Genomic DNA, 144179 nt, shown 5'->3' with positions numbered 1-144179 from the left:
TACCAGTTTCTAATGAACCACTCAATGAAATGTTACACATAGATTAGAAACATCAGAACCTTCTAGCATTACACTTTCAAATTCAAGGACAGTCTTTGCATGAGGACCAGGAAATAATCTGAAAGGTTTCTATAACACCATATGAATTGTGCTTGAAGGACTTATTATGCACATACAATATAACATCTAAAATTCTAACACTTTTGTTTTCTTAAAATGCAGGAACATGAATTGAGCACATTGCAGGTTTCCACAAAGGTTTATAAATGCCATGAAATGATTGTGCACAATGAATAACATGAGTTAGGCACGAGAAATTAATCGCGCGACTTGCCGATTTGATGGTCACCAAGTAAATGCTATGAAGTGGTAACAACAATGAATATCATGAATTAAACGCAAGAGATGAATTGCGCGTTTTGCCGATTTGAAGGCCACCAAGTGAATACCAAGAAATGGTAGCACACATTGAATATCATGAATTTAACACAAGGAATGAATAGCGGGTCTTGCTGATTCGTAGGCCACCATGTGAATGCCAAGAAATGGTAGCGCACACTGAATATCATGAATTAGACACAAGAAATGAATTGCGCTTCTTGCCGATTTGAAGGCCACCATGTGAATGCCAAGAAATGGTAGCTCGCACTGAATATCATGAACTAAACACAAGAAATAAATTGTGCATCTTGCCGATTCGAAAGCCACCATGTGAATGCCAAAAAATGGTAGCGTACAATGAATAACATGAATGAAGCACGGGAAATGAATCGGGCATCTTGCCGATTCGTATGCTACCTTGTAAATGCCATAAAATGGTAGCGCACAATGAATATCAAGAATTGTACACGAGAAAAGAATCGTCCGTCTAGCCGATTCGAATGCCAGCATGTAAGTGCCATTAAACATCCAGCGCACATTCACACGCACGAGAGCAAAATAGATTTATCATGCTAATTAGGCTCAAGAACTCAAAATCCTTCGAGAACGGAATCGGGGGCCCAGCCCGACCTCCGTCTTGCCGCCCTGATCAAGAATCACAGAACAAAGTGAAAGGGCGAGGCCTGAAAGATCAAAGTAGGCCTCCGGAACAGGAGCTCAGGAAGTTGCTGCTGCTCTACACCGTGACCTCTGAATAGTGAGCACGTGGAGCTGGGCTGGCTCATTTATATAGAGTCTTGTCCCAGCCCACAAACCACACCCATGCATGCTGCAGGGAAGGCTTCTAGAAGGCCCGGGAAAGGGACCACACCGTGACACACTCTGAAAGTCTGCAGCAGTACATTGCAAATGAACAGTATTTATGTGCACCTTGAACATAAGTATTCAGGATTAAACTCTGCAATGCAAAAGGTTAAACAACAGCATATCAGCACAATGCATAAATTATGTTATCTTGAGAGTGCTGGGTTTTTGCATTCTAGCCGCCCGTAGAGCGCGCACTGCCCTGATGTTGACACAGGCCCTTCCCCAGTCAGCTCTGCTGCCCTCAGTGAGGAGGTTATTGACCTCCTGAGATCCCTCACTGTGGGGCTATCTACCATTGTGAATGCCATCCAGGGTGTAGAGAGGGATTTGCAACAAACAGATGCATACCTGAAGGGCATTCATTCTGGGCAGGCAGCCCAACAGAGAGCATTTCAGGCTCTGGCCTCAGCACTGATGGCAGCCATTGTCCCTGTGTCCAGCCTCCTCCCTCCAACTTCCTCCGCCCAGACCCAATCCCCTGTACCTCAGCCTATCCCAAGCACACCATCAGACCAGCATGCACCCTCATCAACACACAAGAGTGGACATGGCAAACATGAGCACCACACATCCCACAGGCACTCACACAAGCACCATCCCCATGCAGACACAGCAACATCCACTGACTCCACTGTGTCCCCCTCTTACACGTCCTTCTCCTCTCTCCCTGTCTCGTCTCCACTCTCACCTGCATGCACTACATCCTCAGCCACTACCTCCATCACCAGCATGCCCATCACCACACACCGCTCACGTGCACCCACCACCCCCATTACCACTCACACATCCCCAGTGTCCTCTCCCAGTGTGTCAGTGAGCCCTCCTCCCAAAGTACACAAACACAGGCACACACCCACCCAACAGCCATCCACCTCACAACAGCCTCCAGCCCATGCACCTTCACCCAAATTCAGCAGATGTACACCTCCTAAAACCACTACCTCTACCTCCACTCCCAAACCCCCTCCATCTTCCTGTCCGAGTGTGTCTAAAAAACTCTTTGTGGCTAACATTGACCTCTTCCCTACACCTCCTCCCCGTCCTTCCCCTAGGGCCAGGCTTTCCAGGTCCCAGCCCAGCACCTCAGCCACCACATCCGCAGGCACAGTGGTGCCAGCAACTGCGGGGTCATGGAGTGCACCACCCATCAGGGCTGCCAGTGTGCCACGTAGCGAGGATAAGGACATTCCGCCACCTGCCAAGGTGAAGAAGGTGCCCACATCCCGGAGAGAGAAGCCGAAACTACCAGCCACCAAGGGCTCAGCAAAAACAAAAGGGGATAGCGGCAAGACAACTGCCGCACCATCAAAGCTGGGGAAGGGCCAAAAGCTGAAGAGCAGGTCAGGAGAGGGTATGGTGGCACCGACTGAGGGACCAGTGTCACAGTGTCTGTCCACAACCACGCCAACTTGTATGGCGGCGAACATCACTAGCTGCCCCGCCACCACAACCGCCACCTGCACTGCCCCCGGCACGTCTACTGCCTCAACAACAGTCCCCAGCCTCTTCCCCAGTGGGCAGCTGTCCGAGGCTGCAGGAGACATTCTGCTTTGTCCCTCAGCAGGTGCTGACCCATATCCCCGCCGCCAGCACCACCGCCAGCAGTGCTGCAAGCAGCACTGCCACAGACACGCCGCAAGCACCGCCACCGGTCCCGTGGCGCCCTCGGACACTTACACCACCACTGACATGGCTACCATCCCCAGTGGTCAGTCATCTAAGGCTGCAGGAGAATTCCTGGACCCTGGGCAGCTTCCATGAGGCATGACTTCCATCACTGGTTGCACCTGCAGGTGGAAGGCGAAGCCGCAGCAGTGTGGGGTATGTCGCTGCCTCCATGGGGTATCATGCTATGTGAATCTCGCCACTCTAGTGGCACACACACCAAGGTGAGGGAATGGGACGGGCCACATTGCACGTGGAGCACTCTGGGCACCAGGCCCCCTCCAGAATCAGTGGAGAAAGACATCCACTGCCTCAGTCCTTGGCAGGATGAAGCACTCTGGGCACAAAGCCCCCTCCAGAACCAGTGGAGAAAGACATCCACTACCTCAGTCCTTGGCAGGATGAAGCACTCTGGGCACAAAGCCCCCTCCAGACCCAGTGGAGAAAGACATCCACTAACTCAGTCCTCAGCAGGATGAAGCACTCTGGGCACCAGGCCCCCTCCAGAACCAGTGGAGAAAGACATCCATTACCTCAGTCCTCGGCAGGATGAAGCACTCTGGGCACCAGGCCCCCTCCAGAACCAGTGGAGAAAGACATCCATTACCTCAGTCCTCGGCAGGATGAAGCACTCTGGGCACCAGGCCCCCTCCAGAACCAGTGGAGAAAGACATCCATTACCTCAGTCCTCGGCAGGATGAAGCACTCTGGGCACCAGGCCCCCTCCAGAACCAGTGGAGAAAGACATCCACTACCTCAGTCCTCGGCAGGATGAAGCACTCTGGGCACAAAGCCCCCTCCAGAACCAGTGGAGAAAGACATCCACTACCTCTGTCCTCGGTAGGATGAAGCACTCTGGGCACCAGGCCCCCTCCAGAACCAGTGGAGAAAGACATCCACTACCTCTGTCCTTGACAGGATGAAGCACTCTGGGTACCAGGCCCCCTCCAGAACCAGTGGAGAAAGACATCCATTGCCTCAGTCCTTGGCAGGATGAAGCACTCTGGGCACCAGGCCCCCTCCAGAACCAGTGGAGAAAGACATCCACTGCCTCAGTCCTTGGCAGGATGAAGCACTCTGGGCACAAAGCCCCCTCCAGAACCAGTGGAGAAAGACATCCACTGCCTCAGTCCTTGGCAGGATGAAGCACTCTGGGCACAAAGCCCCCTCCAGAACCTGTGGAGAAAGACATCCACTACCTCAGTCCTTGGCAGGATGAAGCACTCTGGGAACAAAGCCCCCTCCAGAACCAGTGGAGAAAGACATCCACTACCTCTGTCCTTGGCAGAATGAAGCATTCTGGGCACTAGGCCCCCCTCCAGAACCAGTGGAGAAAGACATCCACTACCTCTGTCCTTGGCAGGATGAAGCACTCTGGGCACCAGGCCCCCTACAGAACCAGTGGAGAAAGACATCCACTACCTCTGTCCTTGGCAGGATGAAGCACTCTGGGCACAAAGCCCCCTACAGAACCTGTGGAGACTGTTATCCACTTGAAAGACTGTGGCTTTGCACTCCCCAGGACCAATCAGTGGGCAACCCACCCACTGGTAAGACTTGAGAGACTGTGGCTTTGCACTCCCCAGGATAAAGCACTGGGCAAACCACCCACTGGAGAGACTTGTGAGACTATGGCTTTGCACTCCCCAGGATAAAGCAGTGGGCAAACCACCCACTGGAGAGACTTGTGAGACTGTGGCTTTACACTCCCCAGGATAAAGCTTTGGGCAAACCACCCACTGGAGAGACTTGTGAGACTGTGGCTTTGCACTCCCAAGGATACAGCAATGGGCATGGAGCCCCCTCGTGCAGCAGTGGTGTCGTGCGTTCATCAGGCTGAGGTATCCCCCTCTCTCGCTCCCCCTGAGGTGCCTGTGTATTTTCGATCTGATGCCCCAGCAGTGTTCTCTCCGTTTCGTGTCAGGTATCATGTGTGGGCTTGGCCCATGTATTTTGGGCCCAGTGGTCCACGGACAATGATTGGTACACTATCCGGATTTGTGTAGTTTGTGTACATATTTATATATACTGAATTTGGTGTTTTGTCTAATGGATTTTTAATGATTACAATCGTTACAATCATTTCCTTTTGTCCTTGCGTTCTTCCATGGGGTGGAGGGGTGTATATGTAATGTTGATGCATGTATTTGTGTGTATGTTGTTGTGGGTGAGGGTGGGGTGGGGGTATTGCGTGTTGCGTGTGTGTGTCACTCTCTTCCCCCCTCCCCTGTGTGCTAGGTGCAGTGCTCACAGTGGTCGTCGCCGTTCGTACTCCTGGTAGATGAGAAGATACACCAGCATGGGTAGTACGTGTAACTCGGGCTCCATGGTGTCCTGGGTCCTCGTTGGGTGTCGAGACGTGAGTGGTTTCCCATCTGTGTGCTGTTTCCGCCGTGCTTTTGATAGCATTGGTTCCGCCCCGGAAAAGGTGGCGGATAGGCCTCTTGTAATAGGGTGGGCGGTACATTGTCTTCCGCCTGTCTGTTGGCAGTTACCGCTGCGATGTTTGTTTCTACCGCTGTGGCGGTCAGAGTGTTAAAGTGGCTGTCTATGTTGGCGGTATCTGCCACGGTCGTAATCCCAATTTTTTTTCCGCTGGCCTGTTTGCGGTATTACCGCCACTTTAACACCGACCGCCAGGGTTGTAATGAGGGCCGATGTCCTTAGTGTCCCTTTAATATGACTGCATCAGTTCTCTGAACTCCAGGTTTCTTCAGTGTTCTAATATCTTGATGCATCTAAAAGAGTACAATTTGTTTTTAGAACCTGCACTTCTCACGTATAAACATAACTATGCATGAATCTAGGTTTTGCAAATGTATGTTAAGTTTGTTCTTACCTATCACCTCCAGCATTCCCACTCAAATCTAGAAGTTGGAAGCCTGAATCGTTCAATGTAATTCCTAAAGGAATAAGCTATATACAGAATGTTGGTAAATACAGTACCTCTGAAAACCAATTGTCTAGAATATAACTGTAGCACCCATGATTTATCTAAAAATGTATAGATAGCTTTCTGACTCAGACCATACACAAAATGGAATTTAAATCATCCTTAAATGTCTTGCAAAAATATCCACAGGAGTAGTGATTGAGCAATGTTCCATAGATTGCCAGAACAGTCTCAGACAAAAATAGGCCCTCATTTATGCTTTTTGGTGCAAAACTGCACCAACCCAGTTTGGCACCAAAAAGTTTAGCACTGGCTTGCACCATTTCTGAGCACTAGCTGGGCACCATAATTATGGAATGGTGCAAGCCGGTGCAAAGGGTAGGCTAGCGTAAAAATAAAATGATGTCAGCCGGGTGGGGCTGGTGGTATGGAAGAAGGGTATTTTGCACACAAAAAATGACATTAGGCAGGTTAGAGTAAAAAAAATGACTCTAACCTGCCTAGTGTCATTTTCTGACACAAAACCATCCATACCACATGACTCCTGTCTTAGAAAAGACATAAGTCTTGCCCACCACCCCAATGGCCAGCAGAGGGGACCAGGGTCCCCTGGGCATGGCCATTACACCCAGTACCATGTAGGGGGGGGGCATTTCAGGGCCCCCAATGGCACTTTAAAAACAATTACTTAGCTTTACTTACCTATACTTACATGGGATGGGGTCCCCCATCCTCTGCTGTCCCTCTGGTGTGGGTGGGGGTGTCCCTGGGGCCTGGGGAGGGGACCTGTGGGCTTATTCCATGGTGTTCCACCAAGGAAATAAGCACACAGGTTCCTTAATGCCTGCCCTGACCCAGGCATTAAATAATGGTGCAAAGCGAGCTTTGCACCATTATTTGACCCCTTCCCTCCCCGTGCGTGATTTTAGCACGGGGGATAAATATGGCGCTAAGGCCATAGAGTCATTTTTTGCACGGGAACGCATACTTTGCATCTCATTAACGCAAAATAGGTTTCCACATCCCAAAAATGACTTTAACTCCATAAATTTGGGCTAGACGGGTCTAGCGCCAAAGTATAAATATGGAATTAGTTTTGCACCAAATTTGCATTAAAAAAATTACGCAAATGCGCTGCAAAACAAGTATAAATATGCCCCATAGTCTTTAAATCTTGGGTGGTCATTATGAACATGGCGGAAACAACTGCCGTGTTCATGCTGGCGGTCAAAACACTGACCGCCAGCGACCCCAGAACCCCGCCGGCCAGATAATGAACATTTCTGTGAGCTGGCAGGCGGAAACCTTGTTTCCGCCCGCCAGCTCACAGAAAGGCTCGGCCGGGACATAGACGGCGTCTCCACATGGAGCTGCCATCAATGCCTCTGTGCGGCAGTTGCACCGGTCGCGCAGATCACTGCGCTCTGCACCGGGGCCCCTGCACTGCCCACGGGGCACCCCCTTCGCCAGCCTTTTCCTGGCGGGAAATAAAACATTATCCACAGGGTAGCGCAGCTACCCTTGCAGATGGTGTTTCAACCCGCCACCAGGAGCCTGCCAGTGGGTGACGGCTGCTGCTGGCGGCCGTCACCATGTACATTATATTGCGGTTTGGCCCGCCATGCCGGCTGGCGGCTTCAGCCGCCACTGCCGGCATGGTGGGCCAAACCACCATGATCATAATGAGGGCCTTGATCACTTTGCTTTTCTTCTGCTTTCCGAGAAATAATCACCATCCAAAGGAGTTCATGGAATCATACCACAGTGCAGTGAGTATTTACCCAAAAACGTGTGGTAGTTGTAGAAGGCTGGCTCAGTATATGGTGTACACTTATAGGTGAGGCACCCTGTACTGAGTCCAGGCAACCCTTAGTGATAGTGTTAGTGGTTCCAAATAACCAGCGTTCTCATAGGGTAGCTGTGGAGAGCAGCAAAGGCTTATCGGAGAGGGTGTAACGCAGTTGCAAATACCACAGAAGTTAGTCAGTAATATTTACACAGGAAAGAACCGCACAAGTGTTAGAAGAATAATGTATTATTTATTACAACACGGACACTAAATTAACTTTGGTATATCTCCTAACCGGAAAAATATAAACACAAAAATATACTTAGCAACAGGTAAGTAAGAGCATAAAATAAAATGAGGGTCAAAAATGGGATGAGAAAGTCACAACTAACCAAGACTAACACCCAAGGATCTTCAGGACTGGGTAGGTAATAAAACACCAAAGTATTTGCCTAGGAATCGACAGGCACCCGTGTGCAGAGGTGTTACCCCAGTCAGGTGTCCATAGGATAACATGGGGAAGTTGTGGTTAGAGTTTCAATGTTTCAGGACCCTTCCCAGAGGACCTCGAAGAAACCTGTAGGGACAAGGAAGATTTGAGAGTGCCCCCTCCAGCGGATACCCAGAGAAGTTGAGTACCTACACCATAGAGCCCAGGTGCAGAAGGATGAAGTTGTGTCACAACCTCCTGTTAAAGTCAATAGGGACTTCGTCAGGCCAGCTGCTACAGTGACTCGTGGACCAGGTCGGTGAAACTCCTGCATTCCAGATGAGGAGTACCTGTGAAGAGAGAGGACAAAGTCCAAGCCACCCAGAGTCGCCAAGGTGGTGCAGGAGGGCAATGCCCACCCTTCTTGTGGATACTTCACTGTAGGACAAAGGTCTTGAAGATGCAGCTGAGAAGTCCCGGCAATGCATATGGATCCCAGGAGTCATCCAAGAGCTGTCCCACACCGGTTGTCGAATTGCAGAGGGGTCAGTGGCCAGCAGGACCACCAACAATCCTTGGCAAGTGCAATAGATGAGTTGAAAGAAGAGTTGCAGAAGTGGGGACCAGCAAAGTCCAAGAGACTCATCCTTTACAAGTTGGTCAGGGCCGGCCCTCAGCAAGAAGTAGAGCCAGGAGGAATCAATGGAGACCCTAAGAGGACCCTGTGGCAGCAAGCAGAGGGAGTCGCAGGGAGGCCTCATCAGCACAAAGAAGATGGATGCCCATGTTGCAGAAGTTGCAGGGAGGGTGCTGGTCATGGAGCTGTGTGATGCTAGAGGCCGGGCTTCTTGGAGCTATGAAATCTTTGGACGGAAGGCCAACAAGCCTTGGCGATGGCAAACACATGTGGTGCAAAGGGGTTCCGTTCCAGCAGTTCCAACGAGGGAACACCAACTTTCCAGTTTTAAAGATGGCAGGTCAGACCTCTGGAGAGCCACAGAACTACCACCTGTGTTGCAGAGCCTTGAAGAGTCCATGGGACAGCACGATCCACAAACCAGACATCGATGTTGAGGTGTCTGTGCTTGCAGGGGAGTGACTCCTTCACTCCAAGGGAGACCCCTTTTGCTATCCTTAATGTAGGCAGAGTCCTTGTGACTCTGGAGGAAGCACATCCACAGAAGCTGCAGGGTCCTTGCAATACCCAGGGGCAAAGTTGCGGTAAGAGCCCTCCAACCAATTGCAGTCTTTTCTTGGGTCCCGGTGAAGTCCAGCAGCAAAATTCACTAGCCAGGTAGCAGGAGTGTCTTGAAGAATCTTGCAGTCGAATCTAAGATGAATCTAGAGTCCCACCCTCAGGGGAGCCCTTAAGTAATACAGGAAGGGGGTTGGGCATCTACTGCTATGACCCACCTAACGGGGTGGGGGAATCAAGGACGCTAATCTGCTAGAATGACCAGTCAGATACTACCAGGGGCCTCTGCTCATCTTGTTTCCAAGATGGCAGAATCAAGTGACCACCTCACAGAGCTCTGGGCACCTCCCTAAGGGAGGAGCTGGACAGGGGGGTGGTCACTCCTTTGTCCTTTGTGTTTTCGTGCCAGTGTGGGAGCCAGGGGCTCCAGCACTGGAGGAAAATGATTTTGCAAGGAGGGCAACAAATATTTTAATTTCAAAGCAGTCCTATGGCGCTCAGGAGCACCCCCACCCTAGCCTAGAGACACCTATTTGTAAAGGAGAGGAACACCTCTCCTCTACAGGAAATCCTTTGTTCTGTCTTCCCCTGCTTGAGTTAAGCTCAGATGAAGGAGGGCAGAACAGTGTCTGGGGTCGGTGGCAGCACTAGCTTGCATGCAGACCCTGCAAGGATGGACAAGCAGACATAGGGGATCCTCTAAGGAACCCCCAACGTACATGGTATCATGTAACTAACACTGGAACCAGTGTAGTTGCAAGATTCCAACATGTGTCATACTAAACATGACCAGGTTCAGTGTAGCCATTATGTTGCTGGACATGTCATGATTACCAGTGTCCACTACATACCTTAAAATTTCAAAGCCCAGAAAATGGTCTAGGGTTTGTAGTGGTATCTCTGCTTATGCAGGGGTACCCTCACACTTAGAACCATGCACTCTGCCCAGGGGCAGAAAGGCTTACCTTAGGGGTGACTTACAGGGTCAGAAGTGCAGTGCCAATAACATAAGGTGAACCTTATGTCTGGGGTCAAAAGTGCATGCACCATTTCAGAGGCTGCAATGGCAGGTCTGTAGACAATGTTTGCATGGGCCACCCATAGGTGGCATAATACCTGCTGCTGTCCATGGGGAACCCCTGGTATACCCATGCCCTGGGTACATCAGTACCATAAAATAGGATCTTACAAGGGGGTACGAGTATGCCAATTGTGGGGTGTAAGAAGTACTTACCAACCAAATTTAGGGTAGAGAGCACCCACACTGGGGTCTTGGTTAACAGGACACACTGACAACAGGCAAAAAGTGGGGGCAACCATGTCAGAAAGATCCTACTTTCCTACAGTAGTCATGCACCTTATCACCTTAGAAGAGCAGTCAGCTGTTGGTAACCCCTCTTGTACCCTTTTGTCTCCACAAGACACACGAGAGATGAGGAAATACAAACAAAAATGCTGCTGAGTGAGCAGCAAGAGGTGAAGAGAATGAGGAAATTCAGGAATCCAAAACCAGGAAGAATCTAGAAGGCAGTTGTGTTGCTGGACAGTAAGCATGACTTTCAGGAATACAGATAAGGCGATTTTTAACCTTTTTTAGTATTGCAGGCAACAAGGAAATCCTGGGAGCAGCTTTTATACTGCTGCACACGAGAATCCTAACTGCAAGTAACATGGATTTCCTGGCGGTAGTCTGATGCAACTCAAGACCACATCCCATTCGTTGGCCTCTTCCTCTCATCCGTGTATGGTTGAGCTGCACACCTTGAGAAGGGACGTGTTGCAGCCTCCATCACATATAGGCTGCCAAGTCACAAAGGGCTGCTTTAGCAGACTATCTATCATTCAAAAATGGTTTCATTTCTAAATATCCATGCCAGGTCAACACGCTTAAGATTCTTCCTATTAAAACTCATTTTGTGGTAATCATAGTCAGAGCATGTGAGGTTGAAAGCGTTTGTATTATAAGTGACTTCTTCAGACCTTTCTGAACAACATTGTCTAACATTTTCGGATTCTTTCTATATTGTATTCTAAGATATGTGCACTATGAGTCTGAATTTTGACTGTGATAAGTGTGGGAAAGCTGGGTGGGATAACTGTTATGGATCCTCAAAGATTCTGGAATTTTGCTTCACAGAAATATGAGGATTGATATCAGGAGAAGTGTAGGGCATTTGTAGATCACCACAGATAACATTAGGGCGGCCTGCTTCACTTTTGTTTTGCTGTGACATCAACCCACACAGTGTCTTGCGCAAGACAGCAAGACACAGAAAAATCAAACTTGGGACACCAAGAATGTATTCCCTTCATATCACAAATCTGATTTTTGGCAAGAAAGTGTTTCTGGTGTTTGCACCAGAGGCATTTTCTTTTCCAGTACTTTGGATGATCCATTGAAGTCCTCCACACTGTTAAGGTAGTGCAGTGCATGCTAAAGTGTCGTCCTCTGCCCTAGAGCAGTGAAAACAAACCAAAGCCATGTAGCCTGATGTCCTGTCCGAGGAGAGTGGACAACAAACTGCAGGGATAGGATGGCCACGTTGCACTAAATTCTTTGTTCCACAGTGGTAGGGGACGTCTTGAGTTCGAGAAAGGTAGGCTTCTAAGACTGGAGATTAGCAAAAAACACAGTGGCCAAAGAAAGGTGGCAGCTGCTGCCCATGGCCATGTACAGCGAAGCAAAGTTTTAGTTGTCATAATTCGTGTATGGAGAGAAGATAGAGGAGAAGAAAGAGAGAAGAGGTCATAGAAAAGAAGAAGAGAAGTAAAGAAGGAAAGTAAAATAGCAAAAGCAAGAGAGAGCACGAGAGACAGGAAGGGGAAGACATGCAGCCGCAAAAGAAAGAGGTAGTGGGAAAAAGGTTTAGAAAGGCAGTGGAGATAGGGATTAGAAGATGGGGAGGGAAGAGAGAAAGTGAGTGAGAGTCTAAAGAAGCAAAATGAGAGCTAGCTACATAGGGAGGAAGAATGATTGTAGATCTTGAGGTACATTTATCGCAAGTCACATTTTGACCAAGACACATGGCTCAATGTGATTTGATGCACAACTTTGCACTTATTTTCTAAAATGAATCTTAGTGTAAGATCCAAAAATCACCCTATATAGTAGGCTTTAGAGTCCACTTAAGGTCTAACCATTGTTACTTGATCCACATTGATTTTTACAAATTGCTAAACGACGGCATCCCCTTGCTATTTGTTACTACATGCTCTTGGTGAAAAGTGCTGACACCTTTTCAATGCATATCAGCCATATCAACTTTTGATGGTAGAGTCGCTGGAAAGTACAACATACTTACTGAGAAGTCCATGTTCTCTGACAAAGGTGAATTGCCTTTCTAGTGTGCACTTAAAAATTAATGTCTCTTAAGAGTTTCATATCATGAAGTTTGACTTGTATCTGCATCTGTATAATGCTGAACAAACCTTCTGCAAGTAAATATTTGCATTTCTAGTAAACATGACAAGCTTCCATGCTTTCTACATTCGTCACTCAGAAAAGTGCATGCTAGTCCAATCAATGTAAGGCCTAGAGAGGGTGCCAGCTGGGGATTCTATGGAAGGAGACTATTGCTTGTGAAAGAGAGAGGAATCTCCACAGTTCTGGAAATGAAGAACTCTGTAGCGTCTACATGGGATGTACCATGCATGCAGCATCAAAGATTGAGGTTATCACAGAGGAAGATCCTAGGAACAAAGCTAGGAAATCCCCACTGAGAGCCTTTGAGGTAGGGCTCCTGCCTGCCCATCTACCACCCTTCTAGTTGGAGATGAAACCATTATCTGCAGCCAATTGCCTCTAATGGACCCATCCCAGGCTCACACAATCACCTATTATATGAAAGTGCTCTCTTTCTTGGCATGGTTGCCACCATTTTCTGCCTGTTTTCAGTGTGTTTGACTGTGTTCACTGGGATCCTGCTCATCAGGACCCCAGTGATTATGCTCTCTCATCTAAATTTGGTTGCTGCTAACCTATTCTCCCCAAAATTGGCATACTGGTGCCCCAATGTAAGCCCCTAGTACATGGTTCCTAGGTACCCAGGGCATTGGGGTTCCAAGGGATCGCTATGGGCTGCAGCAGTTATTCTGCCACCCATAGGGAGCCCATGCAAAGGGTTCTGCAGGGCTGCCATTGCAGTCTGTGTGAACCAGGTGCATGCACCCGGTTTCACTACAGGTCACTGCACCAGGTCACTGTAAGTCACCCCTATGGTAGACACTCTCACCCCAGAGGGCAGGGTGTAGGTACCTGAGTATAAGGGCACCCCTGCACTAGCAGAGGTTCCCCCACAAACTTCAGATCCAATTTACCAGACTTCGTGAGTGTGGGGACGCCATTTTACCTGTGTGCTGGACATAGGTCACTACCTATGTCCAGCTACATAATGGTAACTCCGAAACCTGGGCACGTTTGATATCAAACATGTCAGAATCATACCACAATATTGTTGCCAGTATTGGAAGTATGAGCCCATGCACTGTCAGAGATGCTTAGAGGACCCCCAGCATTGCTACAACCAGTCTTACAGGGTTTTCACAGGCAGCCCAGCTGCTGCCACCCCTCAGATGGGTTTCTGCCCTCCTGCTGCTTGATCTGATCAAGCCCAGGAAGGCAGAACAAAGGATTTCCTTTGTGAGAGGAGGTAACAACCTCTCCCTTTGGAAATAGGTTTGGGAGGGGTAGCCTCCCCAATTCCACTGGTTTTGCTTTGAAGGGCACATTTGGTGTCTTCTCAGCATAAACCAGTCCACACCGGTTCAGGGACCCCCAGTCCCTGCTCTTGCACAAAACTGGACAATGGAAAGGGGAGTGACTACTCCCCTGTCCATCACCACCCCAAGGCTGGTGTCCAGAGCTCCTCCAGAGGGTCCCTGGGTTCTGCCATCTTGATTCCAAGGTTGGCAAGGAACCCTGGGAGCATCTGAGTGGCCAGGCAGGTGACATCAGAGGCACTTTCTGATATTTAGCTATCTGGTTAGGTGACAAAGCCCCCTCTTTGGGCTATATAGGGTCTTCCTCTGGGGTGGGTCCTCATATTCGGCTTGCAAGACTCCAGCAGGACTCCCCTGCAACCTCTGTTTCGAATTCTGGCCTCAGGAATCTCGACTGAACCCTCCAAGAAACCTACAAGCTGCAGATCCACGAAGAAGACACTTCTGCAACATTTTCTCTGGAACTCCTGCCAGCTTTGCAACACTTGCCCAGCAACTCTTCAGCCTGCATGAGAAGACGACGGAATCTCCCTTGGGGTGAAGGCATGACTCCCCTGTAACTAAAGGTACCTGGCTGCATCGATGACCGGCTGCATGGATCTCCCCTCATCCTAAGTGATGTGGGTCCTGCGTCATGGGTGGTGGTCCAGAGAGTCTCCCATGGTCTTCTCTACCAACTATCGCACGTTGGTGGTGGTAAGTCCTTCCCACTCCACGCAAGACAGTACCCCCATGTACCACGTCCTTTGCAGCTGCCAAGGCTTGTTGCTTCACATCTAAGAGAAACTTCAGGTGGCATGTGTCCCCAGACCCCAGCCCTCCCTCCTGCAACTTCTGGACCTCTGTGTGGTCCTCTGGCAAAGTGGGAGCAACTTCTGTGCTGCTGCGTGGGCTGCTGCAGCAACTTCTGTGTCCCTGTCCTGTGGGACACTTGTGGGTGCTGCCTCCGCTCCTGTGGGCCTTCTGTGATGTGGATGGTCCCCTGTGACTCCTCCTCCTGGGTAGAGTACCCCTGGACCTTGCTGGTCCCCGGCAGTACCCAAGACCTAGTATGAGGTGTATGTATCATGGGTACCCAACACACACTAGGCCAGCTTCCTCCACTGGTGGTGCAGCAAAAGGATAAGCACTTGCAGTTACGTTACCACTCTTTCACTTAGTGCTTTCTGCAAGAAAGACCACTTACTAGTTAGGTTTACACTATACCTAGTAGCAGGAATGGTCTCTTAAAGTTTGGGTAAGAGAGGGGTCTGGCACAGCCTCTGCTTCAAACTTCTCTAAAAAGACACCAGACGTTAGGGAGGTTAGGCACACCCTACACCACTCTAACATGTCTTCAGTGCCGAGCACATCTCAGAACATGGATTCTCCCTATAAAGATCTCACATTTCAGGAACTGAGGGAGGTGTGCAAAAGGAGGAACATGAAGACAGGGAGGAATCATAATACAACTCTGCTTATTGACCTGCCCCTCCAGGATGACCAGGAACAAGCTAATAGCCAGGAGGTGGAGGAGGAAGAATAGTCAACCCCCCAGTGTTAGAAAGAGAGAGAGGATCTGAACATTGAGGAGGGTCAGGAGGGTCCCTCAGAGGATCAAAGGGTCTCTAGTAAACCCCCTAGTATAGCTGAGAGCACTACAGGTAGTGCCAAGGTTGACCATGTCAGTAGGTCCACCTTTGTTCCCAGGGGACTAGTGCAAAGGGTTACTAAACCTAGGGACTATCCTCATTGTTATACTTTTTATCCTTGGCATGGTCGCCCTTAACTTTTTGCCTCTGTTTCCCAGGTTGTTGATGTGTGCTGGACTCTCTTTTTGCTGTTTCTGTTACTCTGGGTACTTTATCACTGCTAACCAGTGCTTAAGTGCGACTATATAAAATGTGTATGTAATTGGTCATCCATGATTTACTGGTAAGTCCCTATTACAGTGCACTAGAGGTGCCCAGGGCCTGTAATTCAAATGCTACTAGTGGGCCTGCAGTACTGGTTCTGCCACCCACATTAGTAGCTCTGTAAATATGTCTCAGGCGTGCCACTGCAGTGTCTGCAGTTTTCAACTGTAAATTCGACTTGGCAAGTGTACCCACTTGCAGGCCTAAACCTTTCCTTTTCTTACATGTAAGACACCCCTAAGGTAGGCCCTAGGTAGCCTTAAGGGCAGGGTGCAGTGTATGGTTAAGGTTGGACATATAAGGCCCTCACTATGAACACAGCAGGAAAGACCGCACCGCCGGTGGTGGCGGTAACTACCGCCAACAGTCAGGAGGCCTGGACTGCCAAATAATGAAGCACATGAAAAACAGGGAGCCTGAAAAACACTCACCGCCAGCAGAGGAGTGCCGACAATGAAGGAATAGGCCACCCACAGGCCGACGGAAAGCCCAAACCCGCCCAACAAATAATGAAGCACTAGATCGCCGTCAGTTCCAGGGCGGGAACCACTGCCACTCAAAGCCAGGCCGAAACGAACCATATAAAAGGAAACACTCCCAGGAGCCTCACACAACATGCCGAAGCAGACATGAAGAGAGAGTTGCAAATCATGCTAGTCCTGCTCATTGACATATACCTCCAAGACTGAGACCGCCGACTAAGATGACGACGGTAAGTACTGCAACCTACTAAACAAGGGAAGAAAGGCCACAGTTACATACCAACCCACTTCACCCACCCTGCAATGCACCCACAACCCCTCACAACAGTACAAGCCATACACCCCAGAACCAGAGGTACTTACCCGACACAAAGTACACACATGTGCAAAACAGCCCCCCCACAATGAAACAAGTAATCACGGATCCAGAGTGTGCCAACAACAACACTGGCCACACAAACTTTATTAACGCTCCAGGAGCAACAGAACGTCCACATTAGGCCAATGGCCAGTCCATAGCTAAAAGGCTGATGGGCCCAAATGGCCCCAACTTGACTGCCACATGTGCACATGGTACTCCACCATAAATGGGCATCAATGGGGCAGCCAGGCACCTCAGGGAACAGGGGTAGGGGTTGGTGGGGTAAGGACTTATGTCTCTGGGGGCTTGGGCTTACGTTTGGGAGATGGAGGGGGTTTGTTTTTTGTCTTAGAAGGTGGGGGAGCGGCCTTTGACTGGGGTGCGGCAGATGTACCTGGGCCAGCACGGGGTCTCGTGTTCACAGGGGAAGGTGCACGGGAATGTGAAGGGCGGACAGGGGCAGACTTGGATGTGGGAGGAGTGGACAGGGCAAGGAGGTGGGCACGTTTAGGGACAAGATGGGGCACGCCAGTGGGTTCAAAAAGGTCTACTAGGGATAGGAAAAGTTTCTTAGGGGCAATCAGGTGGACCTGGAGGAAGGTGTGGAAGTGGAGGTGGTAACGGGAGTGTTCGTAACAGGTGTAGGTGTGCATGACGTGGATGCAGGTGACTGTACCGCATGCTGAGGTGTGGTGGATGTGTGTTGGGTGGGTGTCTGGGAACGTTTGAGTGTCTTGGGAGGAGGGGGTGGACACAGTGGGTCATGACAGGCTGCCAGTGTAAATGGATGTTGTCTGGGTGTCTGCAGGACTGGTGAGTGTGCTGCATGTGACAGTCAATGTTGTGGTGAGTGCAGGTGTTGTGTCTCGGGTGCATGACTGAATGTCTGATGTTGTGGTGACTGCAAGAATGGGGCCAGAAACAGTGAATGAAGGTGCAGTGCCTGTGAGTGTGCATGTAGAGGTGACAGACAGGGAGGCGGGAGAGATGGACACACTGGGGGAAGTGGATGTTGGTGTGTGTGCCTTTGTATGTTGGCTGTGTGTATGCCTGTGGTAGGAAGTGTGGTGCTTGTGTTTCTCTGTGTGCTTCTTGTGTGTTGAGGTGTGTACCTGGCTGTCAGAATGTGTGCTTGGGACGGGTGAAGGGAGTGAGGTGCTGGAAGGGGTGAAGGTGCTGGGAGGGGGGACGGAAAGACCAGGGACACTAGCAGCTGTCAAAGAGGAGGCCAGAGCCTGAAAAGATCTCTGTAGGCCAGACACTGCACCGTCAATGCCATCCAGGTAGGCATTGGTCTGCTGCACCTGTGATGCTAGCCCCTGGATGGCATTGACGATGGTTGTTTGCCCTACAGAGATGGTCCTCAGGAGGTCAATTGCCTCCTCCATGAGCTCAGCAAGGCTGACTGGGGCAGGGGATGAGGTGCCTGGGGCAAAGGAGATGCCCACCCTTCTGGGTGAGCGGGCACTGGCAACTGGGTGGGGTGCAACTGAGAGGGCGGTGATGGTATGTGGGTGGCGGATGATGACTAAGAATGGGTGAGCCCACTAGGGTCCGCCACCACCAGGGAGCTCCCATTGGAGGAGGTGTCAGAATGACTCCAATTAGTGGTAGTTGCCTCCCCAGTGGTACTCCCCTCACCCTCCAACCTACTGGTCCCCTTGGCGTCACTCGACTGTGCCTCCTTGGAACCATGGGCCGCTGCATCCCACTCGCCAGTGCCACTGCTCCCACGCCAGATGATGCTAATGTAAACAGACAACACAGGAGAACAGGAGTGGGGAGACAAAACAGGAGATACATTTATAAATAGCTGAATGGATGTACATAACTGGTTCACACATACTCCCACCCAGCAAATATACCACCATCCAGCACCTACAGCTATACTAATGGCTATGCCCCTGTAAATTGGTCACAACCCTGGTATGCATCCATCTCCAACAACACAGAAGGACCTGAAGAACTGCACACCTGTCCCTTATCATCTAACTGCCCATGGGGAACACTATGCCAAATGACATCTGTCAGAGTACCTGCCACTAGACAGCATACCTACTACAGCACCCTCAGACATCCATCAAGGAGGCATACAATGGTCCCTGTACCCACCCCTTGTGTCTGCTGTGGAGCCTTCAAGCGCCCATCCAAGTCTGGATACACCACGCCAGAATGCGGCGCATTGGGGGGGTCAGTGTCCGACGGGCACCCCTTCCTCGTTGGGAGGACGTCCCCAGCTGGGCCTCGTAGGTCTTCCTGGCCCAGCACCGGAGGTCCTCCCACCACTTCCTGCAGTGGGTGCTCTGCTGGTTGTAGACCACCAGGGTCCGCACCTCCCTGGCGAAGGCCTGCCATAGTCCCCTCTTCTGATGGGCACTGACCTGTAGGGGACACACAGAAAAGTGACACAGAGGTCAGACAATGCCCATTTGATACAGTTGGCTATACATACCCTATGGGTCGGACACTTAAAACAGCATTACAGCACCTCACACATGCAGTATGTCATGCACTCCACAGCTGTACAGTGTCAAATTGTGCACACATGTTTACAGCCATCTACCACTGTTTCACACATCTATGCACCCCATTCCGCCTGCTCACCTGTACCTCTGGTCGACCACAGAGCTTGGAGTAAAGGGGTAGGACAGGGTAGGACCCCGTCCACCAGCTTTTCCAGTTCCTCAGTGGTAAAGGCCAGGGCCCTTTCCCCTGCCACTCGTACCATTTCCAGGACCAGGGTCAGGACACAGCAGCACACTCACTGGAGTACGTGCAAGCAGGTAATCCCGGAGTCAAGTGCAGTTGGGGTGACGAGATAGCGTACGTTCCCCGACGGTGTGCACCGTCACCGGCGGCGGAGATCATGATAGGCCCATATTCCCCATTGACAAGCATGTTAATCAATGAATGGGTGCATGGCGCTGAACACCACCTTACGCCATTACGACAACCGCTAGCGGTGTGAGGTCACTTCCATTTCTACATATCTGGCTTACTGGGGCCAGACATTTTGCACACTAGTACGTACTATTTCTCATTGGCCTCATGAAGGCCCTATGGATCCCATCCCCCAAATGCATGGACAAAAAAGATTTAGTCACCTCAACAGTCCAGATGTATCAGTGAGGACATGTCACTCCAGTTTAACATCCTACAATGCATATGTGTCATCGACTTGTTTGCCAGCAGTGCTGAATACTCAACATGTTGGGAAGATGAATATGTGCCCTCACATGTGTTCTCCACTCCTCCTAGGTACAGACCCATGTGGCAAGGGAGAGCCCCATCGGTGTACAGACCACTTGTTGATTTGAAGACCATGGTGGGACATAACATCATAATCAATTACAGACTCACTCGTGCTACTATTCATGAACTTTGTTCATTACTGGATCCAGCACTGAGACCGGCTAATCGTAATCAGCATGCCATCCCTACTGAAGTGCAAGTGTTCTCTGCACTCTATTTCCTGGCCACGGGCTCATTTCAGGTGACAGTGGGCATGGGTGCTGGTGTTTCACAGCCAATGTTCTGCTTCATACTGTCCAGATTCCTGAATGCATTTGTATGACACCAGCAGTCATATGTGAGGTTTCCCCAAAGTGCTGAACTCCCTGCCATCAAGTAGGACTTTTATGCCTTTGCCAAAATCCCTCATGTGATTGGTGCCATCAATGGCACCCACATAGCTCTCATCCCCCAAGAGTAAGTGAACAGATGTACAGAAACAGGAAGAACTTTCACTCTATGAACATTCAATTGGTGTGTACTGCTGACCAGTACATCTCACCTGTGAATGCCATGTTCCCGGGATCAGTCCATGATTCCTTTGTGCTGAGGAACAGCAGTGTGCCACACATGAAGGAACAACTACAAGGGGACAGAGGATGGATCATAGGTAAGTCTGTCTGACACATTTTCTACACAGAGACACCAGTTGACACCAGTGAGGATTTCTAGGACAGATGCAGAAAGGAATTACAATGAGGCCAATGGATGTACTAGGTGGGTGATAGAGCGCACTATAGGTCTCCCGAAGGCTAGATTCCGTTGCCTCCATATTTCTGGGGGATCCCTGGCCTATGGCCCTGAAAAGGTCTGTAGAATAGTGGTGGCCTGCTGCATGCTGCACAATGTGGCTGAGAGGAAATCCATTCCCCTCTTGGAGGAGGAGGGTGCTGTATGTCCAGACCAGCTTCCTCTAAGAGGGGATGAGAGGGGTGGTGATGGTGATGATGAAGAGGGGGAAGATGTATACTCCAGGAACCAACTGATCCAACTATACTTCAGTGACTAAGATGTACTATTTGCTGCTGTTGTTGTCTGTGCTTCATATTGTCTGTATGACTTATCCCCTATGTGGGTGGCGGGTCAATAGGCATTTTCACTGTAACAAGGTTTGCATGTGACATGTGACATCATGATCAACTTGTTAGACATTTCTGTTGACATCACCCCATGTTGTGCTTGGGGTGCCATTCCTGCAATAAAGGTATGATTATATGATTACAATGACAATTGCATGCACAGTTCGATTTGATTCAACATACTGACAGGGGACATTGACATTGGTGTACATGTGTTTTATTAGGTGTCAGGGATGCCAGGGTGTTCTTTATAGTGATGGGAGTGGGCTGCTGGTAGACGTCTATACTGGCTACATGGTCTCAGCGATTGTTGGCAGTGGTAATATGTCCATCTGTATTTTACATGTTGTTGAGTAGATATTGCACTGTGGGGATGGCGGTTGAGTGGCACACTTGGGGGACAGTTCGTGTCACAGTCACTTCTTTGAGGCGTGCCTTGGTCTTGGCAGGTGTTCCTGTGCCATATCTGGGCCTGAGGGACCGTTTGGGTGCCTGGTATTGGCCTGTACAGGTGGAGGTGCTGGTCTCCTGTGTGTCCTTAGATTATGGCACCAGTCCAGTTACTGCTGCTGCTGTGGATAGCTGGTCTGTATCTTGGCCTGTGGTAGGGGATTCCTGGTCTGTGGGGGTCTCAGACTGGGTTGGGAAGTGGTGCAGCAGCGCCCCTGCAATAGTGGCCATGGTGGCATTGAGCTGTTTCCGCTCCTCCATGGCCCCCTGCTGGTGTGCTATCTGCAGCCTTTGATTCTGCTCCAGGCTGGCCACAATTTGGCCCATCCGGTCCTGGGTATGGTGTTATGCTCCCAGGACCTCCGAGATGACTTCCTGACCTGCAGCATCCATCCTTTGGCCTCCCCCCAGGACACTGTTGCCCTCCCACTAGACCTAGCCCCCTGTGCCTGTGTCCCCTACACAGGTCTGGAGGTGCCACATGTACTGGGGCCATTGTCTTCCTGCCTGTTGGTAGGTGGTGACTGTGGCATCTGTCCTTGTGTTCCACCAGTCTGTGGCCTGGATACACAGGTGTGGGGCCGGTTGCCTGGAGATGATGTTGGTGGCTGGGTGGTAGGGGTGTCAGTGGTGTCCTGGGTGGGGCTGCTGGATGGTGACAGCCCAGGACTGTGTGAAGGGCCAGGGTATTCCTCACTGTCTAGAGTTCTCTTACCAGTGTCCTGATTGGTGCCTCTGTCTCCATGTGGGCCACTGCCACTCCTTGTCCTGTCCGTCCGGGTGGCATGGGTGGTGGTGCCTGTTGGGGGGAATGGACATGTATGTTACACTTGCAATATCGGATGGGGTGCACAGGGCAGGCCTATTTTGTTCAGGGCTTCCACTGGTGGGCCATGTAGGGTGCTTTTGTGAGGTTGCCATTGCATCTTGTTTGGGATGTGGAGGTGCAGTGTGGGTGGTGTAGTGCCATTGTGATGCCTTCCAGGGGTAGGTGGTTGTGCACAGGGGGAGGGATGTGGGCCTGTTGGTGGGTTTTTGGGAATGCAGAGGGACTGGATTTAGTGATTGTGGCCTGGATGGGATAGTGGTCCTGGTGGTAGTTGGAGGGGTGGGGTGGTGCATGCGTTCAAGGTGTGTTGGATATGGGGTAATTGTGGGTGACTTACCTGAGTCCATTCCTCCAGTAAGTCCAGTGAGGCCCTCACGGTGCAGGATGGCCAGTACCTTTTCCTCCCAGTCAATGTAGTCGGGGGGTGTTGGTGGAGGTCCTCCCCCAGTCTTTTGTACAGCAATGCTGTGCCTGGATGCCATGGACCTCACCCTCCCACGCAGGTCGTTCCATCTCTTGCAGATGTCGTCCCTCATGAGTGGATGGTTTCCCACTCCGTTGACCTTGTTGACAATGGTGTGCCATAACTCCATCTTCCTGGTGATGGGTGTATGGCTGGACCTGTGCCCCAAATATTTGTGGCTCGACCTTGAGTATCTCGCCCACCATGGTCCTTAGCTCCCTTTCTGTGAAGCGTGGGTGCTTGGGGGTGCCATAGTTTGTGTTGAGGGTGGTGTGTGGATATTGGTGAGCGTGCTGTTGTGTGTTTGGGTGTGTGAGTCGTGTGATGTGGCGTTCAGTGTCTACCTGTAGTGTTGTCGGTCTGGCTTCTCCTATTGGTGATGCAAAGGATTGAGGATTGTGTCTGTGAGTGCTTTATTGTGTTGTGGATGTGTGTCAGGTGTGTGGGTTTCAAACTTGCCAATGTGTGCATTTCTTACTGTTGGGTCCACTTGCTGGCCGTGGCAGTCTGTACCGCCAATGGTCGTTTGACATCCACTGACCACTGCTGTGCATCATTATTTGGAGGGCGGGGGATCTGTGTGCTCGGTGGTGGCGGAGTGGGGTGTGCAGCTTTTTCGCCGACAAAGCCCTGGCAGTGGCTGGTGGTAGGAATAAATTTGGTGGATTCTGTTTTCTGCATCTTTATATGGCGGGTTTCTGTTCAGCGCCAATGGCGGGATTCTGTTCACTGTTGTCATGGGTGGAGACGGTGTTTACTGCCATGTTCATAATGACCCCCATAGTAATGTGTTTTATATGTCCTGACAGTGAAATACTGCTAAATTTGTTTTTCACTGTTGCAAGGCCTGTCCCTCTCATAGGTTAACATGGGGGCTACCTTTAAATATGATTAAAGTGTAGATTCCCTCTGGGAGTGGATGGACATGTGGAGTTTGGAGTCTCTGAGCTCACAATTTTAAAATACATCTTTTATTAAAGTTGATTTTAAGATTGTGTGTTTGAAAATGCCACTTTTAGAACGTGAGCATTTTCTTGCTTAAACCATTTCTGTGACTGTGCCTGTTTGTGGATTTCCTGTCTGGGTCAGTTTGACAGTTGGGCTGGTTGCACCTCTCACTAGACAGTGAGAGGTACCTGGGGTATAGCCTGCATTTCCTGATGAGCCATCTGTGCTAGGAGGGAGGAGTGGTCACTCACACCTGAAAGGGCTGTGCCTGCCCTCACACAATGCAGTCTCCAACCCCCTGGTGTGTGTTTGGGGCCTGGCCTGGGCAAAGCAGGATTTCACAAACAAGAGAGACTTTTCTTTGAAGTAAGCCTACTTCAAAAGGCAAAATGGGTATAAGAAGGGCATCCAATACCACAGACTTTAGAACACTTCTGGAAACCAAGAGGAACCTCTGCCTGGAGAAGAGCTGAAGAGCTGAGGAAAAAGAGCTGCCCTGCCTGTGACTGTGCTTTGTGGAGCTATCCTGCAGATGCTACTTCTGCCTGTGCTAGAGTACAAAGACTGGACTTTGTGTTGCCTTCTTTCTTGTGAAGATCTCCAAGGGCTTGATTTAGAGCTTGCTTCTTGCTGTTTGAAGTTTCAGGGACAGCAAAGACTTCTCTCTGCCAGCACCTGGAGCCTCTGGAGAGACTCCTACTCTGCCAAGTGGTGCCCACCCAGTTCCTAGGGCCCTGAAAAAAGATGCTGGCAGCCCAAGAGTGAGAAATCCACGCACAGACCACCGTACGGGGAAAAGATCGATGCAACTCCGATCTGCGGCTGAAAAATCGATGCGCTGCCGGCTTCGCGGCTCAAAATCGACGTTCACCTGCAACGCGACCCGAAGATTAACACCCGCGGCTGGAGAATCAACGTCTCAGATTGGTGCATTGATTTTGCTGCCTGTCCCCTTAATATGGGTAAGTACAGAAAAATTGTGTTCAGGCAGAGGCCAACAGGGACACAGATGCCAGTGTCACTATGGTGACTGAAAAATTGGTGTCCCCAGAGCAACACCAACTTGGTCAGCAGTACCAAGTAACTGATGCCCACAACAACATTGTATGCCACACCAAGACAATTGTTGATTTCAGCTGATGGGAGGGGTTTATTGGCCCAAAGATGGTTGTAGGGTCCTCTGACTTACCTGTGGAGTGTCTCTTGGGGAATGACTTGGAGACTTCAGCTTAGGCTGAAGTGGAGTTGGAGGCCCATGCAGCAGTGCTGGGCATCCCGTGGCATATTTTTGGTTTGACCAAGGCTCAGGCCAAGAAGCCAAATGAAAAAGAAATCTTGGAGCCTGGAACAATGGCCCAGGAAGCTCCCAAAGCCAAGGGAAGGAAAGGCAAAAAGTTGCCCGCAACCCCACCCTCCAGTGAGGATCCCACCTCTCAGGAGGAGGGATCCACTTCCTACGTAGGACCTACACCTGAAGAGTTGAAAGCTGATACAGCTGAACTTGAAGGTGCAGGGGGGCTGAAGGGGAGGAGTTCAGTAGGGTACAGCACACCTGCCCCACACTGGAAGGGTTAAGACAGCAAGCTGCCCTTCAGGAAGCAGGGGATGTCAGTGGCACCCACAAGGTGTACTGGGAGGATAATCTCCTATACTCAGAAGCAAGGGAACCCCAACCTGGTGCCACCAGGAGGTTGGTAGTACCTCTGCAGTATAGAGAGGTTTTTTTTAACTGGCACATGACATACCCATGGCAGGTCACTTGAGACAAAGCAAGAATTGGGACAGACTTGTTCCACACTTTCATTGGCCCCACATGTCTGAAGATACAAAGGAGTTTTGTCACTCCTGTGTCACCTGTCAAGCCAGTGGCAAAACAGGTGGTACTCCAAAGGCCTCCCTACTTCCACTACCAGTGGTTGGGGTTCCCTTTGAGAGGGTTGGGGTGGATATTGTTTGCCCCCTAGAACCACCCACTGGCTCTGGAAACAGATTCACACTGGTGGTGGTGGACCATGCCACCAGGTATCCAGAGGCCATAACTCTAAGGACCACTACAGGTCCTGCAGTGGCAAAAGCCCTCCTAGAATCTTCTCTAGGGTGGGCTTCCCAAACAATGTGGTATCATACAGGGGTACAAACTTCATGTCTGCATACCTCAAAGCCATGTGGAAGGAATGTGGTGTTACTTACAAGTTCACCACCCCTAACCACCCCCAAAATGGTTTGGTTGAGAGATTTTATGAAACTCTCAAAGGTATGATTATGGGACTCTCTGAAAAACTCAGAAGGAGATGGGATCTCCTATTACCATGCCTCCTGTTTGCCTACAGGGAGGTTCCTCAGAAGGGTGTGGGCTACAGCCCCTTTGACCTTCTGTTTGGTCACCCTGTTAGGGGTCCACTTGCACTTGTAAGGGAAGGATGGGAACAACCTCTCAAGCCCCCTAAACATGACATTGTGGACTATGTACTTGTCTCAGATCCAGGATGGCAGAGTACATGAAAAAAAGCCACTAAACACCTTCAGGTCAGCCAAGAACTACAAAAGCAGTGGCATGATCAGAAGGCTGTCCTAACTGTGTACCAGCCAGGACAGAAAGTGTGGGTCCCTGGAGCCTGTGGCTCCCAGGGCACTCCGGGAAAAATTGAATGATCCCCACACTATAGTGGAAAAAATGGATGAGGTCACCTACTTGGTGGACCTTGGCACTCCTAGAAACACCCTCAGGGTGCTTCATGTAAACTGCCTTAAGCCCTACTATGACAGGGCTGATCTGACCCTTCTCATGGTAACTGATGAGGAACAGGAAGAAGAGAGTGACCATCTCCCTGATCTCCTCTCCACCACTGCAGCTGATAGCTCAGTGGATGGAGTGGTCCTAGTTCTTTCTCAGCTCAACACTGAGGGCGAGGATCAACCAGTTGCTTTTATCAGCAGAAGGTTGACCCCTAGAGAGAAGCATCCATCAGCAATAGAAAGGGAGGTGTTTGCTGTGGTCTGGAACTTGAAGAAGCTGAGGCCATACCTGTTGGCACTCACTTCATAGTTCAGACAGACCTCAAGCCACTTCTGTGGCTCAAACAGATGAAAGGCGAAAATCCCAAATTGTTGAGGTGGTCCATATCCCTACAGAGAATGGACTATATAGTGGACCATAGACCTGGGAGTAACCACTCCAATGCAGATGGACTCTCCAGATATTTCCACTTAGACAATGAAGACTCATATGGGTAAGCTTAGCCTTCTTATCCTTCGTGTGGGGTGTGTGTAGGAAAGTGCCATCTTTCTTGGCATGGATACCCCCATTTTCAGCTTGTTGTCAGTGTGTTTGACTGTGTTTACTGGGATCCTGCAAACCATGACCCCAGTGATTATGCTCTTGCCTCTAAATGTGGTTGCTACTAACCTTTTCTACCCACAATTGGCATACTGGTGTCCCCATGTAAGTCCCTAGTATATGCTACCTAGGTACCCAGGGCATTGAGGTTCAAGGGATCCCTATGGGCTGCAGCAGTTATTCTGCTACCCATAGGGAGTCCATGTACAGGGTTCTGCAGAGCTGCCATTGAAGTCTGCGTGAACCATGTGCACGGACCCGGTTTCACTACAGGACACTACACCAGGTCACTGTAAGTCACCCCTATGGTAGTCTCTCTGAGCCCAGAGGGCAGGTACCTGAGTATGAGGGCACCCCTGAACTAGCAGAGGTGCCCCACAAACCCCAGCTCCATTTTACAGGTCTTCGTGAGTGTGGGGATGACATTTTACCTGTGTACTGGACATAGGTTACTACCTATGTCCAGCTACATAATGGTAACTCTGAACCTGGGCATGTTTGGTATCAAACATGTCCGAATCATACCCTAATACTGTTGCAAGTATTGGAAGTATGATCCCATGCACTCTGAGGGCTCCTTAGAGGACCCCCAGAATTGCTACAACCAGTCTTACAGGGTTTTTACGGGCATCCCAGCTGCTGCCACCCCTCAGTTAGGTTTCTGCCCTCCTGCTGCTTGATCTGATCAAGCTCAGGAAGGCAGAACAAAGGATTTTCTTTGTGAGAGTAGGTAACACCCTCTCCCTTTGGAAATAGGTGTGACTGGCTTGGGAGGGGTAGCCTCTCCAATTCCACTGGTTTTTCTTTAACCCCTTCGCTGCCAGGCCTTTTCCCCCTCCTGTGCCAGGCCTTTTTTTGCCTATTTGGGGCAGTTCGCGCTTAGGCCCTCATAACTTTTTGTCCACATAAGCTAACCAAGCCAAATTTGCGTCCTTTTTTTCCAACATCCTAGGGATTCTAGAAGTACCCAGACTTTGTGGGTTCCCCTGAAGGAAGCCAAGAAATTGGCCAAAATACAGTGAAAATTTCGTTTTTTCAAAAAAATTGGAAAAAGTGGCTGCAGAAGAAGGCTTATGGTTTTCCTCCTGAAAATGGCATCAGCAAAGGGTTTGCAGTGCTAAACTCAGCAGCTTCCCAGCTTTCAGGAACAGGCAGACTTGAATCAGAAAACCCAATTTTTCAACACAATTTTGGCATTTTACTGGGGCATACCACATTTTTGCGATTTTTTGTGCTTTCAGCCTCCTTCCAGTCTGTGACAGAAATGGGCATGAAACCAATGCTGGATCCCAGAAACCTAAACATTTCTGGAAAGTAGACAAAATTCTGAATTCAGCAAGGGGTCATTTGTGTAGATCCTACAAGGGTTTCCTACAGAAAATAACAGCAGAAAAAGAAAAATATTGAAATTGAGGTGAAAAAACCATAAATTTTTCTCAATGTTTTACTCTGTAACTTTTCCCTGCAATGTCAGATTATCGAAAGCAATATACCGTTACGTCTGCTGGACTCCTCTGGTTGCGGGGATATATAGGGCTTGTAGGTTCATCAAGAACCCGAGGAACCCAGAGCCAATAAATGAGCTGCACCCTGCAGTGCGTTTTCATTCTATACCGGGAATACAGCAATTCATTTGCTGAAATATAAAGAGTAAAAAATTGCTATCAAGAAAACCTTTGTATTTCCAAAAAGGGCACAAGATAAGGTGTTGAGGAGCAGTGGTTATTTGCACATCTCTGAATTCCGGGGTGACCATACTAGCATGTGAATTATAGGGAATTTCTCAAATAGATGTCTTTTTTACACACTCTCCTATATTTGGAAGGAAAAAATGTAGAGAAAGACAAGGGGCAATAGCACTTGTTTTGCTAATCTATGTTCCCCCAAGTCTCCCGATAAAAATGATACCTCACTTGTGTGGGTAGGCCTAGCGCCCGCGACAGGAAACGCCCCAAAGCGCAACGTGGACACATCCAAATTTTTGAAAGAAAACAGATGTGTTTTTTGCGAAGTGCCTACCTGTAGATTTTGGCCTCTAGCTCAGCCGGGACCTAGGGAAACCTACCAAACCTGTGCATTTCTGAAAACTAGAGACCTAGGGGAATCCAAGGAGGGGTGACTTGCGGGGCTCGGACCAGGTTCTGTTACCCAGAATCCTTTGCAAACCTCAAAATTTGGCTAAAAAAACACATGTTCCTCACATTTCTGTGGCAGAAAGTTCTGGAATCTGAGAGGAGCCACAAATTTCCTTCCACCCAGCGTTCCCCCAAGTCTCCCGATAAAAATGATACCTCACTTGTGTGGGTAGGCATAGCGCCCGCGACAGGAAACGCCCCAAAGCACAACGTGGACACATCCAAATTTTTGGAAGAAAACAGAGGTGTTTTTTGCGAAGTGCCTACCTGTAGATTTTGGCCTCTAGCTCAGCCAGCACCTAGGGAAACCTACCAAACCTGTGCATTTCTGAAAACTAGAGACCTAGGGGAATCCAAGATGGGGTGACTTGCGGGGCTCGGACCAGGTTCTGTTACCCAGAATCCTTTGCAAACCTCAAAATGTGGCAAAAAAAACACATGTTCCTCATATTTCTGTGGCAGAAAGTTCTGGAATCTGAGAGGAGCCACAAATTTCCTTCCACCCAGCGTTCCCCCAAGTCTCCCGATAAAAATGATACCTCACTTGTGTGGGTAGGCCTAGCGCCCGTGACAGGAAACGCCCCAAAGCGCAACGTGGACACATCCAAATTTTTGGAAGAAAACAGAGGTGTTTTTTGCGAAGTACCTACCTGTAGATTTTGGCCTCTAGCTCAGCCGGCACCTAGGGACACCTACCAAACCTGTGCATTTCTGAAAACTAGAGACCAAGGGGAATCCAAGGAGGGGTAACTTGCGGGGCTCGGACCAGGTTCTGTTACCCAGAATCCTTTGCAAACCTCAAAATTTGGCTAAAAAAACACATATTCCTCACATTTCTGTGGCAGAAAGTTCGGGAATCTAAGAGGAGCCAAAAATTTCCTTCCACCCAGCGTTCCCCCAAGTCTCCCGATAAAAATGATACCTCACTTGTGTGGGTAGGCCTAGAGCCCGCGACAGGAAACGCCCCAAAGCGCAACGTGGACACATCCAAATTTTTGGAAGAAAACAGAGGTGTTTTTTGTGAAGTGCCTACCTGTAGATTTTGGCCTCTAGCTCAGCCGGCACCTAGGGAAACCTACCAAACCTGTGCATTTCTGAAAACTAGAGACCGAGGGGAATCCAAGATGGGGTGACTTGCGGGGCTCGGACCAGGTTCTGTTACCCAGAATCCTTTGCAAACCTCAAAATTTGGCTAAAAAAACACATGTTCCTCACATTTCTGTGGCAGAAAGTTCTGGAATCTAAGAGGAGCCACAAATTTCCTTCCACCCAGCGTTCCCCCAAGTCTCCCAATAAAAATGATACCTCACTTGTGTGGGTAGGCCTAGCGCCCGATACAGGAAACGCCCCAAAGCGCAACGTGGACACATCCAAATTTTGGAAGAAAACAGAGGTGTTTTTTGCGAAGTGCCTACCTGTAGATTTTGGCCTCTAGCTCAGCCGGCACCTAGGGAAACCGACCAAACCTGTCCATTTCTGAAAACTAGAGACCTTGGGGAATCCAAGATGGGGTGACTTGCGGGTCTCGGACCAGGTTCTGTTACCCAGAATCCTTTGCAAACCTCAAAAATTGGCTAAAAAACACATGTTCCTCACATTTCTGTGGCAGAAAGTTCTGGAATCTGAGAAGAGCCACAAATTTCCTGCCACCCAGCGTTCCCCCAAGTATCCCGATAAAAATGATACCTCACTTGTGTGGGTAGGCCTAGCGCCCGGGACAGAAAGCGCCCCAAAGCGCAACGTGGACACATCCAAATTTTTGGAAGAAAACAGAGTTGTTTTTTGCGAAGTGCCTACCTGTAGATTTTGGCCTCTAGCTCAGCCGGCACCTAGGGAAACCTACCAAACCTGTGCATTTCTGAAAACTAGAGACCTAGGGGAATGCAACATGGGGTGACTTGCGGGGCTCGGACCAGGTTCTGTTACCCAGAATCCTTTGCAAACCTCAAAATGTGGCAAAAAAAACACATGTTCCTCACATTTCTGTGGCAGAAAGTTCTGGAATCTGAGAGGAGCCACAAATTTCCTTCCACCCAGCGTTCCCCCAAGTCTCCCGATAAAAATGATACCTTACTTGTGTGGGTAGGTGTTATGGCAAGACAAACACTGCAAGTTAAACGAGGATTTATTGCAGGAAAACAACCCAAGATAGGATCCGTGCTCCGTCAGCTTACAACTCTTCAGCTCTCCCCAACCGCCTTTCTCTCAGAACCTTCGCGTCTCACAACTCCAGAAGTAAGTCCTGGAACACAGGGACAGGCAAGGTTCCAAGTATGACTCACTTAAGCATTACAACACATCCCCCTCCCTATACATTGATGTCCCAGAGCCCAAACAGAACTAAAACAAGCAAAGAAATGAAGCGATGGAAAAATACAGTATTAAAATAACCCACAGCTAACAACACGTTAAGAAACATAGGGCCTGATTCTAACTTTGGAGGACGGTGTTAAACCGTCCCAAAAGTGGCGGATATACCACCTACCGTATTACGAGTTCCATAGGATATAATGGACTCGTAATACGGTAGGTGGTATATCCGCCACTTTTGGGACGGTTTAACACCGTCCTCCAAAGTTAGAATCAGGCCCATAGTCTTTCATCCAGCATGGTTTACAGCGTAGTCTGGACGGAACATTAGTAGACTCCATGGAAATTTTTGTAGAGAGATTTCCTCTCCAATCATTCAAGGTGGAAGAGCTCTCGACACCAGTAGAGGAGTTCTCCACACCAGACCATTTTGCTATTCTGGATATGCTCCACACATCCCCATTGTCCAGGATCACAACATTTTCTTTAACTTCCCTGATGCGGAAAGGGCCCTTGAAGGATGATTTACCCTTGGTTTTAAAACTCGGAATCTTCACCAACACTAGGTCACCAACCCTCCACCTCACCTTGCCAACACAATGCTTAGCATCAAAACGCAACTTGTAATTGTGTTGGTACTTATCTCGGAGACTAGGTGCCTTATCAAACCTATCTGGGTCCAAATCAACCCGATGTAGAGTGTTACTGAACCATGCCGGGAATAACTTAGTACGACCCACCCTTCCTCTCATGTACTCAAAATGGGCTATGTTGGTGATGCTATTAGGAGTGTTGCGATGTGCCCACCACAGATCTCTTAGAAGAATGGCTAAGGGAGTCCTAGTCTGAACAGCTTCCTGCACACAAGCCTTCACCATCCTATTCATACGCTCAGCTAAACCATTCGCTTGTGGCAGGTACAAGGCCGTTCTCAAATGCACAATAGCAAGGGAGTCTAGAAATGTCTTCATATCTTGTGAAATCAACTGCACTCCATTGTCCGTGACTAAATGACTAGGTATTCCTTCTTTAGAAAACTTCTCTTCCAAAAATTCAATCACAGTACAGGTATCAATTGAATTCACACATTTAGTCACAACCCATTTGGATGCATAATCCACCATGAGCATGACATATCGTTCATTCGGTGGTAACAGATGAAAGGGTCCCATGAAATCAAGACCTAGTTTCACCCAGGGTTTATCCGGGACCTCGACAGGAGAGAGAGGCGCTCTCGCCACCACTTTGCTCTTGTCATTATGTGCACAACTCAAGCAATCTTTCACAACAGCTTCAGCTTCACTATCCAGCCCTGGCCACCAATAGATAGTTCTAAGTCTGGATTTAGTTAAACTCCTGCCCACCACAGATCTCTTAGAAGAATGGCTAAGGGAGTCCTAGTCTGAACAGCTTCCTGCACACAAGCCTTCACCATCCTATTCATACGCTCAGCTAAACCATTCGCTTGTGGCAGGTACAAGGCCGTTCTCAAATGCACAATAGCAAGGGAGTCTAGAAATTTCTTCATATCTTGTGAAATCAACTGCACTCCATTGTCCGTGACTAAATGACTAGGTATCCTTCTTTAGAAAACTTCTCTTCCAAAAATTCAATCACAGTACAGGTATCAATTGAATTCACACATTTAGTCACAACCCATTTGGATGCATAATCCACCATGAGCATGACATATCGTTCATTCGGTGGTAACAGATGAAAGGGTCCCATGAAATCAAGACCTAGTTTCACCCAGGGTTTATCCGGGACCTCGACAGGAGAGAGAGGCGCTCTCGCCACCACTTTGCTCTTGTCATTATGTGCACAACTCAAGCAATCTTTCACAACAGCTTCAGCTTCACTATCCAGCCCTGGCCACCAATAGATAGTTCTAAGTCTGGATTTAGTTAAACTCCTGCCCAGATGCCCCTCGTGAGCCAGATTCAAAATTTTACTTCTCAGCCCCATGGGAGGAATACATTTGCTTCCTCTAAACAACTCACTCCCATTTAAGGAAAGTTCATTTCTCACATTCCAATAGCCTTTTAATGAGTCAGGTATATCCTTAAACTCTGGCCATCCCCTAATAATAAATTCACCAAGCTTATGTCTGTCCAAGTCCTTTTCTGCAGCTAACTTCCACTCCACTTCGTTGATGGCCGTTTCCCTTACCCAACCAACCATGACCTCATCATCCACTTCATCACCTCTGTCAACCGAAAAACGGGACAGAAAATCCGCCACAACATTCTTCGGTCCAGGCACATACTCTACAATAAAATTATACTCTAACAATCCTTCCGTCCACCTCCGTATTCTCGGGGTCACTTCTTCATTTTTCTTAGGAGAAAAGATTTGGACAAGGGGTCTGTGATCCGTCCTCACCACAAAAGGTAGGCCCCACAAATAAAACCTGAAGTGTTTAACCGCCCACATACAGGCAAGGGCCTCTCTTTCTATGACCGAATAGTTTTGTTCCGCTCCTTTAAGAGAACGAGAAGCAAAAGCTATTACCTTCTCCTCCTGACCAATTCTCTGCAGAAGAACAGCACCAAGACCCTTGATGCTAGCATCAGTGTACAAGAACGTTTTCGCACCTACATCGAAATGTCCTAAGGTGGGCATCACTCCAATACAGTTCTTGACAAAAGAGAAAGCAGTCATACATTCTTCCCCCCAGACAAACTCACACCCCTTCTTTAAAAGGGCTCTCAAGGGTTGAGTCGCGCTAGAAAAATTGGGAATAAATTTAGAATAATACTCCGCCAATCCTAGGAATGACCTCACGTCATCCTTGTCTCTAGGTTCAGGTGCCTGCATTATAGCATCCACTAGTTCCAACTTGGGTCTGATCCCTTCACCTGAAATGGTGTGTCCCAGGTATGACACAGAAGTGACTCTGAACTTACATTTTTCCTTCTTAACAGTAAAACCAGCCTCTGCTAACTTACTTAAAACTACCCTTAATACCTTGTCATGATCAGCTATCGTCTTACCATGAACTAGAATATCATCCTGGAAACACAACGTGCCTGCGACCTCCCCCAAGATTTTTTTCATGATGCATTGGAAACACGCGGCCGCTGAGGCTAGGCCAAAAGGCATCCTCAAGAATTGGTAAGCCCCCAAAGGTGTAACGAAGGAGGTGAGGTGCCTGGACTCGGGGTGCAAGACAATCCACTAAAAACTCCAATATACAAAAAACTCTAGACCCACCTAAACTTGACAATTCCTCTGTAATGTTAGGTAGGGGTTGGCGATCTATCCAAATGTATTTTTTAAGATCCCTGAGGTCCACACACATCCGGATGCGTTTCCCATTATCCTTGGGTGCCAAAACAACAGGGGCCAACCACTCTGAAGACTCTGGCCCTGATTCTAACCCCGGCGGTCTTCGACCGCCGGGGCGAGGGTCGGCGGGAGCGCCGGTTTACCGCTGCCCTCTGAATCCCCCATGGCGGCGCAGCTTGCTGCGCCGCCATGGGGGATTCTGACCCCCCCTACCGCCATCCTGTTCATGGCGGGAAAGCCGCCATGAACAGGATGGCGGTAGGGGGGGTCGCGGGGCCCCTGGGGGCCCCTGCCGTGCCCATGCCAATGGCATGGGCACGGCAGGGGCCCCCGTAAGAGGGCCCCGCAAGGTATTTCAGTGTCTGCCTTGCAGACACTGAAATACGCGACGGGTGCAGTAGCACCCGTCGCACCTTCCCACTCCGCCGGCTCGATTACGAGCCGGCATCCTCGTGGGAAGGGAGTTTTTCCCTGGGCTGGCGGGCGGTCTTTTGGAGACCGCCCGCCAGCCCAGGGAAAAACTCATAATACCCTCCGCGGTCTTCTGACCGCGGAGCGGTATTATGGGGGCGGAATTCTGGCGGGCGGCCTCCGCCGCCCGCCAGAATTAGAATGACCCCCTCTATCTCTTCAATAACTCCTTCTTCAAGTAACTTATTAAGTTCTGCTTTGAGAGGTTCTAGCATTAACTTAGGTACTCTTCTAACTTTATGTACTATTGGCACAGCATTTTTTTTTAGGATAATCTTGTGTTCAAAATTTGTTAGACACCCTAAACTATCACTGAACACACTTGGAAACTCATTACAAATCTGTAACGTATCATCTTCAATGTTTACCACCATGACTTGATTGTCTGCATTGGGATCTAATTTAATACCCATGTCTCGTTGGTGTCGCCATCCTAACAAGTTATTACCGCGTTTAGCTACATAAACCTTTCCTATGGTCACTCTGTCTTGGAATTGTATCTTCATAACTCTATATCCTACTATCTCTATTCTGGTTCCCCCATAGCTGACCGGGTTGATGTCGGGTTCAATGAGAGAGTCCAGAGACTCCCCAAAAATGGCTTGCCAGTTCTTAACACCAACCATGGTGTAGGGAGAACCAGAGTCTGCTAAAACCACCACTGTTCTATTATCAAGATTAATAGTGCATTCAGGCATGACCACGGGACCCTCATCAATTGTGCCCGAAACCTGCCCAACATGGTCAATCTCTTGACACACACATAATACCATCTTATTGATATTATCGGTAACACAATCAATGTTGCTCTTATCGTTGTTGCAAACTCTAGCATAGTGGCCCTTCCTCCCACATTTTCTGCATAAGGAGTTACGTGCAAAACAATTGGCACTGTTAGCAGCATGAGCCGCGTTACCACAACGATAACAACGCAACCCTTTAATGTCTCTTTTCTTCTCTTGAATGGATGCTTGTGCTTTAAAGTCATTGCTAACCCTAGAAACTTCTTCTTGAACCTTTGGTAAATGCACAGTAGCCATATTGTCCCCTTCAGTATGACTCATTTCTTTGATCCAGTTGCTAGTACTCTCCATTCCTTCAACGATGGCAATGGCTTCTCTTAAGTAAGGGTTTTTCGTTAAAAGTTTTTCCTGAACCTTTTTACTATTGGTACAGCGCACAATTTGGTCGCGAATAAGAGAGTCTGTGATTTCACCAAAATCACAGGTGCGTGCCAGAGTACGTAAGGCAGCTACGAAATTCCACATGCTCTCAGTGGTACCTTGAGATCTTGCGAAAAATGTATGTCTCTCCAAAACAACATTAAGTTTGGATTCGAAATGTGCTGCAAGGATTGCCACTGACATCTCAAAAATATCTCTAGGTTCACCATCCGCTCCACCAATAGCCAAAGGTTCCAAACTGTCATATATATTTCTGCCTTCAATTCCCAAGTTGTGTAGAAGAACCGCTTGTTTCCTGGCTGGTGAAAATGTTTCTCCACCATTAGCTATTAAATAAGAATCAAAAAGGTTTTTCCACCTTTTCCATGGAAGAATGGGGTCACCTTTGTCAGATAAGAAAGGAGGTGGTTGTGACATAGTAGGTGTAGCCATAGTAGCGCACAAGAAAATTAAGTTTAAATCGAAACACAAGTAAAAATAAATAAATGAAGAAAACAAGAAAAATGTGAGTTCTCGTTCCTTTTTTTTCCTTCGTTGAAATTGTGGAAACCGATGGATAGAGAGAAAGACAATTATATTTAGACTATTATGGCTTGGACATTTAACACACAACTCATTAGCTGTAGATCAATCCTGAAATCTTTAACCGCTTGCACAAAACACCAAAGATACGGGTTGCCAAGCTCTGCAAGTAGCGGTCTAGATCCTGAACCGCTCTCCCAAGGCACGCGTGACGTCAGGATTGCCCCGTTCTACAAATAAACATGCGCGCAAGGAGGCGCGAGGGTGCACGAGAGAGAGGGCGCGCTACGATAGACAACAACGGCCACAGCACGAGCTTCGACAGCTGTCTCCACACGGGAAGAGGTAGGAAAAAATAAAATACGACTGATATCTCCGTTGTGGCACAGTACCTCAAGTACTCCTCCAGCAATCTTCAGTTTGTAGACTAATTAGTCTCAAACACCATAAGCGGAAACGCGGATCCAAAAATCAAGTGGCCGACGAGTCCGTGGGTTCAGGGTTGGTAGATCGTCGCCAGTGTTATGGCAAGACAAACACTGCAAGTTAAACGAGGATTTATTGCAGGAAAACAACCCAAGATAGGATCCGTGCTCCGTCAGCTTACAACTCTTCAGCTCTCCCCAACCGCCTTTCTCTCAGAACCTTCGCGTCTCACAACTCCAGAAGTAAGTCCTGGAACACAGGGACGGCAAGGTTCCAAGTATGACTCACTTAAGCATTACAACAGTAGGCCTAGCGCCCGCGACCGGAAACGCCCCAAAGCGCAATGTGGACACATCCAAATTTTTGGAAGAAAACAGAGGTGTTTTTTGCGAAGTGCCTACCTGTAGATTTTGGCCTCTAGCTCAGCCGGCACCTAGGGAAACCTACCAAACCTGTGCATTTCTGAAAACTAGAGACGTAGGGGAATCCAAGGAGGGGTGACTAGCGGGGCTCGGACCAGGTTCTGTTACCCATGATCCTTTGCAAACCTCAAAATTTGGCTAAAAAAACACATGTTCCTCACATTTCTGTGGCAGAAAGTTATGGAATCTGAGAGGAGCCTCAAATTTCCTTCCACCCAGCGTTCCCCCAAGTCTCCCGATAAAAATGATACCACATGTGTGTGGGTAGGCCTAGCGCCCGCTACAGGAAACGCCCCAAAGCGCAACGTGGACACATCCAAATTTTTGGAAGAAAACAGAGGTGTTTTTTGCGAAGTGCCTACCTGTAGATTTTGGCCTCTAGCTCAGCCTGCACCTAGGGAAACCTACCAAACCTGTGCATTTCTAAAAACTAGGGACCTAGGGGAATCCAAGGAGGGGTGACTTGCGGGGCTCGGACCAGGTTCTGTTACCCAGAATCCTTTGCAAACCACAAAATTTGGCTAGAAAAACACATGTTCCTCACATTTCTGTGGCAGAAAGTTCTGGAATCTGAGAGAAGCCACAAATTTCCTTCCACCCAGCGTTCCCCCAAGTCTCCCGATAAAAATGATACCTCACTTGTGTGGGTAGACCTAGCGCCCGCGACAGGAAACGCCCCAAAGCGCAACGTGGACACATCCAAATTTTTGGAAGAAAACAGAGGTGTTTTTTGCGAAGTGCCTACCTGTAGATTTTGGCCTCTAGCTCAGCCGGCACCTAGGGAAACCTACCAAACCTGTGCATTTCTGAAAACTAGAGACCTAGGGGAATCCAAGGAGGGGTGACTTGCGGGGCTCGGACCAGGTTCTGTTACCCAGAATCCTTTGCAAACCTCAAAATTTGGCTAAAAAAACACATGTTCCTCACATTTCTGTGGCAGAAAGTTCTGGAATCTGAGAGGAGCCACAAATTTCTTTCCACCCAGCGTTCCCCCAAGTCTCCCGATAAAAATGATACCTCACTTGTGTGGGTAGGCCTAGCGCCCGCGACAGGAAACGCCCCAAAGCGCAACATGGACACATCCAAATTTTTTTAAGAAAACAGAGGTGTTTTTTGCAAAGTGCCTACCTGTAGATTTTGGCCTCTAGCTCAGCCGGCACCCAGGGAAACCTACCAAACCTGTGCATTTCTGAAAAAACTGGAGACCTAGGGGAATCCAAGATGGGGTGACTTGCGGGGCTCGGACCAGGTTCTGTTACCCAGAATTCTTTGCAAACCTCAAAATTTGGCTAGAAAAACACATGTTCCTCACATTTCTGTGGCAGAAAGTTCTGGAATCTGAGAGGAGCCACAAATTTCCTTCCACCCAGCGTTCCCCCAAGTCTCCCGATAAAAATGATACCTCACTTGTGTGGGTAGGCCTAGCGCCCGCGACAGGAAACGCCCCAAAGCGCAACGTGGACACATCCAGATTTTTTAAAGAAAACAGAGGTGTTTTTTGCGAAGTGCATACCTGTAGATTTTGGCCTCTAGCTCAGCCAGGACCTAGGGAAACCTACCAAACCTGTGCATTTCTGAAAACTAGAGACCTAGGGGAATCCAAGGAGGGGTGACTTGCGGGGCTCGGACCAGGTTCTGTTACCCAGAATCCTTTGCAAACCTCAAAATTTGGCTAAAAAAACACATGTTCCTCACATTTCTGCGGCAGAAGGTTCTGGAATCTGAGAGGAGCCACAAATTTCCTTCCACCCAGCGTTCCCCCAAGTCTCCCGATAAAAATGATACCTCACTTGTGTGGGTAGACCTAGAGCCCGCGACAGGAAACGCCCCAAAGCGCAACGTGGACACATCCAAATTTTTGGAAGAAAACAGAGGTGTTTTTTGCGAAGTGCCTACCTGTAGATTTTGGCCTCTAGCTCACCTGGCACCTAGGGAAACCTACCAAACCTGTGCATTTCTGAAAACTAGAGACCTAGGGGAATCCAAGGAGGGGTGACTTGCGGGGCTCGGACCAGGTTCTGTTACCCAGAATCCTTTGCAAACCTCAAAAGTTGGCTAAAAAAACACATATTCCTCACATTTCTGTGGCAGAAAGTTCGGGAATCTAAGAGGAGCCACAAATTTCCTTCCACCCAGCGTTCCCCCAAGTCTCCCGATAAAAATGATACCTCACTTGTGTGGGTAGGCCTAGCGCCCGCAACAGGAAACGCCCCAAAGCGCAATGTGGACACATCCAAATTTTTGGAAGAAAACAGAGGTGTTTTTTGCGAAGTGCCTACCTGTAGATTTTGGCCTCTAGCTCAGCCGGCACCTAGGGAAACCTACCAAACCTGTGCATTTCTGAAAACTAGAGACCTAGGGGAATCCAAGATGGGGTAACTTGCGGGGCTCGGACCAGGTTCTGTTACCTAGAATCCTTTGCAAACCTCAAAATTTGGCTAAAAAAACACATGTTCCTCACATTTCTGTGGCAGAAAGCTCTGGAATCTGAGAGGAGCCACAAATTTCCTTCCACCCAGCGTTCCCGCAAGTCTCCCAATAAAAATGATACCTCACTTGTGTGGGTAGGCCTAGCGCCCGATACAGGAAACGCCCCAAAGAGCAACGTGGACACATCCAAATTTTTGGAAGAAAACAGAGGTGTTTTTTGCGAAGTGCCTACCTGTAGATTTTGGCCTCTAGCTCAGCCGGCACCTAGGGAAACCTACCAAACCTGTGCATTTCTGAAAACTAGAGACCTAGGGGACTCCAAGGAGGGGTGACTTGCGGGGCTCGGACCAGGTTCTGTTACCCAGAATCCTTTGCAAACCTCAAAATTTGGCTAAAAAAACACATGTTCCTCACATTTCTGTGGCAGAAAGTTCTGGAATCTGAGAGGAGCCACAAATTTCCTTCCACCCAGCGTTTCCCCAAGTCTCCCGATAAAAATGATACCTCACTTGTGTGGGTAGGCCTAGCGCCCGCGACAGGAAGCGCCCCAAAGCGCAACGTGGACACATCCACATTTTTTGAAGAAAACAGAGGTGTTTTTTGCAAAGTGCCTACCTGTAGATTTTGTCCTCTAGCTCAGCCGGCACCCAGGGAAACCTACCAAACCTGTGCATTTCTGAAAACTAGAGACCTAGGGGAATCCAAGATGGGGTGACTTGCGGGGCTCGGACCAGGTTCTGTTACCCAGAATTCTTTGCAAACCTCAAAATTTGGCTAGAAAAACACATGTTCCTCACATTTCTGTGGCAGAAAGTTCTGGAATCTGAGAGGAGCCACAAATTTCCTTCCACCCAGCGTTCCCCCAAGTCTCCCGATAAAAATGATACCTCACTTTTGTGGGTAGGCCTAGCACCCGATACAGGAAACGCCCCAAAGCGCAAAGTGGACACATCCAAATTTTTGGAAGAAAACAGAGGTGTTTTTTGCGAAGTGCCTACCTGTAGATTTTGGCCTCTAGCTCAGCCGGCACCTAGGGAAACCTACCAAACCTGTGCATTTCTGAAAACTAGAGACCTAGGGGAATCCAAGTAGGGGTGACTTACGGGGCTCGGACCAGGTTCTGTTACCCAGAATCCTTTGCAAACCTCAAAATTTGGCTAAAAAAACACATGTTCCTCACATTTCTGTGGCAGAAAGTTCTGGAATCTGAGAGGAGCCACAAATTTCTTTCCACCCAGCGTTCCCCCAAGTCTCCCGCTAAAAATGATACATCACTTGTGTGGGTAGGCCTAGCGCCCGCGACAGGAAACGCACCAAAGCGCAACGTGGACACATCCAAATTTTTTTAAGAAAACAGAGGTGTTTTTTGCAAAGTGCCTACCTGTAGATTTTGGCCTCTAGCTCAGCCGGCACCTAGGGAAACCTACCAAACCTGTGCATTTCTGAAAACTAGAGACCTAGGGGAATCCAAGATGGGGTGACTTGCGGGGTTCGGACCAGGTTCTGTTACCCAGAATTCTTTGCAAACCTCAAAATGTGGCTAGAAAAACACATGTTCCTCACATTTCTGTGGCAGAAAGTTCTGGAATCTGAGAGGAGCCACAAATTTCCTTCCACCCAGCGTTCCCCCAAGTCTCCCGATAAAAATGATACCTCACTTGTGTGGGTAGACCTAGCGCCCGCAACAGGAAACGCCCCAAAGCGCAACGTGGACACATCCAAATTTTTAGAAGAAAACAGAGGTGTTTTTTGCGAAGTACCTACCTGTAGATTTTGGCCTCTAGCTCAGCCGGCACCTAGGGAAACCTACCAAACCTGTGCATTTCTGAAAACTAGAGACCTAGGGGAATCCAAGGAGGGGTGACTTGCGGGGCTCGGACCAGGTTCTGTTACCCAGAATCCTTTGCAAACCTCAAAATTTGGCTAAAAAAACACATGTTCCTCACATTTCTGTGGCAGAAAGTTCTGGAATCTGAGAGGAGCCACAAATTTCCTTTCACCCAGCGTTCCCCCAAGTCTCCCGATAAAAATTATACCTCACTTGTGTGGGTAGGCCTAGCGCCCGCGACAGGAAACGCCCCAAAGCGCAAGGTGGACACATCCAAATTTTTGAAAGGAAACAGAGGTGTTTTTTGCGAAGTGCCTACCTGTAGATTTTGGCCTCTAGCTCAGCCGGCACCTAAGGAAACCTACCAAACCTGTGCATTTCTGAAAACTAGAGACCTAGGGGAATCCAAGGAGGGGTGACTTGCGGGGCTCGGACCAGGTTCTGTTACCCAGAATTCTTTGCAAACCTCAAAATTTGGCTAGAAAAACACATGTTCCTCACATTTCTGTGGCAGAAAGTATTGGAATCTGAGAGGAGCCACAAATTTCCTTCCACCCAGCGTTCCCCCAAGTCTCCCGATAAAAATTATACCTCACTTGTGTGGGTAGACCTAGCGCCCGCGACAGGAAACGCCCCAAAGCGCAACGTGGACACATCCAAATTTTTAGAAGAAAACAGAGGTGTTTTTTGCGAAGTACCTACCTGTAGATTTTGGCCTCTAGCTCAGCCGGCACCTAGGGAAACCTACCAAACCTGTGCATTTCTGAAAACTAGAGACCTAGGGGAATCCAAGGAGGGGTGACTTGCGGGGCTCGGACCAGGTTCTGTTACCCAGAATCCTTTGCAAACCTCAAAATTTGGCTAAAAAAACACATGTTCCTCACATTTCTGTGGCAGAAAGTTCTGGAATCTGAGAGGAGCCACAAATTTCCTTCCACCCAGCGTTCCCCCAAGTCTCCCGATAAAAATTATACCTCACTTGTGTGGGTAGGCCTAGCGCCCGCGACAGGAAACGCCCCAAAGCGCAACGTGGACACATCCAAATTTTTGAAAGGAAACAGAGGTGTTTTTTGCGAAGTGCCTACCTGTAGATTTTGGCCTCTAGCTCAGCCGGCACCTAAGGAAACCTACCAAACCTGTGCATTTCTGAAAACTAGAGACCTAGGGGAATCCAAGGAGGGGTGACTTGCGGGGCTCGGACCATGTTCTGTTACCCAGAATCCTTTGCAAACCTCAAAATTTGGCTAAAAAAACACATGTTCCTCACATTTCTGTGGCAGAAAGTTCTGGAATCTGAGAGGAGCCACAAATTTCCTTCCACCCAGCGTTCCCCCAAGTCTCCCGATAAAAATGATACCTCACTTGTGTGGGTAGGCCTAGCGCCCGCGACAGGAAACGCCCCAAAGCGCAACGTGGACACATCCCATTTTTTGAAAGAAAACAGTGCCTACCTGTGGATTTTGGCCTGTAGCTCAGCCAGCACCTAGGGAAACCTACCAACCCTGTGCATGTTTGAAAACTAGAGACCTAGGGGAATCCAAGATTGGGTGACTTGTGGGGCTCGGACCAGGTTCTGTTACCCAGAATCCTTTGCAAACCTCAAAGTTTGGCAAAAAAACCACCCTTTCCTCTCATTTCGGTGACAGAAACTTCTGGAATCTGAGAGGAGCCACAAATCTCCTTCCACCCTGCGTTCCCCCAAGTCTCCCGATAAAAATGATACCTCACTTGTGTGGGTGGGCCAGGTGCCTGCAACAGAATAAGGCCCAAAACTTGAAGAGATAGAAGGGATAGCACAGCGAGTTTATAAGGGCATATTCTTTTATACATCTTTAGACTGACTCTGCTTTGGGGACCCACATAAGTGAGGTGTCATTTTACTTGGGAGACTGAGGGGAAAACTGGGGAGTAGGAATTTTGTGCTGGAGCGGTGATCCTACTAAGAAAAGTCAGGAAAATATACCTTTTTATGCAAATTTTGAGGTTTTCAGAGGAGTCTGTGTAAGAAAATGTTGGGGGAGCCACGCAAGCCACACCTCCCTGGACTCCTTGGGATGTCTAGTTTTAAAAAATGTCTGGGTTTTGTAGGTTTCCCTAGATGAAGGCCGCACCCAGGACCAAAAACATAGGTGGGCCCTCCCCTCCAAAAACAGGTATTTTTGTAATATATCATATTGATGTGTGCACATACGTCCGTGATGTGCCAAACACTAAAATTGTGAAAAGAAACACACTTAGGTTATGTGAAGAAGACCCCTCACCCACCAACCAAGTTGGTGGCATGCTTCATCATCGGGGTCCCTCCCGAGGCACCTAGCGTGTCACAGGTGTGCTGCGACGCCTGATTACAGCGGAGCAGGTTTTGTCATTTTTACCACACATACTGGTTGGATTTGGCACAAGGGTGAGTGATGGTTCAGTGGATCAAATTTTATTAACAAGAGATTTCACAAAAATGAAATGCACTGCTAATAACTGAAAGGCAAAAAACTGAACCAATGACTCACAGCTCGTGAGCTGTAAAGCCGCGACAAGGCACCAACCGCTTTACAGTCCATTCACACACCTTTCATACATGACACGCACAAGACCATTCACACCGCCAGCCACGGGCCCAGCACATTACAACACTCACATCGACAGACCGCGCCACTCAAGGGCCCATCACTTACACACGCCCACATGTGTGATACAAGAATCACACCAGCTGATGGGAGTGTGGACTGCCGTTTGGCTGGCACCGCCAGCCAAGCGCCACCCCACGCACACCGCCAGCCAAGCGCCACCCCAAGCACACCGCCAGCCAAGCGCCACCCCAAGCACACCACCATCACTTTTTTTGTTTATAAACAACAATGAAACCACTAATTATAAAATAAGCACAAAACTACAAACACAAAAGCTCTAACTAAATACATGACAGAGATGCCAACCGTGAAACATATGAAAATATAAAACAGACAGCTTACGCTCAAGGTATTTCCCAGAATTTTTTTTTGGTATGGTAACTTCTGTAACAGCCGGGCACACACAGCCCAGGCTTTGAAGGGCATTCGGGGCTGTACATCCGGCTCTCCCTCCGGATTAATCTCCGGGCACATACTCTGCATTTCTTTGTGGGCATGTCTTTTTTGGGAGTGGGAGGAATGTGATCTGGAAAGTGCCAATCTTTCAATCTAGCCACATCCTCCACCACTTCTACTCTAGGAACTCTTGCCGGTTCCACCACAATAAGGCTTTCTATCACCGACTCATGAAATTTAACAAATGTCATCCTTGACTCAGGTGAACAATCCTTGTATACAATAAAGGCATTAAAAGTTGCCAAATGAAATAAATGTAGGGCCAACTTTTTATACCACACATAAGACTTACGAAGAGCAGTGTAAGGTTCCAACCTCTGATCTACTCTATCAACACCACCCATGTGCCTATTGTAGTCCAAAATGCACGCAGGTTTGCGCACTTCCGCAACCTGACCCCAAACAGCCACAGGGGAAGTACTCTCATCATGGATGGTCGATAGCATGTACACATCCCTCCTGTCTGAAAATTTCAGAGCTAGCAGCTCATTATTCCGCAAGGCACTGCACTGTCCCCTCTCAAGTTTTTTACAGACAAGCTCCCTTGGATAGCCTTTCCGGTTAGAACGGATTGTGCCACAAGCAACAGTGTCCACCCTAAACAACTCCTTGAACAACTGCACTCCAGTGTAGAAATTATCTACGTACAAATGGTGACCTTTGTTAAACAGCCGTCTAGCAAGTTCTCACACAATTTTTTCGCTAAATCCAAAAGTGGCCGGACAACCAGGAGGGTCAATACTGGAATCCCTACCAGTGTAGACCCGGAAATTATACACATATCCTATACTGCTTTCTGACAGCAGATACAATTTAATCCCATACCGTGCCCTTTTACTAGGAATGTACTGCTTAAAAACTAAACGCCCCTTGAAAAGGACCAAAGACTCGTCCACACTTATCTCTTTGTCTGGAACATAGACCTCTGAAAACCGATCCACAAAATGATCAAGTACAGGCCTAATCTTAAAAAGGCTGTCACAATCAGGGTGATCTCGTGGCAAGGCTAAAGCATTGTCTACAAAATGCAGCATACGAAGAAGAAGCAAATACCGATTACGTGTCATAGTTGCAGGAAATATAGCAGTTGCCATCAAGGGACTAGTAGACCAATAAGAAGCCAGTGACGGCTTCCTGATCAACCCCATCAAAAAAGACAAACCTAAAAACCTTTTCATCTCTTCCAGATATGTGGGAACCCACTGAGTAGCTCTAGACTGAGGCTTAAGTCTGGCAGCGTTGTCCCGCAAATATTGCTCTGCATACACATTTGTCTGCTCCACAATCTCTTCCAAAAATACATCGTCCATAAACAAGTGAAAGAAATGGACAGGCAAAAAGTTTTCCGTATTAACTCTACACCCTGGGAGACCAGTAAATGCAGGTAACTGTGGCTGCTCCATGTTTGGGGCAATCCAGGTGTCAGGTCTTCCAATGGGAAACCCTTCAGCCCCAGGCTGCTGCACTCTTGGCACATCAATGTCCTCCTCTAATACAGGCCCTTCATCTGCACTGAGAGTAGCTTCCTCATCAGAAGAATACTCTCGGACAGAAAACTCACTTCCAGAATCTCCTGCTTCCTCCTCTGCCTCAGATGCAGAGTCAGTGTCGTAATCATGGTCTGAAGATGACTCAAAGAGCATGCGAACAACCTGCTGAGCGGTCACTTTGCGGCTAGCCATGATCCTAACAACAAATGGATTGCCAACAACAACTAGCACTAAAATAAGTAATAAACAAAGTGTAGCTTTATCACAAAGAGTTATGTACTACAAAAAACTATACCACTCAGTTGCCTGAAATAGCTACTCACCAAGCAACTACTCTGCACAGACACAGCAATCACCAATGATATCCCACTAAAAAGAAAAAAGAAAAAAGAAAATTAGACATATGACAACACAAACATCACTGTGCTCAAATCTAAGGACAATGTCAAACACACAATACTGCATTTAGTACACCACCTACAAACATGTCATTCATGCATGTCAACAATACTCCTTTGGAGTAAATTGCTTTCACTTACCTAAAACATGCAACTATGCAAACCGCAGGACAACTACTGCCAAAACCGCAAAGATCCACAGCAAAGGAAGCAAAAGCGTTGAACTAGAAGAAAAAGAAGAAATAAATTGTTAAAATCACAAATACAAATACTTTGACAGTTGACAAACACCCCACCACCAAGAACTTAGAAGTTGTCCCTGGTACCTAAGTGGATCCTGCCCCCCTCGGGGGTAGATGGGTGTAAAAAAATTGGCCAATCTGCCCCCAAGGGGGGCAGAAATGGGCAACACCTCTGTGCCCCCTTTTAGGCGGCGACCCTTCCCAAAGGGGGCACCCCCAGCACAACACAAAAAAAAAAAAATCCCTGCCGTATTGGTGGTTCTGCCCTCCTTGGGGGCAGATGGGCCTACAAAATTAGGGGCAGAAATGGCCAATACGAATTTTCCCCACCTTAGGGGGGCGACCGTTGCCCAAGGGGTGCCCCCAAACACACACCACACACACACACCACACAATCCCTGGCGCCTAGTGTGCTTCCACCCCCCCGGGGGCCAGATCGTCCAAAAAATGGCTGGTTTGCCATCGGGGGGGCCGAAACAGAAAAAAAAAAATAGCTCCCCAGGGGAGCGACCCTTGCCCAAGGGGTTGCCCCCAAAATAAACAATAAAAACAAAATCCCTGGTGTCCAGTGGATTTCGCCACCCCCACCCACTTGCGGTAGATCAGCCCAAAAATTGGCAATCTGCCCCCGGGGGGGGCGAAATACTAAAAAAATAGCCCCCCAGTGGGGCGCCCCTTGCCCAAGGGGTCGCCCCCCAAAAAAACTTTACAATAAAAATAAATCCCTGGTGTCTAGTGGTTTTTGCCCCCCCCCTGGGGGCAGATCCACCGAAAAATCGGCAGATCTGCCCCCAGGGGGGGGCGAAATACAAAATAAAATTGCCCCCGGGGGGGCGACCCTTGCCCAAGGAGTCGCCCCCAAAATACACACCAAAAATAAAATCCCTGGTGTCTAGTGGTTTTCGCCCCCACCGGGGGCAGATCCGCCGAAAAATCAGCGGATCTGCCCCCAGCGGGGGCGAAATACAAAAAAAAATTGCCCCCGGGGGGGCGACCCTCGCCCCCAAAATACACATAAAAAATAACATCCCTGGTGTCTAGTGGTTTTCACCCCCCCCACCCCCCAGGGGCAGATCCGCTGAAAAATCAGCGGATCTGCCCCCAGGGGGGCGAAATACAAAAAAAAATTGCCCCCGGGGGGGCGACCCTTGCCCAAGGGGTCACCCCCAAAATACACATAAAAAACAACATCCCTGGTGTCTAGTGGTTTTCGCCCCCCCCCCCCCCCGGTGGCAGATCCGTCGAAAAATCGGCGGATCTGCCCCCAGGGGGGGGGGCGAAATACTAAAAACAATTGCCCCCGGGTGGCGACCCTTGCCCAAGGGGTCGCCCCCAAAATAAACAACAACAAAAATCCCTGGTGTCCTAGTGGAGATTCCTGCTCCACGATCGCAGGCCCTGCCCGCGATCGTGGAGCAGGAATCTTGTGAAAACAGGCACAGGGGGAAAGGAAAACCCTTTCCTTTCCCCCATGTCTGTTTTCACCACACCCGCCCCCCAAAAACGGAGAGGACTCACCTTTTGGGTCCTTCTCTGAAGACGCGCTGGAAGCAAATTGCTTCCAGCGTGCCCGGCAACACTAGATGACGTCAGCGCGCTGACGTCATCGGATTGCCGTGGGGGGGGGCGGGGTGGAAGGGGAAGGTCTTCCCCTTCCATCCCCGTCTGGGGGGGTGAGGGGGGTGCACGGGGGGCGCGCTAGCGTTTCCCCAAGTTCCCCTGTGCCTAGGACGAGATGATCTCGTCCAAGGCACAGGGGAACTGTAGCCTTGGACGAGATCATCTCGTCCAAGGCATAGAAGCGGTTAAAGGGCACATATAATGCCTTCCGTGCATGAACCAGTCCACACTGGTTCAGGGACCCCGAGTCCCCTCTCTGGCGCGAAACTGGACAATGGAAAGGGGAGTGACCACTCCCCTGTCCATCACCACCACAGGGGTGGTGCCCGGAGCTCCTCTAGAGGGTCCCTGGGTTCTGCCATCTTGATTCCAAGGTTGGCAGGGAACTCTGGGAGCATTTAAGTGGCCAGGCCAGGCAGGTGATGTCAGAGGCACCCTCTGATAGGTAGTTACCTGGTTAGGTGACCAAGACCCCTCTTTGGGCTATATAGGGTCTTCCTCTGGGGTGGGTCCTCAGATGTGGCTTGCAAGACTCCAGCAGGACTCCTCTGCAACCTCTGTTTCGACTTCTGGTCTCAGGAATCGTGACTGGACCCTCCAGGAACCTATAAGCTGCAGATCCACAAGGAAGACTGTTCTGCAACATTGTATCCGGAACTCCTGCCAACTTTACAATATTTCCCCAGCAACTCTTCAGCCTGCATGAGAAGACGAAGGAATCTCCCTGGGGGTGAAGGCATCACTCCGCTATAAATATAGGTACCTGGCTGCATTGATGACCGGCTGCATGGATCTCCCCTCACCCTAAGTGGCGTGACTCCTGCATCATGGGTGTTGGCCAAGAGAGTCTCCCTTGGTATTTTCTACCAACTGTCGCATTTTGGTGGTGATAAGTTCTTCCCACTCCACGCAAGACAGTACCCCAGTGCACGGAATCCTTTGGAGCAGCCAAAGCTTCACCTCCAAAGGGAACTTCAGGCAACATGTGGCTTCAGTCCCCAGCACTCCCTCCTGCAACTTCTAGACCTCTGCATGGTCCTCCGGCAACGTAGGAGCAACTTTTGTGGTGCTGCGTGGGCTGCTTCAGCAACTTCTGTGTCCCTGTCCTGTGAGACACTTGTGGGTGCTGCCTCCGCTCCCGTGGGACCTCTGTGACACGGAGGGTCCCCTGTGACTCCCTCTTCCTCTTCTGGGAAGAGTCCCCCTGGGCCTTGTTGGTCCCCGGCATCACCCCATTTCCTCCAACCGTGAGTTTGCCTTTGCCAAAGCTTGTTGGTGGAACTCCTTCACCAACACCCATCTGCAATCCAGCTTTCAGCATGGGACACCTTTTGCATGCATTAATAACTTTTCTCCAGCTTCTGTGCTGCAGTGCTGACCTGTCTTCCTTCTTTGTCAACCAACTCCAAAAGGTACCTCTGGGTGGGTAGTATCTCCTACTCTCCCAGGACTCCACAGAGAATTCTGCACTTGGTCCCCTCTTTGAACAGGTCTCCATCTTTAGTTTCCCACTGCTGGTTCCTTGCAGGCAGTCCTGGGTGTCTTCATTGTCTTCTTTTCATCCTTTGGGTTGGTTTGGGGGAAATCCAGTGTTTTACTCCTACATTCCTGGTCGCTGGGGGGTACTACATTACTTACCTGTGTGTGTCCTAGTACTCCCAGCTCCCCTCTACATGATTTACTTACCTAGGTTGGGGCCCTGTGTTCACATTCCACTTTATTAGTGTATGGTTTGGGCTCACCCTGGGGCTACTATTGCATATTGCTATTTTACACTGTTTTCTAACCTTTTTATGCCTCTCACTGTTTATTAGTGTATATATATAAGTATAGTGTATTTACTTACCTCCTATTGGAGGGTTGCCTCTCTAGTATTTTCTGATACTGTGTTCCAAAAATAAAGTACCTTTATTTTTGTACAACCAAGTGTTTTCTTTTTTGTGTGTCAGTACTGTGTAACTGTAGTGGTATTGTATGAGCTTTGCATGTCTCCTAGATAAGCCTTGGCTGCTCACCCACAGCTACCTCTAGAGAGCCTGGTTTCTAGACACTGCCTACACATCACTGAGAGGGGACACCTGGACCTGGTATAAGGTGTAAGTACCATAGGTACCCACCACACATCAGACCAGCTTCCTACACCTATCCTTTACCATGCTTACCTGTCTTTCTGGTTATAGTCTGAGGAAGTGAGGAAGGTCTCCTTTGGTACACAGCCTTTTGCACAACATGCCTGTAACTATGAGGAGTGCATGCCAATATCAGAGCCTGCTTCAAGTCCGTACAATTTTGACTGATGCTTTTGACCTAATGTAATTGGACTATCCATCTTTTTGTCATAACCTCATAGTGAAATTCATTGTAGGGCCTTCCAAACTTCCCTTGTCTAATTACATTTAAATTCAAAATATTATTTAGATTTCACCTTTGCTGTATCCCTCAAATGTTTCAAAAACACTGTTCACCACTAATTTCCCAAGACGTCATTCATGGATATGCTCCAAGCTTGTTGTAAAGTTATTTTATTTTTTTGTGGTGAGTTCAATTAAAACTTAATTTTCACAGTAGGGTGGGATTAGGAAACTCCACACTATGAAGTAGATAATGTTTCCAAATGTTACTTCAGATAAGGTTTATCCTTTTGGGCCTACAGGTGCAACGATTTCCTGATACAGATTGCTCCACATAAGACATCATCCAGTTAATAAACTGTTGAGTGTGGAAGCTGAATATCCAACGCCACAGGTAAGAGCTGAAGTCAGATTATCATTTTAAAAAATAAAGCTTTCCATTTCTCAAAGTTTGAACAGTTTAAAAAAATACACAGAGCTGAATCAGCCGACTTTACAACTTTACACCCATCTACTTTAAATCTCATCTAAGTGATAGGATATAAAGTTAGATTGTGGAAAGTTGATTTAGTATACTTCAAAATGTACCTTAACAAAATCCTTATATTCTGTCACTTAGAATCACATGGATAATCTGAATATCAAAGCCAGAATATCAATGGCACAGAATATGTAGTACAGAATATTGAAACCAAAATATCAACAGGTAAGTAAATATTGATTTTCTATACCATATACCATATATGTACTTAAGCAATATATTTATCTTCATGGTACCAGATGTGGGGTTAGGAATGGTAAAACTATACTTCCCTTTATATACTCACCTTTTGATATTCTGTACTTGATATTTTTTACCACGATATTATCGGTGTTGATGTTGAGTAATACAACCAATCACACCAATAATAAAAAACACCAAAAATAATTATGTGTTTTAAATTCCTGCATACTGCATCTTTTCCTCTACAAGTATTTGGGAAAGAACGAACCTATAGTGCATAACTTTAATATCTGGTCATAGCTGAGGCCAAACCCCCTCAAAATATAGGCCTGTGCACGGTAGTGATCATTATACGCAGGTGAGGCACATTCAACTCTTTGCCCTCTACTACGATGGTGATCTATAACTACACCCCTATGGAGCCACCGCTGTTTTCTTTTGTCATTCATGGTCTTAGGTTGCCTAACCCCTATGGGCTGTCCACCCACAGAGTTCTGATGGGAAGTGTAATCATCTTCATCAACTAATCAGCAAAAAGCATTGGCAAAGCCAATAGGTAGCAGCGATGAAACTTACTGGCTCTGCCTATACTTTTTGGTGAGATACTCACAGTGACTGCACACACATATCAGTGGTAGCCTTCATGAAAAAAGGCTTATCAGATATTAGAAATGTATCCAAAAATGGGTGTCCTGGATGTGCTTACATCCATGCCGGCCATCTTTGAATGCATTTGTATTGTATTAACAGCAAACATTCAGATATGGCTGCCAAGGATAAGCGTTCTTCTACAGCATCGTTCAGCGCATTTGTAATGTTTTAAGAAAAGACATTCAAAGATGGCTGCCATGGATATGTGTGCATTCACTGCAACCATCTTTGACTGGACTGGTAACTTTCAATAAATCCGAATTAAAGATGGCAGCAGTGGATGCACTTGCATTCCATGGCAGCCATTTTTGAATGAGTTTGTCCTGGGTGCCCTCGACATCTTGAAATAATCAAAAAACACTTCAGGATGGATCTGCTGACAATGTAGCGGCCACCAGACGCCAAGCGAACATGGGCAGAAAATCAATGGAGAGGCATGGGGAGGAGCATTTAGACGACAAGGATGATGGGAACAGATGGCAGTAGCAATGTACAAGCTGTGGTAAAGCAACACACAGAGTGGGTGAAGAAAGTGAACATGGAGAAGCAAATGGGGAAGAAAGCAAGAAAATGTATGCACTTCCATGGAGTGCTAAAGTAAAAGAAACAAATAGTTGTCTGAATGAAAGAAGAGTTAGCAAAAAGGACACAAGTCAACCATTTAGACCACTGTGAGACTGAAATGCTCCTGGGTGGGAGAAACACATTAATAGGGGGCAATGCCATTGAATCAATGAATCAATGAATCAATGAATCAGCTGAGATGAAGAGGAACTCAAACATTCATGAGCAAGGAACTGACCCAAAGCCGACTCTGTACATCGGAAACAATAGGTCTGGCCAATAGTGCTATCTGAAACCTAAAAATAACCAAATAGCTTGCCACAGGCAAGAAGAGTACCTTAATTTAGAGTTTCCCTAAACATGTGAAGTGACAAGGAAAGTCTAATAACAGCAAAACCTGAATCAGAATGTCGTTAGAGTGAGATTATTTTAAATGCATTTCTAGAGTGAGCCTATGTTTAGCCATCAGTATAGTTAAGGAATTCAATTTATAATGCACCCCACTTCCTTTGGTTTTCCACTGAGACAGTCGTTAAAACCCAATCAGAGAGCAACATGCACAAAAACGTAATATTAGCTCACAGAGGGGCTGAATGGGCCCAATTGCACATCCAAAAATGTATGACTCTTTTGCGATTTGATATTTAGCATGTCCAGCACGGCATATGCACATCAAATGTGTGGTTACAAATTACTTGCATCTTTTGTTTCAAAGATTTTTGTCTTGACGGGTTTTGCAGTTTTTTTAACAAAAAAATGAAATCTCTCTGCATGTTTTTGCACATTATTGATGATGCTATTTTGGACATAGTCGCTTTAGTTTTTCTTCAAGTTTTTAAATGTTCCTACTGCATGTTTTAAACATGTTCATTGCTTCTCTTGCACACTCTTTTTTGCATTTTTTTGGGGGGTTCTCGCATGTTTTTGCACATGTTCATTGCTTATTCTGGAACATTCTTTTGCAAGATTTTTCATCTGTTCATTGCTTAATTTTGCACATTTGTGGTAGGCTATGAATGTTTACGTATGTCTTCTTTTTTCACTTGTTGGTTGCATGTTTTGCATTTTGCGTGTTTTTGCTAGCCTATGAATGATTTACCGCATAGGTATTTCATGTTTATGCACTTGCTAATTGAATGTTTTGCACACTTTCTTTGCACAAGAGATCTGTAGAATATATGCGCTATGCTAATGAAGACCGCGCAGCTCTGCTCCAGACTGCAGATTAGCTGTACTCCTTGCATTATTCATTCTGTGCGCACTATGTCTGCGCTTATCAACAGCCACCACTCACTGCGCGAAGAGAGCACTTGTTAATGTTATGGTTAATTCTCCTTCTTCCCATTAATAGCAGAAAGTGAATAACAACCTACAGGATCTTGAAAGAAAGCAGCCACTGAATGGCTGTTAGAGCAGCGTCGCATGAAGGCAGCTGTGCTATTGAAACCCACTCGGCGCACTGTCCTAAATGCCAAGTTAGAATAATGTAAGCCTTCGCCTCCAGATGCATTACACTGCTGAGCACTTTATCTCAAGGGCCTTTTTGAAGTTATGATAGTCCTACTTTATTCATCATCTAGTGTTTAGATTAAAGTAATAAATGATCGCGCCAAACCCCCCTTTCAGAAACAAAATTCCTTTTCAGACATAAACAGAGTTGCAGCCTTTGCATTTTTCACCATCTGGCCCGCAGTGTGAAATGACATTTGTAGCCTGTCAGGTTTTTTCCTTCAAAAAAAAAGAAAGAAGAGGAAATCATAATCCTAATCTATGTTATAAAGGGTATTAAAAAGAACATCTGTCTCGCTGAAGTGAGGGGATGAACTTGGGCCTGCAAGCTGCTGGAGTCTGTCAAGAGCATGTTTACAGTGCTGACAGCGGGACATTTTTAGCATACTGACAGCACGCAGACACGTAGAGATGTCTCCAAACTGAATTACGCTCTTCACGTTTTATAAAACACATTTCCTTTTTGCTCGTCAGTGCTGTGGTGTAAATAATTACCTGGGCGCGAAGTTAGAAGAGGAACCGTGCCTGTGGTCTGACTGTAAACCTGCAGTCGCGAGCTCAGATTACCTGATAAAAACGCAATTAGGTGATAACCAGACGCGTGTAACTAGATTCACGTGCGCGCGTCCTTTCTGAAAACAAACCGAAAACGCTGCCTGAGAATTCTATTTGAAGCGTAACCGTAGCCGGAGAAAATGAAAAGCCATGTTTATTTTTAACTTAAAAGAGTTGCTTTGAGTGCCACATCTGCTGCAGTATCTGATTAACATCAGGACTGGAAGCCCTGCGTACTAGCTGATAATCCGAATTTACAAAAGGTTTCTGGAACAGGTAAACCTATCAGATACCTGTGTGTCAACTTACTGCAGGTGATGAGCTATTTAGAGACAGGGCTTGATAAGTCACGATATAAGCACAACTGTTCGCCCAAAGTATAGTATTGGGTACAAATAAAGTTTCGTAACAATAGTAAAACAAGTTAAAAGAATTGGTAAAAAGGAAACAACAAAATACACCTTATTTAAGGCAATTGAACCGAAGAATCAGAAATTATTGTTATCAGATCTGTAACTTTGATTTTCACATTTGGGAGTATTGGGTGTGGGTTCCGTACTGTCCACCAATATTGGGATAAATGTACTCACCCGCATTAACTCTAGTACCCATGGTATTGAGGAGGGTACAACAACTGAGGACCAATCTTTCGGGTAGATGTCGTAGGAACTGTGTGAGTGGCCCCTAAATAGTCGCTTAGGAGACCATAGGCAACAGCCTTTCCTGTGGATCATGGATGGCATCATCTCTCGAGGACAGGACTGTCATCTATAGCCCCACCTCTAGGAGGGCCTGTAAGGACGAGTAGCTACCTATCCCCTTAAACGCAATGCAACTTTTCTCCTCAGTTTTAGCAGGACCGTGAATTTCTTGACAGTCAACCCACAGTATGGGAGAAGGAGCTATACACTCCTACACTGCGCCTGCCAGGATCTGAAAGCAATGTGGCACACCAATTAGCAAGGCAGATCCCTGAGAGTGGTCAGGACTAACTCAGGCCTTGTTTTTTTGAATTGCCCAGGAGCATCTAGGTCTTTCTTGAAACTAAGTATAGTAATTGACAGAGGTCTGGATTCTTATTACCCACTGTATTGTGTTCTCAGGTGGTTCAGTGAACTCACAGACTTCCAAAAGACAACATTTTGGCAAAGCCAGTCGGTCTCTACTTTTAAAAAATAGGTGGTGGGCTTTTGGCTTTGAACAATACTTGTCTCCTTTGCCAGAGGCCAATAATTTTTGTCAGTTGTTATTGATGTTGCAGATGCTCTTTAGCATCAGGGAAAAAAACCCATAAAACAAATGTGATAATATATCACGCATTATCACATATGCACTGCTGTACTATAATGCCATGATGACGTACATGCACGCACACATCATTTTTTTTCCAAGAGGTGGGTGCTATTTTTTTAAATACAAAAAATGAGTGTGTGTGAACGTGACTTTCAAAAAGGAGTAGTCCAATAGCTAATTTTGAAAAAAAGAGGAATCGGGGGAGCGACAGAGAGGATGTGTTTAAAAAAAAGAGAAGTGAGGCGGGGAGCAGTGGGGGATTCAATGGACAAGCTGGGAATAAGAGCCTAAGATGGAGAGTGTGGGGGCAGGGATCTCAAAGGGGAAGCAGCATACAGTCGAGAAGTGAGGAGGTCAAGAAAATATATGCACTCCCATCCAAGCCGAGCACAGTAAACCTGCTTCTAGGTGAGAACTAAAGAAAATTGTTTGCCACTAGGGGAAGGAAGCTTAGGTAGGGTGCTCAGACCAGTGCTGGATTGCTAAAAGTTTTTGTTTCTGGACATTACCTTCTGAGGATGCTGGTCATCTCACAGAGAAAATGACATACAAGGACTCTCCTACTAAATGTTCTCCACCTCTTCTCTCTTGCAAACATGCCACAAATGATGCCTAGATGAGCCACTGCAGGTGCCAGATCTGTAAGAGTTGCTGTGCGCCACCATCTGGAACTGGCCATTTAACCTGGCTACTTAACATTAGAAATACAACAGGGGCATTTGCTTTGGAGTGCAGAACTTCTGTGAGCACTAGTACCCACAATATCAAGAAACCAGTGCACACCCAGTCCCTCCTTTGCTGGTGCACCACAGCACAGCAAGCCCCTGCATTGTCATGAGTAGTGCCTGGTCAATGCAGTGAACTAAGCTGAATTGTTCTTTTTCCCTCTGGTATCCATAGAAAGCCCAGTGGGGAAGCCCCATGTCTTCTTCTGCTTCTTGGGGATAATAAGGATTGATTGGCCATCCACCCACTCAAGGTCCTGGGAGATTCAAAGTTTTGAGCCTGCTTACTGCCAATAATTCTGTTCGAAGATCTATGTTGGTATTTATAAGGATTAAGGCCTCCACTTCAGAGAAACTGTGACTTACTTTTCATTCACTCACACCTCTCCTGCAGGATGAATGCCACCAAACCATTCCTTACTACGCAGTATAGTGCACTACTCTTTACTCCCCATTTTCTCCTTCAAGTTGAACCCAAACTATCACCTTTACCACCCACTCAAAAAAAAACGTATTCTTTGAGCAGTTCACCTTTCCTGCAAGGGCCTCAATTTAAGTAACAATGTGTCTGTACATTGGGAAACTTCTAGGGAGGAAGCTATGCACTCGAGTGCACCATGGTTGGCCGAGAATAGAGTTGCACTGTTCTGTCTTGAATTAAAGACGAATTCCTTAGTTGGCGTCAGACTAGGATACTTCTTATTGTATGCTAAATTACCTAGCCAGATTAATTTGGATTGTGTTCCTGCAGGCACCTAAATAGTTTATCACTGCTGTAGATTATGTTAGAATCAATTCAGAGTCATATGCTGCTGTTCCTTTTGTACGCAGCCCTTAGGACAGCCAGCAAACTGGCCTCTGTTTGAGTGTAACAAAAATAGGAAGAAGACACGCAAGAAGCCTTGGAAGACAAAGAACGGCAAACAGCATGTCCCAGGCTAAGAATGCATTGAGTAATGCAAGACTCAACTACCACATTTTTACTTCTTGCACCACACATATTTAACCTCAGAACTCCTCAGGAATATATACCCAGAGAGACTCTCTACCTCTCTCAGGTATGCAGCCCAAATAGCCCCTTTCATACAATTAGGATGGCATTGGAAACCAATGGACGAGTAATGGGAGGGAATATTTACAAGATTGAATCCTATAATGAAAGCTAAATTGATGGTCCTGCTAAGGGAGTGCTTACTGGGCATTATACGTACCCGAGCCCAAAAGGAGCCAGGTGAAGTGTAAATGTGTGGTCCTCACAACTTCACTAGCAAAGAGCAGGATAGGCCTTCACTGGCCCAGAGGCCTGGCAGTAGCATCCTGAGGGGACTTAACAGACTGGGTATAACACATAATAGTTGATCATTTACACCACATGATTATTAATTATACAATGTCAGCCTCCAAGTCATGCCTGTTAGAATGATTGTAACTATTGTGCACAGCTCAGCAATAATTACACAAAATAGATCAAAGGTTAAACGCCCCCTTACTACATTCCCTCATACATTTCTGTCCTATTATTCTAGAACCTACCTAATTTATAATCAGCCGTCTAACAGCATGGGTGTATCAGTCCTCTATAATATGTCAAGTCATGCGAGGCGGCCTCGTGCATCTTAATGTGCTTTCGGGGCTACACTTGCAACTCCATAATTCAGCATCCCCTCCAGCAATGATTTTTTGTGTCTTACCCTGCACCTTTCATGGTATGTACACTTCACAAGCATGGTGTTCTATGACATGATGAGAGACGGCTCATGATCAGCTCTTGTACCGTTACACAGGATATTTGAACAATGTTTCTTGTTCCACATACTCAAAAAAGTTCACTGCTACTCTTCTTGCTTCCTCCTACAAGGTGGAACAAGAAGGTTATCTTCCCACGTATTCACATTTCTCCTGCTATTCTCATAAAATGTACATGCACCAGAGAATGGACATTTCCGTTTTCTGAGTTTCTTAACATGAATCAAGGAAAACATGGCAATCCAAGCACACATGTAGAGCAGCACAAATGTGAAGTTAGGCTGCTTTCTAGGCCCTGTTCTTGCACTAAGCACTGAATATTGCCATAATTTCAAATGCACAAACAATAATCGTCTTAGCATATAAACAGGCCTGTATTGTATGTAACATGAACAATGCACAAAGAAGCCTTTCCACGCGTTATATTTTACCCTATCTGTGCCGTGAAAGGTGGAATGGTTTCACTAGTAGTTATAACTCTGGGTCCCAAAACGTGCTCACCCAGAGCTTTAGTTCACTATAAATACTGCTCAAAATATCAGGAACCCCAAGGAATGCATCAATAGAATTCATTGCTATTTTTACTACTGGCAAATTCACTTGATTTTTGTGCCAGTTGTATTCTTTCATAATTCTTTTTGACCCTGTTTCAATAGTTTCTTTTGCCAGTTCATTCTTTCTATTGCACCAACATCAGAGTCTTCTTTGTCCAACCTGTTCTTATTTTCAGCTTTAAATTCTGTCACCAAACGTGCAGTGAAAAAAATGTCTTAATTTTCACAAAATAACATATTTATGGCATTCCACGTTTAAAAAATAGCTCATTATGACCAACAGGATCTGCATCAGAAAGCCAGAATTTTGCATTGTCTACATTCTCTTTGTCCCACTGACGCTATGGCTCCTTATTATTTGTGAAATAAAATTTTCTCTAAGCTCCACAAGGCCACAGATGCCCACAGGTCACTTATGCTCCTCAGTTCAGTGTCGATGCCGTGCAATTCTGCTTTACATTGGGGAATTCTGTAAAGTGTGTCTTCCTCAGGACTGTGACCCTCGGGGTATACATACCTAATACATATAAATTATGAACAAAGTTCAATGGCGCCATTCAATTATCATAATGTATTGTTCATGTATGCATATGTATATATGATATACAGGTATATGTTGTTCAGTCCAACTTATCCTCCTGACATTGCGGTGTTCATGAGTTTTTTTTCGTACCAGACGGATGTTCTTCTTTTTCCTTCGGTAGAGCTCTAAACCCAATCAAACGTGGGTTGTTTTGTTCTTTGAGGATGTTAGAGCACATTTGGTTGACAAGACGTCCTCTCTTTCTTCCTTTCTCTGATTCCTTACTCGCCACATTTCCTTTGTTTGGCGTGTTTTTCACCCTTTACTTTAGTAATCTCTGCTGTCCATCTGCCAGTTGACTCACTTGCTCCCTTTTTTCTTTCTCTCTTTCCTGTCACCCTCTGCCTACCTCTTCCCCTCATCCCTTTCTTTTGCTGTTCCTTTCTTCGATAGGTCCTTCTGTTCATATATTCTCCAGCCTCACCAACTTCCTCCTTTTCCCTTTCTATATTTCCTGCCACTTCTGTAACTCTTCACTTTATCCTTTTCTTTCACTGCTCCTTTCCGCCACATTCTCTCTCAAAACTAATTTGCCTTTCTCTAAATATATTCTGTGCTCCAACTCTTTTTCTTTGGTCCCCGTTGTATCTCTCCTTTCCATCTCTCCATATTACTCTACACTGCCCTCTCCCTTTCCATTCCATGTCTCTCTTTAATACTCCTCTATGCTAGTTTTGTTTGTGTTTACCCGATCCCATCTCCCTATCAACTTACAATGTGCCGCTGGTGCAATACAACATGCACCTCCATTTTGGAACTGAGAAGAATCAACACAGATGTGGTTTAAGGCTCTTGAAGTTGATGCCAGGCAAAGAATGATTGGTTACCTGCTAAAGAGAATACACTCTAGGTTAGAAAGGACAAGCTGTAATGTGCTTCAATGCCTAACATGACTAACTGCTGTGAAAGTTTATGTATGGTTCTGATTGGTGATACAATTAGAAAAGCATAGGACTTTTTCCACAGTAAAGATCGTTTGTATTATACATTGCTGCAGTTTAATGCCATGGTGCCTGCTTGTAAATACTTGCTCTCAAACACAACAAATCGAAAGAAACAAACTTTGGCCTTGTGTTTCCCACAGGTGTCTGTATATGATATCAATATATCAGTGATGTCCATCGTGCACCGAGGAGGGCCAGTTCCACACCGGATTGAGGTTTTCAGGATAATCATAGACTATGTAAATAAGTTACATTTAGATTAATTGCATATAAATTTATCTAATTTGGCTTTTTGGAAAGACTGGCATGGATCTGGTCCTCGTGGACCCTTGTTGGTCACAGTGATGATGTTAGGGGAAATACTCTGATGATGTGATGTTAAATAATGTCTGGCATTGGTGCACTCCATGGGCTTACCTTTTGTAGCTCCTTAGTAGACACTTTATAGCAATAACCCTGGATGCCTGTGGCCACTGCTTGCAATGGGCTGCTACCCTAGCAAGCAAATTACATAATTACTAATTCTCATTGACAAAAGAAGAAATATCAGCTTTTACATGAAAAAATGTTTAAACCGTATAATTATTATGCAGCTATTTAGCAATCCATTGAGTCAGATAAATGTTAGATGAATAACTAAGGAAGAAAGAAAAGTTTGTCCATTACTTTTTTTTCTATTGTTCTTGCCCCACCAACTAGCAACATCCAAACAGTTTTCAAGATGTTCATATCTAATGCGTAGAAAGTCGATTTTCATGTAATCTGTTTTAGAAGTGATGTAATTAATTTCAAAGACATGTTAGGTTATATGTATTTGTATAGTGCACAACTCACCCGGGATGGTGTCCTGGCACTGAACCAAGAGCTGCATAGATGAAGCAAGGATCACAACTAGGTGAAGAATTAGGTAGGTACTCAGTTTCTTGCAGAATTCAAGAACTGTGGAGGAGGCTCTGGTGTGCAGGGGCAGGTCGTTCTAGGCTTTAGGCACAAGGTAGCAGAAGGCATGGCCACTTGTTCAGTTCTGCACATGCTGCATTTGTGTGTGAGTAGGAGTCTGGATTGGCGGAGGAGTTTGGTAGGTTTGTGGAATTTTATGTAGTTCTTGAGGCACCTGGAGCCAACGTTGTGCAAGAATTTGTATGTGTGCATGCGGAGATTAACAGTGATCATTTGTGTTTTGGGAGCCAGTGGAGTTCAATGAGATGCAAGTATATGTAAGAGTAGGGTGGGAGGTTGAGTTGAGCCTGGTCACTAAGTTTTGTATGTTCTGGAGTCTTCTGGTCAGTTCAATGTTGATTCCATAAGAGAGTGCTGTGCCATAGTCCAGCTTGCTGGTGATGGGGGCTTGGGTGACGGTTCTGCGAGTGATGGTGAGGAGCCATTTGGAGATCTTCTTGAGCATCTGGAAAGTGTGAAGAACGGGATGGAGACTGTGTTCACTTGGCCAGTCATGGTGAGTTGGTTAGTGATTACTATCCTGGGGTTCTTTGCCTGGGTTGCCGGGAGGAGTGTGGGTCTGATTTCAGGAGGCCACCGAGTGAAATCCCAGAGTGAGGTGTCCTTGCTGAACTTTACTACTTCCGTCTTGGCTGTGTAGAGCTTGACATGGTTGGTTTTCATCCATCTCGTGACTTTGATTATGCAGGCGTAGAAAATAGTGCAGAGCTGGGTGGGAGGATATGATGTTGAATTCATGGGCATGGATGATACTGGTGAGTGATGTCATGTAGACATTGACCAGGGTGGTGCTGAGTGATGAGGTTGAAGGCATTCGAGGTGGAGGTGGCCAGGCTGGCTGACTTGTGAGGCCTGTTAGGAAGGAGCAAATCTAGCAAAATGTAGGATCTTTAATGCCAGTTTTGTGCAGTCATTGGATGAGGATAGGGTGGGAGATGGTGTTGAAGGCTGCGGAACGATCCAGTAGCATGAGTGATGTGGTGTCACCTATGTTCGTGATCATTTAGCTATCATCCGTAGTGGTGATGTGGGCAGTTTATTTTCTGTGGTTGAGCCTGAACCTGGATTGAGTGGTGTCAAGGAGGAGGTTGTCAGTGAAGTGTGGGTGGCTAAGCATTTGTTTATCATCTTTTTTATGACTGTTGAAGGGTTGCGTATCAGGAAGATAGGGCAGTCATTGGCTATCATCTTTGAGTCTGTTGATGGTTTGTTGAGGAAGGTGAGTATTGTGGAGTGTTTTTAGGTGTCAGGATAAGTGGCTGTGATGATTACATCATTCAGGGTCAGGGTGATGGCTGCTCTGATGGGGTCCAGTCTTTTGCTAAAGATGTGGTGGGGGCAGGGGTCTGAGGGAGCCCCAGATTTTTTGATTGTTGCAGTTTCCTGAGGTGTGATGGTGGGCCTGGAGGTCAGGGTGGTCTTCTGGTTTTGGTAGATAGTGGGCAAAAGAGCTGCAAGGGCTCAAAGATTTCATAGATGCTGATGATCTTATTGCTGAAGAATAAGGACGGCCGGGTGCAGAGGTGGGCGGTGTAGAGGTTGTGTAAGGGGGTTATGCTGGTGAAGAGTGCTACTGGATAGGTGAAGTTTCCCACCATAGCAGAGATTTCCTTGGCACTGTTGGGCCTATTTTTGATACAATCAGTGAGCGCAGAGCATTTGATGGCTCTCATTGATTGGTAGTAGCATCTGAGGGTGGATTTACAGGTCTTCTTGTTGATTTCACTCTGACTTAGTCTCCATCTGGACTCAAGTTGCTTCCAGTGGCGTTTGGTGAGTCTGAGCTTGGTTGTGGTCTGGTGTCTTTGTTGGTTTTGAGAGGAGCCAGAGTATCTGCCCAGGTGGTGGTCCAGGCATTCAAGTTGGAGATGGATTAAGCAAGGTTGTTCTTGCATTAAGGCCAGTGTTGAAGGAGTTCAGAAGACCAGGATGCTTCTGAAAACTTGTTTCAGTCCTGTTGTTAAAATTTGGTGATTTGGCTCTTCAGGGGTATGGGACTGGTTTGCTGAAGTTGATGAGGTTATGGTGGGACCAGATAATCGCTGTGGGTTTGTATACGGTGATGTTGCTGAATCTGGTGAAGATGGGGTCCAGGAAATGTTCGGCGGCATGCGTGTGGCCTTCCACTACCTGGGTGAGTCCGATAATGGACAGGTCCTCAAGGAGGATTGTCGTATTGGGATTGCCGAAGTCCTCCAGGTGGTAGTTAAGGTCACCAAGGAGGATGAAGACACTGGAATTCAGGATCAGGGGGGCAATAAAGTAGACAACTGTGATGTCAAAGTTAGTTTGTGGTCTGAGAGGGCGGTAGACGAGCGTGCCACTCAGTATGTAGTTGGTGGTGATGACAAATTTAAACATCTAGGCGGTCATTACAACATTGGCGGTAAAAGCCGCTTACCGCCGTGCAGAAGACCGCCAACACACCGCCGCGGCTGCGGAATTCCGCCACAGCTATTATGACCCACATCTCGGAACCCGCCAAAATTCAGACACCCACACAAGTCCACCACACCAAAGGTCAGTGATAAACTGGCGAAAACAAAACCTATACCATCACGCCAACAGAAATATGCCCACACTATCACGACACACGAATCCACGCGGTGGTCTTTCAACCGCGGTATTCCATTGGCGGTACACACCGCTGGGCTCAAAATACACACACTCTTACAAAACACAGCCACATTGGACAATTCAAAATACGCACACCTGATACACATACACACACCACTCCCACACACCCAATACAATATAAAACACACACCCACATCACCCACAAACCCCTACTACCAAAAATTGAGAACGAAGCACAGAGAGAGACACTACCAGCAAGTACAACAGCATCCACAGGCACATAACACCATCACGCACACAACTTCCACGCACCTCACACAACACACCACTACATATCACCACACTTATCACCACACACCCCACCCCACACATCACCTACACCACCCCATGGCATGGCAAAGACAGCCCAGGTTCTCGGAGGAGGAGCTCAGGGTCATGGTGGAGGAAATCGTCCGGGTAGAGCAATTTGGATCACAGGTGCAGCACACCTCAATTGCAAGGAAGATGGAGCTATGGTGAAGAATAATGGACAGGGTCAACGCAGTGGGACAACACCCAAGAAATCGGGAGGACATCAGGAAAAGGTGGAACGACCTACGGGGGAAGGTGCTTTCCGTGGTCTCAAAACACCACCTGGAGGTTCAGCACACTGGTGGCGGACCCCCACCTCCTCACCCACAACTAACAACATGGGAGGAGCAGGTCTTGGCGATTCTGCATCCTGAGAGCCTCGCAGGAGTCGGTGGAGGAATGGACTCTGGTAAGTCAAATCTTAACTATTACATCCCCCACCGTACCTGTATGCTATCACATACCCCCACCCTCGCCCTCACCTCTATCACTCCAACTCCTCACAAATGTACCAATATCACAAACCACACATCCCAACACCAAGGCCTGCATGCAACAACAAAGCATGGACACCCATCACTAAAGCATGCCCACTGCACATAACCATACACCCCCCTAAACCATCATCACACAAGCTCCCACACAGGAATGCCAGCACTGGGGTACACGGTCACCCACCCATTGCACACCATGCCACACACAGATGCAATAATCATGCCTTTACACCCCTGCAGGGCCCCTACCCAACGTCACCAGACAGGAGGGTCCAGACATGTCCACTCCACCCACAGATGAGGCCCACAGTGATGACAGCACCTCTGTCCAACTGGATCTAGATGACCAGCCTGGACCATCGGGGGCCTCGGGACAGTCGGTTCCCCTCACACAGGCACAGGCCACCACAGACCTTCCCCCCTCTGGAAACACCAGCACAGCACCCACCCAGCGGGCCCATACCTCCGTCCCCAGGACACGTCAATCAGCTGTGTGTCCACCACTACAGGGAACCCAGGATAACCCACCACGCCAACAACAATAGGGACCTGGGGGCAGTGGCAGTAGGCACACGGTTCATGGGACGGAGGCCCAGGAACACAGGGGAACTGGGATGGCTGCTGTGCGACAGGGGGCGGACAGGCCAAGGGAACCCACTCTCCACAAGGCCCTCTCCTCCATCATGGGAGCATACCACCACTCCCAGGAGACGATGGCAACGGTACTGGCCAAGTTTCAGGAGACCCAGCGCATGCAGGAGGAACAGTATATGGGATTCAGGGAGGAACTCCATCGTAGGGGTGCTGAAGGAACTACTTAACACCAGGTGGGACACTGTGGCACTCCAAGGGGCCCCTGACACTAGCATGGACAATGAACTGCCCACCACCTCCGCCGGCGCTAGTGGACAGGACGCCCCGCCACAGGACCACCACACCAGCACCCCACCCCCTGCAGAGGGAGAACCACCCCGCAAACGGTCCCTGAGATCCAGGAACAAGACAGAGCACGATGCCAAGACCCCTGCCAAGAAATGAGACCACCCTGATTGTCATCCCACTGTCCCACTTTGTCACCCTGTCCAAAATTAAACTGCCCCAGCTCCACTTCCTATACCCATATGGGCAATGCACCAGTGAGACCAATAGACTGGACTCTGCCATGGACACTCCTCCGCCATCACCCTTCACCATTTAAATTCCCCCTCTAATATTTTGCATTTAAATAAACACACCTAAAACACAAAATTATCTGGAGTCTGTCTGTGATTTCGAAATAGTGTATTTGCAATTACAGTGACAAAATGTTCTTGAAATAGTAATGTCAACATACCTATGTCACACAGCTCTAGTCCATGATGAATCTAAGCAGATGACACACATTGGGCTCCACATCTGTGAAACCGTAAGGGAAAGTGACAACTCAGAGACCATACACTGGGTGAAAACAACAGACAGTGGAGAGGTAATAGTGTCAAAGTACATGTAGTAGGCAGAAATGTATTCTCACCTGTGTTTCACTGGAAATATTGCTGGATCACTGAGTCCCTGTTCTGCATGTCTTCTTCCTCTGCTTCATCCTCATCACTGTCCACAGGCTCCACAGCTGCCACAACACCGCCATCTGGACCATCCTCCTGCAGAAAAGGCACCTGTCATCGCAAAGCCAAGTTGTGAAGCATACAGCAGGCCACGATGATCTGGCACACCTTCTTTGGGGAGTAGAATAGGGATCCACCTGCCATGTGGAGGCACCTGAACCTGGCCTTCAGGAGGCCGAAGGTTCGCTCGATCACCCTCCTAGTTCGCCCATGGGCCTCATTGTAGCGTTCCTCTGCCCTGGTCCTAGGATTCCTCACTGGGGTCAGTAGCCATGACAGGCTGGGGTACCCAGAGTCACCTACAAATGGCGATGGACAACTGTTAGACACACACTAACCTGTAGGGATAACCCCAGACACCCATTCCCACTGTCTTGCTTCCAGGGGCTCACCTAATAGCCACACACTGTGCCTCTGGAGTTGACCCATCACATAAGGGATGCTGCTATTCCGCAGGATGTAGGCATCATGCACTGAGCCAGGGAACATGGCATTCACATGGGAGATGTACTGGTCTGCCAAACATACCATCTGTACATTCATCGAATGATAACTCTTCTGGTTTCTGTACACCTGTTCACTCCTGTGGGGGGGGGGACCAAAGCCACATGGGTCCCATCAATGGCACCTATGATGTTGGGGATATGTCCAAGGGCATAGAAGTCACCTTTCACTGTAGGCAAATCCTCCACCTGAGGGAAAACGATGTAGCTCCGCATGTGTTTCAGCAGGGCAGACAACACTCTGTACAATATGTTGGAAAACATAGGCTGGGACATCCCTGATGCCATGGCCACAGTTGTTTGAAAAGACCCACTTGCAAGGAAATGGAGCACTGATCGCACCTGCACTTGAGGGGGGATTCCTCTGGGATGGCGGATTGCTGACATCAGATCTGGCTCCAACTGGGTACACAGTTCCTGGATTGTGTCACAGTCAAACCTGTAGGTGATTATCAAATGTCGTTCCTCTATTGTCGACAGGTCCACCAGCGGTCGGTACACCGGAGGATTCCGCCATCTCCTCACATGTCCCAGCGGACGGTGCCTATGAAGGACAACAGCGACCACAGAGTCAAACAACTCAGAGGTACGTACCTACAGTTTACCCAGAACACCAATCACACACAAAAGTTGGCCTGTATGTGTGTTGAGACTAGGCCTAGGTATGTGTGATGCAGTTGGAAATTAGGCCATGTGGGCCCCTGAAATGGCGGCTGCCTGACCTCTAAAGTCGGACAATGGAATGTGAGATAACTGCGCTGTCGTTGTACACCGTCGCGGTAGGCGGTCGGAGACCGCGGCGCAATGCTGCATTGGTTAACATTGGACCCTATGGGTCCCAGGAGCCAATGACGATGTACGCCAGCGGTGATGGTACGCACCACCACGGACGTGACCGCCATTTTCTATCTGTTCAATCACTCGATACCTGATCTTCGACAGGAGAGGACCTACACTGCAAGTGCTGCTGTGACCTCAGTCTGGAAGAGACAATGGCTCGTGCGTCTGGGCAAAGGGCCCCTGCCTTCACATCGGAGGAGTTGGAGAAGCTCGTTGATGGGGTCCTCCCCCAGTACACACTACTCTACGGTCCTCCAGACAAACAGGTAAGTACACAGGGAGCATGTTGTATGGGCTATGGCTGTGTGGCGAGGGCTGGATATAAGAAGGAAGGGGGCAGAGTTCTGCGTGCATGAAAGACGGTGGATGCATGTGCCACATGGCAAGGGTAGGGATGAGGGCCACTCACTATGACTGTGCAGTTGGTAATGACTTCTCTTCTTCCTCTGTACATTTCATGTAGGTCAGCGCCACCAGAAGAAAGATATTTGGCGTGCCATCGCCATGGACGTCCGGACCCTGGGGGTCTACCACAGACGAAGCACCCACTGCCGGAAAAGATGGGAGGACATTCGCCGCTGGAGCAAGAAGACGGCGGAGGGTCAGCTGGGCATGGCCTCCCAACGTGGGAGGGGTGCCCGTCGAACCATGACCCCCCTAATGTTCAGGATCCTGGCGGTGGCCTACCCGGAGTTGGATGGGCGCTTGAGGGCATCACAGCAGACAAAAGGGGGTGAGTACACTCTCATTCAGCTGACTTTGCGTGCAGTGGAGTTGTCTGGGTGGGGGAGGAGGGCTGTGGGTTTCCCTAGGCCAGGGCAAGTTCCGTAGGCTAGGCCCTTCCGTAAGGCATGGCCCTGTGGCCCCCCACCCCACCTCTGTAGAGTGCCAAGTACAGCTATTCATGCCCCTGTGTCATCTATGTGTGCAGATGTCGTCCATAGCCTTGTATGCCATTTCCCAGGAATTGCACTCTAGAGCCCAAGAGTGTGGCGTAGTGCAGGGGGCTTCTGTGTCTGTCTTGTCCGCCAACGGTAGCGGTAATCCATGCACTCAACATGCCTTTATTCTGTTTCCCCACCACTTTTTGTGGTTTCCCTGTTCTTGTATGCATTTGCATCATCAGGCTGAGGAGCAGTGGCACCGGAGCACGAGGGAGCTGCATCCCACATGGCCATGGAGGGCCACACTACGGACTCTGAATTCACCAGTGGGATGGAGGGCGAGGGGAGCTCCATGGCGGGGACAGGAGCTGACACCGGTGACACGGACTTGTCCTCTGATGGTAGCCCCCTTGTGGTGGCGGCAACATCTGTGCCCCCGCATCTACAGGTAGAGCCACCACCCCCCCACCAGCACCGCCCTCCCAGCAGCCCCTCAGCCTTCACCCCGTGCCCGCTCAACCAGGAGGGTGGGCATCACCTTCGCCACAGGCACCTCAGGTCCTGCCCAGTCACCCCTTCTGCCCTCAGTGAGGAGGCCATTGACCTCCTCAGGTCACTCACTGTTGGGCAGTCTACCATTTTGAATGCCATCCAGGGTGTAGAAGGGCAGTTGCAACAAACTAATGCATTCCTGGAGGGCATTCATTCTGGTCAGGCGGCCCTTCAACGAGCCTTTCAAACTCTGGCCTCAGCACTGATGGCAGCCATTATCCCTGTGTCTAGCCTCCCCCCTCCAAATTCTTCCACCCAGACCCAATCCCCTGTACGTCTGCCTATCCCAAGCACACCATCAGACCAGCCTGCAAACACCTCAACACACAAGGGAAGCTCAGGCAAACATAAGCACCACACATCCCACAGGCACTCACGCAAGCATCACACACATGCAGACACACCAACATCCACTACCTCCACTGTGTCCCCCTCCTCGTCGTCTCCCTCCTCCCTCCCAGTCTCGTCTACACACACACCTGCATGCACTACCTCTACAGCCACTACGTCCCTTACCAGCACACCCACCAGCACACCCCACTCACGTGCAGTCACCACCCCCACTACCATTCAGACGTCCCCTGTGTCCTCTCCCAGTGTATCTGTGACGCCCCCTCCCAAGATACACAAACGCAGGCACACACCCACCCAACAGCCATCCACCTCACGACAGCCTCCAGAGCATGCACCTGCAGCCAACGTCACCAAACGTACACCTCCTACTATCACCACCTCTTCCTCCACTCCCAAACCCCCTCCAGCTACCCGTCCCAGTGTGTCCCAAAAACTTTTCCTGTACAGCCTTGACCTTTTTCCCACACCTCCCCCACCCCGTCCATCTCATAGGTCCTGAACTAGCACCTCAGCCACAACATCTTCGGGACCAGTGATGCCTGTAGTCACAGGTATGTGGAGTGCACCGGCCACCAGGCCAGCCAGTGTGCACGGACCCACAGCACAGCCAGTCCCCCCCCTGTGAAGCATCAGAAGTTGGCCAGTGCCCGGCGGAAGAGGGGGAAGACTCCAGCCACCAAAGCCGCTCTCAGGGGTCCCGGTGGGAGTGTGGACTCAGCTATGACACCTCCCAAGGTGGGGAAGGGCCACAAGAAACCCAGCAAGTCTGGGAAGAGCAGCACGGCGGAGAAGACCACCATCATCCCCGCTGCCCAGGAGACCACCGCCAGCCCCAGCCCAGCTGCCCAGGAGGGCCCCACCAGCCCCATCCCCGCTGCCCAGGAGGCCACTGCCAGCCCCAGCCCAGCTTCCCAGGATTCCACCGCCAGCCCAGCTGCCCAGGAGGGCCCCGCCAGCCCGAGCCGAGCTGCGCCATGAAGGACCGCCAGCACAAGACCCACTGGTCCATGAAGGACCGCCAGCACAAGACCCGCTGGGCCATGAAGGACCGCCAACTCAAGCACCGCTGAACAGGGCACCGCCAAATCAAGCACCGCTGAACAGGGCAAGCACCGCTGAACAGGGCACCGCCAAATCAAGCACTGCTAGCCCATGAGCGGCAGGGGCACTGACGCAACTGGGACCGTCACGGGGTGAGTGATGCACTCTGGGCACCAGTACCCCTCCAGAACCAGTGGAGACATGCATCCACTCCGTCTGTCCTTCACAGGATGAAGCACTCTGGGCACCAGTCCCCCTCCAGAACCAGTGGAGACATGCATCCACTACCTCTGTCCTTCACAGGATGAAGCACTCTGGGCACCAGTCCCCCTCCAGAACTAGTGGAGAGATCCATCCACTACCTCTGTCCTTCACAGGATGAAGCACTCTGGGCACCAGTCCCCCTCCAGAACCAGTGGAGACATGCATCCACTACCTCTGTCCTTCACAGGATGAAGCACTCTGGGCACCAGTCCCCCTCCAGAACCAGTGGAGACTGTTATCCACTTGAGAGACTGTGGCTTTTCACTTCCCAGGATAATGCAGTGGGCAAACCCCCACTGGAGAGACTTGAGAGACTGTGGCTTTGCACTCCCCAGGATTGAACAGTGGGCAAGCCACCCACTGTAGAGACTTGAGAGACTGTGGCTTTGCATTCCCCAGGGTTGAACAGTGGGCAAGCCACCCACTTGTGAGACTTGAGAGACTGTGGCTTTGCACTCCCCAGGATTGAACAGTGGGCAAGCCACCCACTGTAGAGACTTGAGAGACTGTGGCTTTGCACTCCCCAGGATTGAACTGTGGGCATTGAGCCCCCTCGTGGATCTGGCTTCGTGCACTCATCCGGCTGAAGTGCCCCCCCTTCCCTTCCCCCTGAGGTGCCTGTTGTATTTCTATCTGATGCCCCTGTAGTGTTCTCTCTGTTTTGATCTGGTATCGAGTGTGGGCCTCGCCCATGCATTTTGGGCCCAGTGGTCCACGGACTATAAATGGTGCAATACCTGGACTACTATTCTTGGTGTATATTTTGTTAATAGTGTATATATGTATGTTTTTGCGTACTGCATTTTAATATATTGCAATGGTTACACTCATTTCCTTTTGTCTTTGCATTCTTCCGGGGGGGTCAGGGTGTAACAATAATGTATCATGATGTATTATTAGTGTGTGTGTTGTAGTGGGTGGGGGTGGGGCTGTTGCGTGTGTGTGTCCCTGTATTTTGCCTCCCCCTCCCCTATGTCGTAGGTGCAGTACTCACCATGGTCTTTGCTGCCGCCGTTCGTGCTCCTGGATTAGGAGCAGGAAGACTATTGCAGGTAGAATTTGGAGTTCCGGGTCCATGGTGTCCTCGTTCCTCATGGAGTGTGTAGAGGTGAGCGTTTTCCCTTCGAAATTCCTGTTTCTGCCGTGTTTTTATCCGCGTGAATCCGCCCCGGAAAAGGTGGCGGATTGGCCTGTCATAATAGTGTGGGCGGTACATTGTCTTCCGCCTGTCTGTCGGTGGTGACCGCTGCGCTGTTTGTTTGTACCGCCGTGACGGTCGGAGTGTTAAAGTGGCTGTCTTTGTTGGCGGTTTCCACCACGGTCATAATTGCAATTCTTTTTCTGCCGGCCTGTTGCCGGTCTTACCGTAGCTTTAACACCGTCCACCAGGGTTGTAATGAGGGCCCAAGTGTTCTGTGTTGCTAGTGATGCTTTCTGAGGAGGTAGGGCATTCTGCATTTGGTTGTGTTTGTCCTGTCCTGTCTTGCGATCTTGTACCTGGGGGGATTGCTGTGAGAGACAGCCAGGCTTTGATCAGGAAGAGGAGGCCAGATGAGCGGTCATGTAACAGTTTCCAAATTTCGGTGGCATGTTTAAGTTGCAGGTTATAAAAGTTTAACTCTTGCTTCATTTCTGAGGGTTCTGATGTATGTGCAAATGTATTTTGCACAGGGGCAGGCGGAATGTGTAGTTGACAGAATTTTCTCGGAACTCTGCTTTTCAAGGGTAAAGTGGAGTTTTGGCAAACTCCACCAATGGCCGCGTGGCATAATCTTTTTTTCCGCAAGGCTCCAGAAATGCGAGCTGGTGAGTGTAAGTGATGTTTGACTTCCCATAGCATGATTTTCTAATGTGGGTGATCACGGTCAGAGGGCTGCCACTCGAATAGATTTGCTGCCACTCGAGTAGATTTTCAACTCTAGTCCACCCATTGACGGAACTTCATGGAATCCCGCTGAGTTTTTTTGCAGCTCCATTAAATTCCCTGGAGTGAAACTCTGCAAGTTCGACTCACCCTTAATTTTGCACCCCTTATAAAGTCAGTTTGTATTTACCATGAGTATTCATGCAAAGTCTAAATTTTTATCTGTTTGCAATCAAAGTTGGAGTCCAGTATTAGCAAAATGAAGACAGAGAACATTTTGTAAATTTTTCTAATGACGTTGCTCTATATTTATGCCCCTTAGTTTTATATTGGGAGTTACATAGCAAGTACTTTTAATGAAGGCTTTTGAGTGGATGATGTCATGGAAAACAAAGTTAATGTTTGCACGCATGATCCTTAGGGGTTCATTACGACCCTGGCGGTTAGAGACCACCAGGGGTAATGTGGCATTCGTACCGCCAACAGGCTGGCGGTACGGAAACCCGTATTACGACCGCGGCGGTAGCACCGCGGTCGCACCGCCGGGGCCGGCGGTTTCCCGCCGTTTTAGCCCCGGCGGTGATAATCCGCCAGGGCAGCGCTGCCCTAGGGATTATGACCCCCCTACCGCCAGCCTGTTTCTGGCGGTTTACACCGCCAAGAAGAGGCTGGCGGTAAGGGGTGTCCTGGGGCCCCTGGTGGCCCCTGCACTGCCCACGCCACTGGCATGGACAGTGCAGGGGCTCCCTAACAGGGCCCCGGCCAGCTTTTCACTGTCTGCATAGCAGACAGTGAAAAGCCCGACGGGTGCTACTGCACCCGTCGCACGGCCGCAACACCGCCGGCTCCATTAGGAGCCGGCTCCTATGTTGCGGCCTCATCCCCGCTGGGCCGGCCGGCGTAAACATGGTTTGCGCCTGCCGGCCCAGCGGGGATGTCGTAATGGGGTCCGCGGGAGTGCGGCCGCATTGGCGGCCGCACGGCGTGCCCGCCAAGCTTGTAATGACCCCCCTTAATATTTATAAACCACCTCTCCCTGGTGTGGCACCCGTAGGACTATGAGAGTAAATCCTTAGGAAATTTGGATGATTAGTTTTTGCTGCTGAGCCATTCAACCGAAATATGTTCTGTATACAAATGGGATTTTAAATAACGCTAGCATTTTTTAATATGTATATATAAATTAATTTACTGAGTACAAGGACATTAATATTATGTCAAGCAAGATAGCTGTTGTGGAGATATGAGTTTTTGAATTTTATATTTCCCATTGACTTTTACAGGCCTCTGGTCCCTGCATGCATTTCTCATGAAACTAAAGTAGAATTAAGTCTAGAGCAAGCTTCACAGCGTAATCAGGTCTATGTGGTGCAAAAAGAAATTAATATGTTTCAAGATAGAAATTTGCGTAATTTGCTCTCACATAATTACGTGAAATTTCGGCAAAATTAAACGAAAATACAATACATGAAATGCAAATCTGTCATTTAGTTGTTCAGTGTAAGCGTGAAATGCATCCTCGTGTCTATTTTTAGCACGTGAGGATACATTTAAACATTACCATTGGCTGTGTATTTCTACTGTGAATTGATCGTTTTGCAGTAGATGTTTTAGCACAAATGGCGCATAATTACGCAAATTTGCAAAATGCCTTATTTACCGTAAATTCGCAGAACAAGTGCAAGATTTTCACAATTCGGCGAATTACATCGGCGCAATAAAATTTTTCGCCCCGGCCCAGTTACAGGTAGCATTGCTATGATTTTGTCACCTTAAGAAAAAACCTGATGGAAGCAGAAAAAGAGATGAAAGTGAAAGTGTAGAAGCTGAGAGTATGATGTCAATATAAATAGTTTTGTTTCTCACTGATATTCGTGTCTTTTAATCAAGCTGGAATTTCAGTTTCTTGCCTGAAGGCTTGGTTCCTAGCCGATGTTGCAACCTTTGTTCCATGTCAAAAAGACTGAATTTGTTGTTCGTTTTCAATTCGGAGGCAGTTAAGAAAAAGATCCTGTCCACCATGGCTGAACAGAGCTCATATGCCAGAGCCCATGCACACAAACATCAACTTGCATAGAAGAAAAGAAAAGTACCTGCGTGTTTCATTATTGTTCAAATGTTTTGCAAAGACCTCAAATATCTTCCCTATCGATATATTACGGGCATATTTACAAGCCTCTTGCGCCTCCTTGCGCACGTAGTGTCAATTTTTTTTTAAGATAAGGAGGACCCCACTGTGCGCCATATTTACAAAGAGGCGCCACTTTCCAACTCATTGCGCCACATTATACATGTGCCAGGTATAATGTATGCAAGGGGCTGTTCCCTAGTAGAGAGGATGCAAAAAATGGTGCAGTGAAATTTACAAGATTTTACTGCACTATCTTTTCTGTCGTTTTTAGCACCTGCTCAGAAGCTATTTATTTTTGGTGCTAATTCAGCTAAGCGCCACAATATTATAATAAATTATGACGCTATTGGGCTAACATGCGCCAAGTTGAGCTGTACAGTAAATACAGTGCTACCATGGTGACATACCGTGGCGCAAGAACTGATGTGCCACTTTCTTGTGAATGTGCCCCTAAGTATCTTAGAAAGCAGAGTTAACCTATAAGGTTGTGTTCTTGCATTCACTGATGCAAGAAAACATAGAAAGCCACAACAATATATTTCAGAATACAGTGACCTGAAGGCTCTATTAATTGAGTAGGTATTCCATGTTCTTACAGAGAGTACTTACAATCATGGAAAGGCCTTGCAAACTCGACTAGGGTAGTTTCAGGATAAATTTACAAGTGTCTAGTGCGATCCATTTATAGCCTAACATCATGGGCTTGTGCTTGTGCTTGTGGTTTCTCATGTTTTAATAAACATTTCCATTCAATACCAGTCAGTTTCACTCATTCCTTGCCTTGTCTTTGGCAGAATGCTGTGGAACAATGAGTTGATACAATATATCGGCAAAGTGAGGAATGAGTGAAATGTACGGAGTGACCGTAACTAAACAAAATACGATATTTGTGGCGTGACAACAGTATTTGCCTAACACTCACCAAAAGATTTAGAGGAAAAATGAAGAATTGCACACCTTTGCTTTTGGGAGGTCAAAATATTGTGAAATATTATAAGATTGGTTGAAATAGGTTGGCATAGCAAATGATGATATCCTGTGAAGGAGCTTACTGCGTTATATGCCGTTGCCCTGATAAGAGCCTTAAAGTTGAGACAAAGTTGAAACGCTGACGTTACATCTTTAGTTGTAATGTGATTTTCATGTTGGGAATTCTTGGCACATTTGAAAGATGGCATTTTCAAAGTAATCTAGAAGGACACTCTGTGATGTTTCTGTGATTAATGTAAAACTGTAAATATTTCCCCTGCTATGAGCACTGTGCCATCCGCACTTTAATTAGCTGTTAATTTACCATCAATAAACCATATGAACATGTGTATATTTGTTTGTACAATTATTGTCTTTAATGGAAATGTACTCTAAACTATTAGTAATGTACTTAGTTTGACCTACATAAATAGTCTCCTGTTGACTGGATCACAGAATTTTGTCTTAGTGTAGCGTCCATGTCCTCGCATGGGGCACTCTGATCATTATTCTAGTAATGTTCTTCCAGATGTAAACTTATGGCCGTTGCACACTTTCAAGGGTAAGATACATACAGAATGCATTTGCACTTGCACATGACACTTTATACTTTGGCGCACTTTTGCACCTTGAATGCCAAGCATCCTTAGAGAGTGTCCCCTTTCTGAAAGCAGGTTTGCTTGTTTCTCAGCTGCGCAGTCTATATATTGAATTTTGTTGGGTTCTACCTCTCGGTCTTGTAACGCTTATTTCTTTTGCCCTTTTATTAATTCAGTGGCACTTGGGGGCCACTATTTTATATTGTTATTTTTATTGTGATGTGTTTTTTCCCTATCCTGCATGTAAATATTTTAGGTAATCATGCAATAAAGCATACTGACTGAATGACTTATGTGCATGGGCACAATCGATTGATATTACCCTTATCAATGAATCCCACAGGGCACTTGTAATATTTATCCATTTTGTTACAGAGGGTCACCAACACGTTTTTTCAGACAGGAGGAAAATACAATTATATTTTGACTACACTTCCTAAAATTATTCATTTTTATGACAAAGATGAGTTGCCATTGCTGGCCTTCTAATCATGAAAGAGTTTGGAGAGTCATTCAGGGTTGTGTTAGCATATGTTTGGCAATTCAGTGGAGATAAAAAAAAGTGTGGTAGCTGGCACGGAGAGCAGCAGTCTGTTGGACTGTGCCACTACATGTTACTGCAAAGAATGCCTGATGTGTGGCAGGTTTTTGTGGTGGTACAGCAGCAATCTCAGATGTTCCTCGGGAAAATAAAAACATTCATGTACTGTATGACTTAAAGATTTAATAGATCACACTAAAGGTTCTGCAACAAAACATAAAAGGGCTTCTTATTTTAACTTTTAACTTATTCAGAAGATGATGTTATTTGTCTCTATGGTTGGAGTGAGCTTTCTAATAGAGATGTCACGTTCGATTGACTTTATCCCAGGATCATCCACGATGCAAGGAGGATAGGCATGCCTAATGCAACACCAGCCTCCTTCGAGGATTCAAACAGCATAAACCATCATAGCTCCTAATTTTTCAATGTCATGCTCATACATCCGAAATTCTCTAATTGCCATGTATTAATGGGATTTGATCATCTGCCCATTATAGAAGAGGAATTGAGCCGCTCTTCAACTGGAATAATTGTAGTAGTTAAACATAATACAAGTGGCTACTTGCAGAGTATTTCCTTCAAACGCCACCTGGTCATTGACCCTGCATATTTACAACAAGGTCGAGTTTATGCACTTCGTGTCACCCAGCCATTACAATGCTCTAGAACACAGTGGAGGTTTGTATTTGACTAGAGTGACTCCCTTTGCTGTGGGGTACAGTCTGGCCAAGAGGCAAATGCTTAAATTGTATCCAGTTGGCTCTTTCTGGTGAATTGTTCTGCAGTGTGAAATCCCTAGATAGTATACATATTCACTGTGTATTAGGAGCGTCTACTTAAAAGTAGACCATGCTACTTTACTTAGGTTGTCAGATCATTCCAACCACAATCGTATGTGTATAAGTAGATATAGCCTCACATTATTATTATTATTGTACATCTGAGAATTTCTGACCTGTGTTTTTGCAGTTGACATAGAGATGATCCTGGTCTGTTTGTAGCCCAGGAAATGCTGACCAGGACTTCTCTGTCAATGGTATTCAAATGAATAATGGCAGCTTGGATAGGGAGTGCTAATTAAAAGGGAGATCATAATTTCATTGTTTCAAGATGCCACCTCTAATATGGCAACAAGGGGAACATTCATTCATTTGCATAGAATCATTGTAATGCATTTCCAACATTTAAGTTGAATACTTTCTTTGCAGTATTGGATACAATTACCTTTAAGTGTGCAGTTTTCAGCTAGAGCTCTGTCATAGTATATCTACTGTTGTAATGATCAATTCAGGAGAAATTGATCATTTCCATAAAGATGCAATCATTGGAAACATCACTTCACTCAAATCAAGTTGCACATACTCTCTCCTTCCCACCATCACTCCAAAGACAACATCATGGACCTTGCTATTTCAGTCATGCTCCTGCTCACCTATCGACCATCAACCCTTTAAACTAGACTGACCACCACACAGTCCCATTCAATATAAACTATGCAAACTACCACACATTGGTCAACCTAAACTGATACAAGTCACCATCACATATTTCGTCATTCAGGTGCTGCAATCAATTACTTTATGCCAGCCGTGTACAAGGACTGACACAAGAGCCTTCTAGACACGTTCACCACCATACCATACCCCACAACAAACTGCAGCGTTCCCCTTCTCACCTTTACAGCTCAAACACAAACTCTATTCTGAATGACAAACATAAAACCGAAATTTCAATAACAAATGCGTCTGAAAATGTGTAAAATTATAACACATACACATATATCATCAAAACCTTAGTGACCACAAAGCAATGCACAAAGCATGCAAGCAAAACTTTATCAGTGCCACATGTGACTACTGCCTCAAAATGATTCCAGAAGCCAACACCAAATACTAGGCCTTCTTTAAAGGTTGTTTAATACTCCATAAACCCTCACGGCATCATACCATGGTTCAATACGAAAATACTGAGACATATACCACATCAAAAAAATGAACACCAGTAATCTGCTCCTTTTTGTGACCCTCAAAAACAACCATTCATTAAATGTGTTTTAACAAAAAAAGGGGAGTTATAGCAGCATTTATGTTTCATGTAATTTTCCTCCTTTATAACACGGACAGCATCCAGCAAGTAATCTTTTGAATTTCACTTCAAATTTTAGGAGTCCGATTTACAAAATCAGTGTTGTGCAAGGAGGAGGGCAATACTAGGTACTTAATGACCGGGTTGGAAAATGCCTTTCTGTTTTGCCTCGGCCCACCGCTCATAACTATCTAGGAGTGCCATTAATACTTCATAAATATTTTCTGTTCTTCTTTCCAGAGTAAGCCCTGCAAAATGTACACATTCACATTGGAATTCACATTTTGTACTCACATGCCCAGTGGTTGGCGTCTTATCCCTGTGCTTTCTTCACAGCAATCCTGAGTGGCACGTTACACTGCTTGCGCCACAGCTGCCCAGGTGTATTCGTTGTGAGGGTATAGCTGCATCGCTCTGCACCCTGCACATCCCCATAGAGCAGAGGTCTTCAAACTGGGGGGCGGGCCCCCCTAGGGGGGCCTGAAGTGATCCCAGGGGGGGCCCCAGACTCTGGCCAAAATAAATATTATACAGATAACAGGCCTTTGTTTTAAGCAGAAGCATGTTATTGCAGTTTTAAAAAGCTAACAGTACTTAACTGCAATGTTTAAATAGGTTTAGACATATTTAAAAATTGCCATGTTTATAAAATAATTGTGAAAAATTCTAAGGGGGAGGCCCAATGATTTTTATTTTTCAACTGGGGGGGCGCGTCATTAAAAAGTTTGGAGACCTCTGCCATAGAGTGAAAGTCCCACCCGCTCCTCAGTGAGGGATTGCTCGGGGCCTGAACGGGAGCCTGACTTACTTATTTATTTAAATACTTATTTATATGTTATAAGCATTTGTAAAGCACACACTGTGAATGAATCTGGAAAGCCAGTGATTGACATGAAATAACTGAGAAAACAAATAACTTGTCTTTCGTCACATCCCATAGCAACCCATAACTCATATTATGTGCATCTTGAGAGCCTTGCAATACGTACACTATTAAAAAAAGCAGGGCGGTTGTGGCACACAGTTGAACATGGACCTTTCATAGTAGGCAATGGACTAACAGCTGCACTCACAAATCCTCATTGAAAGATCCATTATTTCCCATTCTTCTTGAGTGACACATAGCCTCGCAAATGCGCTGCGGACCTAATACACTGCTTAGAAACGAATTCACGTTACGCCTTCTTCTTTCCATTAAAATATTCTTTTTCATTTTGTAAACTTTCACATCTTTCCAGGTTATTCAAAACGGTAGAACCTGTCATTTTCATAATTTAATTAATCGGTTGTGATATTCATCACACTGTTTCTTGATACCTTCCCAGTGCGTTTCGAACTCAAGAGTCCTTCACCGGGGATGGGTGAGTGGGAGTTAATTAATTAATAATGCATCGGTTGCTAAAAGCAGATCCTCCTGTTTCTGCCACCCACAACAGCACAAGAGCGAATCGGAAAGGTGCGACTGAGCGTATAGACTCCCGTGAAGTCTTGAAAACTAAGGTCAAGTGAAGCCTGTGCACACGAGGAACCCTGTTCGATACTGTTGCCCATTTCAAAAATGAACATAGCCACATCTTAATCTGCAATGTCTTTAAGTTATGTACATTCCACTCATCTCACATTTGGTAATAAAATGGATTTCTTGTTTCTCTATTGATAATAAGTAACAAAAAATCAGGTGTAACACCCACTCTCTTCTTGCACACTTTTCTGTGTAATGCTTGATGTCATGATTTCCAACCCATGTGAATTCCATTACAAACAAACCCATAGTGTCCTTAAATAATGCTAGCTTTGCACTCTGCATTTACTGCCTCCTTTCGCTTTAAGCTAAAGTAAAACAGTGATCTCATAGTGGTCAATTAGCCATTGTTCTGGCCCTAAACGGGCTGCTAAGGCATCTCCATGATGACAAAACGCTGCACCGTTGAATCCGGGGTGCCAGGACGTCCTAATCTGCAGGCACAGACTGTTACATTCACATCTCCCCCTCGACTTCTGTTTTCGGGGATATTTCAATTTACACTGAGACCATTGCTGAGCATTTTTCATTTCAGAAGGATTCAGGATTCCAGTCTTCAACCTAAAATGTGCACCGCTGAATTGGGAAAAATAAACATTTACTCAGCACCAAGATTTCACATGAGGTGAGCATGTGCTTTTCAAATGTACCTGCCATGTTGCCTCACGTCTTGTTAAGTTACGGTAACATCTGGTCGGTTTAAGCATGGTAAGCATTTAGATGTTGCTTCTATTATTATTAACAGAATTAGGCTCCTGTTGCTTCTGGATTGACTCCATCTAATATTTCCGACTGACTAAATTGTGCCTCCTCAGGTAGAGCTCGCAACGCTCCTTAGCATGCTCAAAATACCAATTCAAAGTCACTTACCAATGCAACTATGGAGCGGGGAAAGCATACGGAATCTGTTGCTGCTGTGCACACTTCTTGTAGTATTCTCTGGAAGCCTAAGCATACCTGCAGGAGTGGGGCCTTGTCACTGAAGTAAACCCACATTGCACACAATGACGTGTGCTGCAACTGGTTTGGAAACATCTCAGCTGGTCCTCAGCCAGTATCTCCCATATAGGACATACTACTGCAAATATATTTTCGTTGAGTCTTTGATAGTGGTGCTAATAATACACAGTTTCTTAAATCCAATATCCCTGGTAGACGATCTAACAGAGAATTAACTACACAAAGATCATTAGGTGAGTCGCTTAAGCAGGTGCATGTGGAGTGCCTGTGGGATTATCTAACTTCTCTTATTATTTTCCTTCTTTCTCGGTGCTGATTCTGGAGTTGAGGTGCCAGTTCAGGAGCTGGAGAAGTAATGAGGTAAAAAACAAGGCAGTGTAGCAGGCCCAAGAAGTGGGCAGTGACAGCTCTGCTGAAATCAAATTGATCCTTTGAGATTCTCAAAGGCAGGCATCATTTGCTAGAATGGGTATGGATCATAAAGGGAACAACATCCACATTAACCGCCGAATACCTCAAAACATGTATCCTTGTGGATTTAGCTAAATATATGGGGTTTTCCCCATTAGCCGTATCTTTGGAGCTACAGAGATCAAGTGAGACCCATAACCCTCCACTACAAGGGGCTGCTGCAGAATTGGAGAAGAGGGTCCTAATGATGTTGGCTTGGTGCTATGAAAGTAATATCAGGCCTGTGTTTAACCGAGACAGGTGATAAGAGGTATGTAGGGTCCAGAATTGCTCTACGAGCAGAGTGTCAAGCACTGCATGAGGAAGTTACATGTGATCTGAATGGGGACAAAGCACTAAGGGAATGACAAAAGAATGGACCAGCGCTGCTGCAACTCCTTTTGGGAGCCTAGGGTTTTACATACTACTAGTGGTATAAACCAAGGGACTCGCTTCAGATTTAGTGCAGAGTGTATTTGCTGAAGTGTCGTGAAGAATAGGGACTGTGGCTCCAGTTAAGAATGGTCCCGCTTATAGAAACGTGATGCTGACAACTGTGGCTGTTGCACACAGTTGCTTTGCAAGAGGCTAAAGACCAGGATGGCTGAGGAGTGGAGACAAATTGAGTGGTCCGTCATGAAGGAGCACAGTTTAGGAGCTGAGGAGCCCAAGGTCAGGTGATCAATATGGCTGGGGAGGAGGGCAGACCCAGAGCCCTAAAGGGGAAACGCTTTTGCTGCCAGGAGAAGGAATGGTTCCACAGGCTCTGACATACGGAAGAATTCCTCTGAGAAATCTTTGTACCAAAAGGCCTCTACTGCTGGCTGAAGATGGCCCCATGGAGCAGAACACTCCAAACATCACTTAAAATGGTCCACTGGGTATTGAGAAACTTGTAGGGACCAAGTGACCACTCATATGGGGCTCACTCGAGAGTGCCAACATCATACAGCCATCAGTATGATTCTGAACTCCAGTGTTACAGCCCTTTGGTATAGGCTGTATCAAATATATTTGACATATAATTGCTTTTTCCTAAGGTAAGGGTCCAGGAACGAAGGGGCTGAGAAACATTTCAGTGACATTCTCTCTCCCAATGTGATTGATGGTGTCTGAACCCTTACCCCGTCCCAGAGATGTGGTGACTTGTAGACTGGTAGAGGGATTATCTGGCCAGTGCTGGCTCGCTTCCTGTAACCTTGCAAGGGCCACAGGAACCAAGGAGAAAGCAGTAATAGGCTGTGCAATCCAGCCTTTGGGTGAAACCCACCAAAAGTGAGCTGCAGCCATCTACTAGGTCCTGACCTTGCACAACTGCTAAATTCAAGGGAGCAGTAGGTTCAGAAAGATCTCTAATGCTCCCACGGAAATTGAAGCACCCACCGAACCTAGTATGTTGGTGACTGCTAACAATGTTTCTTTGGTTGCTTGCATAACAACAAGACATGCATCCTGGAGCCAGCAAGCTCAGATACAGGTAGTAGTTTTGATCAAAGATTTTGAGTTGCCTCCCTACTGAAAGAGTAAGCTTCTGATTCAGAGTTTGTTGGAGGGGTTACTTCTTCACAAATGTGGTGGATAGCTAGCCTGCCTTATTACAAGTGCATTATATCCGATGGCACTTGTAATAAGACAGAAGGGATATCCACAACATATGTGATGGAGAAGTCTATCCACCAAACTTTAAATCAGGCCCTCAATATGTTTGTACTGAGGTACAGTAAAAACCTGTAGGCGAGCTCCGTTTTTCACTACTGAATATAACTATAACATTATATCCAAACTGTTTGGAAATCATGATGGAAAAAATAGTTTTGCATTTCATAAAGACAGGATTCTTTTCAAACGAAATTGTAAAAGAGACGGTAGAAATGAAAGAATATTGAAAATTAAAATAAAACACATTAAAAGTCTCTTTCATTTATGAAGAAAAGTGCAGCATTAATAAGAATCAATATGAGGTCCCTCAGCGCGGGAGGCATCGTTCATTGATGCCAGTGGGGCCCTGAACTTTTTCTGTTTCTGCCGCATTTCTCTGGGGGTGGGACTAGAGTGTAGCTTGTTGTGGACGGGGCCAGCCTTAAAGCACTTTAATGCGCCTACCCAGTCCCACTGTGTGGGATGCGCCTGGGTGTGTGCCTAGGCCAAGACCAGGCTGTCTTTGCCCGTCATCGCCTGAAGTTGACCGGGCCGTGCCACTGCTCTGGGCCTCTGCACTAGGGGGAAGCGCCTGACTTCATGGTGAGCTAAATCATACATTAAGTACTTATTTCATAAATCATTATTTTTGAGTACGGGCAAAAGGAAACTGGTAGCGGGGAAAGACAACCTTACCACCAACCCGGTTGACCGCAATCCCGGTACTACTGTAGGCTTCTTCTTAGCTCGAGCAGTAGGCGTGGTATCAAAAACGATTGAGCTCGCAGAATGCCGACTATCTCTAGATATGGGTGAAGATTTAAGCATCATTCCCATATCTACAATTCTGTTTTCATTGGCTAAAGGGGTTGAAGATGCTGTCAATGGGAACCTGGAGGTAATGCGAAGTGTGGTCAAGGTTAGCAAAGGGCACAATGTGGGCGAGTTGAATGCCGGGAGTTGGGGGAACCTGTTGTAGGGAGGGAGACAAGCAGGTTAATAGCCGATCCAGCTCAAATAAATGATGAGGATGAACCCACAGTGAAGAAAAAAGGCTAGATCTCCCTCGTGACTGTACAGAGGAACTCCAACAGGTGGCTAACTAAACATGCTCCTGGAACGCCAGCTCTAGTACACCCACAGGTAGTTGGGTCTTCTCCTCATTCGGGTACAGGTATGGAAACCCACAATTGGTCATGGAAAGAGCTTCAGCCCCTGTTGAATAACTTTGTGAATTCAGCTATTGCTCCACTTGTAAAGAGGGTAAGTACTTTGGAAGGAACTATCCGAGAACTTTCAGCGAGGATAGCATCAGAATCCTCAAATGTATGTGTTCATCAACATATTCCCTGGACCTCCAAATAAGGAAATAAGATGCCAGCACATTACATAGGAAGAGGAAGAGATTCTCAGCCATCGTTAGAGACCAGCACGGCTGTTCATTTACCATGGGCATTGGGGAAATGGTTTGTTCGTCTCCAACTGTCTCATTGAGGTACTTCTCAAAGGAAGAGGGCCCCTAAACCAGCAAATATAAATACGTCATTTGACAACCTAAATTCAACAAAACCCTACTAGATTCTAAACTTACCCCCAGAGTGTACTCCCTATGTGGCAATTTTAACCGGTGTTCCCCCACCCCAGGTACAAGGAGAAGAAACTCACACAGATCTCAAAATGAAAGTATGTCACTGGCTGGCTCAAAATACTAGCTTTGAGATCAGGGAATATGACGATGTTCTCCTGCTGAAAAGAGTCGGATGAATTGCCTTTTCCCCAAAATCAACACAAGGTGATTGCGTAGTAATAAATTGTAGATACCCAGAGTTGGCCCAATGTTTGATTACTTCCGGTTCACATTCTTCTGCCGAGAGCATGTGTGCAGCTATCCCAGTGTTCCCACTGGGATATTTCTAATGCTCGTCACATTTCAGGGCGTATTGGCGAACAGTAAAACGCAACAACTTTAGGACAAGAGCAACTTTTCAGGATGTCCCCCCACTTTTGACATCAAATCCATTCCTTCCACTTTCAGGCCTGGATTCCACACACTGACTTAGTGGCACCATAGGCTTGTTGGGGAAACCTTTGGACCTGACACAATACCACCTGCATATACTTATCCAGACAAAAGCTGTCTTGTGGAGGAAGATGTTGATTCTAGTGACGCAGTAAAATGTGATATTTCACAATTTCACATGACTAAAACTTTAAAGGGAGAAGTGAGGGTGCCACAAGATACCACTTCTACTGTCTGAAGTTGATCCAGTAGATGCAAATCCATCCCAGCCTTTAACCCATGTTTTTAGAGGGCCCTTATGTGAAGGTTCACCTGTCATAGTTGACCCAACAGGGCCTATCACACGTAAAAGTTTAGTGAAAGGGGCTAACTTGATTAATTTCCCAAGGAAAAAGGAATCTGTGTCATCTGGGGCAAAGGTCTAATCTGGAAGTTATAATCGGCCATTACAGCTCCTCTCTTAGAACATAGCAGGCTTGAACTCGAAACTTAATAACGAGAAATGGATCTGTTGTATTAATAATTTTAATATTGTGTGCCTCCAGGAGACCTGGGTGTGCAGCAGTGAGCAAATGGCGCTAGATGGTTTTCGAATATTTTGTTCCACTGCTAGCTATCCTTTCAGCTGCAGGCAGGGGGGCCTCATTTAGGGCAAGATGTACAAAAGGATTTTACCCATTCTGTGTCTGTGGGAAAAAGCTTTAGTACATATGGCCCTTAGTTCTTTATATGCTAGTTTTACTCCATAATACCAAATCCTAAAATGATCACCACCCAAAGTAGGTAATATTATTTTAATCAATTTCTATTATAATTGTTTTCCATGATCAGCGTTTGGGGATTTTTGAAGCTTTGGAAGATACGTTAATAGCCTCAGAAGGGAAAGAGTCAGGAAAAGTTTTTATTATTTGGGTGGGGAGTTTTAACATTGTCCCATGGTGGGTCTCTGGTTTGCAGAATTAGACATGTACCATTTCCAGCACTTAGCATATGAGGAAGCACTAACTAGTTTAATTCTACCTAATAATTTGCTCTTTGCCTCAGACTTAATATGTGAGGGTAACAGAGATGTGCCTACTTTTTGGAAAAAGGGAAAGGCAGCACGGTTGATCATGTTCTTTTGCCAGAGGATCTTTCTCAGCCTCTGTAAAACTTTGAGGTGTGTCCTTTCTTCTATAGTGACCATTATCTTTTAAGTGTCAGATTTGCATTCCCATACCAAGATCCCAAAGCCACTAAGTCAAATCCCCCCTTAACGTATGCTTTGAATAAGAGGGTACGGAGAAAATGGGCATCCATTAATCCCAAAGTAGTCTTTAGGGACTTGGGCCCATATTTATACTTTTTTAGTGCTGCATTTGCGTAATTTTTTTTACGCGAAAGCGGCAAAAATGTACAAAATATAATTATTTGTACGTTTTCGCTGCTTTTGCGTCAGAAAATGACGCAAATGCAGCGCTAAAAAAGTATAAATATGGGCCTTGATCCTAAAGAATGGGGCAAAGACAGAATGTTGCCTATCGGACATGGCCAATCCAGTGGATATCTGCAGAAGCTTCTCTGAGATTTTTAAATCAGAAGCGGTAGCCCTAACCTTGAATAATCTTAGAAAAGAGTACTCTGGCCAATCAAAGTTCAATCAGGACTGCACAATAGCTTATAAAGCTTAAAAAAAGGCAACAAAAGTAGTCCCTTGAGACCACAATATAGTAAGGCAGACAAGACTGGCTTATCAGCAATCAATAGAGAACAAGAAAGCTGAGATTAGAGCAGGAGCCTGGGAAGGTTTGGAGGCAGTAGCACTTTTGAAAGACAACCAGGCATTTTGGGAAGTAATCAATTGCCCTTTTTCTTCGGAAAACCACCTATGGGTATGGGTACGGAATGCCACATTTTGGAACAAGTTGGGTGGGGCACTTTTCAGGTATTTTTTCCTGTGGTGACAAACGGTCCTCATCTAACCTCATTTTCCCTATTTCAGCAGCAGAGCTATCTAAATTTAGCAAATCGATCTTGGTATGCAAGGTGCGAAAGGCAATTGTTACCTCTGCAAAAGGGAAAGCGCCAGGCCCAGATGGGGTCCCAGCTGAGTTGTTTAAATACAACCTTGATTTGTGGGTCCTACTAATTGCTAATATTTTCAGAGCAGTGGCCAAGGAGAGACTTGGAGAGAATCGATAATTCCTATCTTTAAAAAAGGAGTAAGGAGTTCCCCCTCCAACTATAGGCCTGTCTCCCTGATTGATGCCTCTGGGAAAATCTTTGGTTGAGTAATCCTGGCTAAATTGATAAACTGGGCATATGAAAATTCGTTCTTCTTGAAACCCAATGTGGGTCCTGCCCTAGATTAGGTAGTACAGAACAGGCATTACAATTATCTCTGATACTTGGTAAAAACATCAAGGTCAGGAGAGGGGACATTCATTTGGCCTTCATAGATCTCTCAAGTGCCTTTGATTCAGCGGACAGAGATATTTTGTGGGATCTTATGTCAGAGGCAGGGATAGACCCTGCTCTTATATATATTGTTAGAAGTCTGCATCAAAACATGCAGATGAAAATTTAGTCTACCCAACAGGGAGATTATACACTGTCTATCACTGTTAATAGAGGCGTGAAGTAGGGTTGTATTTTTGCTTCTTTTTGATTCTTATTTTATGTTAATGTTTTGGAGACATTTTTAACATATTTTACCTCTGATATTCCAAAGATAGGCTCCCTTCCCAGTTTTACTATACGCAGACAACGATTGCATGCATGGCAAATGTTCTACAATCGCTTTTTAGACTGGTTTAATAATTTATGGGAAGCCAAAAACTCATGGTAAACTGTAAGAAATCTTATGTTGTGACTTGTTGCCCAAGAATTACGTGGACAAAAAGATTCTTCATAGGAGGTATAGAGATTCCAAAGATGAGAGATTTTAATTATTTAGGTTTTATGTTTAGTGACAATTTGCAGTGGGAAAGACTAATCCTCCAGAGAAGACAGGGGATGGAGGCTTTCAGTGAGACTATTTTTAGTTTTGCTAGGAAATTGGGACATAAACTGCTAGCCGAAATGATCACATTGCATAAAAGCAAAGTCCTTTGTGCAGTCTTAGAGGGGGCAGGAGTACAGGGATATATAATACCTGCGCACCTCCAATGGGCAGAAAATAAGTTCCTAAATAGACTACTGTGGAACCCATGGAACATATCTAGTTTTAGTACCCATAATGTATTAGGGATGGATTACCTGGAAGATAATGTTGGTCTGGCACCAGTCCTGATGTGGATTCAAATTCGGACTTCCGAGGAATTGCATTTAACCTTTAAAATTGTCAGCAATTGCCTTGCACAATTCAATGTGCAAGCTAGTCCTTGGAGTAAGTAAATCAAGAAAGTATTTTATGATCTGTGTCTGAATAGTTATTTTGACAACTCGGATGAGATACCTTGTACCATTAAAAATCAGAGAAGGGAAAAATACTTTGCTCTTAAAGAGGAGGCCAGGCTTCAGCTATATGTGTCTCTATCTACCAATATGGTTATGGAGCCATACCTGATGTGGATCAAGTATTCAGAGTTCAGATTCTCTCTCACCCATTTTCAGAGGAATAGGACCCTCAGGTAAATGGTTTCCATCCTTACGGAGTTGTCCCTGTGATGGAAGGTCACAACAATCCACTAACCTCTTTATTCTTTTCTGCACTTTATATTATACCCCTAGGTCACAGTTCTTATGTCCTAATCTTAGAGGTAGATATTTTAATAATCACCAGGAGCTCCTATCTTTTCACAGCACCTTGAGTCCCCAGTGATTTGTGGTGCTGTTTAGAATTACATTACAAAAGCCTTGAAACTGAGAAAGAGATATGCTTTGTAATAGCGAGTTTAACTGACAAAGAAATTGTAACTAAGAATTAAACATGCTATGCAATTGGAATCTTTTAATCATCGCATGGAGATATCTTGTATGAGTGCTCTTTACCAAACCTGGCATTGCTTGTTTTATGATTCTGATTTTTATCTAATGTATATGTTCAGGCTGGAACCAATTTGGGTTTATGTAATATGATGTTTAATCTATATTTCTTTTTATCTTTTATGGTCATTTGACCAAATAAAGTTTTGATTGATTGATTGATTTAAGAATCAATACATAATAAATACTGTCAGAATTGCTGCCTTCCAATTGCAGTTAAGTTAGTAAATCCATCTACTGCTTAACAGGGCTCTAAACTCTGGCCACTGATGGTTTTTCTGGACACCAATAGGGACTTTTCCAGTCCACGGTAGTTTGTAAAAGAGGTGTAACAGAATAAAAAATGTGGAGCTTCAGGAGCAAGCCAGCTTTTCATAATGCACAATCTGCTAATAAATATAGCATTAAACAACACTCCTCCATCTAACTGAACACAATAACTCTGGAAGACAACATCAGATGAGTTCTAGTTAAAATAGCAATTTCCTTAAAAATAAGATTCCTGAAATCTTGAATTTTGCATCAAGTGGCTAATATAGTCAGATTGTCTGTTATCAAAACAAACCCAACACAACAGCCCCATAAATACAATCTTTTAGACTTGAAATAAAGATCCTGAATCACGTTGAAATGTTGACTTTTAATTTTAACATTGTTGACACAAACATGTCCCAGTCATATATTGTCTCACAGATCTTCTAAGGAGACTATCTCCCCATGCTCCTCTGACCATATGGTTCTGTTCTTCTTTCAAGAAAAATGTATACTTTTTATCATGTCTTTCTTGCTTGCAATACTTATTACCTAACTTAAGGGGATAGATTTGAATCAAATCTCTGGATGGTATTCTCAACATAGTCAAATATTTGCAAATGTTTGTAAAATCCTAATTGAGATTTGCTAAACAAGCCTGTGGTTCAGTAAAAGGAAATAATAGATTATTTGGATGTCCTTGTACACATAGGTAAAAGTTACACCAAACTGATGTACCCAAACCGCTAAAAACATTTAAAACAGTACCAACAACCCAAGGTTTTGTATACTTAGAGGGTCATTCTGACCCTGGCGGCCGGTGGCCACCAGGGCCACCGACCACGGGAGCACCGCCAACAGGCTGGCGGTGCTCCAACGAGCATTCTGACCGCGGCGGTTCAGCCGCGGTCAGAAGCGGAAAGTCAGCGGTCTCCCGCTGACTTTCCGCTGCTCGTGTGAATCCTCCATGGCTGCGGAGCGCGCTCCGCAGCCATGAGGATTTTGACCCCCCCTACCGCCATCCTGTTCATGGCGGGAAAGCCGCCATGAACAGGATGGCGGTAGGGGGGGTCGCGGGGCCCCTGGGGGCCCATGCCGTGCCCATGCGAATGGCATGGGCACGGCAGGGGCCCCCGTAAGAGGGCCCCGCAAAGTATTTCAGTGTCTGCCTTGCAGACACTGAAATACGCGACGGGTGCCACTGCACCCGTCGCACCTTCCCACTCCGCCGGCTCGATTACGAGCCGGCATCCTCGTGGGAAGGTCGTTTTCCCCTGGGCTGGCGGGCGGTTTTTCAGCAACCGCCCGCCAGCCCAGGGGAAAACTTGTAATACCCGCCGCGGTCTTTTGACCGCGGCGCGGTATTTTGGAGGGCGACATCCTGGCGGGCGGCCTCCGCCGCCCGCCAGGGTCATAATGAGGCCCTTAGTGTTGGAAATGGCCTTCCTGCAGGGTCACCCCCAAACTTTTTGTCTTCCTCCTCCTCTTTTTCTGACCTCATTTCTGCTGGCTTTAGGACTCTGTGCACTTTACCACTGCTAACCAGTGCTAAGGTGCACATCTCCTTAAAACATGGTGACATTGGCTCATACCCAATTGGCTTATTTAATTTATTTGTAAGTCCCTAGTCAAGTGCACTAAATGTGCTCAGGGCCTGTTAATTAAATGCCACTCATGGGCTGCAGCACTGGTTGTGCCACCCATATAAGTAGCCCCCTAACCATGTCTCAGGCCTGCCAGTGCAGGGCCTGTGTGTGCAGTTTCATTGCCACTTCGACTTGGCATTTAAAAGTAATTGCCAAGCCTTAAGCTCACCTTTTTCTACATATGTCACCCCTAATGTAGGCCCTAGGTAGCCCATAGGGCAGGGTGCTATGCAGATAAAAGGCAGGACATAACCATGTGTTTTCTGTCTGTCCTGGTAATGTAAAACTCCTAAATTTGTTTTACACTGCTGTGAGGCCTGCTCCTTTCATAGGATAGCATTAGGGTTACACTCATATATTGTTTGGGTGGTAAATCCTGATCTGAAAGGAGTAGCCAGGTCATATTTAGTATGGCCAGAATGTTGATACAAAGTCCTGCTTAATGGTGAAGTTGGATTTTATATTACTATTTTAGAAATGCTACTTTTAGAAAGTGAGCATTTCTCTACACTTATATCCTTCTGTGCCTTCCAATCCACGTCTGACTAGGTTTAGTTGACAGCTCCCGTGTGCATTCACTCAGACAACCCCAAACACAGGATGCTCAGTCACACGTGCACACATCTGCATACTGAATGGGTCTTCCTGAGCTGGAAGGGTGGAGGGCCTGACACTTACATGTCAAAGAACAGTAGCCTGCCCTCAATAATGGACTGCCATACCCCCTACTGGGACCCTGGCAGACAGGATGGAACTGAAGGGGGACCCTGTGCACTTCTAAGCCACTCTTTGAAGTCTCTCCCACTTCAAAGACACATTTGGGTATTTAAGCAGGGTCTCTGACCCTACCAACTCAGACACTTCTGGACAAGATACCACTGGTGACGAATCCCTGAACCAGAACCTGCAACCTGCCAAGAAGAACTGCCTGGCTGCCCAACGGACTCATCTGACTGCTTTTCTGCAAAGGACTGCTGCCCTGCTGCCTTGCTGTCTTCTGGCTGTGCTGGGAAGTGCTCTCCAAGGGCTTGGATAGAGCTTGCCTCCTGTTCACTGAAGTCTCAGGACCAAAAAGACTTCTTTCCTGCAAAAGAACTCCTTGTGCTGCAAAAATTGATGCACAGCCTGCATGAAACGATGCACAGCCTGCATCTCGGTGAGAAAATCACCACACGCCGAACCGGATCTATGCAGCCCGATTTCCTGAAGAGGAGACCGATGCAGCGGCAGCATTGCGACCGGAAATTAGACGCATGTCCCACTGGATCGATGCAAAGCCGAGCTGGAACGACACAGCCCGACTTCCTGAGAGGAATCGACACAGTGCCTGCCATGCAGCAGAAATTTCCACGCACCGCCCACCGGATTGATGCAGCCCCTGTGAATTTGTCTTGCACGCCCAGGATTTCCACGCATTGTCCCTGGGGCGTCTGAAAACCCCGTAACCCGATGAAGATCACAGTCTATGCACTGTAAATCGACTCAAAGCCTGTCCTGCGCATTGTCTGTGTGCGCCAGAAAATTTGCGCACACCTCCCCGTTTACCATGCAACTCCTCTTCTGCGGTCCCTTGCGGAGAATTTGAACGTAAACCAGATACTTTGTGCTTGCAAGAGACACTTGTTGCTTTTTAAAGACTAAAGACGCTTATTATCATTTTTGCAGTGATATTTCAACCTATACTTATTGACTCTTGATCGTTTTGACCTCCCAACTCAGACACTTCTGGACAAGATACCACTGGTGACGAATCCCTGAACCAGAACCTGCAACCTGCCAAGAAGAACTGCCTGCTGCCCAAAGGACTCACCTGACTGCTTTTCTGCAAAGGACTGCTGCCCTGTTGCCTTGCTGTCTTCTGGCTGTGCTGAGAAGTGCTCTCTGAGGGCTTGGATAGAGGTTGCCTCCTGTTCAATGAAGTCTCAGGACCAAAAAGACTTCTTTCCTGCAAAAGAACTCCTTGTACAGCAAAAATTGATACACAGCCTGCAAGAAACGATCCACAGCCTTCATCGCGGTGAGAAAATCACCACACGCCAAACCGGATCTATGCAGCCCGATTTCCTGAAGAGGAGACCGACGCAGCACCAGCATTGCAACCGGAAATTCGACACATGTCCCACTGGATCAATGCAAAGCCAAGCTAGAACGACACAGCCCGACTTCCTGAGAGGAATCGACACAGTGCCTGCCATGCAGCAGAAATTTCCACGCATCGCCCACCAGATCAATGCAGCCCCTGTGACCTTGTCTTGCATGCCCCGGATTTCCACGCATCGTCCCCGCGGCGTCCGAAAACCCCGCAACCCGATGAAGATCCCAGTCTACGCGGAAGAAATCAACGCAGAGCCTGCCCTGCGTGAAAACTCAACGACGCATCGTCTGTGTGCGCCGGAAAAATTGGTGCACACCTCCCCATTTTCCACACAACTCCTCCTCTGCGGTCCCTTGCGGAGAATTTGAATGTAAACTAGATACTTTGTGCTTGCAAGAGACACTTGTTGCTTTTTAAAGACTAAAGACACTTTTTATCATTTTTACAGTGATATTTCAACATATACTTATTGACTCTTGATCGTTTTGACCTGCATTTATCCAGATAAATATTGTATATTTTTCTAAACACTGTGTGGTGTATGTTTGTGGTGCTACACTGTGTTATTGCATGATTTATTGCACAAATACTTCACACATTGCCTTCTAAGTTAAGCCTGATTGCTCAGTGCCAAGCTACCAGAGGGTGGGCACAGGATAGTTTGGATTGTGTGTGACTTACCCTAACTAGAGAGGGGGTCCTTGCTTGGACAGGGGGTAACCGGACTGCCAAGCAATGACCCCATTTCCAACACTTAGTGTAATTAATTCTCTTAAAGTGCTTTGACCATTGTTGCCACAATGAGAAAATATCCTGTAAGGTTTTTTTATCAAACCAGTTTGTAATACAAAGATTCCAAAAAGTAACAAGACAGCTAAAATTCAGGTTACCTTTATATAAATCCTAGAGCCACCATTTATCTTCCATACAACCTAGGACCAGTGGCTTTCTACCACCAGAGGAGCCTAGTAGTATAACTTAAGGTTTGGAAGTGCCCATCCTCCCACATTTAAGGACAAATAAGATATCACAATGCTCTATAAACGTTTTGTGCAGCTCCAAAACAAACTAGACTGAGTAGATTCCAACCACCAGAAGGACTTGGTAAAGCAGGGAATAGCCCTCTATAATATCTTAGGAGAAAACACAATTTTAATAATGTTGCATTTCCCTACTATACCACTCGATAGTTTATTACATTTATGACCCTGGTAAATTGACTTCCACAGCAAAGGTGGATAGTAAAGATCAATCAACTGGTCAATCTGTGGAGTGATGGTAACTCCAAGACATTCAGCGTTAGTGAAATATGTATTATCAATAAGTGTAACTTCTTAATTGACCAATATTTGAGTTTTGTTGATGTTGTGCAGATACTCAGAAATCTGTTCAAAGACGTGAAACATCCTAAACAACATGTTGTCAAAAACGCGGACATTTCCCACACAAGCGGAACAACGCTTGCCTGAACAACGACTGCCTTTTTCTTTGCCTTAACCACACATGTGCCAAACTCTGCATATGCATGGTTAAGGCAGAGAAAAGGCAGAGAGCAGTCTAGTGGATCGGGAGAGGACGCAGTGAGGTAAGTGGGGCTAGGGCAGAGTGTGGGGGGTAGCTTTTAGGATTGAGGGTGGATTAAGGCCTTAGGGTGGGTAGGGGGATCGGGGGATATTTTTTTAGGAGCTGGGTGGGGAAGTTTATTTTTTAGGGCACAAGATGGGTGGGGAGTCTGGGTAGTTTATTTTTTATGGGGTGGGGTGGTTTTTTTAAGGGCTTAGGGTGGGGCCAGGTTAGTTTATTTTTTAAGGGTAAGGGTTGGAGTAGTTTATTTTTTAGGAGTGGACGATTGTTTAAGGAAGGTTGGGAGGAGAGGAGGAAAGTTTGGGAGAGGAGGCAGTGAGGTAAGTAGTGCTGGGGCAGGATTTGGGTGGAGGTAGTTTTTAGGGTGGGGTAGATTTAGTGCCTAGGGTGGATGGGGTTGGGATAGTTTTTAGGGGCAGGGTTGGGGGGAGTAGTTTTTTTAGGGCTTAGGGTGGGTGGGGGTTCGGGGTAGTTAATTTTTTAGGGGTGGGATGGGGGAATGGGGTAGTTTATTTTTTAGGGGTTGGGGAACTTTTACGGAAGGGCAGGAGGAGGGAGGGGAGGAGGAAGGATCCGGAGAAGACATGGTAAGGTACGTGGGGATGGGGAAGGGTCTGTGGGGGTAATTTTTAATGGTGTGGTGGATTTAGGGCTTAGGGAGAGTGGGGGGGGTCAGGGTAGTTTATTTTTTAGGGGTGGGAGTGTAGGGGGTCAGGTGGGGTAGTTTATTTTTTAGGGCTTAGGGTTAAGCGGTTGTGGTAGCTAATTTGTTAGGGGTAGAGGAAGGTTTTAAGGCTCAGGTTGGGTGGGGAGGGTCAGGGTAGTTTAGTTTTTAAGGGTGGGTCTTGGGGTAGCTTTTTTTAGGGCTTATGGAGGGTGGAAGGGTCCGAGAAGTTTCGTTATTAGGGGTGGGGGAAGGTTTTAGAGCTCAAGGCAGGTGGGAAGTGTTGGGGTAGTTTATTTTTAGTACCAGGTGTGGGTGGTTGGGGTAGGTTTTTTTTTAGGGCTTAGGGTGGGTGGCTCGGGGTACTTTAGTTATTACGGGTGGGGGAAGGTTTTAGGACTCAGGGCAGGTGGGTGGTGTCTGGGTAGTTTACGTATTTGGGGTGGGATTTGTTTTGGGCCTCAGGTTGGGTGGGGAGTTGGGGTCCTTTTAAGGCTAAGAGAGAGTTGTATGACACAACCACACATGCCGTTTCCACATATGCCTTTACTAACCATAATTTTACAACAAAATTCATTGTAAAGGCATACGTGGTAAAGGCATACGTGGAAACAATGCGGTCCAACCGCGTTGTTATGGCATGCTCGCGATGCTGCAGACACTTAGCCACAGGGGCCTGAGAAATCAGTCCAGCCACTCCTGCGGGCAGCCCGTGTCCCTTCGAATCGGAGTGGGACCGTTGTGGTCAAGCAGCGAGAAGAGCCAGCAAGGCCTGAAGAGACTGGGGACCGGGCTGTACCCTTGTACCAGAAAAGCTGTGGAAGCTCCCTACCGACAGGGCACCCCCCAGCATGTAACTGTCATTGGGAGCGCTGCCTCAGAACATCGTGAACCAGGTGGGCCTGATGTGACTGCTGGCACACAGATATTTTTCCCTGCTTCCAGCCTCGGAGGCTCTCACCATGTGTCGCCCTAGCAAGTGAGAGGTCCCGGGGGGACAGTAGCAGGCACTCAGAGGGGCTCCCAGATATTACAATGAGCAGGATATTACCAATCACCCTCTTCCAAGCTCGCCTCGTGAGGGCTGGCAGTGCTCAGGAGAACTGACACAGTGGCTGGGGATAGAGGCCTCCATAAATCTTAGCAACCAACTCAGGAGCCTCAATATAAGCCAGATGACATGACCTTCTGGAGGGTACTGAATCTCCCGCACCACACATATCCTCAGTTTGCAATCAGAAACACATGGAGATCACAAAGGGCTTAACACAGCAAGTGGTACAAATTGTTGCATGCCATAGCCATGCCATTTACAAAACAGCAGCAATATTATTTTATACTGGCATCCATCTGCTGCATGGCATTATCTAGAGACATTAAGGGACACACCTGGCACTACATGAACTGACCGTGCAAAGCTCACTACATACCCTCCTACACACTAACACAGAGCTGCAATGCTGCCCTAACGTGGCTGCTTGTTCATTATTCTGTGCTGCCCTCTATATGAAATCCTAATCTACAACAGTGATCAACCGGCTCCTCTTTTGCCTGGTTCATACCCCCACAGGAGCCCCATCACTTCACCTGTATTCATTTTGCAGTATCCACACCTATGCAATTCACTTCCTCTCACCAAGTTTTCGGACCCTCTGGGCTGCTTGTGCTGCCACTCTGCCAGAGCCTGAAGACACTGGCAAGCGGTCCCTTTGTAGACACTGGAACTGCTTTCCTTCACACTACTGGTGTGAGGTGGAGCCAAATGGGCTAAATACGCACAACTGCCCAAGGTGCGCCCTCACGCTCCATGGCAACCCCTGACTGACAACTGCGTGCCCCTGAAACATTGGAACACTCTGATCCTTCTGCCTCTATCTACGACACACTAGACTCCATTCTTGAAGGCGTGAAAGACTCTGCATCTATTTGGCAAGCATGCGCACATCGCTGGAGGCAAGATAGACAAAGTAACAGCAGACCTTACGGTACTACATGCAGACCACCACAAACTGGCAGACAAAGTCCACGATGCATAACAAATTCTCACTGAAATTTGCCTGAAAACACAGGAGATGGATACCTCAATAGAGACTCTCATGATGCATGTCCATGAACTGGAACACTGTGCTGAAGATGCTGAGGGTTGGTCCAGAAGGAACAGGGTGGTTGGTCTGCCAGAGCGACTTCAGGGATCAGATGCGGTGGCATATGTCAAGCAATGGATACACAAACTGCTCCCCCAAGCGATGCTCTTTCAGTGGAACATGCTCACTGGATCTCGGTGTGGAAACCACCTTCCCTTCCCAGTCCTACACAACATTCTTTTTGAATTATCCATTATTGTGACAGGGACACAATGTTATGTAAATCAGGGAAACTCAATGACATAACCGTTAAGAATTCCCATATCATGTTTTTCCTGGACTACCCCGCCACGGTCCACAAACAAAGGAGCTCCTTCCTCTCAGTGAAAAGACACGTACGTGAAAAAGGCAGCTGTTATTCGCCCCTTTTTCCAGCACGTCTGAGGTTAATCTCAGAGATAGACACTTCTTTAACTCCCCAAATACTGCCTGGGACTGGTTGGAATCCAAGGGGTTACCTTCAATAAATCAGTCAATTCCCAGAATGAGGCCACCTCGGGACCCTGCTGAGACCCATGGCCACACAGACTGACCATGATGCCCCCAAGCAGCTGAAAAGCATCCCTGACCTGGAACAGGTCATCCAGGAACGACTCCAGGCAATCCATATAGCGGCAACAATACGAGAAACGTACCAGGCTCTAACCTCAAAGAAGACTCAGCCAAATCCATGAGTGATGACAGCTCTTCCACTACCTAGCCCTCTGGAACGGACTCACTGGTTGACCTTGATATAACACCACAGACATCAGAAGATATTATTTGAACCTACCTCCTCTTTCATCTGATAATGTGAGATGTTGTACGGTGCTTCCTCACATAGAATTAATGTCTCTCTTACCACTTTCTTTTCACAGGTACTGCTCACTATTGCAAAATGACTCCACTAACATTTAATGCACTATCACGAATATGGTACAAACAGACCTTACTACTTCCTTTCACTTTAGCGTTGCCAATTGTTAGCAATGGGGTCTCTAGTTGGCAGTCGGTTTGCACCCTGTCCAAATAGTGATCCTCGCTCTAGTCAGGATAAGGGAGATACATACTCAGGTAACCCCTGCCCACCCCCTTGATAGCTTGGCATGAGCAGTCAGGCTTATCTCAGAAGGAATGTGTAAAGCATTTGCACATAACACACAGTAATACAGTGGAAACACTACAAAAGGACTCCACACCAGTTTTAGAAAAATAGACAATATATATCTATATAAAACAAGACCAATACTTGAAAAGACAGTCCCTTGAAGTCAATAGCTCCGTCTGGGGCTATCACGGCATTGTGAACAACAAATCCAATTCAGGCCATCTGCGGCGTCGCGGGCCAGCTACAGTGTCAGGGAGAACCGCAAACAGTACTTTGGAAATGCAGGGCATTGTGATCCTCGCGATGAGGTCCAAAAAGCAGCATCGCTGTTGTTGTGGTGTCTGTTCTGGAGGTCGGTGTGGGGGTTGTCGGGCCCTTGAAGTCACACATGTTGCAAATCGAACTCCAGCTTATGAAGTCAGGAGCGCTGGAGTGGATGGTGTCGGGACTGCGGTGCCCAGTGGGACGATGCGACATGTGGTGCCCACAGGTCACAATGCAGGCAGCGGCTCGGTGATGGTGTCCAGCGGTGTCGATGAGACCAGGGCTGCGGTGTGAAGCGGGGCATGCCAACATGCGACATCGCCAGGTCAAGGTGCAGGCAGCGGCATTGTGGTTGCTGAAGCGCTGTCGTTGGTAGGTCCAAATTGGCGGTGCGGCACAGGATGGGCTCCGTGTGGCATCCACGGGTCGCAGTGCAGATAGGGGCACCTGGTGACGACACTGGAGTCGATGGTTCTGGCGTTGGTGGACCTGGGATGAAGTAAGGGATGGACGGTGCTTTGTGTACCTCACGAGCAGTGTCCACAGGCCACGGTACAGGCAGCAGCTCCGGTGTCAGCAGGAGCGGCTCCGTTGGGGATGCCCAGGCTGTGGTGTGAGCAAGGCGATGCCAGAGTACGGGGCCCACAGTGCAAGCAACGACTCAGTGCGGCATCAGATGGCACTGTTGTTGAGACCAGGGTTGCAGTGTGAAGCGGGCGGTGCAGCTCTGTGCGGTGTCAGCAGGTCACAGTGCAGGCCAGCAGCATCATTGGCGGTGTCTCAGTGGTTTTTCTTCTTGAACAGCACAGAACACACAGTTCCCATTAACTGAAGTCTTTGGTATCCCTGAGACTTCCAACAGAAGGTAAGCTCTACACCAAGCCCTCGGAGAACTCCCTCAAGCAGGATACCCAGCATACTTCACCCTTTGCTCTTTTTTAAGGCAGGAGCAGCCCCTGCAGGCCAACCCAGCAAATCACAAACAGCAAAGGGTCAGTACTCCTCCAACTCTTCAGCTCTTCTCCATCGCAGAGGTTACTCTTGATCCAGAAGATTCTCAAAGTCTGGGGTTTTGGGTCTACTACTTATACCCCTCTCTGCCTTTGAAGTAGGCAGTGTAGGAAAGTACCATCTTGCCTGGCATGTTACCCCCATTTTTCACTGTATATATGTTGATTTAGTTGTATGTGTCACTGGGACCCTGTTCTCCAGGGCCCCAGTGCTCATAAGTGTGCCTGAATGAGTTACCTGTGTAGTGACTAACTGTCTCCCTGAGGCTCTGCTAATCAGAACCTCAGTGGTTATGCTCTCTCATTTCTTTCAAATTGTCACTGACAGGCTAGTGACCAATTTTACCAATTTACATTGGCTTACTGGAACACCCTTATGATTCCCTAGTATATGGTACTGAGGTACCCAGGGTATTGGGGTTCCAGGAGATCCCTATGGGCTGCAGCATTTCTTTTGCCACCCATAGGGAGCTCTGACAATTCTTACACAGGCCTGCCACTGCAGCCTGAGTGAAATAACGTCCACGTTATTTCACAGTCATTTTACACTGCACTTAAGTAACTTATAAGTCACCTATATGTCTAACCTTTACCTGGTAAAGGTTAGGTGCAAAGTTACTTAGTGTGAGGGCACCCTGGCACTAGCCAAGGTGCCCCCACATTGTTCAGGGCCAATTCCCCGGACTTTGTGAGTGCGGGGACACCATTACACGCGTGCACTACAGATAGGTCACTACCTATATGTAGCTTCACAATGGTAACTCCGAATATGGCCATGTAACATGTCTATGATCATGGAATTGCCCCCTCTATGCCATCCTGGCATAGTTGGCACAATCCCATGATCCCAGTGGTCTGTAGCACAGACCCTGGTACTGCCAAACTGCCCTTCCTGGGGTTTCACTGCAGCTGCTGCTGCTGCCAACCCCTCAGACAGGCATCTGCCCTCCTGGGGTCCAGCCAGGCCTGGCCCAGGATGGCAAAACAAAGGACTTCCTCTGAGAGAGGGTGTTACACCCTCTCCCTTTGGAAAATGGTTTGAAGGCAGGGGAGGAGTAGCCTCCCCCAGCCTCTGGAAATGCTTTCTTGGGCACAGATGTGCCCAATTCTGCATAAGCCAGTCTACACCGGTTCAGGGGACCCCTTAGCCCTGCTCTGGCGCGAAACTGGACAAAGGAAAGGGAAGTGACCACTCCCCTCACCTGCACCTCCCCTTGGAGGTGTCCAGAGCTCCTCCAGTGTGCTCCAGACCTCTGCCATCTTGGAAACAGAGGTGCTGCTGGCACACTGGACTGCTCTGAGTGGCCAGTGCCACCAGGTGACGTCAGAGACTCCTTCTGATAGGCTCCTTCAGGTGTTAGTAGCCTATCCTCTCTCCTAGGTAGCCAAACCCTCTTTTCTGGCTATTTAGGGTCTCTGTCTCTGGGGAAACTTTAGATAACGAATGCAAGAGCTCAGCCGAGTTCCTCTGCATCTCTCTCTTCACCTTCTGCCAAGGAATCGACTGCTGACCGCGCTGGAAGCCTGCAAACCTGCAACATAGTAGCAAAGACGACTACTGCAACTCTGTAACGCTGATCCTGCCGCCTTCTCGACTGTTTTTTTCCTGGTGGTGCATGCTGTGGGAGTAGTCTGCCTCCTCTCTGCACTAGAAGCTCCGAAGAAATCTCCTGTGGGTCGACGGAATCTTCCCACTGCAACCGCAGGCACCAAAAAGCTGCATTACCGGTCCCTTGGCTCTCCTCTCAGCACGACGAGTGAGGTCCCTCGAATCCAGCAACTCTGTCCAAGTGACTCCCACAGTCCAGTGACTCTTCAGTCCAAGTTTGGTGGAGGTAAGTCCTTGCCTCACCTCGCTAGACTGCATTGCTGGGAACTGCGACTTTTGCAGCTACTCCGGCCCCTGTGCACTTCCGGCGGAAATCCTTTGTGCACAGCCAAGCCTGGGTCCACGGCACTCTAACCTGCATTGCACGACTTTCTAAGTTGGTCTCCGGCGACGTGGGACTCCTTTGTGTAACTTCGGGTGAGCACCGTTTCACGCATCCTCGTAGTGCCTGTTTCTGGCACTTCTCCAGGTGCTATCTGCTGCTGAGAGGGCTCCTTGTCTTTCTTGACGTCCCCTCTACCTCCTGGCGCAATTTGCGACATCCTGGTCCTTCCTGGGCCACAGCAGCGTCCAAAAACACTAACCGCACGATTTGCAGCTAGCAAGGCTTGTTGGCATTCTTTTGGCGGGAAAACACTTCTGCACAACTCTCCACGGCAAGTGGGATCCGTCCACCAAAGGGAAAGTCTCTAGCCTTTTTCGTTCTTGCAGAACCCTCAGCTTCTTCTGTCCAGTAGAAGCTTCTTTGCACCCACAGCTGGCATTTCCTGGGCATCTGCCCATCTCTGACTTGCTTGTGACTTTTGGACTTGGTCCCCTTGTTCCACAGGTACCCAAGATTGGAAATCCATCGTTCTTGCATTGTTGGTTTGTGTCTTTCCTGCATTATTCCTCTAACACGACTTCTTTGTCCTTAGGGGAACTTTAGTGCACTTTGCACTCACTTTTCAGGGTCTTGGGGAGGGTTATTTTTCTAACTCTCACTATTTTCTAATAGTCCCAGCGACCCTCTACAAGGTCACATAGGTTTGGGGTCCATTCGTGGTTCGCATTCCACTTTTGGAGTATATGGTTTGTGTTGCCCCTATCCCTATGTGTCCCCATTGCATCCTATTGTAACTATACATTGTTTGCACTGTTTTCTAAGACTATACTGCATATTTTTGGTATTGTGTATATATATCTTGTGTATATTTCCTATCCTCTCACTGAGGGTACACTCTGAGATACTTTGGCATATTGTCATAAAAATAAAGTACCTTTATTTTTAGTATAACTGTGTATTGTGTTTTCTTATGATATTGTGCATATGACACTAAGTGGTACTGTAGTAGCTTCACACGTCTCCTAGTTCAACCTAAGCTGCTCTGCTAAGCTACCATTATCTATCAGCCTAAGCTGCTAGACACCCTATACACTAATAAGGGATAACTGGGCCTGGTGCAAGGTGCAAGTACCCCTTGGTACTCACTACAAGGCAGTCCAGCCTCCTACATTGGTTGTGCAGCGGTGGGATAAGTGCTTTGAGACTACTTACCACTCTTGTCATTGTACTTTTCATAAGAGAAAAATATACAAAACAAGTTCAGTGTATATACACATAACCAAAAAGTTTTGCATTTCCTCTTTTCACTCTTTTCTAAGTGCTGAAAAGTACTCCTAAACTTTCAAAAAAGTTCTAAAAAGTTTAAAAAGTTTTTTTCTGTCTTTCTAAAAAGTTCTGAAAACTTTTTTTCTCATTTTCTATCACTTTAACTCTCTCTAAAAATGTCTGGCACAGGCCAAAATGTTGATCTGTCCAAACTTGCATATGACCACCTTAGCTGGACAGGAGCAAGGAGTCTCTGTGTAGAGAGAGGTTTGAGTGTAGGGAAGAATCCTTCCTTGGAACTGTTACTTAACATGCTTAGAGATCAAGATAAGGCTAAAAGTGCCCCATCTGTTGAAAAAGTAGCTAATGGTTCCCAATCTGATCCAGGGACTCCCCCAGGAAAAAGTTCAGGAAAGAAACTTCCTAGCCTGCCCATTACTAGACAGTCTAGCATAGTTGGTAATGATGAAGAGCCACACCATACAAATAGTGTTGTCTCACATCATAGCAAAAGCATTTATTCTCACCACAGTGGTACTGATGTTTCTGTTAGCCAAGCTGTTAGGGTGCCCTCTGTAAGGGACAGGTCTCCTTCTGTTCATTCCCATCATACCTCTGTATCTAGGAATGTCCCTCCCACCAACCCTGATGACAGATTGTTAGAGAGGGAACTCAATAAGTTGAGGGTGGAACAAACCAGACTGAAGCTTAAAAAGCAACAGCTGGATTTGGATAGACAGTCTTTAGAATTAGAGAAGGAAAGACAGAAGTTGGGTTTAGAAACCCATGGTGGCAGCAGCAGTATTCCCCATAGTCATCCTGCAAAAGAGCATGATTCCAGGAATCTGCATAAGATAGTTCCCCCTTATAAGGAGGGGGATGACATTAACAAGTGGTTTGCTGCACTTGAGAGGGCCTGTGTTGTACAGGATGTCCCTCAAAGGCAGTGGGCTGCTATCCTATGGCTATCATTTAGTGGAAAAGGTAGGGATAGGCTCCTTACTGTGAAAGAAAGTGTGAGGAAATTCGATTTTTAATACGATCGTATCGACCCGCCATTTTGTGGCCCGCCGCCATTTTATGTTGCCTTCACTCAGGCAGCACAGCGAACGAAGTCCATTCTGCCTTTTCTGCTTATTCTGCAACATGGTGTTCAAAACAGCCTTCTGCCTCTATCTTTACAAGGCTGGTATTAAGGTCTGACCGAGTACACTAATCCCTGTCTGGTTTTCTAATCCTTGTTTCAACTATCTGTAGGCTCACACTATTCTCCGCCGATCTTATCTTATCGTCTGGCCTTCGCTGTCCTTTGCTAGTATTCTCTTATTTCACAACTGTCCTCCAAACGCACACAAACTTATCACACCACATGCAACTTCGTTGTGAATCGGTTAATGAATTAGTTCAAGGGAGGGGTGACAAACACAGCTGGAGGGGAGGCAACCTTAAGTCACTTGATACTTTGTTTTCCAATTCCTTCTATTGGTGCTGTCTTGTTTTCCGACATTTCTATTGACTCTGTTCTATCTTTACATTATTCTTACTGGCTCCTTTCTATGTGTTCTGGGAGTGTATGTAGTTAATAAATGGTTTTTATACGGTATATAAGATTGTGCGCCACAAAGTAAAGTGGCAGTCTCCTGAGAACATACCTTGTGTACTTCTTGGACAACTGTACTAGCTGCAGCTAATAAATCTGATCTTTTACGCCTGACAGAGTGTCCCGTGTCTCTGTTAGTTGAGGCAGGTGAATCCAAGGAGATTTCAGGCGTACCCTGCGCCGCCAGGCCCATAAGGTTCTGGTTCTTCAACTGGCGCCCAACGTGGGGCGGCTTCAGCGGTACCGGTTCTGCCTGAAGGTCGTGAGGAACCCCGCAAGAAAATTCTGGAGGAATCGCGAGCCACGTCAAGCGACCCCTGTATGTCGAAGTGGTCCGAAGGTCTTTTTCAGCGCGGTTACTCCTTCCTGACGGCTACTGACGACTGCTGCCCTGACTGCCGCCCTGCCTTGGCCCTTTCTTTGATGATGTATGGTAAAGCGAGACGATAGACGGGCCTCTGTTGGTGTAAGAAGACATCCTTAGTTAAGTATTTGGTGGGTCGCGCCCACAAATTTTGGTCTTTGTTTTGTCCTTAGGTCCTTAGATTTGGCCATTGCAGTGGCCAAAGCCGAGGGGTAAGTGCATTTGTGCTGTGTAAACTGAAAGTTTTACCCCCTTGATGTTTGTGAACAGCCAGTAAAAATCGTGAGATGTCTGGTCTGACTAAGTTTGGAAAACTTTGTTGCTTTGGTTGTAATAGGGACTCCCAGCTTGAGGACTCCTGTCCGATTCCTTCGGTTGGAACTCCCACATATGAGCTCTATTCTAAACATGGTGTTGGTCCTATTGCCTTTAATAAGACATGGACCCGATATACAAAGAAAGATGGTGTTTTAAAATGGCCAGAAAATGGTAGTTTCGAAACTGATGTGCTAGATAATTTAGAAGCAACGTTATTTAAAAGAAAAGCCCGGCCGGCAATGTTTGACTCTTTTCGCCTTTGGCGTAAGGAAGCCAAACAGAGAGAAATTAAACAAGCGAAACGAGATAGGAAAACACAGGGAATGACGATTATACAGGCTGCTCAGCAATTCAAAGATGATGAAATAGATAATGCAATGGAAATTTCAGACAGACAGCATCGAATGGCAATAGATAAATGCTATCCGACGTTGCCTATCTCTTCCCTTGATAAAAGAAAAGATTTTGAGGAAGATTCCTTAATGTCCCACTTATTGAAATTGCCTCCGCCCTATGTACAAGGTGCTAATGCACCCCCGATGTTACAGCCTGTTCAGCCGCCAGTTGTGCTTCCGCCTGCTCCAGCTTTTCCACATTTGCCTCCTCAAGTATTGCCTATGTCAGCTTTGCCTTTAACTCCTTTGCCTTCTGCTCCTTTGGCAATTCCTAATGCTCCTTTAGTTAATTCACCTAATACCTTGTCCCCTATCCTTATGTCAAATTCTCCATCTACGCGTAAGCGATTTGCAGATACTGTCTCTGGTCTCTTATCACCTTTCTTTGAAGCTTTAAACGTGTCTCCAGCTTTTTCTCGAAGACAGTCTCGTAGTCAATTCCCAGACTCCGAAGAGCGAGAAAAATTGGACTCACTTGCTTGTAGATGGATCAAGAAGGGTCCCCAATATAGTACGTCTGATATTATGTCCACCTTTCTGCAATGGAATGCACCTACGCAGAGATATGTTTTTAAAGTTATGTGCGATACTCTCGCTAAAGAATGGGAGGATATGAATTTGGGTTCGGTCCCACAGGATCTGTTAGATGTTCAGGATGACTTTGACAAAGGACTTATTGTGGGTCCTAAGGTTGAAAACGCTGTCAGAACACTTATTTCTTTCAGATCCCTATTGTTCTCACAGACTTTTCCTGATTCTGATCCTTCAGTTAGGACAGCACTGAAAAACTATCCCATGAGAGAGGTTTCTCCAATATGGAAGGAAGAAGTTGCAGCAGCAGGTGCTAATCCAGCTATTCCTGCGCATTTTCAGCGCATATGGATACATGTCCCCTGGAAAAGGTCTGAAGTTTTAGCACTTAAACAGTCACTACCAGATTCACGCAAAAATCCTGCTGGTTACTATAAAGAGTTGTCGCAAACAGTTGATGCATGTACTATGAATTTAGCAGATATTGACATGTTGATGGGAAATGTAGTTCCACAGACAATATGGGCTAAAATTCGTAGAGAGGATCACGCTCAAGAATTAGGCGGCGATTGGAACGCTATTATTGCCGCAGATAGAGGTCAAGTAGGTGGTGCAAAACCCGACGCTTTGATCTCAGAACTCCCTGGTAGGATTATTACATTAATGAAAACAATGATGCCTGCTTTGAGAGTTAATTGGGATAAGCTAGCAGCATGTAAACAAAAGAAAGATGAAAGTGTTTCCGATTTCTTTACCCGATTCGAGGAGACATTCATTGATCACAGTGGTCAAGATATGGCTACAGAAGGGGGACAGCGATTATTTGTGGATAAGTTCGTATATAACTTGCTTCCTGAACTATCACACAAGCTAAAAGACTCCGAGAGTTCATGGGCAGTTTCTTCTTCCGCCCAGATATTGGCTACTGCACAATATTATGAAAATAGAGACAAAGAAGAAAGGGAAAAACAAGAGAAAAAGACGAAAGAATTAAAAACTAAAGTTCTCTTGCAACAGGCTTATCCTCCTCGTTATGTTCAGCCTCAGTTTCAACAGCCTCCGCAGTTTCAGAGGTTGTATCAAAAGCCTGAACCATTCATTCCAAGACCTTTGCTAGGTCCCAATCAATGTGCTTATTGTAGGGAGGAAGGTCATTTTAAGAACAATTGTCCGGCATTGTTGCAGCGTAATGGAGCAACATCTGCTTCACGAGGTCGTGGTGGTCTTCAGTCAGCAAATAGAGGTAGAGGTCGAGGTTTGTTAACCCAAGGGCAGCGTTCTTTTGTTCCTCCAAATTCCGGAAATTACTTTGACCAGCAAAATGTTAGGTCTACACAGTATTACAGTGAGGATCAGTATATTGAAGGAGGGAATGAAAGTTTTCATTTTGAATAGGACAGCCATGGACAAAGTAAGGGGGTTACGTCAATTCCAGTGGATCAGAATGGACCTTATGTTAATGTCACTACAATGGGTGTTTCAGAGCCATTTCTTTTAGATACTGGTGCCATGAGAAGCTCTATCATTCATTCTAAACTCCCTGGCGCACCTTTGTCTGGCTTAACGAATGTATCTGTCGGATTTTCTGGCGCCCCTGTTCGCAATCCAGTTTCTTGCCCTTTGCCTGTTTCAATAGGCCCTTATGATTTAGAAGCTCCGCTTCTTCTGACGAATGGTTGTGGTGAAAATCTGTTGGGTTTAGATCTATTAAAAAGAATGCATGCTACGATATATTGTTCACCTTCTGGTGTATACCTCACTCTAGGACAGAAAATGACTAGTCCAATGTACTTATCAAAAGATCAATTCCCACCTGAATTGCTTTCTCTTCCCGAAACGCTTTGGGCTACGGGTCCGAATGACGTTGGTTGTCTTGAGATCCCACCTTATGTTGTTACTCTTAAACCCAATGCTGAAATGCCACGTATTCCGCAATACAGAATCTCTACTGAAGGTGAGAAAGCACTTCTGGAAATTGTCCATGATTTGATTCAGAAGGGTGTGGTTGAGGAAACGAGAGGAAATACATGTAACAGTCCTGTTCTTCCGATTCTTAAACGCACTGATCCTTCTCAGCCTCCTGTTTATCGTTTTGTAATTGATCTTCGGGAGGTAAACAAGATTGTCGTACCGCAGTTTCCTGTAGTCCCAGATATCACTGCTCTGTTGACGATGATACCTTCTACAGCGACTTGGTTTTCAGTTATCGATTTAAAGAATGCTTTCTTTAGTATTCCCATCGCCGAAGAGAGTAGAGATATTTTTGGTTTTTCCCTCGGAGGCCGAAGCTTCCGGTTTAAACGCGCACCTCAAGGTTATTGTGAAAGTCCCTCTGTTTACAGTCAAGCTCTAAAATGTCATCTTGATGCCTTTTCCTTACCGTCCGGTGCCGCTCTCATTCAGTACATGGATGACTTATTAGTTGCCGCTGATTCAGAGGAGATTTGCAAAAACGTGACCGTTGCACTGTTGCGTCATTTGTTTGATCTGAATCACAAGGTTTCTCCTTCTAAATTACAATATGTCTGTCGCGAGGTGACTTATTTGGGTCATCTCTTGTCAAAGGAGGGACGACGATTGACCCCCGAACGAATTCAGGCAATTGCACAAATGTCAGTGCCATCCACACAAAGAGAGGTACGTGCCTTTTTGGGCATTACTTCTTATTGTAGACAGTGGATTCCGAGTTTCTCTTTATTGGCTAAACCGCTGTTGGCGCTAACTTTAAAAGATACGCCTCAGCCTCTTCCGTGGACTGACGAGTGTCAGAAGAGTTTTACTGATTTGCGTATTGCTTTGTGTTCTGCTCCTGTATTGGGTACTCCTGATTACAGTAAGTCCTTTACGCTCTATGTCCACGAAAGAGAGGGTTGTGCATTGTCAGTCTTAACGCAGCGTTTTGGAGACCAACAGCGACCATGCGCATATTTCTCAGCTACGTTAGATCCAGTAGCTAAAGCATTGCCTAGTTGTCTTAAGGCGACAGCGGCAGCAGCAATTTCTATCCGACAGTCTGCTGGAGTAGTACTAGATAATACTCTCATTGTTATGGTGCCACATGCAGTGGATATTTTACTAAATAGGACAAAAACGCAGCATCTTACGAGTGCTCGGTTGTCCGGATATGAGCTGACGCTTTTGGCTAGTCACATACACATCAAACGATGTAATACCCTGAATCCAGCTACTTTGTTGCCTCTTCCAGAAGAGAGAGATGTCTCTGAACAGCATGATTGTTTTCTCCGTACTGAAGAAGAGACTAAGGGTAGAATTGACCTAAAAGACACGCCATTAGTGAATCCAGATGGAACACTATGGGTAGATGGTTCTTGTTTCAAGCTCCCGAATGGAGATACAGTTTCAGCCTACGCTATTACTACTTTGCATACGATTGTGGAGACAGCACGCATTAGACATAATTCAGCTCAGGCAGCTGAATTGATAGCCTTAACTAGAGCGTGTGTGTTATCCAAAGGAAAAAGAGTAAACGTGTACACTGATAGCCAATACGCTTTTGGTGTAGCGTTTAACTTTGGGCGCTTATGGAAGGAAAGAGGATTCTTTACTTCCCATGGTACTAAGATACAACATGGTCAATTAGTGACTGAACTTCTTGAGTCACTTACAATGCCTACTCAGATAGCGATTGTGAAGTGTAGTGCACACAAAAAGATTGTGGACGATGTTGGTCGAGGAAATGCATTTGCAGATGAGGTAGCGAAAAAGACAGCCAGAGACAACACAAGTCGAATGTATGTTGCAGGTCCCGCAAACTGCGTAAGAGAAAAGGGAATGTGTGAAGATACAGTAGAGAGTGTGAAATCAATTCAAGGAGAGGCTACGGAGAATGAGTTGAGAAAGTGGAAGGAAAGTACAGGAATGTTAGATGAGATGGGATGTTGGGTTGAATTATCAGAACATCAACGTTGGCTGTTACCAGATGCTTATGTACTACCTGTAGTTACTATGGCACATGGTCCAGCTCACCTAAGTGCAAAAGGAATATGTAAACTTCTGGCTCCAGTGTGGCAAAATGAGGGGATTCCAAAGTGTGCAAATAATGTAGTAAAACATTGTATTGTTTGCTTGATGTACAATCCGGGAAAGGGAACCCCAACTCCAGCAGGTCATTTTGCTCCTCCAACATATCCATTTGAGGTGTTGCAGATCGATTATATTCACATGGAACGATGCAACAACCTCAAATATGTTCTGGTGGTAGTATGTGCTTTTTCTAGATGGGTAGAAGCCTACCCTCTGAAGGACAATACTGCTTTATCAACTGCCAAAATACTTTTGAAAGAATTCTTCCCTAGGTTTGGTTTGCCGCGCATTGTCTGGAGTGACAATGGGAGCGAATTTGTGGGTCAAGTCATGCAAAAAGTTTGTGCAGGTCTTGGCATAAAACAGAAGTTCCACGCGGCGAATCACCCACAGTCGGCTGGTTTAGTAGAATGCTACAATGGAACCTTGAAGCTTAAAATTGCTAAGGTGCAAGCTAGCACAGGACTTAATTGGCCTGATGCTTTACCATTGGCTCTTCTGTCCACCAGAACAGCAGTACACTCTCGTTTGGGGCTTAGCCCTTACGAAGTGATATTTGGTCGCCCAGCTAATGTATGGGGAGTTCCTCGCCCTAAGAAATACTCAGACTTGCCATACCCGATGTTGATTGACTACTTGCATGACCTTACAACTAAATTGCGTGTTCTTCATCAACAGGTTCAGAGTGCTCTACCAGAGGCTTCCACAGACCCAGGTCATTCCATCCGACCAGGTGACTGGGTCTGCACGAAAAATTTCCAACGACAGAGAAATTTGGAGCCCAGATGGAGAGAGCCACGCCTGGTTCTTTTGACCACAAGAACAGCAGTTAAAGTCGAAGGAAAGAAAAACTGGGTGCATGCCGTGCACTGCAAGAAAGTGCCTTTGCCCTTGCCTTTCGATCAGTGGGTCCGTAGAGGCATCAGTGACTCTGAAAGTGAGAAAGTTCCGCAATTTGTACCATTCAGTGATGCACGTCTAATTGGAACACTTTCTGAGAAAGAGGACGACATCCTTCAAGAAGCAATACCATCGCATCGACGCTTGAACACGACAAATCCAGGAACATTGTTTCAAAACCAGACTGCCTCTGGACAGGAACGCTATAATTTGAGACCAAGACCAAAGAACTTGTAACTTTCTCTTCTATGTAGTACTCTATCCCGGTTGCAGGGTCACGGTAGGAGTCTTAGTCACGACCTGAGTAAGTGGCAATAGGCCTGCAGGACCTCACAGTGTCATAGGACGGTAGATAATCGTGACTACAGTGATTGAGGAAGATTGCCGTGAGCATCCACTTAGAAAGATGGAGGCTACATTAGATAAAAGAGAAAGTAAAAATGTAAAGAATAATTGTAAAGAAATATATAGTCGTTGTAGTATTGCTCTATGCGTCATTATATTGTCGTGTATTCTTTTGGCATCTGTAAACTGGATCATTATTACTCTGCAGCAAAAAGTTGTCTCTTCTCCTACCTCTACATCTTCTTCTACTATCTCTCCGCACCTATTTCACACTCTTCCCCAGCATGAACTCATCAGAAGAACTGAATACTTTAACAATTCCTTCGTCCAGTTATTACATCAACATCAGTTAGTGATCAATACAACTGACTGTTGGGTGTGTGGACTCATACCACATACGGTAGAAAAAGGAATGCCATATTTAGTTCTTCCATTCTCCTATGAAGGTTCCGCTTGGGCTTATTTTGTCATTTTCAATAATGCATATCAAAGTAAAATTAAACAACCTGTCAGTTCACATAGTGTTGGTTCAGATTTCAGTCATAGTTTATTGATAAAGGGAATGGTAGCTATGGCTAAAATCATGGAAAAAAGTGAAGCTTCCATAGATGAAAGAAAAGCATATACCAATTGGAACATAACTAATTACATTTCCAGCCTCAAAGATAAGATTGAGCAAGGAAAATCTCCTCCGATACGGGTCATACCCCAACAAGGAAATTTCTGTTTGCAAATAAATGATAGAACTCCAAACACCGGACAAAGAGAAAGTTTATGTTCCCATACATATGTTTATTCAGCCCTGAATTCACCGCCGTTAGTACCATCTCAAGGTACATACTTCGTTTGCCACGATAGGACTTATACATGGTTGCCAGCTGATTTCTCTGGTACTTGTTATATAGCCTTTCTTCTTCCCCCTACATACACCGCTCCTGCGAACCATCATAAAAATAGATATGGCAGAGGGATTGTGGATTCGAGAGACACAGCAGGACAAGAGGGAGGAGATTTCCTCAAAGGATTTCTTCCCTTCTGGGGTCCAATGGCCAACAGCAGAAATATAAGGCAATTGGTTCGTGTCGTAGAAACCACCATAAACATCACTGTAGGAGCTTTAAGTAACATTACAGCTGAACTACAGGCTGATCGTCTTATGACCTTGCAGAACCGTGTTGCCTTAGACTTTGTTCTTGCGGACCGTGGTGGAGTATGCAAATTGATCGGATCAAGTTGCTGTATTTTCATACCTAATGACGCTCCGACAGTATACCAAGCTATCTCTAAGTTACACATAATCTCCGAGTCGATTCATCAGGACGAAGGAGATTGGTCCTTTTCAGAGTGGTTTTGAGGATTACTGTCCAAATGGGGTTGGAAGGTATTGACATTCTTTGGAGTAATTTTAGCTTTTATATTCTCTTGTTGTCTTTGTATGCACTGCGGTCCTGCCATCTGCAACCTATGTACTACTGCATGTATTCCCAAACCCAAGTCACAAAGAGCAGAGAATATCAAAATGATGGTACAGCAACAGCTTGATGACCTCATGGCCATAGACATCGACTCAGATTAACATGAGTTTGAGTATCTTGCCTGAGTTCTGGCAAAAGGAGGGTCTGAGGAAATTCGATTTTTAATACGATCGTATCGACCCGCCATTTTGTGGCCCGCCGCCATTTTATGTTGCCTTCACTCAGGCAGCACAGCGAACGAAGTCCATTCTGCCTTTTCTGCTTATTCTGCAACATGGTGTTCAAAACAGCCTTCTGCCTCTATCTTTACAAGGCTGGTATTAAGGTCTGACCGAGTACACTAATCCCTGTCTGGTTTTCTAATCCTTGTTTCAACTATCTGTAGGCTCACACTATTCTCCGCCGATCTTATCTTATCGTCTGGCCTTCGCTGTCCTTTGCTAGTATTCTCTTATTTCACAACTGTCCTCCAAACGCACACAAACTTATCACACCACATGCAACTTCGTTGTGAATCGGTTAATGAATTAGTTCAAGGGAGGGGTGACAAACACAGCTGGAGGGGAGGCAACCTTAAGTCACTTGATACTTTGTTTTCCAATTCCTTCTATTGGTGCTGTCTTGTTTTCCGACATTTCTATTGACTCTGTTCTATCTTTACATTATTCTTACTGGCTCCTTTCTATGTGTTCTGGGAGTGTATGTAGTTAATAAATGGTTTTTATACGGTATATAAGATTGTGCGCCACAAAGTAAAGTGGCAGTCTCCTGAGAACATACCTTGTGTACTTCTTGGACAACTGTACTAGCTGCAGCTAATAAATCTGATCTTTTACGCCTGACAGAGTGTCCCGTGTCTCTGTTAGTTGAGGCAGGTGAATCCAAGGAGATTTCAGGCGTACCCTGCGCCGCCAGGCCCATAAGGTTCTGGTTCTTCAAGTGATGCCAATAATTTTACAGTTCTTAAGAATGCACTCCTGGATGGTTATGGCTTAACCACTGAACAATACAGGATAAAGTTCAGAGAGACCAAAAAGGGGTCTTCACAAGACTGGGTTGATTTCATTGACCATTCAGTGAAGGCCTTGGAGGGGTGGTTACATGGCAGTAAAGTTACTGATTATGACAGCCTGTATAACTTGATCCTGAGAGAGCATATTCTTAATAATTGTGTGTCTGATTTGTTGCACCAGTACTTGGTGGACTCTGATCTGACCTCTCCCCAAGAATTGGGAAAGAAGGCAGACAAATGGGTCAGAACAAGGGTGAACAGAAAAGTTCATACAGGGGGTGACAAAGATGGCAACAAAAAGAAGGATGGTAAGTCTTCTGACAAGGGTGGGGACAAATCTAAAAATGAGTCTTCATCAGGCCCACAAAAACACTCTGGTGGGGGTGGTGGGTCCAAATCCTCCTTTAATCAAAACAAAGAAAAGAAACCATGGTGCTATTTATGTAAAGTAAAAGACCATTGGACAACAGATCCCAGTTGTCCAAAGAAAAGCACCAAGCCTCCTACCACTACAACCCCTACTGCTACACCTAGTGTCCCTACTAATAGCAGTGGTGGTGGGAGCAAACCTACTAATAGCCAATCCAAGGGAGTAGCTGGGCTCACTATTGGTAACTTAGTTGGGGTTGGCCTTGTTAGGGAGGCCACAGAGGCTGTGTTAGTCTCTGAGGGGGCTATTGATTTAGCCACTTAGTTGCTTGTCCCCTTAATATGGATAAGTACAAGCAGCTACCGCTAATAAATGGTGTTGAAGTTCAGGCCTACAGGGACACTGGTGCCAGTGTGACTATGGTCATAGAGAAACTGGTCCACCCTGAACAACACCTACTTGGTCACCAGTACCAAGTAACCGATGCTCACAACAACACACTTAGCCACCCCATGGCTGTTGTAAATCTCAACTGGGGGGGGTTACTGGTCCAAAGAAAGTTGTGGTAGCCACAGATTTACCTGTAGACTGTCTACTAGGAAATGATTTGGAGACATCAGCTTGGTCAGATGTGGAGTTGGAGGCCCATGCAGCAATGCTGGGCATCCCAGGGCATATTTTTGCTTTAACCAGGGCTCAGGCCAAAAAGCAAAAAGGACAGGGAAGCTTGGATCCTGGAACAATGGACCAAGTGCTCCCTAAAGCTAGGGCTAGTAGAAGCAAACCACTTCCTACTATCCCTCCCTCTACAGTGGATTCAACTTCTGAGGAAGAAGAATTCCCTCCCTGTGCAGAACCTACACCAGAGGAGCTTGAAGCAGACACTGCTGAGCTTTTGGGTGAAGGGGAGCCTGCCAGGGAGGAGCTGAGTGTAGCACAGCAAACCTGTCCCACATTAGAGGGTCTAAGACAGCAAGCTGTCAAACAGGCTAATGGGGATGTCAGTGACTCTCACAGAGTTTACTGGGAGGACAACCTCTTGCACACTGAGGCAAGGGATCCTAAACCTGGAGCTGCCAGGAGATTAGTGATTCCTCAGGAGTACAGAAAGTTCCTCCTAACTCTTGCCCACGACATTCCCCTAGCTGGGCATCTGGGTCAAATGAAAACTTGGGACAGGCTTGTTCCCTTGTTTCATTGGCCTAGGATGTCTGAGGACACAAAAGAGTTTTGTAAGTCCTGTGAAACCTGTCAAGCCAGTGGCAAGACAGGTGGCACCACAAAGGCACCCCTTATTCCACTGCCTGTGGTTGGGGTTCCCTTTGAGAGGGTAGGGGTTGACATAGTTGGCCCCCTTGACCCTCCTACTGCTTCAGGCAATAGGTTTATCTTAGTGGTAGTGGACCATGCCACAAGATACCCTGAAGCAATTCCTTTAAGGACCACTACAGCACCTGCAGTGGCAAAGGCCCTCCTGGGAATATTTTCTAGGGTGGGCTTCCCAAAGGAAGTAGTATCAAACAGAGGAAGCAATTTCATGTCTGCATACTTAAAGGCCATGTGAAGGAGTGTGGTGTAACTTATAAATTCACTACACCCTATCATCCACAAACAAATGGACTGGTGGAGAGATTTAACAAAACTCTCAAAGGCATGATTATGGGTCTCCCTAAAAAACTCCGCAGGAGATGGGATATCCTTCTACCATGCCTCCTTTTTGCCTACAGGGAGGTACCACAGAAAGGAGTGGGCTTCAGCCCCTTTGAACTTCTTTTTGGACACCCTGTTAGGGGTCCATTCACACTTGTCAAGGAGGGTTGGGAACAACCTTTAAAAGCTCCTAAGCAAGATATTGTGGATTATGTACTTGGTCTCAGATCAAGGATGGCTGAGTATATGAAAAAGGCCAGTAAGAACCTTCAGGCCAGCCAAGAGCTCCAGAAGCAATGGCATGACCAGAAGGCTGTTTTGGTTCAGTACCAACCAGGGCAGAAAGTGTGGGTCTTGGAGCCTGTGGCCCCAAGAGCACTCCAAGATAAATGGAGTGGACCCCACACAATTGTTGAAAAGAAGGGAGAAGTCACCTATTTAGTTGACTTAGGCACTGCCAGGAGTCCCTTTAGGGTGCTCCATGTCAACCGCCTGAAACCCTACTATGACAGGGCTGATCTCACTCTGCTCATGGCAACTGATGAGGGACAGGAAGAAGACAGTGATCCTCTACCTGATCTCTTCTCTTCCACAGAACAAGATGCTCTTGTGGAAGGGGTAGTTTTGGCTGATTGTCTTACTGCTGAGCAGAAAGACCATTGCATAAATCTCCTAGATCAATTCTCTGAACTCTTCTCTACTGTGCCAGGTACCACTTCTTGGTGTGAGCACACTATAGATACTGGAGACAGTTTACCTGTCAAAAGTAAGATCTATAGGCAGCCTGACCATGTCAGGGACTGCATAAAGCAAGAGGTGCAGAAAATGTTAGAACTAGGAGTGGTTGAGCACTCTGAAAGTCCATGGGCTTCTCCTGTGGTACTTGTACCAAAACCCCATTCCAAGGATGGAAAGAAGGAAATGCGGTTTTGTGTAGACTATAGAGGGCTCAACCTGGTAACCAAAACTGATGCTCACCCTATACCCAGGGCAGATGAGCTCATAGATTCACTGGCATCTGCCAAGTATCTAAGCACTTTTGATTTGACTGCAGGGTATTGGCAGATCAAATTATCAGAAGATGCTAAACCTAAAACAGCATTTTCAACCATTGGAGGACATTACCAGTTCACTGTAATGCCTTTTGGATTGAAAAATGCACCTGCCACTTTTCAGAGGTTGGTGAACACAGTCCTGCAAGGGCTGGAAGCTTTCAGTGCAGCATATTTGGACGATATAGCTGTCTTTAGCTCCAGCTGGGATGATCACCTGGTCCACCTATGGAAAGTTTTGGAGGCCCTGCAAAAGGCAGGCCTCACTATCAAGGCTTCAAAGTGCCAGATAGGGCAGGGTAAGGTGGTTTATCTGGGACACCTTGTTGGTGGGGAACAGATTGCACCACTTCAGGGGAAAATCCAAACAATTATTGATTGGGTTCCCCCTACTACTCAGACTCAGGTGAGAACCTTCCTAGGCCTCACTGGGTATTACAGGAGGTTCATTAAGAACTATGGCTCCATTGCAGCCCCTCTTAATGACCTCACATCCAAAAAAATGCCTAAAAAGGTATTATGGACAGCAAACTGTCAGAAAGCTTTTGAGGAGCTGAAGCAGGCCATGTGCTCTGCACCTGTCCTGAAAAGCCCTTGTTACTCTAAAAATTTCTATGTCCAAACTGATGAATCTGAATTAGGAGTAGGGGCAGTCCTATCACAACTTAATTCTGAGGGCCAGGATCAACCTGTTGCTTTTATTAGTAGGAGGTTGACCCCTAGAGAAAAGCGTTGGTCTGCCATTGAGAGGGAGGCCTTTGCTGTGGTCTGGGCACTGAAGAAGTTGAGGCCATACCTGTTTGGCACTCACTTCATTGTTCAGACAGACCACAAACCTCTACTTTGGCTAAAACAAATTAAAGGTGAAAATCCTAAATTGTTGAGGTGGTCCATATCCCTACAGGGAATGGACTATACAGTGGAACATAGACCTGGGAGTAGCCACTCCAATGCAGATGGACTCTCCAGATATTTCCACTTAGACAATGAAGACTCATCAGGTCATGGCTAGTCTTATTGTCCTTCGTTTGGGGGGGGGGTTGTGTAGGAAAGTACCATCTTGCCTGGCATGTTACCCCCATTTTTCACTGTATATATGTTGTTTTAGTTGTATGTGTCACTGGGACCCTGTTCTCCAGGGCCCCAGTGCTCATAAGTGTGCCTGAATGTGTTACCTGTGTAGTGACTAACTGTCTCCCTGAGGCTCTGCTAATCAGAACCTCAGTGGTTCTGCTCTCTCATTTCTTTCAAATTGTCACTGACAGGCTAGTGACCAATTTTACCAATTTACATTGGCTTACTGGAACACCCTTATAATTCCCTAGCATATGGTACTGAGGTACCCAGGGTATTGGGGTTCCAGGAGATCCCTATGGGCTGCAGCATTTCTTTTGCCACCCATAGGGAGCTCTGACAATTCTTACACAGGCCTGCCACTGCAGCCTGAGTGAAATAACATCCACGTTATTTCACAGCTATTTTACACTGCACTTAAGTAACTTATAAGTCACCTATATGTCTAACCTTTACCTGGTAAAGGTTAGGAGCAAAGTTACTTAGTGTGAGGGCACCCTGGCACTAGCCAAGGTGCCCCCACATTGTTCAGGGCCAATTCCCCGGACTTTGTGAGTGCGGGGACACCATTACACGCGTGCACTACATGTAGGTCACTACCTATATGTAGCTTCACAATGGTAACTCCGAATATGGCCATGTAACATGTCTATGATCATGGAATTGCCCCCTCTATGCCATCCTGGCATAGATGGCACAATCCCATGATCCCAGTGGTCTGTAGCACAGACCCTGGTACTGCCAAACTGCCCTTCCTGGGGTTTCACGGCAGCTGCTTCTGCTGCCAACCCCTCAGACAGGCATCTGCCCTCCTGGGGTCCAGCTAGGCCTGGCCCAGGATGGCAGAACAAAGGACTTCCTCTGAGAGAGGGTGTTACACCCTCTCCCTTTGGAAAATGGTGTGAAGGCAGGGGAGGAGTAGCCTCCCCCAGCCTCTGGAAATGCTTTCTTGGGCACAGATGTGCCCAATTCTGCATAAGCCAGTCTACACCGGTTCAGCGGACCCCTTAGCCCTGCTCTGGCGCGAAACTGGACAAAGGAAAGGGGAGTGACCACTCCCCTCACCTGCACCTCCCCTGGGAGGTGTCCAGAGCTCCTCCAGTGTGCTCCAGACCTCTGCCATCTTGGAAACAGAGGTGCTGCTGGCACACTGGACTGCTCTGAGTGGCCAGTGCCACCAGGTGACGTCAGAGACTCCTTCTGATAGGCTCCTTCCGGTGTTAGTAGCCTATCCTCTCTCCTAGGTAGCCAAACCCTCTTTTCTGGCTATTTAGGGTCTCTGTCTCTGGGGAAACTTTAGATAACGAATGCAAGAGCTCAGCCGAGTTCCTCTGCATCTCTCTCTTCACCTTCTGCCAAGGAATCGACTGCTGACCGTGCTGGAAGCCTGCAAACCTGCAACATAGTAGCAAAGACGACTACTGCAACTCTGTAACGCTGATCCTGCCACCTTCTCGACTATTTTCCTGGTGGTGCATGCTGTGGGAGTAGTCTGCCTCCTCTCTGCACTAGAAGCTCCGAAGAAATCTCCCGTGGGTCGACGGAATCTTCCCCCTGCAACCGCAGGCACCAAAAAGCTGCATTACCTGTCCCTTGGGTCTCCTCTCAGCACGACGAGCGAGGTCCCTCGAATCCAGCAACTCTGTCCAAGTGACTCCCACAGTCCAGTGACTCTTCAGTCCAAGTTTGGTGGAGGTAAGTCCTTGCCTCACCTCGCTAGACTGCATTGCTGGGAACTGCGACTTTTGCAGCTACTCCGGCCCCTGTGCACTTCCGGCGGAAATCCTTTGTGCACAGCCAAGCCTGGGTCCACGGCACTCTAACCTGCATTGCACGACTTTCTAAGTTGGTCTCCGGCGACGTGGGACTCCTTTGTGTAACTTTGGGTGAGCACCATTTCATGCATCCTTGTAGTGCCTATTTCTGGCACTTCTCCGGGTGCTACCTTCTGCTGAGAGGGCTCCTTGTCTTGCTCGACGTCCCCTCTACCTCCTGGCGCACTTTGCGACATCCTGGTCCTTCCTGGGCCACAGCAGCATCCAAAAACGCTAACCGCACGATTTGCAGTTAGCAAGGCTTGTTGGCATTCTTTCGGCGGGTAAACACTTCTGCACGACTCTCCACGGCGAGAGAGATCCGTCCACCAAAGGGGAAGTCTCTAGCCCTTTTCGTTCCTGCAGAAACCTCAGCTTCTTCTGTCCAGTAGAAGCTTCTTTGCACCCACAGCTGGCATTTCCTGGGCATCGGCCCATCTCCGACTTGCTTGTGACTTTTGGACTTGGTCCCCTTGTTCCACAGGTACCCAAGATTGGAAATCCATTGTTGTTGCATTGTTGGTTTGTGTCTTTCCTGCATTATTCCTCTAACACGACTTCTTTGTCCTTAGGGGAACTTTAGTGCACTTTGCACTCACTTTTCAGGGTCTTGGGGAGGGTTATTTTTCTAACTCTCACTATTTTCTAATAGTCCCAGCGACCCTCTACAAGGTCACATAGGTTTGGGGTCCATTCGTGGTTCGCATTCCACTTTTGGAGTATATGGTTTGTGTTGCCCCTATCCCTATGTGTCCCCATTGCATCCGATTGTAACTATACATTGTTTGCACTGTTTTCTAAGACTATACTGCATATTTTTGGTATTGTGTATATATATCTTGTGTATATTTCCTATCCTCTCACTGAGGGTACACTCTGAGATACTTTGGCATATTGTCATAAAAATAAAGTACCTTTATTTTTAGTATAACTGTGTATTGTGTTTTCTTATGATATTGTGCATATGACACTAAGTGGTACTGTAGTAGCTTCACACGTCTCCTAGTTCAGCCTAAGCTGCTCTGCTAAGCTACCATTATCTATCAGCCTAAGCTGCTAGACACCCTATACACTAATAAGGGATAACTGGGCCTGGTGCAAGTACCCCTTGGTACTCACTACAAGCCAGTCCAGCCTCCTACAGGCAAACTTCAAAGGAAAGTCTCTGTTGTTGACAAGATCCTGCCTTGCCCAGGCCTGGCCAAGACTCACACCAGGGAGTCGGAGACGGCCTTTGTGTGAGGGCAGGCACACCCCTTTCAGGTGTAAGTGACCACTCCTCCCTCCACTCTAGCCCAGATGGCCCATCAGAATATGCAGGCTACACCCCAGCTCCCTTTGTGATACTGTCTAGAGGAAATTCACAAGAGCAAAACTGTCAGTCTGACCCAGACGTGGAATACACAAGCAGGCAGAGGCCCAGAATGGGTTAAGCAAAAAAATGCCCACTTTCTAAAAGTGGCATTTTCAAACAGACAATTTAAAAAACAACTTTACAAAAAGATGTGTATTTAAATTGTGAGTTCAGAGACCCCAATCTCCAGATCTCTATCTGCTCCCAAAGGGAAAGTGCACTTAAAAGTCATTTAAAGGCAGCCCCAATGTTAACCTATGAGAGAGATAGGCCCTGCAACAGTGAAAAACTAATTTGGCAGTATTTCACTGTTAGGACATGTACAATTTATCAGTACATGTCCTATCTTTAACATACATTGCACCCTGCCCATGGGGCTACCTAGGGCCTACCTTAGGGATGCGTCACACGTACAGAAAGGGAAGTTTTGGGTACACTTGCCAGGTTGAATTGGCAGTTTAAAACTGCACACACAGGTGGGTCTGAAACATGTTCATAGGGCTACTCATGTGGGTGGCAGAATCAGTGCTGCAGGCCAACTAGTAGCATTTGATTTACAGGCCCTAGGCACCTGTAGTGCACTTTACTAGGGACTTACCAGTAAATGAAATTTGCCAATCATGGATGAACCAATCAACAGTAAAATTTATATATGGAGCACTTGCACTTTAGCACTGATTAGCAGTGGTAAAGTGCACAGAGACAATAAATCAGCAAAAAAAGAGTACACTATACCATAAAAACGGAGCTCAGATGGCAAAAAGACAGGGGAAACACGCCAAAAGATGGCAGGTCTAACACCCATTATTATGGCACACGGATATTTTTCCCTTCACATAGGGGGGCTTACATTTTGAGCTGCCTTGCTAACACACCCACAGCTTGCTCCCTTTGAGGCTTCATAACTTTCACCAAACATGTTGTAAAGCTGTTTGGGCGGAAACATGTTCCTCTTCCAGGTTGGTATTACCAGTTTCGGGCTTTCATGATGTTTTCTTGCATTTTGTCACTGTCTCTTGTATACTACCCTCGCCCCTCACCTCCCTCTACTGCCATCTTTACCCTCCAACATACACTTTGTTCAGCGACCAAGTTACATTAATCCAGAAATTCAATACTGCCAACATGATCCACCATAACATTATCAAAGGGAATGTGAGGGTAATGCACATTTCTGCTTTCCACTATTTCATGTACTCATATCTCAAACATCGCTCTGCTCACATTGCCCGGTTGCAAGAGACCCACTTGACATCAGTGGAGATTACTAGATTCCAATGTCGTTGACGTGGCTAGGTATTTGTAGGAAGTTGGCTCTGTATGCACTATTTCAAAGTAAGAAATAGCATGCACAGAGTCCAAGGGTTCCCCTTAGAGATAAGATAGTGGCAAAAAGAGATAATTCTAATGCTCTATTTTGTGGTAGTGTGGTCGAGCAGTAGGCTTATCAGAGGGTAGTGTTAAGCATTTGTTGTACACACACAGGCAATAAATGTGGATCACACACACTCAAAAAGACAATTCCAGGCCAATAGGTTTTAATATAGAAAAATATATTTTCTTAGTTTATTTTAAGAACCACAGGTTCAAGATTTACACAATATCATGTACAGTTTTAGCAAAAAGGTCAATAAGCTATTTTAAAACTAGACACAGTGCAATTTTCAACAGTTCCTGGGGGAGGTAAGTTTTGGTTAGTTTTGCAGGTAAGTAAAACACCTAAAGGGTTCAAAGTTGGGTGCAAGGTAGCCCACCATTGGGGGTTCAGGGCAACCCCAAAGTTACCACACCAGCAGCTCAGGGCCGGTCCGGTGCAGAGATCAAAGTGGTGCCCAAAACGCATAGGCTTCAATGGAGAAGGGGGTGCCCCGGTTCCAGTCTGCCAGCAGGTAAGTACCCGCGACTTTGGAGGGCAGACAGGGGGGTTTTGTAGGGCACGGGGGGACACAAGTCAGCACAAAAAGTACACCCTCAGCGGCACAGAGGCGGCCGGGTGCAGAGTGCAAACAGGCGTCGGGTTCGCAATAGGTTTCAATGGGAGACCCAGGGGTCTCTTCAGCGATGCAGGCAGGCAAGGGGGGGCTCCGCGGGGTAGCCACCACCTGGGCAAGGGAGAGGGCCACCTGGGGGTCGTTTCTGCACTGGAGGTTAGATCCTTCAGGTCCTGGGGGATGCGGGTGCAGTGTCTTTACCAGGCGTCGGGTTCTTTGAAGCAGGCAGTCGCGGTCAGGGGGAGCCTCTGGATTCCCTCTGCAGGCGTCGCAGGAGGGGCTCAGGGAGGTCAACTCTGGCTACTCACAGGGTCGCAGTAACCAGGGAGTCCTCCCTGTAGTGTTGGTTCTCCGCAGGTCGAGCCGGGGGCGTCGGGTGCAGAGTGCAGGGTAGTCCTCTGAGGATTCAGAGGTCGCTGGACCCTGGGGGACGCGTCGCTGTTGCAGTTTTTCTCGAAGTGGGGAGACAAGCCGGTAGGGCTGGGGCCAAAGCAGTTGGTGTCTCCGTCTTCTCTGCAGGGCTTCAGGTCAGCAGTATTTCTTCAACTTCAGGTTGCAGGAATCTAGTTTTGTAGGTTCTGGGGAGCCCCTAAATACTGAATTTAGGGGTGTGTTTAGGTCTGAGGGGTTAGTAGCCAATGGCTACTAGCCCTGAGGGTGGCTACACCCTCTTTGTGCCTCCTCCCTGAGGGGAGAGGGGCACATCCCTAATCCTATTGGGGAATCCTCCATCTGCAAGATGGAGGATTTCTAAAAGTCAGAGTCACCTCAGCTCAGGACACCTTAGAGGTTGTCCTGACTGGTCAGTGACTCCTCCTTGTTTTTCTCATTATCTCGTCCGGCCTTGCCGCCAAAAGTGGGGTGTGGCCGGAGGTGGCGGGCATCTCCACTAGCTGGGATGCCCTGTGGCGCTGTAACAAAGGGGTGAGCCTTTGAGGCTCACCGCCAGGTGTTACAGTTCCTGCAGGGGGAGATGAGAAGCACCTCCACCCAGTACAGGCTTTGTTACTAGCCACAGAGTGACAAAGGCACTCTCCCCCTGTGGCCAGCAACATGTCTGGTGTGTGGCAGGCTGGCAAAACTAGTCAGCCCACACTGGAAGTCGGGTATGTTTTCAGGGGGTATCTCTAGGATGCCCTCTGGGGTGTATTTCACAATAAAGTGTACACTGGCATCAGTGTGCATTTATTGTGCTGAGAAGTTTGATACCAAACTTCCCAGTTTTCAGTGTAGCCATTATGGTGCTGTGGAGTTCGTGTATGACAGACTCCCAGACCATATACTCTTATGGCTACCCTGCACTTACAATGTCTAAGGTTTTGCTTAGACACTGTAGGGGCATTGTGCTCATGCACTTATGCCCTCACCTATGGTATAGTGCACCCTGCCTTAGGGCTGTAAGGCCTGCTAGAGGGGTGACTTATCTATGCCATGGGCAGTGTGAGGTTGGCATGGCACCCTGAGGGGAGTGCCATGTCGACTTAGTCATTTTCTCCCTACCAGCACACACAAGCTAGCAAGCAGTGTGTCTGTGCTGAGTGAGGGGTCCCCAGGGTGGCATAAGACATGCTGCAGGCCTTAGAGACCTTCCCTGGCATCAGGGCCCTTGGTAACAGGGGTACCAGTTACAAGGGACTTACCTGGATTCCAGGGTGTGCCAATTGTGGGGACAAAGGTACAGGTTAGGGAAAGAACACTGGTGCTGGGGCCTAGTTAGCAGGCCTCAGCACACTTTTAAATCATAACTTGGCATCAGCAAAGGCAAAAAGTCAGGGGGTAACCATGCCAAGGAGACATTTCCTTACAGTATTTCCTACCAAGTTCTCCTCATACACCAGAGAGGTATTATTATGGGTTAAACCTGATCCCCTTTTGTGGCAGAAGACTCAGCCATAGACCCTGAAGACCTCTATGTATTTGTCAGGGGCCAACTTGATGGTAGACATATCCTTCCAGACTCGATTTAAGCCCACAATACCGAACTAGCCACATTCTTCTGTAGCCTATCAATGATAATGTCATACTGGAGTGGGCTGCCATGACTCATAGAAGGCGTCTTCAATAGTGTCCCTGATATAACACTTGACCGCTCATTTCCACCCTCTCCAGCGCACTACGGACACTTTTAATGCTCAAATGTTACGAGACTGGCCCCAACATTCGAACTTGATGGACATTTGGTGATTTTGACATCCAGATACGAGGGTGTACTCCTTTTTCTCTGCACTGCATCATCTAAATGTTCGTATAGATAGAATACTAGCCACATTCACTTTACTCCTCACCATCATTGATGCTGACTACTTGGGTGGTACCCACTCGGATCACAACCCCAACATCTACAAGTCGCATGCCACACATCTTACCCCCAATCCCAACCTGGCACCTGCAACCAATGATTGTAGAAGATACTGCTTTCCATGCTTCTTTGAACACAGCCATTTCTGATTATTTCTATAATAACAATTATGCAGTTCCAACAAACTTATAGAGTGGGACGCATTTAAAGTTGCAATAGGGGGGCAGTGCTTAGGGACCCAAAGGACCATGACCCAGATACTCCACAGAGACACTTCCAAAATGGAATGCAAACTCCTGAGTTATGAAAAACAAATCCTATAAAATCCACTGTCACTCGGCACCTATCAGACATCCAGTGAAAACACACTACCTTATTGGAAAGACTATGATGCCTAAATTATGTTGCCCACTTGTCTCACATACATACAGTAGCAGATAGGACTAGGTGGCTCCTGTCTTGGCTTATTCGCATCCATGGACATCCAATCTCCATGATATACTCCGCCACCGCCACCGACACACCATGAAATGCATTAGGAAATGACCACTCATTTCGCACACCTATATCAATTTATTACTCTGGCATGCCCCACTGACTTTGATCTCTTCTCCTCCACACTACCGCTTCCACACATTACAACTGACTAACAGGCAGAGCTTAACAAGCCCATTATCTTATTTAAAATACAAGAAGCAATATGATCACTTACCTCTAGTAGATCTCTGTGTCCAGATGACTTGCCCACAGAATTCTATAAAACATACACACCCCTTCTAGCCCCCCTCTGCTGACATACGAGGAAGCCCTCTGAACCAACTTCCTCCCTAGTTTCCAACACAAAGCCCTGCTTCTGTCACTCCCCAAACCAGATAGAGATCCCTCTTTGCTAGGTCCTACAGACTGCTTGCCCTCCTCAACACAGATTATAAAATTCTGGCCAAGACCCTCTCTGGTGCACACCGATCAAAATGTTTTTTTTCCAATTAGGTTCACTTCATTCAATCTGAGATGTTTCTTCAGGGCTACAACCTAATCCCACCCAACCTGGCCTAACACTGTTTGCATGGTTCTAGGTCTCGAGAAGGCCTTTGATTCAATTGAATGGCCCTTCTTGTTTAACTTGTTACCGTGTTAAGGCACTGGGGCCCAGTTTGCTAAGTTAACAGAGCTACTATACATGCTCCCAATGGTCAGGGTGAAGACAGCTCCCTTGAGATAGGACCCTATTCAAATACACAAAGGTACCAGACAAGGCTGCCCTCTGTTCCCCCTCCTTTTCTCATTGACAATAGAACCACTAACTACTGTGCTTCAACAGCAGAGTGACGTGTGTCGCATACGTATAGGAGATGGAACCCATATTGTTTCTTTATATGCCGATGACTTACTACTGTACCTTAGGAACCCGCACGTCATCCCTAGCATGATAGCCTTAATATTAGAACAGTTTGCATCTCTCTCGGGTCTGAAGGTTAACTAGGAAAAATCGTGCCTATTTCCCTTTACATCTGACTCATCTGACCCGTAATACACCCACAAAGGGGTACAAATCGCATGTCAGCCACACATGTCCCTTTACTGGGGTATGCATATTTATCACTCCCCTGCAGACCTATTTGATGGCAATATCAGTCGAACAGTTGCCCCTTGATGATATCAAATTACTTTTTGGCGCACACTAACAATAATGCTGGCTGGACGGGTTGCCCTCCTGAAAATGGTGGTTTTACCCCATTTTCTCTATTACTTTACTAATCTGCCTCTCTATATTCCAGCAGCCTTTTTCCGCTCCTTTGACCACCATGTTCCGGAATCCAGTTGGCACAACACCCACTGCAGAGTTGCATTGGTGAAACGACATTCCCCTTTAAGTCAAAGTGATCTCACAGTCCCCCACTTAGAACAATACTATTTCGCCTCCCAGATCCAATGGATAGCCAAATGGCTAGCTGGCTGCCAGATGACAGCTACAATCCTTCCCGCTGGAACTTTACCCACATTTATTTCATCCTTGTGTGCAAATTTACACTCCAGATCCTTTGCTGCTCAATGTTGCTTACCACTGTTGTCGTCAGTGCCTCCAAATCACGCACTCCCAAGACCCTTATGCACCAGCATTAGCACTCCTGGATATGCCCAGGGGAGACACCTACAATCAAGCACTTGAACTCACCACATGACATGCTGCTGGTCTCCAAACGTTGGGCAATGTATATCATGAGGGTACTCTCATCCCTTTTGACATATTGATGGCTGATCAGGGCTTACCCTCTGGGCAGTTTTTATTATACAATTCCATGCTCTCTTCACTCAGTGACAAAAGGGGCAACATATCACAGGAACTCCCAATGCATCTTACCATCCACTACCTCCATATAAAGGGCACAGGCTGGCACCCGGTGCGCTAGTTTGCTTAGTCACTACACATACACACCACTCCATCACTTGCAGTACTTCGTCGATGCTGGGAAACAGACCTGGTCCATCCCTGCACAAATAAAGAATGGGAGGCATTATTAGAAAGCCTGGCACATATCCCAGGACATTTCTGATTCAAACTCATCCAATTCTACATCATTCATAGAGAGTACCTTACCCCTGCCAAAATCAACTGCTACTTCCACCGCACAGATGATGCTTCACCTCGCTGTCATAAAACAGACTTAGATCTACTGCACATATTGTGGGCCTGCCCGAATTCGTGTGCCTACTGGAATGGTGTGACTTCGCCCCTGTCTCAATGTACCTACCGACCAAAACTGAACACATGGGAAATCTGCCTATTAGAACTTTACAGCAGACACAAAAAGACAAAAGCTACCAATCATTACCTAGACTTAGGTTTCTTTACAGCTAAACGCCTTATTACCAGGAGATGGAAATCCACTGACCCCCTCAGTACTGCAAGCATGGATCAAGTCTATCCTCACATCAGCACAAGCAGAGAGCATGCATTACATGGGGAGGACAACCTAGAGCTCCGTAAGTATCCAATAGCCTCTTGCTGGGATACTATTCTATACCAATTTAAAGCCAACACCTCTTTGCCCACTGAAAATCAACCAACAACAAGTTGATTTGTTGTGATGCCAAACTACTATAAGCACTTAACCACCTGACATATAAGGTTCCTCTCCAGGACTACACTCACCTAAGCATTTAGACATAGCTGATGCACTAGAGATGTAGGTTATTTCACAATGATTAAAGGAGAGAGGGCAATCAAAGAGAACCATTAATGATGGTTTTAATGTATCTTTTTATCCCCCTGTTATGTTTTTGTTATTACTATGAAAAAAATAGTCTGAAACTATTTCACCATACATTTACCCTTCCTCCCCTTTCTCCTCATCTACTGCAATATCAAATGCACAAATTTCACTGCATTTTCATATTTTTCACCCTAAAGTGCATCTTCCACATGATATCTTTGTACATTATGCGACTACCGATTTCTGATTCCAAAACACTGCCCCTATTTTTATTATCCTTCCATTGTTGCAGCTATTTCAATTGAATTTCCCTGAATCACAAACAAAAATGATGTGTTCCTCTCTGTTTTGTTTCAATTCTGTGTGAGTAAAAACTCAATAAACAGATTCAAACAAAACAATTATTATAATATAACACACCCCCTTCCCTTCCATAAATAAATAACAGAGTGATGATAGACGTAAGAAGACATGATTGAGTCATGATAGATGTAAGAAGACAAGGGCATGTGAGTTCCAAGGAAAAAGATGTAAAGCCTAGCCAACTCAGGCATGAGGAGCTCCCAATCTCAATTGACATAATCTTGTAGATAACCAGGTCATCTATGGTCTCTTTCCCACCTTTCACCCACTATAAATGGATTAGAAGACATAATTACCATCCTGCATTTGAAAATTAAATCTTGACCATCCATCACAGAGGGACTCAATATGTGCTTATTTGATGAACACAATACTTTATCATTCATCATTATGACTCCACTACATTCTTCATCTTCTCTACTATTGCACACTCCAACTCTTTGATATTAAGCAACTTTCCTGAGATTCCAAAGCTCTCCATTCTCCAAGACCACATGAAATCTATGGAAATATTTGACCTTGAAAGCGCCTGTGAATCAAGCTAAACCTCTGTTCACTCAATAAAATGTAATCTTAACCCAATCACCTACTCTCAAGAAACCACCCTTTTCACCACTTTCACTCTGAGGGGTTTTTCCACCTTACTTCCATTTAGCACCCAGTCCTTCAACCAAGACAGAACTAGTTTCGACTGATACATCTTCCACACATAATCTCAGTAGGACCTTTTACCAACCGATTGGCATGGTCAAAACTGCCATTGGCTTGAAGATTGTACATTGAGGTGCAGTGGTGTGCAATTGCAAAAGAAGTTAGGAAGGTTTGCATTTCATTAGAACTGAGTTGTATACCATTATCAGTGAGCAATACTGAAATAACTCCTTCATTCAATATGTCTGTTTTAACCCCTTCGCTGCCAGGCCTTTTTTTCCCCTCCTGTGCCAGGCCTTTTTTGGCCTATTTGGAATAGTTCTTGCTTAGGCACTCATAACTTTTTGTCCACATAAGCTACCCAAGCCATATTTGCGTCCTTTTTTTCCAACATCCTAGGGATTCTAGAGGTACACAGACTTTGTGGGTTGCCCTGAAGGAGGCCAAGAAATTGGCCAAAATGCAGTGAAAATTTCGTTTTTTTTTTTTAAATGGGAAAAGGGGGCTGCAGAAGAAGGCTTGTGGTTTTTTCCCTGAAAATGGCATCAACAAAGGGTTTGCGATGCTAAAATCACCAGCTTCCCAGTTTTCAGGAACAGGCAGACTTGAATCAGAAAACCCAATTTTTCAACACAATTTTGGCATTTTACTGGGATGTACACCATTTTTATAATTGTTTGTGCATTCAGCCTCATTCCAGTCAGTGACAGAAATTGGCGTGAAAGCAATGCTGGATCCCAGAAATCTAAACATTTCTGAAAAGTATACAACATTCTGAATTCAGCAAAGGGTAATTTGTGTTGATCCTACAAGGGTTTCCTACAGAAAATAACAACTGAAAAAAAGATATATTGAAATTGAGGTTAAAAAAACAGCAATTTTTCTCTACGTTTTACTCTGTAAATTTTTACTGCAATGTCAGATTTATGAAAGCAATATACTGTTACGTCTGCTGGACTCTCCTGGTTGCGGGAATATATAGGGCTTGTAGTTTCATGAAGAACCCTAGGTACTCAGAGCCAATAAATAAGCTGCACCCTGCAGTGGGTTTTCATTCTATACCGGGTATACAGCAATTAATTTGCTGAAATATAAAGAGTGAAAAATAGCTATCAAGAAAACCTTTGTATTTCCAAAATGGGCGCAAGATAAGGTGTTGAGGATCAGTGGTTATTTGCACCTCTCTGAATTCCGGGGTGCCCATACTAGCATGTGAATTACTGGGCATTTCTCAAATAGATGTCTTTTTTATACACTCCCTTATATTTGGAAGGAGAAAATGTAGAGAAAGACAAGGGGCAATAACACTTGTTTTGCTATTCTATGTTCCCCCAAGTCTCCCAATAAAAATGATACCTCACTTCTGTGGGTAGGCCTAGCACCCGCGACAGGAAATACCCCAAAACACAACATGGACACATCCCATTTTTTGACAGAAAACAGAGGTGTTTTTTGCAAAGTGCCTACCTGTAGATTTTGGCATCTAGCTCAGCCGGCACCTAGGGAAACCTACCAAACCTGTGCATTTTTTAAAACTAGAGACCTAGGTGAATCCAGGATGGGGTGACCTGTGGGGCTCTGACCAGGTTCTGTTACCCAGAATCCTTTGCAAACCTCAAAATTTGGCTAAAAAAAACAAGTTTTCCTCACATTTCGGTGACAGAAAGTTCTGGAATCTGAGAGGAGCCACAAATTTCCTCCCACCCAGCGTTCCCCCAAGTCTCCAGATAAAAATTATACCTCACTTGTGTGGGTAGGCCTAGCGCCCACGAAAGGGAAATGGCCCAAAACACAACGTGGACACATCCCATTTTTTCACAGAAAACAGAGGTGTTTTTTACAAAGTGCCTACCTGTGGATTTTGGCCTCTAGCTCAGCAGGCCCCAAGGGGGGCAGAAATGGCCTAAAATAAATATGCCTCCCCAACCCTCCCGGGGAGCGTCCCTTGCCTACGGGGTCGCTCCCCCTGAGTGACATTGGCGCAAAAAAAAAGATCCAGAGTGCCTAGTTGTTTCTGCCCCCCTTGGGGGCAGATTGACCTAAAATCGGCCGCTTTGTCCCCAAGGGGGGCAGAAATGGTCTAAATACAATTTGCCCCCCAGGGGAGTGACCCTTGCTTAATGGGTCGCTCCCCATCCCTAAAAAAACAAACAAACAAAAATAAAAACACAAATGAAAAATTTGCCCTGGCGCCTAGAGGTTTCTGCCCCCTCTGGGGCAGATCGGCCTAATAACAATAGGCCGATCTGCCCCCAAAGGTATCAGAAATGGCCTAAATACAATTTGCCCCTCCAGGGGAGCGACCCTTGCCTAAGGGGTCGCTCACCATCTGTAAAACAACAACAACAACAAAAATCCCTGGTGCCTAATGGTTTCTGCCCCCCTTGGGGGCAGATCGGCCTAATTAAAATAGGCTGATCTGCCCCCCAGGGGGGCAGAAATGACCTAAAATAAATTTGCCCCCCAGTGGAACGACCCTTGCATAAGGGGTCGCTCCCCTTGCGTGAAATTCACGAAGAAAGAAAAACTCCCTGGTGTCTAGTGGTTTCTGTCCCCCTAAATGTCATTTGCTCCCTAGGGGAGCGACCCTTGCCTAAGGGGACCCTCCCCACCTCTAAAACAAAGAAGAAGAAAAAAGTGATCCCTGGTGCCCCCCGGGGGGGGGGCAGAAAAGGCCTTTAAAAAAATGCTCCCCCTGGAGCGACCCTTGCCCAAGGGGTCGCTCCCTTATGCCAATTTCCAGTTTCAAAATAAATCCCTGGTGTCTGGTGGGAGTTTCAAAAGCCGGATTGCTTTACATTCCGGCTTTTGAAACGCTGAGAGAGACTTCAAAGGGAAGGAAATTCCCCTTCCATCCACGACCGGGGGGTGTGGGTGGGGGGCACATAGGGGGAGCGCTAGCGCTCCCCCCGGTTCCCAGGTGCAGGACGAGGTAATCTCGTCCAAGGCACAAGAGGGGTTAAATTCTAAATGATAAACAAGGTGGTGACTTGTTTCACTCAATGGCTTAAACTCAGTGACTTAAAATGTACATTAACCACTACCAAACCAAATCAAAACTCACCTCTGAGTTCATTCATTGGACCAATCAAATCCAAGCACACACTGTGCGAGGCTCCCCTATATTGGCAATGTGACTTTTGGATGATTGAACGCCCTCTTTGTGCCCAGAGTGCTTCATCCTGCCAAGGACTGAGGTAGTGGATGTGAATCTCCACTGGTTCTGGAGGGGGCTTTGTGCCCAGAGTGCTTCATCCTGCCAAGGACTGAGGTAGTGGATTCCTTCCTTTCTCCACTGGTTCTGGAGGGGGCTTTGTGTCCATGGTGCTTCATCCTGACAAGGACTGAGGTAGTGGATGTGAATCTCCACTGGTTCTGGAGGGGGCTTTGGGCCCAGAGTGCTTCATCCTGCCAAGGACTGAGGTAGTGGATGCCTTTCTCCACTGGTTCTGGAGGGGGCTTCGTACCTAGAGTGCTTCATCTAGCCAAGGACTGAGGTAGTGGAAGTGATACTCCACTGACGGTGGGGCAACATGGAAGCTGCCCAGGCTCATGGAACTGACCACCAGCCTCGTACGAATGACCACTGGGAATGGCAGCCATGTCTGCGGTGGTGCCACTGGCTCAGGATGTGGCGTGGCCGCTGGCGGTGCTGGCGGCGGGCTCAGTAGCGGTGGTGCTTGCGGCGGTCATTGGGCAGCGGTTCTGGTGGGGGGCTCACTGACCTCGGTGCTGGCGACGGTGTCATGAGCGGCGGTGCTGGTGGGGGGCTCACTGACCTCGGTGCTGGCGGCGGTGTCATGAGCTGCGTGCTGGTGGCAGGCTCACTGACCTCGGTGCTGGCGGCGGTGTCATGAGCGGCGGTGCTGGTGGTGGGCTCACTGACCGCAGTGCTGCTGAAGGGTACAGTGTCTGCGGTGCTGGTGAAGGGCTCAGTATCTTGGGTGCTGGCAGCGGTGCCCGTGGCGGCGGTGCATGTGGCGGTGCCAGTGGCGGTCTTGTCCGCTGTGCAGGTTGGCGGTGACGTTGACTTGCCTTTCTTTTTCAGGCCCTTCCCCACCTTGGATGTGGCACAGCTGTCTTGCCACTCCCAACCGTTGTCTTAGCTAAGCCCTTGGTGGCAGGTGTTTTGGCCTTCTCCCTCCGGGGTGTGGACAACTTCTTCTGTTTTGGAGGTGGGGGAATGTCCTTGGCCTTGCTCCTTGGGACACTGGCAGCCCTGCTGCTTGGCGCACTCCAGAATCCGGTGACTGCTGGCACCACTGTGGCCGGTGATGTGGTGGCTGAGGTGCTGGGTTGGGACCTGGAAAGGCGGGCCCTAGGGGACGGAAGGGGTGGCGGAGATGAAGGGAAGAGACCAAGGTTTGACAGGAAATGTTTTTTAGACACACTGGGACGGGTAGATGGAGGGGGTTGGGAGTGGAGGAAGCGGTAGTGGTTGTAGGAGGTGTTCGTTTGCTGACTTTGGGTGAAGGTGCATGGGCTGGAGGCTGTCGTGAGGTGGATGGCTGTTGGGTAGGTGTGTGCCTGCGTTTGTGTACTTTGGGAGGAGGGCTCACAGACACACTGGTAGAGGACACAGGGGATGTGTGAATGGTAGTGGGGGTGGTGATTGCACGTGAGCGGTGTGTGGTGATGGGCGTGCTGGTGATGGAGGTAGTAGCTGGTGTGAGTAGAGACGTAACAGGGAGGGAGGAGGGAGACGTGGAGGAGGGGGACACAGTGGAGGCAGTGGATGTTGGTATGTGTGCATGGGTATGATGCTTGTGTGAGCGCCTGTGGGATGTGTGGTGCTTATGTTTGCCAGAGCTACCCTTGTGTGTTGAGGTGTGTGCATGCTGGTCTGATGGTGTGCTTGGGATAGGCTGAGGTACTGGGGATTGGGTCTGGGTGGAGGAAGTTGGAGGGGGGAGGTTGGACACAGGGACAATGGGTGCCATCAGTGCTGATGCAAGAGTCTGAAATGCTCTCTGTTGGGCTGCCTGGCCAGAATTAATGCCCTCCAGGTATGCATTTGTCTGTTGCAACTGCCTCTCTACACCCTGGATGGCATTCAGAATGGAAGACTGCCCAACAGTGAGGGATCTCAGGAGGTCAATGGCCTCCTCACTGAGGGCAGCAGGGCTGACTGGGGCAAGAAAATCTAACTTTGAAAATACTTATCACCCTTCAGTAACCAAAGCAGCTCATTGATACTGGGTAAAGGAAATGTGTCCACAACAATGTTTTTATTTAATGATCTGAGATCTACACATAGGGCCTGACTCAGATCATAGCAGGTTGGGTATTCCATCCCAAATATTCTGTCTGCCATATTGGAAGTGCCATATGATATTATGCACTTGTAATGTGGCAGACGGGATATCCATCACATTTGTGCTGAAGTACCCCATCCACTAAGAACTCCTTCAGGCCCATAATTTCAAGCAGCCATCTGTCTTCTCCATGATGACCACAGGAGAAATCCAACTTGACGTCTCTACAGGTTCAATGACACCTTCCTTAAGCATTTGGTCCAAAATTGTCTTCACTTCAAGCCAAATGGTAATGGGTACTCTTCTCAATTTGTGCTGCACAAGCACCACATCAGGTTTGAGAACAGTTCTGTAAATATACCCTTTCAATTCTCTTTTTTTTTCATTAAGAACTCCCTTAACATCTTTACAAATAACATCTAGGGTAACATCTATCACCATAATTTGATTGGGCACCTTCAGATTAATGATAATACATAAAACATACTGTTGCATCCACCCGAGTATTACTAGCGCTTGTTTGTCTACATAAACTTTCCCCCATTTTCTGATTCTCAAATGACATTTTATCTTGCATATGACCAATAGTATCAATAGTTTCTCCTTGATAGCCTCAGAACAAATATATTTAGGTTCCAAAGACAAACCAGGCCACTAATTTTGAAACACTTTTTTGGCATGATAGTATACATGGACCTTAAATCAACCATGAGTTCCACTTCATGGTTATTTTCTAAAAAACTAGCTAAGGGTCTGCTCTTCCTCTCTTTTCACTCAAGATCACTACCAACATTCAGAACTCTATCTATAGGTACATCACTAGGGGTGTTTTTCCTACACCAGACCTCCCTTATTTTTACCAATACCTCTGCACATTCTCGCATGTGGCCAAAACCACATTTCCTGTACTCTTAGTCCAACACAAAGCAGGATTTTAGGTGTGATGCATGATATGTACTGCCACATCTATTGTGGAACAATTTGAGTATTTCAAGACTGCTCCTACTTCTGAACCAGCACTATCCAGAGCACCAAACGATGATATGTCGCTATTATATTCATCTTTTTTTCTTCACTTCTGTCATACATAAATGTGATTGTTTCACTAATTTGGCAATATCAACAGTGTCTTTGAGAGAAGGATTATTGGCACCCACAATCTCTCCTTCACTTTTTTACTTTTACACTGCACAGCGAGTTGATCACAGATCAACACCTCCATCATGGCACCAAACTGGCATTTAGTTGACAGTTCCCACAATCTAGCTACAAATTCATCCACAGGATCATTAACATTTTGTGACTGAGTATAGAATTTATACTATATCATAACTAAGTTATATTCCTTAGCAAATCTGATTTCTAATGTCCCCTTGTCCTCCTTAATTTCGTCTTGAATGGATTGACCACCTTGTTCCACTGCAAAAAGCAGGTACTTAAATACACATTGACCATATTTATATAAGACACTTAGGCCCTCATTACAACATTGGCGGTAAATGCCACCTGCTGTTGTGCTGACAGCCACCAACATACCATCACCGTGGCGGTATACCGCTACGGGTATTATGACCCACACAGAGAAATCTGCCACTATACAGACACCCACACAAGTCCGCCAGACCAAAGGTCAGTGATAAATTGGTGGTACCAAAACCCACACCATTACGCCAACAGGAATATGCCCACAGTATCAGGGCCCACGAATCACCGCGCCGGTCTTTCAACCGTGGTAAACCATTGGCGGTACACACTGCCACGCTCAAAATACATACACACTAACAAAACTACACCACATTGGACAATTCAAAATACACACACCTGACACACATACACACACCACACACTCACACCACTATAAAACACACACCCACAATACCCACAACCCTTTTAATGAAAAAAAAAGATTGCCAGCAGAGAGAGACACAAGCCAGGAGCACCCACTCAATCTGAGCCACAGAACACCATCACCCATACACCATCCACGCACCTCACAGCACACACCACAACACATCACCCCGCACATTCTCACACATATCACTCACACCACATCCATGGCACCCCAAAGACACCCCAGGTTTTCAGAGGAGGAGCTAAGGGTCATGGTGGAGGAAATCATCCAGGTAGAGCCACAGCTATTCGGATCACAGGTGCAGCAGACGTCCATTGCAAGGAAGATGGAGCTATGTCGGAGAATCGTGGACAGGGTCAACGCTGTGGGACAGAGCCCAAGAACAAGGGATGACATCAGGGAGAGGTGGAATGACCTAAGGGGGAAGGTGTGTTCCGTAGTCTCAAGACACCAGGTAGCTGTACAGAGGACTGGCGGTGGACCCCCACCTCCTCCCCCACAACTAACAACATGGGAGGAGCAAGTCTTGGCGATTATGCATCCTGAGGGTCTCACAGGAGTAGCAGGAGGACTGGACTTTGGTAAGTCAAATCTTTACTACTATATCCCCCACCCTACTTGCATGCCATCACAAATTCCGACCCCTACCCTCACCCCATCACCCCACCACCTCACATATACCTCACTATCACAACCCACCCATCCCAATACCAAGCCCTGCATGCCGCAACTATCCATGGACCCGCATCACAGACCTGCATGGACACCCATCACCACAGCATGCCCATTAGAGAGAATCACCTAGCCCACAAACTCACCATGCACACAAGGCAAAGCTTATAGGGCAATCAGAACCAGACAGGGAAACACACCCATGCACAAGATGGCACACGCAGATACAATAACACTGCATTTTTATCCCCACAGCACCCCTACTCAACGCCACAGGAGAGGAGTTGCCAGCTACATCTAGCACCCCCCCCCCCCCCCAGAGGAGGCCCACAGTGATGACAGCAGCTCTGCACGCCTGGATTACGATGACCAATCTGGCCCATCAGGGACCTCTGGACAGTTCAAACCCACCACAGACTCTTGTGTAGCCATTTTTAAAGTAGCTTTATGCGCGTTAGCTTAACATATTAGGCCTCTGTGCACTTTGCCCTTGATGCATTTTATTCAACCTTGCACTGTTATTTTACAATAACCAGTTTCACGGTCTTGTTTTTATTTAATTCTATCACACTGTTTAGCTTACTTCAGCACTGTGCTCTCAAACAAAACATTCTTGCTCACTCTGTGCTTCAGTCAAGGCTACAGTCTGGTACATTGCCGGTAAACGTGGTAGAAGTTTATTCTCTATTGTTCGTACAAACTACACATCCTTAGGAAGGGACATTTCTTAGAACATCTGCATGTTAGTTATAAAAACACTTTCTAGTCCTAGTACACGTTAGATGGAGATTCCGACCAGGAACCTACAACTAGACGCTGATGCAGATTACAGGCCTTTGCTCAGGTATGAGGGTTGATGTCCTCCCAGGGGAACCTGAAAGGCAGGCTTAGAGCTTCATATGCTGTGCTCAGAATATAACTTAGAGAGAACATAATTTAGTTGCACTATGATAGCCTTATTCTTGTGCTTCACTCTCCTTGTTACTATTTTAATCCTACTGTGTTGTATAGTTCTGGTTATTTCAGCTCACGCTTTGTTATCTAAAATGCAGTCATTTTATTAAACCAATCTTTAAAACTTAAACTGCCTTTGTCATTTATATATGAGACCGTACTGTGTATGAGAGAGCCGGTTGCGACCTGAGTGACCACGACTTCCCTGGGAAGTACTAAGATGTCATGCGCTCGGCTGCCCAATTGTCTTGTCCCTTTGGGAGAGATGAGGCACTGCTAGTTAGCCGGAGCAAAAAATGGATTTGGGGTGACAAGGGTCCTTCACCGAGGGTCAGACTTAGTCCCCACACTGCGAACGATCTTGCCACCCAAAAATCCAGTAGTCTCATAAGGATAATGAGAGCCTACGTGACAAGACCCTCCCCCTCAGGAAACACCAGCACAGCACCACCCAGCGGGCCCATGCCACTGCCCCCAGGACACGTCAATCAGCATTGTGTCCACCACTATAGGGACCCCAGGCAACCCCACAAACACAGGACGATCAGGGACCTGGGGTCAGTGGCAGTGGGCACGGTTCAGGGGACAGAAGTACAGGACAACAGGGAAGCTGGGAGGACTGCTGTGCGACAGGGAGTGGACAGGCCCAGGGAACCCACTCTCCAGGAGGCACTCACCAACATCCTGGGAGCATACCACCATTCCCAGGAGACAATGGGCCAGATACTGTACAAGTTGCAGGAGACCCAGCGGCTGCAAGAGGGACAGTACCTGGGGATCAGGGAGGACCTCAAAAACATCTGCACCATCCTGGTCACCATTGCAGGGGTGCTGGCTGACATAGGCAACACCATGAGGGAGGCAGTGGCACAACAATGGGCCCCTGACACTAGCAACACCGAAGAACAGCCCTCCAACTCCGCCGGCTCTAGTGGACAGGGGGCCCTGCCACAGGAACACCAAGTCACCAGCACCCCACCCCCTGCAGAAGGAGAACCACCCCACAAATGGTCCCTGCGATCCAGGCAGAAGCCAGAGAACATTGCCAAGACCCCCGCCAGGAAATAGAACTCTCCTGATTGTCTCCCTTCTGTCCCACTCTGTCACCCTGTCCACCTTGAACTGGAATTACTCCCCTTCCTATGCCCCATTGGACAATGCACCTGTGATACCAAGAGACTGGACTCTAACTGGACATTCCTTCTCCATCACCCCAGCCCATTGCACATCCCCCTCTACGGATGAGCACTTAAATAAACAACCTTGAAACAAATACAAATCTGGAGTGTGTCAAATGATTGAGATATGTATTAGTACAACATTCTGAAAACATTGCAAGTCATATGTACAGTTATATATACATTGGTATGACCTTTAGTGGGCAGCAGTAAACATACCATGAGCCAGAGTGGGCCACAGATATCGGAAAATAGAGATGCCAAAGGGTACAGTAAGTGGCCATAGACATATGGAAATCAGACTGCCATGTACAATGTCCAACAGAAAACTGAAAAGTAAAGTGAAGTTACAGTGTCTTACCTGTATGTCACTGGAAGTACTGCTGTATGATATTACTTCTGTTGTCCACATCTTCTTCCTCTACCTCCTCTTCCTCACTGTCCACAGGCTCCACCACTGCCACAAGACCATCTCCATGCTCATCCTCCTGCAGAAAAGGCACCTGGTGTCTCAAGGCCAGGTTGTGCAACATGCAACATGCAACGATGATCTGGCACACCTTCTTGGGGGAGTGGTGCAGGGATCCATCTGTCAGATGGAGGCACCAGAACCTGGCCTTCAGGAGGCCGAAGGTCCACTCAATAATCCTCTTTGTTCGCCCATATGCCTGTAATGTTCCTCTGCCCTTGTCCTGGCATTCCTCACTGGGGTCAGTAGCCATGAGGGGTTGGGGTAATCAGAGTCACCTGCAGATTTTGAGGGACAGCTGTTAGACACACACTAACCCTTAGGAACAACCCCTATACCCAGACACCAACATATACTGGGTGGGGACCTTGGGCTCACCTATTAGCCACACCTGGTGCCTCTGGAGTTGGCCCATCACATATGGGATGCTGCTATTCCTGAAGAGAAAGGTGTCATGCAGAGAGCCAGGAGATGTACTGGTCCGCCAAACACACCATCTGCACATTCATAGAATGATAGCTTTTTCTATTCCTGAACACTTGTTCATTTCTCCGGCGGGGGGGGGCAAATGCTACATGTGTACCATCTACGGCACCATTGATGTTGGAAATATGTCCCAGGGCATAAAAGTCAGGTTTCACTGTGGCCAGATCCTCCACCTGCGGGAATACAATGTAGCTGTGCATGTGTTTAAGCAGGGCTGACAACACTCTGGTCAAAACGTTGGAGAACATTGGCTGAGACATCCCTGATGCCATGGCCACAGTTGTTTGGAAGGAACCACTTGCCAGGAAATGGAGCACTGACAGGACCTGCACTAGAGGGGGGATACCTGTGGGCTGGCAGATAGCTGACATCAGGTCTGGCTCCAATTGGGCACACAGTTCTCGGATCAAGTCTGTATGTTAGTATAATGTGTCTGTCGTCTATTGTTGCAAGGTCCACCAGGGGTCTGTACACTGGAGGATGTCTCAATCTCATATTCATCCTCAGCGGTTGAAGCCTAGGAGGAAAATTTGAGGAGAGGGTCATAATCACACATCTAATACAATAATGATGCTTTTCTCCATTTACAGAACCATTATGTGAATCTGAGAGTCAGTTGCTGTCCCAATGCCTGCTGTGACGCAGTTAGGTGCCATGTCCTGTGCCCCCCTGAAATGGTGGCTGCCTGACCTGTGAGGAGGGAAAAGTGGAAATGAGGTAATTCTGATGGCATTGTGCGCCATTGCGGTAGGCAGTCGATGACCGCCGCGCAACTTCCCATTGGTTATCATTGGGCCCTATGGGTTCCAGGAGCCGATGGCGATGTACACCGGCAGTGACGGTATGCACCGCCGCGGATGTGACCGCCATTTTCCATCTCTTCACTCACTTGCTACCTGACCTTCAACAGGAGAGGACCTACACTGCAAATGCTGCTGTGACCTGTGTCTGGAAGCGACAATGGCTCATGTGTCTGGGAAAAGGGCCCCTACCTTCACTGTGGAGGAGTTGGAGAGACTTGTGGGTGGGGTCCTACCCAGTACACCTTACTCTATGATCTTCCAGACAAACAGGTTAGTACACTGTGAGCATGATGCGTGGGCCATGAATGTATGGAGTGCTGTGTATGTAAGCCACATGTAGGAGGGGGCTGAGGCATCCTAGCCAGAGTGCTGCATGTACGGTGGTCAATGTATGTGCGTCAGTGGATGGGAGGTATATGGTGGGCCATGAGTGTGATGGTCTGGACGGCTAATTATTACCCCTTTCTGCTGTATCTTTTTCTGCAGGTCAGCGCCCATCAGAAAAAGGGTATTTGGCGTGCCATCGCCAAGGAGATGCGGACCCTGGGGTCCTTGACAGGCGGAGCACCCACTGCTGCAAACGGTAGGAGGAACTGCACCGCTAGGCAAGGAAGACGGCGGAGGCCCAGCTGGGGCTGGCCTCCCAACGAGGAAGGGGTGCCCATCGTACCCTGACCCCCCCTGATGATCCGCATCCTGGCGGTGGCCTATCCGGAGTTAGATGGGCGCTTGAGGGCATCACAGCAGCCCCAAGGGGGTGAGTACAAATTCTGATTAATTACTTAGCGTGCGTTAAGCTTTTACCTGGGTGGGGATGTCGACTCTGGGTGCCCCTAGGCCAGGGTGAACATGGCAGAGTAGGTCCCTTGTTGGGCAGGCTCTGAAGCACTCCAAACCCAATAGTGTTAGTGGGCATCTACTACTGGTCAGGGCCCTGTTTGTTTCAGGTGTGAAGCTGATGGTGTTAGGGATTGTACCCCATGGGCTGGTGATTGGCATTGTAGCTGTTAGTGCATGGCCTAGTGCATAGGGCTGTTCCATGTGAATTGTGTACGCCAACTGTAGTGTTGTTGCTGATACTGACCAAGTGTATCCTCTGTCTCTCCCCCCCCTTTTTGCTTTGCCACCCTGTCCTTGTGTGCATTAGCATCATCTGGCGAAGGAGCAGAGGCACCAGCAACGGAGGGAGCTGCATCCCACATGGGCCTGGAGGCCGAATCCACCAACAGTAAGGGCACCAGTGGGATGGAGGGCGAGGGGAGCACCACGACGGGGACAGGAGGGGACACCACAGACAGCGACTCCTCCTCCGATGGAAGCTCTCTGGCGGTGGCGGACACCTCTGTGCCCACCCAACAACAGGTACAGCTGCCACCCTCCATACCTGCACCACCCTCCCAGCAGCCCCCCAGAGTGTTTCCCATGCCCGCTCACCCAGGAGGGTGGGCATTTCTTT

This window comes from Pleurodeles waltl, chromosome 2_2, assembly GCF_031143425.1.
Source record: "Pleurodeles waltl isolate 20211129_DDA chromosome 2_2, aPleWal1.hap1.20221129, whole genome shotgun sequence".
Classification (NCBI taxonomy): Eukaryota; Metazoa; Chordata; class Amphibia; order Caudata; family Salamandridae; genus Pleurodeles; species Pleurodeles waltl.
The sequence above is the reverse complement of the archived record's forward strand: the minus strand, read 5'-3'. Positions refer to the sequence as shown.